Consider the following 144,179-nt stretch of genomic DNA (forward strand, 5'->3'; position numbering starts at 1 on the left):
TCCCAAGGAGACATTTCTCAGCACATATGAGTTTCCAGATGTTTAGGTACCCTGAAGAAGCACACTGACATTAGAAAGGCTCAGAAAGTGCAAACTGCTCTTCCTTTGGAAGACGTCCTCAACTCTCAAGAACCCAAAAAACCCAAATCATCCGCTTCAGGAGACAACTTCTTGTCACAACTGATCTAAAGTGAAACAGATGCGGAAAGTATCATGATGTCCCAGTGGAGTAAGTCAAGCCTGAATTTACAGAATGACCTGAAACCTCAGTTCACCCCTTACATCTGGAGAACGTAACCCTGGTCACCTCTGCTCATCATGGGAGAATTGCTTCAAAAAGTAATAAATCCAAAGTCAAGACGCTCACCCGTGATTTATGACTCAAGTCTAGTTTAATGTATGTGAGACGAAAGCTTTATTTCTGCAAATTTGAACTCCTGTCATGGAGGTGGGACGGAAGTTTGCATTGGTGGGGGATCCTGAGCTGAAGCACTAGAACGAAGAGCTGTGAGTTGTTTGGAAGAGGATTGACAAATCTAGAAGTGTAATATCACTGTGACAGGTGAAGGCTGTTAAAACGTTTATCAAATCTGGGCGTCCATAGTCATAACTACCTGACCACTCCTTGCAAATGTGACTCTGGGCCGCATAACGGAACAAAACCACTAATTTCAGTGTTTTCGTTTCCACTATCGAGATTCTAGCGCATTAATACTACATTCGAGAAAAGATAGGACTTGCCCTATCTTTCTGCTTTTTTTCCAAACTCACACGCTATAGTGCGAAGTTTGAATAGTTCGGGGAAAAAAACCATTTCTAGCGCTATTACGCTCCGTAGCGGCAGGCGTATTAGCGCATAGGCCCATGGGTTTTTGCAATTAAAAAGAAATTTCCCCAAACAGCAGAAACTCTGAAATAACCCATAAGCCCTCAGTTACACCTAAAGATTAGGGGCTTGTTAGTGACTTCTCTGTAATCGGTCACCTTACAATTAAGAGTTCCATCCAATTCTAAACTATTCTGCAATCATCTGGCGAATTTTCAAATAGATGGACGCTGCTCATATTTCCTGATTTGATATTCCAGTTCATCCCATAGATGTTCAGTAGGTTCAGGTCAGGACTCTGTGCAGCCAGTCCAGTCGTGGAACATCCATATCCTCAAACCTACGTAAAACAGTGCGTCGACTTGTTGGAAGTATGGCCGACCATTCCCTGAGTATTACCACATTGTTAGCGGCACATTATTGTCTAGAATGTCAGGGTCACCTCCATGGTCATGGTTCTTGTCACTACAACCAACTTACTGAGACTATGCCACGTAACATATCCTCAAGCCATAACAGAACCTCCGCTGTACATAACTGTTGGCACAACACACTCAAGCAAAAGGCATTCCCGAGAATCCTCCACACCCAGGTACATCCATATGATGTGAAGATGGTGTAGTCTGATTCATCACTCCATAGAACGTTCTTCAATTGTTCAACTGTCCAATAACAATGCTCCTGGCAGACGGGCCAATGCATCTTCTTTGAAGACCTTGCTTGACGTTTGCAGGATGGATGGAGGGAAAAAACAGCTGAATTGTTTCAGACCTTAGTAGAAAATATGCCACGGATCATATCTGATGTCATTGGGGCCAAAGGAGCCCCACTAAATATTAACATATGGACATAAATAAAACTTTTGATTCTTGCTCAGGTGTCCAAGTACTTTTGGTAGGATATTGTAGTTGATGGTTGATACCGTTGATTTTTGCTGATGGACCATCTCGTTGCTCTGGTGAGTTCCTTGTGGCTTTATTCTGTCGGATGTGCTGCTGCCGGATTCTTATTGCAAGGCATGGAGCTCCGACAGTGGGAATTAATTCAATCCTGCAAAATAATAATATTTCAGAACTCCTGAAACTCTGAGCCATCACAGGAATTGGGCAGCTGTGCAAACTGGTGGCGGCTGCAAGGGAACATTGGCATGCACAACTTGTGAGGCTTTATAGCATAATGATAGGTTTGCAGCCATGAGCATTACACACAGGCAGCTGGAAGGTCACAGATCTATTTACACTGTGAGGAAGGGACGCCAGCGCTCATGCCTCATTATTCTGCTACATCAAAATCTCTGCAGTGTAAATATAATTTCTTCTGTCTCGCCTACTGACATTTTCGTTAATGGTTTCTTAGGTATTTATGCTACTAGGATAGCAGAATTACAACCAATATGGCTGCCATTCTTTGCTGGCCTTAGCTACGTGCGACCCGTACCACCAGCTTATAGGGGAGTCACCAGGCGGATGTAGGCTGGTGCTGATCTCCCCCTTAGGTCCTACCAGTCTCTATGTGGCTGCATCTTGTGAAGCTACATGAATCATCCTCCTCCTGGCTCTGGCTCCTCCTCTTTGATGTTCCAAAGCATCGGTGTCAGCCCTTCGCTGTTCCTGTAACACAGTTGCTTAGTTCTGCTACTGTATTTATATTATGAGCTTGGTTCTGGTGTTGTATCTATGTACCCGAGGTTAGTTTGTGCGGCATTTATGGTATGACTTTCATTCTGGTGCTGTATGTATGGGCTGAGCTTGCTTCTGGTGCTGTATGTATGTGCCGAGCTTGCTTCTGGTGCTTTTTTATGTACTGAGCTTGCTTCCGGTGCTGTATGTATGTGCCGAGCTTGCTTCTGGTGCTGTATGTATATGCCGAGCTTGCTTTTGGTGCTGTATTTATATACCAAGCTTGCTTCTGGTGCTGTATGTATGTGCCGAGCTTGCTTCTGGTGCTGTATTTATCTACCAAGCTTGCTTCTGGTGCTGTATTTATGTACCGCGCTTGCTCCTGGTGCTGTATTTATGTACCGCGCCTGCTCCTGGTGCTGTATTTATGTACCAAGCCTGCTCCTGGTGCTGTATTTATGTACCGAGCCTGCTTCTATGCTGTATTTATGTATGTGATGCTGTATTTACGTATTTATTTAGGTATTTATTGTGAATTTGGTTGTAAGGCTCTATTTGTTGCAAGCTTGGTCCTGGGGCTGTACTTATGGTATGAGCTTGGTTTGGGTACAGTATTTATTGACTGAGCTATTCTGGTTTGGTTTTACTGCTAACTGGCGGCTTTCTGTACAAGCAGACTGCCTCTCGGTGCAATATATATGTTTTTTTTTCTTATGACATGGGCAGGGAGGCCAACACAATTCTGAACAGGGTACCATCTAACCCAAGGCTGGCATTGCTGCCAATACAATTGGTTCTGAGGTCTCCATGGTAGATCTCTTCATAATAATTTAGCCACAAGGACGCGGTGACCTTCGGGCCGCTCTCCTAATATCTTGGCTCTGCTCCAGAGCTGACTTGTCCGTCACAGCATGAGGATAAGTAGAGGTTCTAGCGGAGCCCGTCAATCACAGTCTTGTGCCTTTTAATTCAGGATGATGGACAGCTTTGCTCTACAGAAACTTCTAAAGGAACCACCAAGGTTTTCTCCGGCACGTCTTACTGTAGATTTTCTTTCAGCAGAGGATGAACTCAAAGTCCGGGTCAGGAGCTTCTGTCAGCCCATATCCTGGACCCAGTGATTAATATGCGTCAGTCCTCGCGAATCGCGGTACAAAGCCCATGGTGCTTAAAATTCCGGAACATCTCGTCTTCTCTTCTCTGTCCCCTCTATCTGGATATATTTATTTATTCCCATATACGCAGCACAGAAATCACCGCAGTCAGAAATTTTTTTTTTGTCTCTTATCCTGCAAAGGAGAAGCCGAATTCGATGCTCTATATACATGAAACATGAGCTTCAGTACAATGGCTCCGGGCCTTGAATATGCAATGAGAAATGGAGTTTAAAATGGCCCAGCGGCAGCAAAGATCCTCAACACACCGAACCGGGTGGGGAAAAACATCTGCAGCTATTAAATGTGAAGGTGCCGTCTTTATGGAATATGCAGAGCTGCCAGCGCCGGTAGCGGAGAGTTTAGTAATGGGGATAGAAGGAAAGGTGAAGGTCGGCTCAAGGTGATCCCAAGAGGTCCTGAGATGGGGATGGTAAAGTGTCTCTGAGCTTCGTAAAGAACAGATTACCTTTTGATCTCAGTCTATATTAAAATCGCAATCTTGCTTAATGCATAGTTGTGCGCTCTTACGTTTCCCGGGGTTCGCACTAGGGGCATGACCTGGAATAGCCAACATTGCAAAAAAAAGCCAAAGTACCATTATAGTGGCTACAGTCTGGGTTAGCAGGTCATATCTCGCTAGTAACCAGTCCAGGGTACAGTTTGAAGGACACTGTATGTTCTATCTAAAGCGGCTAGGCACGCCGGAGGGAGGTCACATGATCGATACACGGTGTCGCAATGATTGAATGCAGCACCCCAATATCATGTTGCCATCGGAACAGGGGTAATCCAGACTTAAAGGGAACATTTGTATTAATTGTACCGCATATAGACCCCACACATACCCATCTATCTTTTTAGCTGACTTGACAAGCTCTTTAAATAGTGGGTATTCACATTAACCCGTTAAGGACTAAGCACTGTAAATTTACGGCGCTTGGTCCTGGGCTTTAATCCCAGCCGATTATAAAAATACAACAGGGGATTAAAGCTTCTGCAATCAATCAGAAGCACAGGTTGTCAGATGTTAGTCACAGTGGATAACCCAGAGGAGAAGGGAGAAGCAGTTTTTAACCCCTTCTGCCTTCTCCTTTCCCGAGTACACAGCACTCAATGAGCGCTATGTACTAAAAAGTGAAAGTGTTTCTGCCAATACGCAAGCTGGCCATCACGTGACTGCTGGGAGCCCCCTGGCACAGCAGAGCTGGAGGGGCCTAGCAGACCCTGATCAGCTCTACCAGTGACTATTGTGACTACAGGGGGATGTTTTCCCCTGTAACTGGGGATCCTGTAGATGCCCCAACTACAGTGCGAAAGTGTCAAGTAATAAAACAAAAACATGTGAATGTTCCCCAGATGTCTTCTTCTATGACGTCATGGGGGACATAGATAGTAAATAAAATAATTACGTAAATAAGTAAAACAAAATTACAGAATAAAATAAAAATATATACATAAATAAGAAAATAACCCAAAACCGCCGCCGTATGCGCCCTGTAATCAATACATTTTATATCAAAACGTCCAAAACAAACCCATTCCCTTACTTTATTTTAGCGTAGATATACTACTAGGGAAAAAAATTACTATAAATGTTAAAAAAAACATTTTTTTAGCTTTTTACCCCCAATAAAACAAAAAAAAAAACCTGGAAAAAAGCCAGTGATAAAGATATAAAAAATAGCCCTATATGTCATGGAAAAAAAACATCAGCAGGAGAAAAAAATGCAGCAAAAATAATTTTGGTAGCTGAAGGAAAAAAATAGGACAGTTAAACCACCAAATGGGTAAAATCACTAACAGGTGTCTGGTCCTTAAGGTACAAAGCAGCCTGGTCTGGGGCTAAAGGGGTTTTGCCAACGTGCACAACTTCTCCAAAAATGTAGGTCCTGGGGCAAATAGCTGATCGCCCCGGGTTCCGCCCCAGTAAGGTGTTGATTTTGACAAGAGAAGCCATGGCCAGCGAAACGTTGCTGCTCTAGGCCAATGTAGTATTACAGGACGGCTATTAACATGAATCGTCGCTCTACAGTATAAGCACGTGGTCCGCCAGAATGGGGACTGTTTTTCTAGAGTGACTCCCCGTTCTGGCCATAGAGCGGAGTCTGGAGCTCAGGACACCACCCTAGAATGTTCATGTGTCCAAATGTGCGCCATCACTAGGTTGTCACCCAGCCGGTAAACCATGGGCCCGGCTGCTAATTTAAAGGGGTTGTCCCGCGGCAGCAAGTGGGTCTATACACTTCTGTATGGCCATAATAATGCACTTTGTAATGTACATTGTGCATTAATTATGAGCAATACAGAAGTTATAAAAAGTTTTATACTTACCTGCTCCGTTGCTAGCGTCCTCGTTCCCATGGAGCCGACTAATTTTCGCCCTCCGATGGCCAAATTAGCCGCGCTTGCGCAGTCCGGGTCTTCTGCTCTCTTCAATGGAGCCGTGCAGAATGCCGGCTCCGTGTAGCTCCGCCCCGTCACGTGCCGATTCGAGCCAATCAGGAGGCTGGAATCGGCAATGGACCGCACAGAAGAGCTGCGGTCCACGGAGGGAGCAGACCCTGGCGGCCATCTTCAGCAGGTAAGTATGAAGACGCCGGACCGCCGGGATTCAGGTAAGCGCTGAGCGGTTTGTTTTTTTAACCCCTGCATCGGGGTTGTCTCGCGCCGAACGGGGGGGGGGGGGTTAAAAAAAAAAAAAAAACCCGTTTCGGCGCGGGACAACCCCTTTAAGTTTGAGAGGCCAGTGACGGTATTTTTTTCCTTTGCCGGCCATATTAATGGGTGGTAAAATCTAAACAGCTGGGCAGCAAACATGGCTGCAAGTAGTTTTACTCACCGAAGCATCTCTGCTCTAGCTGCCGTGGCTTCTGTAGGCAAAGACCCTGCTTGTTCCCGTAGCATCTACTGTAAGTGCTGTACATACAAGAATGCTGATTGTTGGGCATTATGGGGGTGCACTATTACCACTGGGGACACTGTTATTATTGGGGCCATTAAGGTGGCGCACTATTATTTTTGGGGCCACTATTGGAGGCACTAATACCTTTGGGGTCACTAAGGGGGTGCACTATTACCACTGGGGACACTATTGTTATTGGACTATTAGAGGCACTAATACCTTTGGGGCCACTAAGGCGCTGCACCATTATTATTGGAGCCACACTATTAATTTTTGGGACACGATTGGTGGCACTAATACCTTTGGGGTCACTAAGGGGGTGCACCATTATTATTGGAGCCACAGTATTATTATTTGGGACACGATTGGTGGCACTTTGAACCATTAAGGAAGCGCACTATTGCTACTATGGCCATTACAAAAAAGTGCGCTATTACTATTGGGACCATTACATAGGCACAGTATTGCTATTGGAGCCACTAGAGGGGGTGCAGTATGACCACCGGAGCCACTGAGTGGGGATACTATTACTATTGTGGCCCCCTAGATGGGGTGCTAATACTCCAAGGGCCGCTGAGAGGTAAGATTTTACATTATAATAAGCCATGCCCCCTGACCACACCTCCTTTAATTGGTCGGTATTTTTTGGCGACAAAGGTGGCAACCCTAGCTATTGCACGCTCCGTTAGAGGAGAAGGAAGCCGAATACTGCGGTTGAATGGATCTGTCTTATGGTGGAACCAAAAGGTGCCGAACAAACCACATTGACTATAATGGGATCCACTTGGCTTCCATCAATCATCTTCCCAGGTGACACAATGCAGCATTCTGTGATACTTCGTACGAGACTTTTGCTGTAACCGGCGAGGAAACTTCCAATTGTAATCTCTGCGGCGGATGTGAACGCGGTTCTAGAACATTCAGCGCTCTACTTAGATTGCAGCTGGCAAAGTCGTGTTCAAATATGGAGTGTCCCTTTAAATGCAGTAAGTGCTGAGAGAGGTGTAAAGTCACGCCTTTTACCCGTCTCCGTCCTAATGGTAAATTACACTCTACTTTGCTTATAGAGTAGGCTATGTTTAGTGGATGACAACCCTCCTGCGGCGGCGGCGGCCCGGGAAGATTACCCCCCTTATGTATAATCACTATATTTTTACCAAAAAAGCCCCAATTTCTTGCATTTCTGAAAAGCCTGATTACACAAATAAATGTGATGTCAGAAATCCTCAGCCTCCATAAACCCGCAGATTTGTGTTTTAGCCTTGTCCAAAATAACGACACGGATAATAACCGTAATATAGCGTGTCACTTTCCCAAATGCTCCATTTTGGAAATATCTCCTGGCCAGAGCTGTCATTTCATATCTGGATCTCTGCTCCGCAACAACCCTTCAAATCCTGTCTGCTCTGCCAAGCCGAAGACGACATATTATATTACATGTTCTATTGATTTGTATGAGTTACCGTCTCGCTGTCACACTCCGTGTATTATTATTTAGAGCCGAACGGGTAGGAGCCGCACACGGGGAATATTTTCGGAGGTTCTCTCCAGAGAGTTCAGGTCATTGTCTTGGAATAACTGCGTATTGTATAGGTTATACTGCTTTCTAGGATTAAGGCGGGTAAAGATATATACGGTCATGCCAAAAGTCATGGGATAGCAGTATGTAAAGATATATATACTGCCATGGCAAAAGTCATGGGATAGCAGTATGTAAATTGATGATGAAGTGGTGTTATCTCAGGTGACACTTAGCTGCTTAATGATCGTGACCGTCAGCGGCTGGCTGGAATGGACCGTGCAATAAGACAAGCGACTACGGCAAAAATCGCATCTATATTCAGTATAAGAGTCCCCACATACATATGTCGCAGGTCAGTGCAGCGCTCTTTAGTTTCTATGAGAGCAGATGACCCACCGGAGTGCCTTGTGAGGTTTCTTACTGGAGCCTAGAGAATGGCAACATGTGGAGTGGTTCGATTAGTCATGGTACCAATTCTCATGCATGGGTTGGGTCTACTGGTCAACCTAAACTCACCATTGATTGGTGCCCACTAGTCTCACTGCTGGGTGACCATTTGAAGCCCTTCATGGACTTCATATACCCCCAGAATTATGGGATATTCCAGCAGGATAATGCACTGTGCCATCGGGCACAAGTTGTCCAGAATTGGTTGGAGGAGCCTACTGGAGAGTTCCTACAAAGAGTGTGGCCTGTACTCAATGGAGTGCCCACTGTGTCATATAGTGCCCAAATAAGCTGGCGAGAGTCTATGATGCCCATCTAGTGGTGCGATAGACCTTCTTTATGAGCAGCAGTTCTTCATGGCGTTGATTCCACTAGTTATTTTAATCCTTCTGCAGGAATATCGGCCCCTGCGGACAGGAAGCTTCTTGTAGTTGCTGCAGATTAGATGGAAGTGCTGACATGTTCTGACCAGCTGACAGGAAGGGGTCATCGGTTCATGCTGCTTGTGCCAAATTCTGACCTGCCTAAGTTAGCATTTCCCACATGCAGTCATGAGTTTCAATCTAAACAGAGCAACATCAGCACTGAGATCTGATGTTCGCTATACCTGTATTTGCATTTTCATTCTTCACCACCCTGAGACTATAGTTCAGACATTCACATAGCACATCTGTATTCTGCGCAGGTTACCGCTTCCACTGAGCCCTGTCTGCATGGGGGCTCACAATCTAAATTCACAGTATGTTTTTGGAGTATGAGAGGAAACGGAAGTACTCGGGGAAATCCCACGCCAACCTGGGGAGAACGTACAGATGTCGTCCTTAGCGGGATGCAGCTGTCCCTAGTTTAGACATACATGGAAATGAGCCTGTGAATCTATGTGTCGTAGGCGCTGGTATCACGATGCAGATTCAGGATACGATGCAGCAGAAGAAGTTACAGTTTTTTCCATTGCGGCAGCGCTCCTCTCTATGTGAGAGCTGGCATCAACGAAAAAGCATGCGGCTAAGCCGCTCCGAAACCCGCAGCTAAGTGCCGCGGGTTTTGAAGCTGCGGCAAAACTGCGAGATTTCCAGCAGTATTCCAACCCGTGTGACCCTAGGGTACTACTGATCCAGGATAGTCCAGGGTCAGGAGGTAAACTCTACCATGACTTCCTTAGATCTCTGTTGCAGTTCAGCGGCTTCCACCAGGATAGAGGCTGTAGCATGGCCACTCTCTCTCAGTTGGTTCCAGGTAGCAGGCTGCTTGTAACAGAGCTGGCTCCAGGTTTACATGGCCCTTTGGTGACCGAAGCACAGTAGTCTCCCTTAGTTATTTATAGTTCCCCCTGTGCCCCCCTGAGTCATTTATAGGCCCCTTTGTTATTTATAGGTTCCACTGTGCCCCCTTAATAATTTATAGGTCGACCTGCGCCTACAAAGCAATTAATAAGGGCACACTGTATACTCTGAGCAATTAGGCCTCACTGTCCATGCTTCCACAGCATCCTCCATCCTCTGCCTTGGCGTCTTCTAGCCAGGATCATGCAGAATTACATAGGTGGTGCAATAACATCATCGTACCACCTGCATGACATAGAAGGGGACGGAGCAAGAAGCACTTGACTTCCTGCAGTACCTCTGTTATAGTCAATTGTATGCACATCTTTTAGACATAAGTGGGCCTCCCCAGGCTCACTTGGCCCCAGCATCTGCTTTCCAGTTCTTCATTCCAATGGCCGCTATCCGCCTCACAGCTTAACCACCAGCAGCTCCTCTGCAGGCTATTGCGCTTCCTTTAGCATCTCCACAGCAGCACCGCCAGCTCACTTGCACAGTCCCTGTGCAAATCTATTACATAACTCAGTGTCTCCCAACTTTTTTAGACTTGGGGTACTCATGGGAAAAAAATGTAAGCAGTGCACCTCTACCAAATAGTGTTTAATAAAAAATGGCTGAAAATGCCTCCCTATTGCAGCATAATCACATCTAGAGCTTCACCATCCCTCCTCAATGCAGTGTAATCACATCCAACACTTCATCATCCCTCAAACTTCTCATTCCCCCGTCTCCAGTAATATACATGTCTCTCCTTCCTCCCCAACAGTATGAGTGACCAAGTGTCTCTTCCCAGCAGTATATGTGTGGCCAAGCCTCTTCCACGCCATCACAGTATTTGTGTTAGGTTTTGCTGCTGGAGTTTGTTGTTCTGCAGGGTTCCAGGAGCACACCTGTACAGGTGAGGGTTAACTGAGCTGGCTGGGTGTGGTTGTTCAGGTCAGCCAATGCATAAACTCACTAACCACACAACCTCACACACGAAGACTTCTTTCACATAAGCGCATATCGGCCCGGCCGTTTTCACAGCTGATCGATATACACTACGTTGGGACTGAAAAATCTGGTTAACAGGTGTACAAATCAAACATTTGTGCGCCCGTTCATATGGCCAGGTGAGGCCGGCGCACATGTGCCGAGCTCACCAGGCCCTCACCCATTTCCCCTCCCTCCCCATCACAGGCTCACCTCTTGTTCCTCCCTGCTCATTCTGTGCAATGAGAGGGGTTGGGATGGGGCGGAGCTAAGTTTTGGTCCACCCCGCTTTCTCCCATTGATGTCTATGAACAAGGGTCGGGAGAGGGTGGGCGCTTATCTCTGCCCACCCCTTGTCCATAGCCAACAATGGAAGGAGGTGGGGTGGGCCGGAGCTTAGCTCCGCCCCCTCCTATTGCACAGAACGAGCGGGGAGGAACAAGAGGTGAGCCTGCATGGGGGGGTGTGTGAGGAGAACAGCGGGAGGGAGTTTAGCAGCCACGCTGGTAATCCAATGCATTAGATCACAGCGCATATCAGCTGCCCGTGAAAATGGCCGTCCGATATGCCGTCATGTGAAAGAAGCCTAAAGCAGATGGTGAAGCTGAATATAAAAGCGAGGAATTAGTTCGTACATTGGCCATTGAACTTAAGCTGCAAGGCCCCGACAAGGCTTCTTATGTCTTGCAGTCCGTACTCTAGCAAGACACTGAACAGGCAGCACAGGACACTACACACACAGCAAGCTGAGCAGACACTACTCACAGCAGACAAGACTGAGGAAATAGACATGAGTGGGCCTCCCCAGGCTCACTTGGCCCCAGCATCTGGTTTCCAGTTCTTTATTCCAATGGCCGCTATCCGCCTCACAGTTTAACCACCAGCAGCTCCTCTGCAGGCTATTGCGCTTCCTTTAGCATCTCCACAGCAGCACCGCCAGCTCACTTGCACAGTCCCTGCATGACTGTTGCGCAACATAGAGTCCCTTTTATATCCAGACACAGATTATTCAAGTTGGATACATCATATCCATAGTTGCCACAGTCCTGGTCAAACAGCGGTTGCAAGAGGTCGACCGTACAATCACTAATGATGGGGATGCTGAACATGATGTTCATTGTCGTATTGGGAAGGCATGGGCTACTTTCTGACACCTGCGTCCCATATGGGCTACCACCTCACTCCCATTGCAAAAGAAGATACGACGATATATGCATCACATATCAACTGGCGACTTGATGTTTCGTTGCCTGCTCACGGTCAATTACAATGATTGGGTTACGAATTAAGACATTTATCACCACTCTGGTATGCGGCCGGTCCACCGCTGAGTCATTGAACGCTGACTCTATTTCGCTGGACACATTCTACGGCTCCCTGAGATAAGACTGGCAGGAATCACTTTTTGATGGAATCCAAAAAATTGGGAGAGTCGACGGGGAAGGCAAAAGACCACCTGGCAACGTATTTTTATAGAGACCTTGCAGACTGTTCACCTTTTGTGGGATGATGCCGAAAATGCTTCTTTTTGACCACCAATGATGGCCTTCTTCTGTAGCCCAAAGTCGTGGAAAGACCCAAGTCTAAATAATATCCAGGCATCCTTTCCCTAGAAAGTTGCCATTCCGCATACTCCGCTTCAATACAACAAATTTTGGCACAGAGTTTGGCACATTTTCAGTCCATCTCCATGGAGGCATTTTACCCCTCTTGGGCGGCCCCTTAAATGTACGTGAGCAAATATATACATAATGCATTTGGTACAGTAGATCAAGGAACGGACTCGCTCCATTGTATTTTATGGGCTAGCAAATTTTCCGATTGAGTGACTCTGATAATTGGGCAGATTGACTTGTGCTAATATTTCATCGAGATAGGCCCTGTGCTTTGTGCGGCATCATTTTCCAGGGTAAGGTTTATTTGGCCCAGCGTGACAATAGACTTCCTTTATAGAAGAAATCTATAGACAACAGAACTCTGGCTTTTACGAAATATCCCCGAGGATGGAGATGATATTTTTCCTTTTACTGCGCACAGCCGGTAACATTAGGATAGATTGGTCTTAGTGGCAATGGTCCAAACGTCTCCCTGGCCGCTGCGATTGCGAGCATGTATAATCCTATTTACTTTATAACACAATGTAGCGTTCTGTTTCACACTGGCTCCAGCTGCTATAAAATGTTTTGACTGCTCTGGATTCCTGGAATATACTTCGAGATTTGATCGCTTTTGATTCCTTTCCTCATTTAGCTACTTTTTTTTTCGTAGCTTACAGCTGTGAAGCTTTATTGACGTTCTACACGATGGCCATAAATATTCTTACGAGCGATGAAATGTGGAACATATCATCCAAGGTGGTGTGTATTCTGTATCTTCACACTCGGGCCAGAGCGTTCAAAGTCTAGGGAGCATCTCAGCAGGTTCCTAGCTATCAGAACATCAGTTCGGCCTCCATGAAGCCAAAACTCAACCTCCCGAAGCTCTCGTGAGTAGATATAGACTAGTTGTGGCCAACTGAGCTTCAGAATACAGGTACAGAAGAGCTGGAAAGGTAGCAGAACGGTTTGCCATTCAGAACATTGGCCTCCTACATTGGCCTTTTCCCAGTGCTACAGGTACGCACATTATCACATATTTAAAAGAGTTTTCCAGGCAAAATACTATTAATGATATGATTGAATACAATTGAAATCAATGGCAGCTGCGCCTGCAGTTACAAGCATGGATCAGTACAAAGAGGTCAGAGCAGCGGCTTCCACTCCGACCCCATTGTTTAGCGGGCACACAATCAGCTGTTTGGCTCGGATCCCAAGTGGTGGACCCCAGTCACTCAACTATTGATAACCAATCCTGAGGACGGGTCATTAATAGTATTTTGCCTGGAAGATTCTTTTAAGGTATTAGAGCCAAAATGAAACTGATCGATGACAAATGCAGCTCAGCTTACAGAAATCTATTACATAACTCAGTGTCTCCCAACTTTTTTAGACTTGGGGTACTCATGGGAAAAAAATGTAAGCAGTGCACCTCTACCAAATAGTGTTTAATAAAAAATGGCTGAAAATGCCTCCCTATTGCAGCATAATCACATCTAGAGCTTCACCATCCCTCCTCAATGCAGTGTAATCACATCCAACACTTCATCATCCCTCAAACTTCTCATTCCCCCGTCTCCAGTAATATACATGTCTCTCCTTCCTCCCCAACCGTATGAGTGACCAAGTGTCTCTTCCCAGCAGTATATGTGTGGCCAAGCCTCTTCCATGCCATCACAGTATTTGTGTTAGGTTTTGCTGCTGGAGTTTGTTGTTCTGCAGGGTTCCAGGAGCACACCTGTACAGGTGAGGGTTAACTGAGCTGGCTGGGTGTGGTTGTTCAGGTCAGCCAATGCATAAACTCACTAACCACACAACCTCACACACGAAGACTTCTTTCCCATAAGCGCATATCGGCCCGGCCGTTTTCACAGCTGATCGATATACACTACGTTGGGACTGAAAAATCTGGTTAACAGGTGTACAAATCAAACATTTGTGCGCCCGTTCATATGGCCAGGTGAGGCCGGCGCACATGTGCCGAGCTCACCAGGCCATCACCCATTTCCCCTCCCTCCCCATCACAGGCTCACCTCTTGTTCCTCCCTGCTCATTCTGTGCAATGAGAGGGGTTGGGATGGGGCGGAGCTAAGTTTTGGTCCACCCCGCCTTCTCCCATTGATGTCTATGAACAAGGGTCGGGAGAGGGTGGGTGCTTATCTCTGCCCACCCCTTGTCCATAGCCAACAATGGAAGGAGGTGGGGTGGGCCGGAGCTTAGCTCCGCCCCCTCCTATTGCACAGAACGAGCGGGGAGGAACAAGAGGTGAGCCTGCATGGGGGGGTGTGAGGAGAACAGCGGGAGGAAGTTTAGCAGCCACGCTGGTAATCCAATGCATTAGATCACAGCGCATATCAGCTGGCCGTGAAAATGGCCGTCCGATATGCGGTCATGTGAAAGAAGCCTAAAGCAGATGGTGAAGCCTAATATAAAAGCGAGGGATTAGTTCGTACATTGGCCATTGAACTTAAGCTGCAAGGCCCCGACAAGGCTTCTCATGTCTTGCAGTCCGTACTCTAGCAAGACACTGAACAGGCAGCACAGGACACTACACACACAGCAAGCTGAGCAGGCACTACTCACAGCAGACAAGACTGAGGAAATAATGCTTCCTCATTGCAGAGCGGTTGGGGTATATATCTACACCCAGATCCGGGGGATTGGCTGACCTGAACAACCACACCCAGCCAGCTCAAATAACCTTCACCTGTGCAGGTGTGCTCCTGGAAACCCTGTAGAACAACAAACTCCAGCTGAAACATACTCCGAGCATCCTTGGTAAAGTGTGACCCAATAATGACGAATAGCCCAAGTAAGCACTCCAAAGATGCTCATTGGCAATAATGAACTGGCAGAGCATGGTTGCCTCACTCTTTGCATGCTTGGAGTGAAATGATGAATATGCCTTATATAATAGCCCCATTCACTATACATGATGGGTGTTCTTTTCAGTGTTGACACATTAATTGCCTCTGCACTAATCTGATTAGGTGTGGAACCCCTTCCTATATACTGTAGAAAGGCTATGCCAAAATGACACTGCCAAAAGGGCTACAATATGACACCAGAACTTTCCTGCCTCTCCCCAGCCGTGGCTCTGGCCCGCGGAGAGAAGCTTCCCGCACAGCAGCACTGTTCAGGTGCCATTCTCCTGTTTCCATTTTTCCCCCTCCCAGTTGTCTACTGGACCAGAGGGGACAGGGCCTCATGTGGCCAACGGCCGCTGCCCACAGAGCGACGGAGCAGGGAGGGCACCCCTCCTACATACCCCCCTTCCTTTAATGGCCAGTCCCTGCCAACAAGTTGACCATTGGGGGTTTGCCATCTGACACCACTGGCGCCATCCTGCCGACTATGCCACCAACTTCGCGGCGATACCGAGCAGGAACGGGGCACCTGGTGGGTGTGAAACACAGCTCCCAAAACTCTCCACTCCCCCATCTTTTGAATCCCATAAGGTAGTTTATGAGGCACAAAGGAGATGACACGTTCCCTTTAAAGGGCTTGTCACCACTTAAAAAGTTTGCACAACTTTGCTGCCATAAGGTAATCTAATTTCACCACAAGTGGCATAGAGACAGCAGACCATACGCATTATGTATACCTACTAGAGATGAGCGAGCATACTCGATAAGGCAAACTACTCGAGCGAGTAGTGCCTTATTCGAGTACCTGCCCGCTCGTCTCTAAAGATTCGGGGGCGGGGAGAGCGGGGAAGAACGGAGGGGGGAGATCTCTCTCTCCCTCTCTCCCCCCCGTTCCCCCCTGCTCACCGCCACAACGTACCTGTCACCCACGCCGGCAGCCAAATCTTTAGAGACGGGCGGGCAGGTACTCGAATAAGGCACTACTCGCTCGAGTAGTTTGCCTTATCGAGTATGCTCGCTCATCTCTAATACCTACCCCTCCATCATTAGCCTAACACAAATGTCATGTAGTTTATCCCAGGATGTAAAAACCAGAACATTGATAGTGCAAGAAACTAAAAAACAACAGCAATAATGATTGTTCTCAGATGTAAAACCTCCCCCTTAAATCATCCGTTTATCCAGAAGCTCCATAATGTGAAGCATTAATCCGTCTTAATTCTACAGTCTTTATAATGGAGCGGCCTATTGCTTCTTGTTTTATTGTCAGCCAATTACATCAATTTAAAGGGGTTATAACATGGGAAATGATCCCTTGTGTTACCAGTAGGCCATAAATAACAGTCATATACCCAGATGTACGCAGCACCCGCCGATGGAACGAGTGATTCACAGGGAATAAACAGCAACATAATCCGGAGGAAATATACTTCAGTTGTCTCGTTTCTTAATTATCAATCTATCTGCATGGAAATTATTAGCTGCCGTAAGACGTTGCATGAATCTTATACTCTTCTTGTAATTATTAGTTCATTTCTTTCTATAAAGAAACAATAGATGGCAGCGATCCTCATTCACCTGTGGTGCAGCTCTAGTTTGGCGCCATTTCATTATATTAAGGCTTAAAGGGGCACTAACTTTTAGACTACGTATGCCCATGTAATAGCCTGTGTGTGTATCATCAATCTTGTCATATACTTTCATTAACATTTTTGTTGTTTTACCACTGTAAATCAAGTTTGAAGTGGCTGCCACTAGGGTCCCCCCTTCAGCCCCTCTGCAATCCACTGCCTGTTGTTAGGTAGTGAGATTTTGCAGTTACTAGGATGCTGGGATATTGCTTAGCTGTGGGGATGGGCTATCTTCCCAGGCTGCCCCTGTGCAATCACAGGCTGACAGATCTGCAGGCACAGTGTATGCTATCTCCACAATCTCTGCCTCTTCTGCTCTTACAACACGTCTGTGTGAACATTACTGTGGGATTACTAAGCATTTGGCCAGAATGCCTCTGAATGCCCAAATCATTCTGAAGCAGCAGAGGTGCGGATATTTAGCTACTGTCTCTCTACTGATTGCACCAGAGACAGAGCAATGCACTATGGGAAGTAAAGGCAAGGAAGTCAGGACAGTGAACTACTGGCAGGATTCTAGGCTTGCTACATGTCCCATCCTTGAAAGTGGATTGTAAACAGCAGAAAAATGGGGAAGACCACCTTAAAAAGAGAACCTGGGGTATTTCAGAAAATGTGTTAAAAACTCAGATACGCTTTAAAGGGGTTGTGCCATGATTGAAAATGATCTGCTATCCACAGAATTGGGGATAACTTTCTGACTCGAGAAGGGCTGACCACTGGGGTCCCTATTGATCCCAAGAAGGTCCCCGAATGAATGGAGCGGTTGTCACCCACACTCACTTCAACTCCATTGATTTCAATGTGACTGCTAGAGATAGCTGATCTCTTGAACCCTGATCTCTGGCAGCCCCACTGGAATTGGAAAGCAGTGCACACGCTCGACTGCCACGCCATTCATCCGGGGAACTTTCAACCCCGTCAGGGTAGGTCATCAATAGCAGATTTTCTTAAACACTCATGTGCCCACCTATATACAGCCTAAGGCCGGCTTCACATGACTGGATTCCTATTGCAAAATCCGCGATCGCCGTCTGTGCAGGGGATCCACAGCAAATCGCACACATTGAAAGGCATGTACTTTCGGTTTTCCGCTCACACTCGCAGATACGAATTGTATGAGTGCAGGAAAAATCACAACATGTTCTATTTTGGTGCAGACTCCGTGCGGACGTCCTCCATTAACATGGTGTATGGACCATGGGTACCCGTGTCATCGTTTAGCGACGGCGGGGGAAATGCAAATATTTTTAAAAAAATCTGCACTGCACATGACCGACGGTGAGCGTCTGCTGTCATACGCAATGCAGAAACCACAGGTATGCGGGGTCACCCGAACCTCCCCCCCCCCACCCCCCCCCCGATCCTCGCTGTTCCAGTCCTGAAAGAAGCTGTAGCAGTCATGCGCCATAGATGTAACCATTCTCTGGCATGGGTGGTAATACTGTCATGAATGGCACAGGATCGCTGAGGCCGTAATTGTCTGAGTGGTTGTATGTACAATGGACGGCACGTGAACCGGAGCGGCACGAATGAGACAGCCCTTAGGTTGTATCCACATGAGTCACTGAAACTAGTAAAAATGGTCCAACTTTTTTATTTTTTTGTTTCGTCCCGTTATGCGGCCATGATTTTCACGGTTGCAGAACGGGACAAAATCACGCCCATCTGTTCAAGCCCAAAAATAGGAAATATCTTTTTTTTTTTTTCACTTGGACTGTCCGTGCGAGTAGAAAAGACCCGTCTAAATATCCCCATCCCAATCAATGTTCTATTTTAGTCCGTTTTGTTTCCATCCCCCGTGCGAATACGACGTCCAGCGTAAACATAACGGGGCGTATTTATCGGGTCTCGTACAATGTGCCGCTGTGCTTTCATAAAAACAGGTTTTCGCGTTCCCTATAGAAGAAGAGTGAAGAGTTTCTTCGGGCCGCGGATTTCTGCACTCGGCTGATTTTGACTAATATTGTTCTTTTTGTTGCTCCCGTTATTCATTCTCTGGTTTCAGTCAACAAAAAACAAGCGTTCTCCAACTGTTCTCATTATTGGATCCATGCGGGACGGAAGGAAGAAGGGAGCGCCGGCTTATTTGTTGGTCTTCAGATCCTCAGCTGGAAGGTTCGGTAATGGTGGAAATATCTGTGTGCCGCTGGAAGTACACAGCTTCCTACTTGCCACTTACCAGCATGGAGATGCCAGGGAAGAGAGCGATGATACAATGTATCAAGGAGGAACGCGTCACTTGTGATTCTACCTAATTATCCGGAACAAAAGAACAGCACTCTGGGATTACTACCCCGCAGCAACCACATCCACCGGCAATTACAGGACGGAGCATGTCCTCGGCTTCTGCTTCTAGAAGTTCTTGTTGGAAATTGTATTCTTAAAGGGGATGTACATGGTTAAAAAAAACATGGCTTCTAAAAACAGCGCCACATCTGGCCACAGGTTGTGTGTGGTATTGCAGGTTAGCCTGTGGACAGGTGTGGTATAGAAGCAAGCAGCCATTTTTATCCTGTTCAACCCCTTTAACCCTTTCCAATCCAATTTGTATCCTGGTTTTCCTAAGGGGCTTACTCTTTTTCTGCCGTTTTACAATGGCGCTATCTGCTGGCTAAAGCCGGTACTGCATGAGGTGACACATTAGATAGGCTCCGATAGCATAGAGGCTGGCAATATACAGTAAGAGAACCCCGACGGACGTCTTTCAACATCAGAGCTATACAGCCTTAAATCATAATGTCTTCAGAGGTCAGACAGTGGGTTGGAAAGGGTTAAGCATTACATAATGGAAAGGTTCCGCAAGCACCTAATAGACTCTACGGGAAATGTATGAAGACCGACGTATCAAATGCGAGGCTTAATGTAATCTGTCTTCATAGATTATACTCTCTGTGCGCCTCCATAGAAATGTGTGCCAGATACTAAATTATGCATAGGTGTGTAGGGACAGGGGGCCACACCCCCTGCTGACAAGCCATGCCCCTTTTTTGGAAAATGGCGTGAGCTGGTGTACCTGTCATAAAGTTGCGCAATTTTCATGTAAGCCAATCCTACGCAAAATCTTGCAACTTCTTTCACCAGGATCTGGTGTAAAATGTTTTTTACATTCCCTCCGCTGAGCTTTGATTTCTCACCATTTTCAAGACACCTGCTTGCTGTCAGAGAATGGGAACTTGTTTCCACGCAGATGCTGAGAACCATGTGAATGAATCCATGTTCTATTCACTGCGTATTGCACGTGTATTCTGTGTCCGAGGCTCCGACCTCTCTGTCCTTTCGAGCGTCTTGCTGACACTTTCCCAGGAGGCAGAGGCTGCACCTTTTTTATATATGGAAGCCTAAACCCATTTGCTTGCTGCCACTGCTGAGGCTCAGGAGCTGTGAACTCATCTGTAATATCACCCAGCTTTTCCACTACTCAGCTGGTGAGTATTGGGAAAGCTGGGTTAAAGGCTTACATGCTATAGCCGAAGTCACTGTTGCAAGCCAGCTTTCCCAGGATTCCATTGCTTGGCAGAAGAGGCTGAGCAGTGAGATCCGAGGAAAGCTGGGTTGCAGTGGCGGGGTCAAGCTGAGTAGTGGGAAAGCTGGGCTACAGGATTACAGATGAGCTAGAAAAATATTTTAAAAATTGAAATTCTGCTCAAATGTAATGTTCTACCCATCATGCCCCTGGCTGATGCTCAGTCCACCCTGTGTGAGCGGTTTTGGTACACGTCACCATGTTTTTACCCTCACTTGTGTCATCTGATAGATTTCGACTACGGCAACAATTACAAACTTGTCACATTTAATAAAGATTTTTGGTTACAAAAATAGGAAACGGGACAAGTCATGTGATACGGAATTCCATCTCATCCCTTGAGGAGGCACCACTCATGGTCACCACTGTAAGATTGGCTTCCATAGTATGGCTTGTAAAAAAATGTCAAAAATATTTTTAAAAACTGCAAAGTTTTCTTTGTGTTATTGTTCCTGCGTGTTATTACCCTGTTTCCCTGAAAATAAGACATACCCTGAAAATAAGACATAGCATGATTTTCCAGAAATTTTGAGGATGTAAAATGATTTTTCAGGCTTTTTGAGGATGCTTGAAATATAAGCCCTACTCCAAAATTAAGCCCTGCTAACAGTTAATGAAAAATGTCAATTTAAATAGTGTCCAGGCAGCTATACATTTAAAAAAGTTAAACCTTTTTGAACAAAAATGAATATAAGACACTGTCTTATTTTCGGGGAAACACGGTAGTCACTGGAATGAGCAAACAAGGCATCTGCATATATACAGGCACAGGATCTCTTCTGCTTGGTTCTCAAAGGTCTTCCCAGTCCTGACCCTTTCGTTGATCACATGGCAAATTCCCAACATTTTGGAACCTGAAACGCGTCAGCTTACAGAATTGGTTGATGTTGACCATGGTCGGTCTACGGGCAAGCTTCAGGGTAGGATGTTTCCATTGTGTTCCCAGCAGTGTAGTTACACGTCTTGCATGAAGGTTGTTCGAGGTTTCCGTGTGTTTTTGTAAAACTTTTCCACCATCCCGTCGTAACGGAAGCCCTAGTCTATTTTTGTGTTAGCCTTGGATATCTTCAGGGACCTCGGTAGGATATTCCGGTGGATTTGGAAGGTTTGTTTGGCAAAGTTATCATAAACCCAAAGAGGAAAATAGCGGAACAAACAAGGGATGAGATACGCACAGCGGCCGGGGGTGTAGGAGAAGTAGGGTTCCCGAGACAGTAGAGCGTGGCACACATCCTCCAGGACAGGAGACAGGTCCGGGGAGGTGTATGTAGACATTGTATGGTGAAGGTCCTTCAGACTCGCCAGGTATTCCTCCCCGTAATCTTCTTTCACGTCCGGCATGATGTTCTCCAGAATTTTCTGGTCTTGACTTGACCAGTGTTCTCGAGATCCAAAAATATCTGCGGAGAGAAGACGCGTCTGGTTTGAGGAGCTTGTATTATTTATGAGGTATATTCTCAACAGGAGTGTAAAACAAGAAGTCATAAATTATGGACGACTCCTCGGTGTATACACAGAGCGGTACGGGGTCCTATAGGAGGCGTAAATGGATTCTGATGTTTACATGGTTTGTAATTAGAAGACCTCATGAATATGTAAATTAGGTGGGGATTTCGCATATGGTTTTTTGAATGTATGCATGGCCATTACCTCACTGTATGCCTGGTCCACCACAATATTTACATATAGCACCTCTCTTCTAGTTACTGGGCCCATCATTAGTTTATTCTGACAGGAGGAGGAGGATGGGGAGGTTGGAAGGGGGTTGTAGTTTTTTGTTTTTTTTTTGCGGTAAAGGTATCGTTTTGACTATAACCTATGAGTTGTACTTCAGCCGGCAGTGATATACAGGGTGCTCATAATTAAACAAGTGTTCAGAGGTCTCTAGTGAAACACCTATGGAGCAGAACCCATAGAAGTTGGTTTGTTTACTTTGTGAGGATTGAGGTCTAGATTTCTGGAAAAAAAAAAAAAAAGTACCAAATGTTACCACCAGGGGAATATGTGGCGCTGTTGAAGTATAAGATACAACTATGTCACAATTAAAGAGGTGTTCTGGCAATATTAAAGGGGTTTTACAGTCAAAAACTATTGAAGACGTATCCTGAGGATGGGTCATCCATACTTTTTGCCGGGAAAACCACTTTGTTATTCCCTATCCACACGATAGGCAATAACTAGGTGATCGGTGAGGGTCCAACTGCTGGGACCCCCACTGATCACCAGAATAAGGGTCCTGTGTCCCCCTGAGAAACTGGAAAAATAAATGGAGTGGCAGTGTGCTTGTTCAGCCAACGATCCATTTATTTCAATGGGAGTGTCGAAAATAACCAAGTTCAAGAACTCGGCAATTTCCAATGCTCTCATTGAAATGAATGGAGCGGTGGCCGAGCATGCCGGTTAACACTCCATATATTTTATTGGTCTCCCAGGGGGATAAGGGATCCTTGTTCTGGCTATTGGGGAGGTCGGACCCCCACCAATCAGGTAGTTATACCCTATGGTGTGGATAGGGGATAACTTTATCTTACAGGATTAACCCTTAAATGGCTAAAAACCATCCATTGTGGTTTACTGTACGATGGCTGAGTGATTTGTTATGTTGGTAAAAGTGATGGATATGGTACAATGTGCTCCTAACATATGTCCCTATAGATATAATACAACGCGCTCCTTCTCCATGTTTAATGCATTTGCTACCTCCACTCTGGCCATATGGTTTAACCAGCAAGGCACATGTGAGAGTCATAGTACTGCAGGCGTATGGTCCCGATCTGAGCAGTAGACTGACAGAATCCTTTCATCGGCTGCATTATATACCACATCACTCACCTACAGCGCCACATATTCCCCTGGTGGCAACATTTGGTACTTTTTTTTTTTACAACTCTAAACCCTGTCCTCTTCTGAGTATACACATCAACTTTTACTGCGTTCTGCTCCTTCGGCCATGTCCACACGTGATGGACTTTGCTGCTGGACATGCCCTTAAAGGGGGTCTGTCAGCTCAAACTTGCTGTCCAAACGGCAGGCGTGATATTATAGAGCAGGAGATGCTGAGCAGACTGATATATAGACTCAGTATAGCTTGTATTATATGCATTTATATCTCTGCACGTTCTGAGCTGAACAGTCCAGCAGGCGGAGCTATCAGTGATTGGCAGCTATCTGTGTATGACTGTACACTTATAGCTCCGCCCACCGGACTGTTCAGCTCAGAGATATAAATGAATAGCAATAGTGCAAGTTATACTGAATCTTTCCCAATAAAACTACATATTAATCTGTTCAGCTCCTCCTGCTCTATAACATGCTGCCTGCAGTTTGGACAGCAACCTTGAGCTGATAGATTCCCTTTAAACCCCTTTAATGACCTTAAGCCAATATCCCTTCCCCTTTTTTTCCTTTGTTAACAATACAGTTGCTCTGGAGATCAAAGACCCACACAAGTATTTTCCACCAATTGCAAAGGGAATGGGACCAACCTGGGCTGAAGCGGTTCTCTCTGAGGGACTCCTAGCAACTGCATCATCTGGCATATACCCCCTTGTCAGCTAGCGCCTCGTGAACATCATGCATGGATTACCTCAAGCATCACTCAAGGATTACCTCAAATGGTGGCCAAGCAAGGGATGCTCCAGAAAGGGACATGGTGGTTGACATTCTTACCATCCAGCATCATCAGATGGATCTTGTGTTTGAATGCAACCAGAGGCAACATCTGCATGGAGTTGAATGGTTTACTTAAAGGAAACTTGTAGGTCCTATAAACTAAAGTTATGGCTCATTGAAGTGGGGCCTCTGAGTCTGAGGGGTGATTTTTATAACCAACTGCCTCCCCGTTCATCTGTAGATCTCCATTTGGTGCATTGACGGTCTCTTTTTCATTGCTAATAAGGGAGATGGAACAATACCTCTGCAACGTCACCTATTGGAAGGCAGCATTCCTGCAAGACAATGTTAGACTCTTTATACAAGCCTTGTACAAGAATCTAACACTGACTTGCAGGAATGCTGCCTTCCAATAGGTGGCGCTGCAGAGGTATTGTTCCATCTCCCTTATTTGCATATTACCCAGAGGAGCATGAATGGCCTTATAAGTCTTCCCACTCACCTTCTAGGTGCTCTCCCTAAGGAGAAAAGATAGCGTTCTTTCTTCATTGCTTACTGCCCTCTCATTATAGAGTACTTCTCATTTGGTATTCCTACTGAATACAGGGGTATAGACAACATAAGAGGAGGGACCCCCACCCCCAAAAAGTAAAAAATATTTGTCAAATTTCTGAGGCTGGCTTATTTATTGCCCTCTTAACATCCATGTTTCTGCCAATATTCAAGAAAGGAAGGCAGGTGGCTGTGAAACAAGTTGAACTGAGACAAAAACATCCACATATATACGTACTTGTTTTGAAACCACTTGGATGGATGGCGGATACTTTCACACCCCACTTGAGGAGATCTTGGCGCATTACTGCAGAAAACATGGTCAGAGCTGCCTTAGATGCCGCATAAGCTGCAAACCCAGGAATTGGAGTGTGTCCTGAAGAAGATGGAAAAGCACCATGAAGAAAATGGAACCAACTACTTACAGACCATCACATCCCAATCTAGAAGAGACATCCTAATAATTCTCCAGTAGTCGTAATGCTGGGAGTTGTAGTGTTCTATGTACAGAGTATAATAGATTTGTATTGTGATCACGCCTGGTGGTTATGTCATACCTGAGATGATGTTGGGGGGTGTACTGTTCTTTTAATAGAATTTTATTAGTGGTCATGACATAGCTGCAGAGTCTGGGGACTAGTGGTGTAGCAATAGGGGTGGCAGTTGCGACCAGGATCATAATCTAGGGGGGCCCAGAGGCCTTCCTTACCACTACCATTCCTGTCCCCACCCACATCCCCTGTCTGGCTAAGCAGTATGAACACTGACCATTCCTGTCCCATCACACAGCAGTGTTGCGCTCACACTGCCTGTTATGCAGCCAGAATGTAGAATGGCTCCTCCCCCTTCTCCTGATATCCAGTGCTAGAACAGGAGAGGAGGGAGGAGCCATTCTATACTCTGGCTGCATAACAGGCAGCGTGAGGGCAACACTGCTGTGTGATGGAACAGGAAGGGTCAGTGTTCACACCACTCGGCCCAATGGGGGGCTCTCTTTATTTAGGAGCACAGGTGGGGGGGGGGGGCCCTATAACTTTACAGGTGCACAGGGGGCTCTTACTTTACAGGGGGGCTGCCAGGTTGGTGTCAGAAGACTTGACGGTCATTAGAAGCACCTCTGCGAAGTAAGGTACTCGAATAAGAAATGGTGTAACACTTGTATAGCAACATCTATTGGAAGACCCCTTCCCTATAATCATCGTCTAACCCTTTAATTGGCATTGTAACGTCACCTAAGGGCATAAGCCAAACCAGAGTCTCTCCATAAGGAACAAACGCCCAGAATTTCAGAGTTTTTGCCCCTTGTCAGTGCAGAGCAGGGTCTTGGTTGGCTGAGTGAAAAGCCTTTAATCGCTTAAGGACCAGGGTGTTTTGGTCCCAAAGGACCAGATATAGTGTGCATATGACGATGGACTTGGTTGGTGTCAGCAGTGGGTCATTTCCTTTTTTATATATATATATTTCAATTCTGTAATTTTTTTTATACTTACTTATGTAACTATTCTTTTTAATATCTATGTCCCCCCGTGACGTCATATAAAACCTCTGGGGGTAATTTACATTGTCTTTTTTTTTTTCATTTGACACTTTTCTATTGTACCTGGGGCATCCGTATGAGCCACATCCATAGGAGCCCCAGTTGCAGACGAAAGCATTTCCCCTGTAGTAACAATAGCCACTAACAGAGCTGATTGGGGTCTGCTAGGACCCTGCAGCATTACTGTGCATGGGGAGCACCCAGCAGTCACGTGATCCTTGGGTATAATAGTGGAAGTAACGCTTCAGTTTTCTCTCTTCAGTACTTTAACCTATAAATGAGAAAGCAGTAATGGTTAAAAACCACTTCTTCCTTCTCCTCTGGGTCCTTGGCTGTCATTAACAGCTGAGGACCCATCCTGCTTCTGCTAGATTACAGGAGCTTTAATCCTGCACCCTATTTTTCTAGGATTGAAGCCTAGTAAATTTACGGCACTTGGTCCTTAGTGGGTTAATAATAAGAGGAAATAAAGTTTCTCCTTGTGTTGAGTACCAAGTTGTCACGAAGAAACCTATGTAATGCACCTCTGGGATATAAGGTATGCAAATGGGAGATGGTAATAGATGGTCTAATGTCTCTTTCATCAGACTTATAGCGAAGCCACCATACAACAGGTGGGGCTGCAGCAACATTATACTATTTCCCATTTGCATATGTATAGAACATAATGTTCTCTATCAACCGTAAATTTACCCAGTTCGGCCTAAATACGATCTCTCTACAACAAACCGTTCCTGGAAACCTGCAGAACACATCTACATGCTAGCAGCTCAGAGCAATTGGTCCCGCAGAGCGCAGCAGAAATGGGCCAAATCAATGTAGTCAGCCCCCCCCCCCCCCCCCTCCCTCCCCCCCTCCCTCCCCTCCCATACTCTCTTGGGGCGTCCTGCACATATGCATGAGAATGTGCTATAGAGGACACTATATCCAGTGCCGTATGTATCACAGCCAGCCTCTCCTGCCTGTCGACGCCTCGTTGGAGGATTCCGCTGTGCTAAATACTTCAGGGCTCTATTTTGCACAGAAAAGTTAATCCCAATTGAAATGAATAGCTTATTGGAGGTCACGGTGACCGGAGAGGCCGTTCCTTCACAGCGTTGGGTTGTACTCGCAGTCAGGGGATATAACCACACGTCCCGTTCATTGTGCACAAAACCTTTTCATCTGATAACAAGCTAGAACTTGCATGCACTGTGTTACTCCGACATGACTAAGACGTGCGAGCTAATCCCGCACAGACACATTGTCTTATGACACAAGTTTAAGGAGCTCCATATTTAGATCTGTTCTGGGTTATCGAGACACAAATAAGCCAAACATTCTACAGTACAGTCTGGGAACTCGTAAAGGGGTCTTCTCTAATGCAAGGACTTAAGGGGGCTGCAAGGGGCTTCCTAGAACTAGACCTTTTCTGACCGATGTAGTTAGTGTATGAGATATACAGCGCCACTGACCGCCACTTATCTCACCATCCTCATATCATTTCTGCTTGTCTGACCATGTATGTTTAAGACCTTATCCACACGGGCGATGCGTTTTGATGCCGGATGAAAATCGCATCAATGAAGAATAGCCGTGATTGATATTAATTAGCATTTTTTCGTTCATTCACATGGACGGATTGCAAGAAAAATATGCTGCTGGTCAGCGGAAATCCTCGGAATGACTTCTAATGCTTAAATAGAGCCGGCTGTCTTCTTTTCCCAGCAGCCGATGCAGGTAAACTCCTTCCCCCTCCGTTTTTTCCCCCCAGCTCCCATAGGAGTCTATGGGAGCTCCCAGCATTTTTCGGCTAAAGATAGGTCAAGACTAGAGATGAGCGAGCATTAGAGATGAGCGAACGTACTCGGTTCGGGTGTTATTGCACTCGAGCACCGCTTTTTCCGAGTAACTGACTACTCGGACGAAAAGATTCGGGGGGCGCCGGGGGTGAGCGGGGGGTTGCAGAGGGGAGTGGGGGGGAGAGAGCTCCCCCCTGTTCCCCACTGCTACCCCACGCTCCACCACGCCGCCCCCCGAATCTTTTCGTCCGAGTAGTCAGTTACTCGGAAAAAGCGGTGCTCGAGTGCAAAAACACCCGAACCGAGTACGCTCGCTCATCTCTAGCGAGCATACACGCTAAGGGCAATTACTCGATCGAGCATTGCCCTTAGCGAGTATCTGCCCGCTCGAAAGAAAAGATTCAGCTGCCGGAAGCGGGCAGGGAGCGGCGGGGGAAAGCGGGGAGGAACGGAGGGGAGATCTCTCTCCCCCCCCACTCCCCCCTGCTCACTGCCGCAACTCACCTATCATCCGCGCCGGTAGCCGAACCTTTTCTTCCGAGCGAGGAGATTCTCACTAAGGACAATGCTCGATCGAGTAATTGCCCTTAGTGAGTATGCTCGCTCATCTCTAGTCAAGAATAGAGACGAGCGATCGTACTCGGTTCGGGTGTTTTTGCACTCGAGCACCGCTTTTTCCGAGTAACTGACTACTCGGATGAAAAGATTCGGGGGGCGCCGGCTGGCGGCGTGGTGGAGTGGGGGGTAGCAGTGGGGAACAGGGGGGAGCTCTCTCCCCCCCCCCCCCCACTCCTCTCTGCAACCCCCCGCTCACCCCCGGCGCCCCCCAAATCTTTTCGTCCGAGTAGTCAGTTACTCGGAGAAAGTGGTGCTCGAGTGCAAAAACACTCGAACCGAGTACGCTCGTTCATCTCTAGTCAAGACCTATCTTTGGACGCAGCGTGAAAAATCAGCGATCGAAGACGGTCACCAATTTATTGTTTTGATGGCGTGATTTTTTCCCACGCCTGAAAATGGCTCATGTGAATGAATGCATTGGAGTAGCCGTGTAAAAACGTTTGTGTGAATGAGGCCTCATATTGCGTATCAACTTTAGCGTATGCGTGGCCAGCTTCATTCTTGACTTCCTATCCCCCTTCTACATGTAGTTGCCATCAAGCTTCACTAGATTCCCATTCTAGCAGGGCAGCAGTAGTAGAGCGCTTCATCTGGAAGCATTCAGTAAAGTGCCAGCCATCAATCCTTAAAAAAATAGTCACATCTTGGCTTTTTTATGGCTGAGATTGGAAAATCCGGAAACTCTGTTCCGATCATCTATCGGAAGGAGCCAAGCGCTTACCGCAGTGCTGTTTCCGTAGCTTCTACTGAAGTGAATGCGAGTTACGGAAACAGCGTGGGGCGCTGTGCTACACTATTTTCGCAGCTTCCATTCACTCCAATGAGAGCTAAAGAAGCAGCGCTGCACTGAGCATGCGGCCAAGCGGCAGTAGGTTCCAGCTAGTCCTGGCAATAGTTTCCCCATTTTGGCTATGAAAAATTGAGATGGGAATACCCCTTTAAAGGTACCTTTAAGGTAAGGATTACTAATGGCCAAATAATCGCTTGACAGAGCGAATGCAAATTATAGCCGTTCCGGCCAACAACAGGGTGATGAGCCATAACTGGTTCAATAGTTGATAGTCATTTCATTTCACTGGGTGATTAGACGTTGTTGGGTGTTGACTTACAGTTGTTCGTAGTTGAACGACTTGTGAACTAATTTGGATCCCCTCTAGGAGCGATAAGTCAGCAAACAACTAATGAGCAATCAACAATCAGCGACTTTTCTAAGTGACCATCTGAATGACAGCTGCTCCGTGTGAAGGTACCATTAGTACGGGAAGACTCCTTTTAATCCGGCATATGATAGGTGTCGGATTATCAACTATCCAGGACTATCATACAGCCATAGAAAATAGACAAAACTAACCTGTATGGGTACCAAGAAGTAGTCATGTGACATTCATCACCAGTGAATGCCACACTCCATCTGTCTTTAAAGGGGTTGTCCTGGAACTATCTTTCGGGCTGAAATACGTCGGCCCCAGGATGGGCTCTTATGGGAGCCAATAACAGCAGCTGGAGAAGGGAGGTGGGAGGGAGTTTTGCAGCGTGACTGCTAAACTCCCTCCCCCTTCTCTTCTCTCTCCTCCCCTCTGACTGTTTAAAATGGGAGGAGGCTCCGCCTCACTCCGTCCCTCCCATTGCTGGCTGCAGAGAAGGTGTGGGGAGGGAGCTTAGCTTCGCCCTCATCCCACCCCCTCCCATTGCAAACAGCTGGAGAGGAGGTGGCGAGGGTGAGGGAAGGGGGAGACAGCTTAGCAGAGCTAGCTGTCTCTCCCCGCCCAACGGCATTGTGGCCTAGCGTATATGTGCCGGGCCATCTGAACAGGCGCACAAAGGTTAGATTTGTCCACCTGTTCACGCGTTTTTAAATTAAAGGGGTTGTCTATTTTAGAAATCCAGTTTCAAGTATATTCAGAGTTACTAGAAAAGAGCCTCCTTCATGGACCAGAAGCAGAAAGCAGCTACAAAGAGCATCTCTGGAGGACCTAGCGGCCTATACATTATACAGCTACACCACCAATATCAATAGGCGCCATGTAATGCTTAATTTCTCCTGTGGTGGCGTTGCAAGGAAATCAAGCACTTCCTGACAAGCTTCTCAACCAGAAAGTTGGGGCTCCCAACAACAGGAAAACCTGTGATCAATGTGCTTTTGTGGGATCCTTCAGGGTCAGTTAAAGGGCTTGTCGGACAATGTTTGTTAACTATAGCAACAAATGTGTTAAAATACCAAAAGCAGCAGTAATTACCCGTCCTCTCCCTTGGTGCTCCATGGCTACCATCTGACTACCGCAACCAATCAGAGGACACAGCAGTCTTCTGCAATGACTACCACCTTACCACCGCAACCAATCAGAGGACGCAGCAGTCTTCTCGCCCCCAGCATCTGAGTGGTGATGCCAGCAGAATGGCACCTGACTGCCGCAGCCTTTGATTGGCTGCAGCAATCAGGTGGTAACCCTTCCTGAACAAAAAACGGTTGGACCTCTGGGTTGCATTGCTGGATCACCAGGACAGCGGATGGGTAAGTACCACTGCTTTTGGTATTTTAACACATTTGCAGATATAGTTTAAAAAAAAGTAACATAAACTGGAAACCCCTTTAACCCTTTCCAATCCACTGTCTGACGTCTGAAGACATTATGATTTAAGGCTGTACAGCTCCGATGTTGGAAGACGTCCGTCGGGGTTCTCTTACTGTATATTTCCAGCCTCTCTGCTGTCAGAGCCTATCCAACGTGTCACCTCATGCAGTACTGGCTTTAGCCAGCAGATAGCACCGTTGTATAACAGAAGAAAAAGAGTAAGCCCCCTAGGAAAACCAGGATACAAATTGGATTGGAAAGGGTTAAAAGGGGTTTCCTAATCCCCCACAGGATAGGAACAGTGTATGCTTTGGGAAATCAGCTGTAGTATTATATGGTCTCGGCAAGGAAGTGTTAATTGGATTGTTCATATTATTTGGGTACCATATAGTGGTTTTATGTTGACTGTATATGGCAGTATTTCCTTGACACTAAATGGTGGCACGGGGATAGAGGCTATTATGCTTCTTGTCCCATTTTCTATAAAATCAGTTCTAAGACCAAAAGAAGTTGTCCAAAGCAAATTACCCCTTTAAGGTATTAAGTAATTGTCTTGAAAATATCCTTGGTGAACCAAGACCAACGCATGAAAGTTTTAGCCGCGCAGCAGCAATGTAGGCAATCATGGTGCGGCTCTGTCCAGCGCCTCAATTTTGTGTAAAACGAGAGATTATGTATGTGCAATTACAATCACATAACAAACTAATTAAATAATCAAAGAGCCAATTACTGAGCTGTGACAAGCGAGTACTGACAAACTAATGAGCCCATTAATTATTAGCCAGGATCTCAGACTTGGCTTTAGAGATTTGATTGATCCACCGCTAATATTTTTGTATGTAAGTGACAGTATGATTGTATGTCTGCAGCGTAGGGTAGTAGACGAGGGCTGCAGGTGCACGCGGCGTCTCACCGCGGATGCTGTCGATCACTCACTCGCCTCCCTCCGCTATTCTAATTAATGCAATCAGGAATTACCCCATATGAAGCCTATACTATGAGATAGATAGATAGATAGATAGATAGATAGATAGATAGATAGATAGATAGATAGATAGATAGATAGGAGATAGATAGATAGATAGATAGATAGATAGATAGATAGATAGATAGATAGATAGATAGATAGATAGATAGATAGAAGATAGATAGATAGATAGATAGATAGATAGATAGATAGATAGATAGATAGATAGGAGATAGATATGAGATAGATAGATAGATATGAGATAAATAGATAGATAGATAGATAGATAGATAGATAGATAGATAGATAGATAGATAGATAGATATGAGATAGACAGATAGATATGAGATAGATAGATAGATAGATAGATAGATATGAGATAGATAGATAGATAGAAGATAGATAGATAGATAGATAGATAGGAGATAGATAGATAGATAGATAGATAGATAGATAGATAGATAGATAGATAGATAGATAGATAGATAGGAGATAGATAGATATGAGATAGATAGATAGATATGAGATAAATAGATAGATAGATAGATAGATATGAGATAGATAGATAGGAGATAGATAGATAGATAGATAGGAGATAGATGGATAGATATGAGATAGATAGATAGATATGAGATAGATAGGATAGATAGGATAGATAGGAGATAGATAGATAGATAGATAGATAGATAGATAGATATGAGACAGATAGATATGAGACAGATAGATAGACATGAGATAGATAGATAGATAGATAGATAGATAGGAGATAGATAGATAAATAGATAGATAGAAATACAAAAAGGCAATATTTCTATAACAAAACTAAAAAAAAGGGGAAATGGAAAATTTGACCCTAACCTACTGAGATGAGAACCTACCTAAAAGTGGAGCACCCACCCTGATGAAGAAAAGAAACCCCATGTCGAGAACCTGGAGTGACCCTGACTCTCCCTAGTTGGACCCAGATGAAATACCAATGCAGAAATAGCAATTAGTCAGGAGATAAGATGTTACAGCACCCTGAATATCCTCGACAGACTTATCTTACAGTGGAAAAGGATAGGAGCCACCGACTAGACAGTAACACTTTCAGACTAGAAGTATAACAATGAGGAGGAGCCTAAATAAATGTGTGCTGACAAGCGCTGATTGGCCAGCTGGGACGTATCACCTAACCAAGCAATCCACCTACAGACCAGCAGAGAAGTGCTAATATCGTCATCTAATGCCAAAATGACACTGAGCATGCGCTGCCGTGTGGATCAAATGTGGTTGGCCTGATGTTGTGAAGTCACCCTGGTCCCGATCCGACACGGCCGGCGAGCCGTGACAGAGTCCTTACATCCTGACAAGAGATCCTTCAAACCAGAGGAACGTGAGAGATACAGTGGGAAACGCAATGTTATTCTATCACTGTCACCATATCCTATTGTCTTATTCTCAGCCACTTACCTGCCATGCTGGATATGGTGACGAGTCTTCCTTTGGCTTTTCGCAGTAGAGGCATAAACATCTTGGTGACTTGAACAACTCCAATAAAATTCACATCCATACATTGCTTGTAGACACTTATGGGCAGCAATTCTGCGTCCGCCATGTATCCAAGAACCCCAGCATTGTGCACAATACCCCAGAGACCTAGAGCAATGGACACAGAAAGAAGTATTAATGCTCATGGTAGGGATGCATCCCAGATATAGATCGCTATCATATACACCAATGTGCCATAAAGGATGCACCATCGAATGATATCCTAGATGTCAGAGCTCAGTATTACAAGTTCTCTAGAACATTTGTTGTCCAACGAGGGATGCAATGGCCAAAGAAAAGAAAAACGCCAAATCACTCCATGGGATCGCATTTACCTCTTTAGCAGCTTGGGTTTAGACCTGGAAGATGGCCGGCCAGTGGGACATGACAGCAGTTACCTTCTCATCACATTTTTTGGTACAAACAATATCTGATTTTATTTGGTTGATGGTCAACGATTGGGCTGCTGTAATTGCCCAATCAGAGGATCAACTTGAAGCTTCTGAGCAACAATGCAAAGTCTGAACCAGGGTCCTCATCTGTGATATTTATAGGAATGGTGTCTTCTTATACAGCAAAGGAGCCTTTGGGTCACAGCGGTCACAGGTCAGGCACCAGGGTCCAGGTGCGAGTAGGTAAAGTCCCCTGGTGCAAGCACCAAGTCATGACTGACTCCTTGGCAGACTGTTTTTGCGGGGTGGTTTGCCTTCCCCAGTCATCTTTTACCCCCTCAGAAGGATGGAAGGCTGAGTCAGTGTGGATTGAACTCATAGCCTTCAGGTCATGAGCAAGAGCTTAGGACTGAATTTATGCTGCCTTACCACCCTTTAGCTAAACCCAGTGTCCAGGAATGGTTCGGACATCACAAACTGAGGGTAGCAGTGAAAATTGTCTATCATATACTGAATAGCTACTTTATTAGAGCCCCCCCCCCCCCCTATCTAGTGGCACGTTGGATTTCCTTTGGTCTTCAGAATAGCTGTGACAGATTCCATAGGTGTAGAAATAGTTCTACAGGAACATTGGCCCAAGTAACGGTGAGTTGTGTGTTTCGACATGTTAGCTGGATCACCAGTGTTGTTTTCAGCTGCAATTTGCTTGACTGTAGACCACCTGTTGGTCAGAATAATTCCTGACATCCTCCTCTGACCCCTTTTTTTGGTGATGAGTTGTTTCTGTCTACAGGATTCCCTTTTGTTGGATAGTTTTCCTCGGTCACACCATTCTTGGTATACTCTCCACAGCATTACATGAGAAAACCCCACAAGGTTGCTAGTGAAATCCTGGTCCCAGCTAGTCTAGAGCCGATGACCAGGTCTTGTTGGGAGTCACTCAGATCGCTGGATTTTCCCATTTAATGCGGATTCACACTGAAACTGATTGACAGGAAACTTCTCACATGATTTTATGCTGTACTTTGGGGTCACAGGTCTAATTTCCATATAGGGAAGCTCCAATCGTAGATGGACCGGGGTCTCTAATGAAAGGGCCATTCAGTGTATTACTATATGGTGACAGTGATTTGTGCTTCCTGGGTTTGTTACAGTAAGGTTTCTACCAGCAGCTATTGGTTACCCATACCAGAAAATATGTGCCAGTTTCCGCCTCTTTTGGAAAATGCAAATGATCACATGACAACTAAGTTCCACCCATAGAGGGAACAATTTAGAAATGGCTGCTGCCAGCAATGCATTATGGGCCATAAGTAAAATGAAAGAAATAAGATACTTATAAACTTCTTTCCTGCAGGAATATCAATATAAGATGACACCCGTTTTCTAGAGTTTGCCTCGTGGTGTCAGCATTCCAGCCGAACTTGAAAATCTGCGTCATCCTCAACAATACGATTTTAAAAAATGCGTTGAGAATAGTATTAACCCCTTAATGACAGCCTTTTTTCCCATGTTATGTTTTTCTTCCCCGCTTTCAAAAAATCCTAACTCTTATTTCTCAATCTACGTCGCAGTCTGAGGGCTGGTGTTTTGCGGGACGAGTTGTATGTTTCAATGGTGCTATTTAATGTAACATATAATGTACTGAAAAACTTTTAAGAATTTCTATGTGGAAAAAAACAGCAATTCCGCCATCTTTGCCGCGGTCTTATTTTTACGGTGTGCACACGATCACTTTATTCTGTGCTTCGTACGATTACGACAAAATCAAATAGTCTTTTTTTTTGCTGTACTATTTTTAAAAATTTAAATATCTGTGGGAAATAATGAGATTATTCCCATCGTCTGACCGCCAAGACTTTTTTTTTCTGTCAGCATAGTTGTTTGCGGGCTCATTTTTTGCGAGACGTTCTGTGGTTTGTATTGGAACTAGAGATGAGCGAGCACCAAAATGCTCGGGTGCTCGTTACTCGGGATGAAATTTTCGCAATGCTCGAGGGTTCGTTTCGAGTAATGAACCCCATTGAAGTCAATGGGCGACCCGAGCATTTTTGTATATCGCCGATGCTCGCTAAGGTTTTCATTTGTGAAAATCGGGGCAATTCAACAAAGTGATGGGAACGACACAGCAACGGATAGGGCAGGCGAGGGGCTACATGTTGGGCTGCATCTCAAGTTCACAGGTCCCACTATTAAGCCACAATAGCGGCAAGAGTGGGCCCCCCCCCCCCACTGTCAGCGTAAAGATCGTTCTCCTCTGCCATAGCTGTAACAGCTGTGGCAGAGAAGAACGATGTTTGCCCATTGAATTCAATGGAGCCAGCAATACAGCAGGTTCCACTGAAAGCAATGGGCTGCCGGCGATCGCAGGATGAATTGTTGGGAAGGGGTTAAATATATAAGCCCTTCCCTGCAATTCATCCAGAAATGTGTTACAATAAAAATATATACCGGCGTATAAGGCGACGGGGCGTATAAGACGATCCCCCAACTGTCACCTTATACGCCGGCAATACAGTGGAGCAAAGAATAAAAATCATTACTTACTTCTTCTGATGTTCTGCGGCGCTCCTGCAGGCTGTCACTCCCTCCTGGTCCACGGCAGAACATTGCTTTCTGGACGCAGGGCTTGAAATCCCCGCCTCCAGAAACACAGCCAATCACAGCCATTCAATGACATCATTGTCATTGGCTGTGATTGGCTGAAGGCACGTGTGTTTCTGGAGGCGGGGATTTAAAGCCCTTCGTAGAGAAATCAATGCTCTGCCGGGAACCAGGAGGGAGCGACAGCCTGCAGCAGCGCCGCAGAACGGCAGAAGAAGTGAGTAATGATTTTTATTCTTTGCTCCACTGTATTGCCGGCGTATAAGGTGACAGTTGGGGGGTCGTCTTATACGCCCCGTCGCCTTATACGCCGGTATATATTTTTATTGTAACACATTTCTGGATGAATTGCAGGGAAGGGCTTATATATTTAAGCCCTTCCCGACAATTCATCCCCGCGCTCGCCGGCAGCCCATTGCTTTCAGTGGAACCTGCTGTATTGCTGGTTCCATTGAATTCAATGGGCTAACATCGTTCTTCTCTGCCACAGCTGTTACAGCTGTGGCAGAGAAGAAGGATTCATCTTCTATATGTTCTCAATGGGGTCGGCGCTGCTGCCGCCGGCCCCATTGAGCGCATATAGAGAAGATTTATGGCCTTAAGAAGGACCGTTGGGGTTCTTGAAACCTAAAATAACTCCTAACACTCTCCCTATAGCAGCTCCACCAAGATACCACTTTCCCTGAACTAATGTCAGAATGCATCTGAGGCGAGCCGCGGGAGGGGCCGATTTTTATACTCGGGTGACACCTGATCTCGCCAGCCACTCACTGCAGGGGGGTGGTATAGGGCTTGAACGTTGCAGGGGGAAGTTGTAATGCCTTCCCTGTCTTTCTATTGGCCAGAAAAGCGCGCAAATTTCTCAGGGAAGAAAATGAAAGTAACCCAAACACCGCGTGGTACTCGTTACGAGTAACGAGCATCTCGAACACCCTAATACTCGAACGAGTATGCTCGCTCATCTCTAATTGGAACCATTTTGTAGTTCATATCACTTTTTGATGGCTTTTTATGAAATTTTTTGTTGAAGATGAGGGGACCAAAGAAGAGCAATTCTGGTGCTGAGTAATTTTTTTTATCCAACGACAGTCACCATATGGGATAAATAATCCATTACATTGATAGATCAGACTTTTACAGATGCAGAGATACCAAATATGTATATTTTTATTTTAATGTTTTTTATTAGAATTTTCAGAAAAGGTTTTTAACTTTATTTTCCTTTTATTTTTTTAGTATTAACTAACAAAACTGTTTATTTATTTTCCTAATTTTTTTTTTTGTCTCCACACTGGACTTGAACTTGTGATTGCTTGATCACTAATGCAATACCATACTATAGTATTGCATTATACTGTGTTCTGACAGGTAGTCTATAAAGACATACCAAAAGCTTTTCTTGATAGGCAATCAGCCACGACGGCCCTGGGACCCTTCAGAAGGACCTAGGTTGTCATGGCAACCAAACGACATCTTGCAATATCGGGGGGGAGGGGGCATTTGGAACCCCTGTGCAGCAATAGGGGCGTTTAAATGCCTCTGTCAGAATTGAAGGTTGATCGCAGCTGTTGTCAGTGGGTGTCGGCCATGAACACCCGCCATGTATGGAGTGGAATTGGCTTCTGATCCTGCGTCATACAAACCCATGCCCAGAACGTAAATGAGGCATCAAGGGTTAAAACACTGCAGGCTTAGTAAATATGAAATTTTTTGCTTATTCCAATTGAAATAAATGAGTAGGACGAAGATCCTGGAAATCCTTGTGTCTCATCTAGTATTAGCATTCACTGTGGGACCCGTATTGTCCAACCTGCCATCAAACCGGCCTCTATAGCCTGTAGAAGGCTATGTGATGTTCTAGGTAAGCTTCAGTCTCCCGGGGTCGGAATGTTTAATTCAGCTGAAGATACTCAGCACTGAAATATATTCAGAGTCAGGAGACGGTCCGCCCGTTGTGCGCTTGTGTAAAGAGCGTATTTACATTCACCGACAATGTATTCACGGCTGTTATCTCACCACTTCTAGATTTCACTGCATAATTCCATCATTATGGGGTTTTCGTGGAGGATCTCTGCTTCCATAATGTTCCAGGGAAAATCGTCTCAGAAGCCAAATGTGACCCTCAAGGCGTGCTCAAATGGCTTCTTAAAGGGGTTCTGTCAAGACTGACTTTTATCAGCTATCTACAGCAGAAGTCTGATCGGTGGGGGGTCTTACATCTCTCGAGATCCCATGTCCCTCATCCTCATTGGAGGGTTTCTGTATCCCCCGTAGTGAGGAGACTGAATGGAGCGCTGGTCGCGCATTGCTCTATTCACTTTCAATGGGACTGCAGAGATACCCGAGACACCCACTCGAGTTTTTCTGCCAGCCCCATCGAAATGAATGGAGCACTGATCGTATATGTTCCCTTCGTGGTGACGTCACTATAGAGGGAGAAGCAAGCCCCACAGTGAGAGTCAAAGTGGAACACGGGTCCCTTTCTGAAGATGAACGGGGGTCTCAGTGGTGAAACCCCCAACAATTAGCAGGTTATACAATATCCTTGACAAGTATCCCCTTTGGATAGGGAATAACTTGCAATCTTGATACAATCCCTTTAAACCCTACCAAGATTCCTGCTAAATGGTAATGTTGGCCATCCAAATGAATTGGGCACCAGACCATAGCTGATGCCTGTTGATAGGCAGAAATATAGTATATACTGATTGAGTGCAGTAAAACATTGCAGTGGGACAAACAACATAGTCCACATAAGAGCAGATTACTTTGGTCACAGATCTCTAAAGTTGATTTCATCTTTTGGTCCATGAATAATGACCACCACAAACTATCACGAATGGGCTGGATTCTGAGCATAGTCATATTCTGACCTCACTAAAGAATAGAGTGTGACGATACTACTCACGTCTGAGGGATTTACGTCAAATGTGCCCAGCTGCTCAGGAAACCTACTTGATTATAAAGGCTATGGCTTAGAGTAGTGTTTCCCAACTCCAGTCTTCAAGGCACCCCAACAGGTCATGTTGTCAGGATTTCCTCAGTATTGCACAGGTGATGTAATTATTGTCAGGGCCTCAGACATTGCCACGGGTGTTCTCTCTATATGATATCCTGAAAACATGACCTGTTGGGTGAGGCGTGAGGACTGGAGTTGGGAAACACTGGCTTAGGATCTAAGGCGAATGTCTGGTCTACATGTTAATGTCTTTATTATGGTCCCTACTCTCTTTGGCCGAGACTGTAAGAGTTGCCTTGTTTTTTTATGTTCATTGTTAGATCCCTAAAAGCAGGAACGTGTTCCATTGGTTCGGTGGTAGCTCTCTTGGTGTTATGTTATGTACCTGCATCATGCAGCTGGCTTCTTACTTCATTATAGGCAGTCTTTATCTGTCCCGGGTTTGTGACATCAAGTTGGACCAAACGAAGCCTTGGAGAACAAACCCTCCTAAGTTCTTCGGCACCTTGCCCTTTCTTATCCAAAACACCAGCATAAACAAGAACACCAAGTTCATCCAAGTACTTAGCTAGAGCATGTCCAAGTCCCGAATCACACCCTAAACAAAAGGAAAGAAAAGTGAGAAAATGTAGTCCATCCAAAGCAAACACCTCTCCCCCACATCAGCCAGGAACAATCTGCAATCTTTGTTGACTACAACCTTTGAAGCTCTACAAGAGCTTTGACTGGAGACTTCCACATCAGTAACCCCATAGCCCAAGGCTTGCTAAATTAAAGGAGACATTGTTTTTCCTTCAGAGATAATCCTTTAATTTAACAAAATACCAAACACCTTCTGACAGACTTTGCAGTTAAATTTTACATTCCAAAGGAGAGAATTGTGTCGGCACGTCGAAAGACTGCGAAGGAAGAAAAAGTGCTCCAGACAGGGAGAAACTAAACCTGTCTTATTGATCTGTACATTGTAATGAGAAAATTCTGATATAAACTGGTTTATGCTTAAGGTGCCCTAGACATTGGAAATACATAGAGACAACTATACGAGTCGAATGAAGTCAAAGACGCTACTAAGTTCTGCCAACTATTCTTGAACAAGGGGTCTTAAAAGTGTGGGAACACCCATATAGAATGAAAACGGTTTGGTAGACGGTCATGCAATTTTGCGTACAAGCTGTGGGGATAGGTGGAAACCTGTTCAGCCATATCATTAACATGACGGCCATTTTGAACTCTCAGCTCTTTAACCAGAAAAAAATAATGATGTTCTTCTTTTTAACTTTATTAACTTTATTCGTTCTTATGTTAACATAGTGATTTTTCTTAATTACAGGCTATGGGAATGATGGCATTCTCTCAAGCGCAACGTGCTGTGATTGTCCTTATGTCAGGTGAATGAAGTGCACATGCCATCGCTGCATATTTCAATCAACGCCACCCAACCAGACCTCCCATTGCCCACAATGCAGTTGCCATACATCTTTCTAAATTTAGAGAAACAGGTTCTGTGGATGATAAACCAAAATTGGGATAACCATAAACCGTGACTAATGAAGCATCAGAGATGAGCGAGTATACTCGCTAAGGGCAATTGCTCGAGCGAGCATTGCCCTTAGCGAGTACCTGCCCGCTCGAGACAAAAGGTTCGGGTGCCGGCGCGGGGGAGCGGTGAGTAGCGGCAGTCAGCAGGGGAGAGCGGGAGGTGAGAGGGAGAGAGAGATCTCCCCTCTGTTCCTCCCCGCTCTCCCCCGCAGCTCCCTGCCCGACGCCGGCACCTGAACTTTTTGTCTCGAGCGGGCAGGTACTCGCTAAGGGCAATGCTCGCTCGAGCAATTGCCCTTAGCGAGTATACTCGCTCATCACTTATCAGTAACAGCTGTTCTGACCTCATTCATCAGTAATGGTTTTTGGTCATCCAGATTTGCATTGTGGGTAATGGGAGGTTTGGTTGGGTGGTGTTGATTGAAAAATGCAGTGATGCCATGAGTACTTCATTTACCTGACATATGGACAGGTTTATCAGCGACTGAACCTGTTTTTCAGAAATTGGACAAAATTCTCCACCAGTTTGATATATCACACACCCAACTTTCCATTGTAAAAAATTAGAGTTCAATCCAAGATAGAGGGATTCAAAATGGCCGTTAGGTTGGCAACGAGGTCTAACAGGTTTCCCCCTTCCCCTGCAGCTTGTATGCAAAGTTTCATCACCATCAGCCAAACCATCTTTATTCTATATTGGTGTTTCCACACTTTTGAGACACCCTGTACTATTAAATGTATAAATATCCTAATTTTCATAGAGCTGAACATGTAGTGCAAGAAAAGGACAGTGTCCCGAATCCCGATCCTTTGGCAAGTGGTCAATTACATACAGTGGAGCCTTGTAAATGATGACACACAGAGTCCCTACAGTTCTACGTTATGGAGCACCATAAGCCATTAACTAATTACAGTGATAATCTTAAGCCGCCCATACACAATAAAGTTGATGAAAATTAATGATTTTAATCAAAATGATTGCTTATTGGGTGAAATTCAACAATAAACGGTTGTTTTAGCCAACTGATTGATGACCGACTGAAAGAAATTGGCCGAAAATCATTCCCAAACAGATCTTTTGGTCTTCACTTAGTGTCATTAAACTTGTATAACCAGTTTGAATGACTTTGATAGTGAGGTTATGTTTACATCTGCACCAGAGGTTCTGTTCTGAGTCTGTGAGACAGGTCTGGTATAAAGTCCAGGACAAAATAGCACATCATGCTGCTCTATGTCATCTGAAAAAATTCCGGGCAGCATGCAGGGAGCTGGATAGACCTCACTGAAGTCAACTGGGTCCACCTGGTGCCATTCAAGATCAACATATGCCAGATTCAGGGCTTGCATGTTTTCTGTGTTAGGTCTGCTACCCGTGCTTGCCACCCTCTTGCGGTCCTGGGCAGATGCAAGCATCGCTCTGCTCCTCCTGTGTATACGGACTCTATATGTGTGTTTTCTACCTGCACTGAAAGAGTTAACAAGTTCTCTGGCTCTCAGCCCAGCTGCAGGGTTAATAGGCATTACTCTCCTATTTAAGCTGGGCTGGGGCACTTACTCTTGGCCAGAGAGTTGTTGTGTGTTAGTCTCAGACACCCAGCTTTCTTGGGTCGCCTGTTTCTGTCTTCATTGTCTGTTTGATCCTGTATCTGTATTCCGTTTATTGGTTGCCTCCCTGCCTCTGCACTTTATCCCATTTATGTGTTTGGCTCTGTCTTCCTGCCTAGCCTCCCTACTCCGGTCTTCTCAGTCTGCTCTTTGTCTTGTATGTTTGCTGCTTCCTGACATTTGTATCTTAGCTTGGTGTGAGCCTGCTCCAGTCTCCCAACATAGGCATCCTGTACCTATTTCTATGTGTACGTTTGTTTTAGTCAGATCCTGTCCCTGACATATTGTCTAGTGCCATCCTGTACTTGTACGTTTGTCTGTTGTCAGACGCTGTTCATGACCTATGGTCTGTTCCTGTCCTTGCTTGTGTCTTTGTGTATGTCTGTCTGCTGCCAGATCCTGTCTTGGTACCGTTCCAGTTTCTGGGGTTTGTACAGCCCTGTCCTGTGTTATTGGTGCGTCCTGAGCCCTGTACCTCTCTCCTGTGTCCCATCAGGGATAGCCAACCCCAAGGTGAAGACTGTAGGGTTGTCCTTGTCAGGACACCTACCTCGCTATTAAGCAGGGGCTCTCCCATCTTCCTGTTTAGCAAAGGGCAAGATTTTCTCATACATTGTTCTGTTTTGTAACGCCTCGTGCTGCTACCTCTGACTTCAGGGGGTCGGCTGCCAACCATACCGGGACTAGCCCAAAGCCTAACCAGTTGGTGGGTCCAGTGGGTCCACATTCTATGTCCATAACATTCTGTTATTCAGTTCCTAGGATGCAGCTGAACAATAGTCAAAAGGTTAGCACTGGTGAGATCCCAGCCAAAATGTGTATGGCCACGCCAGGCAATTGTTTGTTCAACAATTGTTCATCCATTGACCTGCTTCTATCTAAATCTGCCCATACACAAGATAACGGTCACCTGAAATAGCCAATTTTCGCCATTTCAGGTGACTATCAATTGAAAAAGTAATGCAAATGATCATTAGTGGTTGATGATGGCAGACCATAGTCTGATAAGGTCTGATCTATCCTGTTATGCCATGATCTGCTGTAACTCGACAATCATTTGCCATACCGGCCCCATTGTTCCCATTCCTCCAGTGGCTGGTCCCTGACTGGTCCTCACTCCTGGGTGCACATCTTGACACAACATCATGGGCCCACTGCAGCAGTCACATGACCATCAAGACATGCCCTTCAAAGTGAAGACCACCTGGAAAGAAGCCACTAGAGGATAGGAGCTGTGGGATAGCAGGGGCAGGTGAGTATTATTTCTTTATGTTACACCATTCACACCAGTTTTTGCCTGCCCCTCAATGGATAATCCTCTTACTGTTGCTGCCGGGATGGTTCGTAGAAAGGATCCCATGGACAACCAATCGGCTGATCCTCATGGTAAATTGATGGCCACCTTTAGCTACAAGTAGGCTTATAAGGGAGAATATATATGCAAGTTGGCAGCCAGTTGCAAATAGGTCCAAAATCTGCTTACCTTCAGATATCAGCTATTACATCCTATGTACTCTACTGACTGGCAATTCGAGAGATTGGATGTGAATCTATGACCAGATGGATCAAATCTCTGGTTGTAGGGGAGATGGCTTTGTTTTTTTAAAGGGTTTTTTCAAAAACAGCATCACTCTAATCCATAGGCAATGTATAGTATTACAGCTTATCACCATTCAGTTGAATGGGAATGAGTTGCAATACCAGATCCAGCCTATGGACAACAATGGCACTGTTTCTGGGAAAGGAAAAGAAGAGAGTTTTTATATACTGTATATTCTCACTAGATCTGAGATTGGTAAGTCAATCAACAGAGTCTTCAAAGGATCTCGAGCCGGCTGTGTGGGTGAGTACACTTCCTGCTATTCTCGAACATCAGTCTTGTTTATTTGTGTCGAGTTGGAAAATTCCCATTTATTTACACCGAGATGTCATTATTTAATATGTGACTATCAGACTAGACCTCGGGAAAGATGAAAGATGTTCGGTCGTATTAAACAGCCGAGTCTTAACTGCGCTGCTTTGATTCTGTGCAGTTGATCAAGAACAAAACTAAGTTGCTACTTTGAAGCACATGAAGGCGCTGACACATTCTCAATGGGAAATATCAATAATTTAGTATCTTGTAAGCAGGCAGGAAACATACTGCTTTTCATAAAAACAAGTTCTCACCCGCTGTAGGTTAATAATATTAAGGATAATAATCCTCAAAAAGGGTTGTTCAGGATTAGAGAAAAATGGCCGCTTTCTTCCAGAAACGGCATCAACCAATTTGTCCACAGGATGTGTCTGGTATTGCATGTCGGATTGATCTAATATAAAAAAGCCTACAGCTATTTCTTGCACCATACTTTGACGCCTTTGCGTGACCTTTGGTGGATGATTTTGGTTTCATTAGATTAGTGACATCCTCAACATGCTGTAAAATCATAAAATTTGAGTTTGATACATCAAGTGACTTGTGAGGGCAGCTCAAAGCTGCAATGCTAAGTCTATGGGTGCTCACCGCTAGGTAAGCAGTGCGAAATGCAAGGAGGAGAGAGTGAGGCTGGTTTCACACAGGTGAGGGTGATAACGGGCCGTGATTCACAGCCCCATATCACACTTACCACCATATGAAAGGCCTGTGGTTGTGAAGCGTTTTCATGTGAAAACAGCCTTGCATCACTACAGGAAACCCCTTCATCCCCATGCGGATGAAGGATTTTCCCAGCTGCAACAGAGGATCATGGAGCTCACCCATTGCTTTCGATGGAAGGGGGTGAGAGGGAAGCAGAGAAAGAGAAGCGGTGAGAGAGAAGTGGCAAAAGACAGAGAAGTACCGAGAGAGAAAGAGAAGCAGCAAGAGAGAGACAGAGAAGCGTTGAGATAAAGAAGTGGCAAGAGAGAGACAGAGGAGCATTGAGAGAGAGAAGCAGCAAGAGAGAGAAGTGGCGAGAGAAAGAGAAGGATTGACACAGAAGCAGAGAGAAAGAGAGAAGCGGTGAGAGAGGGACAAAAGTGGCGAGACAGAAGTGGCGAGAGAGAAGTACCAAAAGAGAGAGAAGTACCAAAAGAGAGAGAAGTACCAAGAGAGAAAGAGAAGCAGCAAGAGAGAGACAGAGAAGCGTTGAGAGAGAGAAGTGGCGAGAGAGACACAGGAGCATTGAGAGAGAGAAGCAGCAAGAGAGAGAAGTGGCGAGAGAGAGAGAGAAGCATCGACACAGAAGCAGCGAGAAAGAGAGAAGCGGTGAGAGAGGGACAAAAGTGGCGTGACATACGTGGAGAGAGAGATATCTACTCCGAATACAAAGTGACACTCTGAATGATCACCTAACCAAGCAGATTTAGAAGTTCACAACAACCATTTTCCCAAACATTTTATGTTCATGTAGCAAACATCGGGTCAATCTAGTTAAATGAATGTGGCTGCACTGCAATACCGCACATAACCTGTGGAAGGCATGGGCCTGTTTTTGGAAAAAAACAGCCATGTTTTTCTAATTCCGTACAGCAACTTTATATCAAGTGCCTCAGGAATACTTTTGCTGGGATTGTTTTTTCTTGATCATGAACTAATTGACAAAGACAAAGCCATCAACATCAGCTATTCAACAATAAAATGTTTGGAAGATGTGTAATTTGTCAATTATCCTTAACACTGCTATCCCGTGAATAGCACATACTAGTAATTGGCCTGCTCTGCAGGATCTTTCATTAGCATTGCCCTAGTGGTGTTAATTATGGTACTATGTACAACTCTACATATTAGCCTGTTCCAACTACCCCAAGGAAGTTTAATAAACACTATTCCAATCTGCATAGAAATAAGATCAGAATGGCTTCTCACAAAACTTTCTTAACTTCTCTTGTTAGGGACCTCTTGTATAGAGTGTTTGACTTCCCGCCAACAGATCCTAAGACTATAACCATAAACAGCTATGGGAAGGTACAATGAGATGGTAAATTAGAAAAAAAGGCAAGTTGAGGTCTTTAACTTGTAGTCAGTAAGTTACTGACTAGAATCAGGACATTAAACTGTTACAGAGGTCACCTGCAATGTCAAAATAAAATAAATCAATCTTGTTAGTTGTATAGCGCCAACTTATTCTGCAGCGCTTTCAGGTAATTTACTTATTACCCCCCACCTAGCTGGGTTCTGATTTTACCGACCTCGAAAGGATGGAAGGCTGAGTCAACCTTGATCCGGCTACCTGAACCATTCTGGGATTGAACTCACAACCTTCAGGTCGTGAGCCAGAGCTTAGGACTGCATTTCTGCCACCTTAAGACTTGTCAATATCAAGAAGGGATCAGAAGTAAGGAAAACAAGCAGAGTATGAAGAATTAAAACAACCTCCAGTTTGGGGCCAAATTTCCATCCTAGGAAGGTGGGGTATATTACCAGCTGTCGTTCTGCTCTACCGATGTCCCTTCAATCCTTTTTTTAACGTTCAAGATGTCAGCTGCAATTTTCTAGCTACCTAATGCACTTCGTGCCATGTACATGAGAAGCGCTGGTCAATCAGAGAGCAGGTGTAGTGTATCTGTAGTCCAGTACTACCAATGCACTGTGGGGATTAGGTAGTCTGAAGATTGCATCGGCCATCTTGGATGGCTGAAAACAGAATCTAGAACTGGCTAATCAGAGGGGCATCAACACAGAAGACCAACAGGAAGTAGTATAACTGCCTCCTTCGGTCCGAAGACAAGCAACAAGGTAGGGTCGCTTTAAGCACAATCAAAGTCATCACAGTGTGACCTTAAACGGCATGAGCAAAGATTGTAAGAACTTTCACCCAACTTTTCTAAAATTCCAATGGGCATTGATACATCCCTTACTATGAAATGATGTCTGACTATTCAGATGTGTCACTGAGTACTTAAAGAGGTTGTACCACAATTACAAGTTATCCCCTATCCACAGGATATCTACAGGATAGGTGATAACTGGTTAAGAGCAATGCCGGTCTCAAGAACAGGGGTCTCATGTTCTCCGTCCTCCTCACTGCGATGCTACTGCACCCTCCACAGTGAGGAGGAGACTGAATAGGGCATTGCTGACACAAGCGTACTGGCGCTACATTCACTTTCAATGGGGCTGCTGAGATACCCGATGGGCACCCGCTCAGGTATTTCCGACAGCCATATTGAAATGAACGGAGAGCTGACCACGCATGCTCAGCCAGCGCTCCATACATACTGACGTCACTGCGGGGGGAGAAGGGACTCCCCAAGAGAAAGGCAGAGAGGAACATGGCGCCTGTTCTTGAGATCAGCGGTGAGACCCCACCAATCAGGAAGATATCCCCTATCCTATGGTTACGCGGTAACATGTCATCTTGGTACGATGGGTATTTCCACCATAGCAAGTTATCCTGTGGATAGGGAATAACTTGCTAATCGGTGGTGGTCTGATCAGTGGGGACTGCTCAGCTATCTCCGGCAGTCTCATCAAAGTGAAAGGGTCAGAGGTGCCCATGTGTCCTCGCTACACACACTTCAGAACATCTCGGAGCTCCATTGTCAGGATTGGTGGCGCTCCCAGTGATTGGACCCCCACCAATCCCGATGGCAAGTTATTTCCTACCCTGTGGTCAGGGGATAACTTGCTGTGGTGAGAATAGCCCCTCTAAAGGAATTAACTTATGTATTACTGTTTTCAGAAGCTGATCCCCACTCAAGTGAATAGGGCTGAACTGTAATACCCAACACAGCCTATAAGCATAAGGGTGGCACTATTTCTGGGGGGGAGGGATTTGACACTACTTTTTTTTAATACTAATTTGAACAAGTCCTTTCTGTAAATCTGCCTGACAGCCCCTTAGGCCGGCTTCACACTGGCGTATTTGCACTTGTATTTGTGCACAAAATTTGCGCGCAGCATATGCAGAGAATAGAACCAGTTGATTTTAATGGGTTTGTTCACATTTCCGTATTATGCGCGTGTATTTGGTTCATGCAATAAAAATAAAAATTAGAACATGCTCAATTTTTTGGTGTATTTTCACACCAAAAGTCTCTATAAAAGTCAATGGAGGATGCGCAAATGTGCACATAAATACTCTAGGACATGCGTGATGCTCTGTGCAATTCCCCCGGAAAAAGAAACATCTGGAACCTAATAACCCTTTGCAATCCAATTTTGGATTCAGGGTTTCCTAGGGGGCTTTCGCTTTCTGCCATTATACAATGGCGCCATCTGCTGGCTAGAGCCAGTACTATGGTATGGGACATGCTGGAGAGGTCCCGGACAACAGAGCGGCCAGTAATATATAGTAAGAATACCCTGCTGGACATCTTCTGACATCAGAGCTGTACAGCCATCAATCAGAATGTCTTCAGACATCAGACAGTGGATTGGAAAGGGTTAAGACTAATTAGCCATTTCACTGGGTTCGTCTTTTGAACATACCTTGTGGGCGCAAAAAGTGCAGTAAAATACACCTAAGCGCTCGCAAAAAAGCATCGATCGTTCCGCAAAAACACAGTATTCAGGTGCACGCAGCTACGCTTCCGCTCGTGTGAAGCCGGCCTCATAGCGTTACAATACAGTTTAGTTTTTGGGGGGGTTGTAGCGAAGGTGACGAACATTTACGGGAAAAAAATGACCTTTTCCAGGAAATTTTTGGAACGTAACGCTTATTGGCCGTGTAACCCCGAATGACTTGTTCAATCTTCAAAGAGCAAACGGTTTGTAAATCTCTTCGCCGCCGCCATCTCTGGTGGTAAATAAAATAAGAATGATTTATGTAAAGATTAATGGACCCGGTGACCAGACGGCTTTAAAAAACGGTTCTCCATCAAATTAAACTATCATGCAGGTCGCAAATGTCTGAGTTGTCCAGATGGGACGGCGGATTATTTATAGCTCTACTATGTGTCTAACATAAAGGATGAGACGCCTTCATGCACATAATCTAATACACCCATGGGGCAGAGACCTCTCTCATACAGGACACATCTCTTATTTAAAGAGCAATGCCCCCCCCCCTCCAGAGAAATGGCTTCCATCGTACAGCATTACAAAAATATAGCTGCTTTCTGTCAGAACAGCACTGCTCCTGTTTTTGGGTTGGTCTGCTAATGCAACTTCAGCTCCATTGATGTAATTAGGTCTGAGATGCAATTCTACACACAACCTGTGGACAGGTGTGGCGCTGTTTTTGAAAGAAACATGCATTTTTTTGTTTTTTTATTTTTTTAAATCCTGGATACCCCTTTAACTGAGTTGTCGTCCTCTAACTGGTTCTTAAAGGGGTCTTTAGCAACATTTATTTTTGCAAAAAATATGATTTAAATGGCAGTAAGAGAATGAGAAAGGGGATGTTTAGTATCGCCAAGACTTCTTATCAATTCTCTGCGCTCGATTCAGTGACAAGTCTGTTAAAGAGGACCTGTGACATCCTCATGTCAGTGGGGGCCGCTATATCGCTGTGCAGCCGCGATCCCGCTATTACTGCCTTTATTTTGTTTATACTCACCCTTGTTCCCAGGGGCGTAACTAAAGGTTCAGGGGCCCTGATGCAAAACATGAGCTGGGGCCCCCCCTCTATCTGTATCTGTACCCGTACCCATACCTAAACCATGCTGCACAGAGAGATAACTTGAAGCTTCCGGGCCCCAGTGCAAAACCTGTAACAGGGCCCCCAACTATAATGCTTTATTCATAGTACTGGGCTCCCTTTATGGCGAAGAGAGGCCTTATGGGCCCCCTAAGGCTCCTGGGCCCGGGTGCAACTGCATCCCCTGCACCCTCTATAGTTACGCCCCTGCTTGTTCCCTTGAACCAGCTCTACTTAGATTCAGCTCCTGAAGCTGTCAATGTGTCAAGTGGGCGGTTCCCTCTGGTCATTGTCAATAGGTGTCATTAGACTTCATTGACATTGACTGGTTGGGACCACCCACTTGACGCATTCACAGCATTGGTAGCTGAATCTAAGTAGAACTGGTATGGGGGAGAACATAATTAAAAGAAAGGCTGTGATAGCAGGGCCATGGCCACAAATCTATGCAGCCTTTAAAAAATATGTAGAATTTCCTCTATATGTGAACGTACTGTAGAAGACCTGCATGACCACACTGCTGAAAAAACCTCTTAAGCAGCATATATGTAGCAACCAAATTGTCAGACGGCTGATATATATAAGCAGCAGTAAGGCCATCTTTCATTTGGACTGAGGTATTTATCTCATTCCCCCAAAAATAAATGTATAGAAAGAAACTTTTTACATTTTTAATTCAAGTATTTTTTAGTCAAGTCTACTTTTGGGTCAGCTGGGAGAAAAGCAACGTGACTTCCAAAGCTTTTCTGGACCCCTAAATTATTGATCTGCCTACATACTAACTAGTATATAGAAAAACCTTAAAATGCAAAGATGAGAGTCAAGGCCAGCTCCAGGTTTACATAGGTGCTTGGGTGACAGACTCACAGTGGACCTCTTAGTAATTTATAGGCCCCACTCTGTCCTCTTAGTAATTTACAGGCTCTGCTTCTCCCCTTTGGTAATTTATAGGCATATACCTGATGTGCCCCTTTAGTAGATTATAGATCTTGTTCTCCCTTAGTAATTTATAGGCCCCGCTGTGCACCCTTAGTAACCTATAAGCCCCTCTCTACTCCCTTAGTAATTTATAGGCCCTGCTCTGTCCCTTTAGTAGTTTATAGATCTTGTTGTTCTCCCTTAGTAATTTATAGGCTCTGCTCTGCCCCCTAGTAATCTATAGGCCCCGATGTGCACCCTTAGTAACTTATAGGCCCCTCTCTACCTCGTTAGTAATTTTTGGCCCTGCTGTACCCCTTTAGTAGTTTATAGATCGTGTTGTTCTCCCTTAGTAATTTATAGGCCCTGCTCTGCCCCTAGTAATTTATAGGCCCTCCTCTGGCCCCTAGTAATCTATAGGCCCCGCTGTGCACCCTTAGTAACTTATAGGCCCCTCTCTAACCTCTTAGTAATTTATATGCCCTGCTGTGCCCCTTTAGTAGTTTATAGATCTTGTTGTTCTCTCTTAGTAGTTTATAGGCCCTGCTCTGCCCCCCCCCCCCCCCCCGTTATTTATAGGCCCCACTGTGCACTCTTAATAACTTATAGGCCCCTCTCTACCCCATTAGTAATTTTTAGGCTCCATTGTGCATTCACTGTGTCCCCTGAGCAGTTAATAAGGCCGCACTGTGCCCCAACAATAAAGTAATAGACACACTCACCTTCATCACGCACCCATGGCATCCTTCATACTATGCCTTGGCCACTTCTGCTCAGGACCATGCAGAACAACGCAGGTGGCGCAATTACATCATTGTCCTGCCTGCATGACTGAGAAAGCAGTGGGTGGCGGAACAGCAAGCACTTAGCTTCTTGCAGTGCTGCCTTCAAAGTCAGTTGTATCCACATCTTTTTAAAGAAGGTGAACCAGATGATCCCACTTGAGTTGGCCTTCACAGACTTATTGGGCCCTGACCTCTGTCCAGGTTTGCCAGGTGTTGATGCTGCTCCAATCCAGAGTGGTGTATGGGGACTTCTGCATAGTCACGAGTATCACCTGCATTCATGCTCATTTTTGAAAATATTCCCTATTGTGTAAGGACTAAGGAGGATACAATATTCCAGGTATTCAAGAAAGTTTAGCAAAACATTAAAGAATTGGCAAATTTTTAATACCTTTGGAATTTTTGTGATAGTGGCTTTCACCCCCACTGTCAATAGGCTCCTGACCTAGAAACTTTTCCTTCTCTTCACAATTTTGGCTTTTTTGTTTTTTTTAAATATTTTTCTTAATATATAAAAATCATAAACGTCTTTTTTTAAATAATAGGTCAATAAATGAGAGCGGCCGGACGGCAGAGGAGCGGTTATAGCAAAGGACTAACATATTCAAATAGCAAAGGACAATTTGATGTAATGGTTTAGCTGGTGGAACTTTCAAAAGTACATTAAAGAGAAATACAATTTCCTTTAGTTATGGCGTATGGGAACATTGGTTTTTATAGACTTTGCCTGGGATTTATGGACAATCTCTTTATTCGGGAGTCATTGACGGCCTGTGGCAAGGAGAATGAGGTACGGCAGGACTGCTGAGGCATCTAAACATGGTCTATAAAAATATATTTTGCGCTGCACTCCCAACAGGACACCATCTCTCCCCTTGCTGACAATTGCAGTTTTTTCTTTCACCTTTAAAGGGCACTACACCCCAAAACAGTCACAGTTTGAGTGTTTGAGTCACAGTCTTTTGCTAAAACATTTGAGTCTCAGTCATATCTGTTTATGGGGAATCTTGGTGACAACCAATGTGGGCACTGGTGGGTACTGTTACAGGTTGCATAGTTGTCAGCCAGCTTTATCAAAGCGACTTCTGAATATGGGACAGTGATGCCGCACTAAGTCAAGTTGACAAAATTTGCCATTTTGTGGATAATTTCTACCCTTTAAAGTGTCTCCCTCAGGGCAAAGCAAAGAAAAAAGTTAGTCTGCACCTCCTCTAGGACAGGGAGAACCCATCTATCCCGCTGGACTTCTTCCTACTGCTGTGTCATAGACATGACAATTTGTGAGTCGCAACATGACCATAGAATCATAGACTGGTAGAGTTGGAAGGGACCTCCAGGGTCATCGGGTCCAACCCCATGATCATCCCAGACAGATATTTGTCCAGCCTTTGTTTGAACACTTCTATTGAAGGAGAACTCACCAAGGAAGAGTAGAGGGGGATAATTACCTCACGGGATCTAGACTCTATGCTTCTCTTAATACATCCCAGAATTGTGTTTGCCTTTTTGGCTGCTGCATCACATTGTTGACTCATGTTCAGTCTATGATCTATTAGTATACCCAAGTCTTTTTCACATGTGCTGCTGCTAAGCCCAATTCCTCCGATTCTGCATGTGCTTTTTTCATTTTTCTTGCCCAGATGTTGGACTTTGCATTTCTCCTTGTTAAATACCATTCTGTTAGTTGCCACCCACTGTGCAAGCTTTTCTAGATCTTTTTAAATACTCTCTCTTCCCTAGTGTTAGCTATCCCTCCTAGCTTTGTGTCATCAGCAAATTTGATCAGTTTCCCATCAATTCTCTCCTCCAGATCATTTTTAAAAATGTTGAACAACACTGGCCTAGGACAGAGCCTTGTGGTACCCCACTTGATACATTCTTCCACTTGGATGTGCAACCATTTATGACCACTCTTTGAGTACAATCACTAAGCCAGTTGTAAATCCACTTAACAGTTGCCTTGTCAATCCCATATTTGGTCATTTTTTCAATAAGTATGGTATGAGATACTTTGTCAAATGCTTTACTAAAGTCAAGATATACTATATCCACGAGATTTCCCTGATCAACCCAGTCAATGATTCTGTCATAGAAGGAAATTAGATTCATCTGGCATTACTTGTTTGTTACAAACCCATGCTGGCTCTGGTTAATTACTCCATTTTTATTCAAGTACTTGCGTATATGCTGCTTAATAATTTGTTCAAAGATCTTTCCCGGTTTACAAGTTAGACTAACAGGCCTGTAGTTTCCTGAAGATAGGGAAATTTGCCCTTTTCCAATCTTCTGGGACTTCTCCTGTTCTCCAGGAATTTTCGAAGATTATGGCGAGTGGTTCAGCAATTACCTCTGCTGCTTCCTTTAGTATCCTAGGATGTAATTCATCTGGACCTTGAGACTTGAATTCATTTAAGTTAGCTAAGTGTTCCCTCACCATCTCTCTGCTTACAGATAGCCTGCATTTTTTATTCCCCCAATACCACTTGGAAGATCAGTTGACATTCCATCTCCTTTCTGAGAGAAAACAGGTACAAGATAGGAATTTAAAAGTTCGGCCTTCTCAAAATCATTTTTAACAAATTCACCATTTTCATCCTGTAAGCATCCAATAGCATCTTCACTTACACAGAACAGACACTTCTAGCAATGCATTGGACCTACTTTGGCCTTCAAAATTGCAGCAAATCATCATAGTGTTCATCCACAGGTATCAGAGGACCGAGGGTGGGCCAAGAAGACATTCCCCACAGCATTACTCCACCAGCCTGACACGAAGGGGTCATCGATTCATCCTGCTTGCACCAAATTCTGACCTCTCATCAGCACGGAGCAACAGAAATGTGGATTCATCTGACCAGATGATGTTTTTCCACTACTCAACAGAATTGCACCATTCTCGAGAAAACCCCACTTGGTTGGCAGTGAAATCCTGGCATGGCTAGTCTAGCACTGATGACCAAGTCTTGTTGGAAGTCACTCAGATTGATGGATTTCCCCATTCAATGTGGATTCTCACTGAAACTGATCCATGGAAAACTTGTCACGTAATTTTATGCTGTACTCTGGGGTCATGGACATAGTTTCCATACAGGAAAGGGCAGCGTCGCTGATAAAGTGTGCATTCAATATATATTACATGTGATGAAGCCGGTGCGATACTCCGATCCGTGCAGCCATGTAGCCTTGGCCTAAAGGTAGCTACTAAGAAACTTTTTCTTGTTCCTCTTCGTATTCCTATTCAGATAAAAGCCTCAAGGTTTAGAGCTCACGGCAGAGAGACCTTTGTCTTTGGTTATTTCCATCTGTACACATTGTACAAGTGTTTTAACAGTGACATTAATAACCATGGACGACCATGAGTGATGATACGGCACATCCTCCTCTTTACGACTCACTGTTCAGGGACAATAATTTATCAAGTCAGAACTTGATGATAGCAAGCTAATAACTATGGAAAAGAACGACGGGTGTTCTACTTCTAAAAACTCTTAAAAACATTGCACCAAAATCTAATGTTTGCCTAACTTCCTGTGAGCACTTCAGTATACGTAGCCGGTAGTCCCCCAGACAGGAAGCAAGTGGTTACTAATCATTCCTGAACCATCATGGAAGACAGGCGGAACCATCATGGAAGGCAGGCGGAAGCATCTTTTGCAATATATTATTAAGAATGGAGCCATCCGTGTAGCAGCTAAAGGGTTAAATTCCGCACCACAAGTCATCTGGCTCCCGCGATATGAGCCATGTTCAGTTAAGCGGTGTAATTTAACGCTGACACTCCAGTAATCCCTTCCACTGTTAATCAAATAACCGGAGATCAGCACACGTGGAAGTTATAACGCGCAGACGGCTCCCCTGGCAACAGTTATTTATGAGGTGAAATGCAAATCGTGGCTCTGGGTACTGATTAATACAAATACCGCCATTACCCTCAAACGCAGGAAAACTGCCGGGCTGTAAATCATGTGTATGAAACGTATTGACGGATTTTGACTTATGAGTTTTAATAAAATAGAACTATTTAAGGCGTTCAGGGTAAAATATTATTCTATGGAGTCATTGGTTTTGTTTTTCGAGAAGCTCCGTTGGAAGTTCCATCAGAGTTTACGGGAAGCAGAACTCAACCCCGACGCAACCCTTTATAAACCAATGGGATCCACTGTGCGATGGGTCTAGCATGACATTGTGGCTTGTGTTATAAACATAAGTTAGCAAGTCTATGCAAGCAATGCCTTATATTTATTTTACGGTTCAACCCGGAGACATGCATGGGGCTATAGAAGTGTAGGCCTCCAACCTGGTTGTCATGCTGCGTCCACCAAGACCAAGTCTTCTAAGTTAAAGGGGGTTTCCAGGACTTTGAGATCAATGATCTATTCTAGGATAGGTCATCAATATCAGCTAGGTGGGGAACTGATGCTTGGAAACCCTATGATCTGCTGTTCAAATGAGCCTCAACCATAGACTGTATTGCCTAATACACTGGCCATACGAGAGTAACCTCACTTGCCATGATGGGTCCACTAAGACTGAGTCTTCTAAGTTAAATGGGTTTTCCAGGGCTATGAGATCAATGATTTATCCTAGACTAGGTCATCAATATCAGCTAAGTGGGGAATTGATGCTTGGGAACCCCATGATCAACTGTTTGAAGGGGCCTCAACCTCAACTATACACTGTATCAACTAACGCACTGGCCAGACTTCAGTGTTCACTTAGACAAAGTCTTCTAAGTTAAAAGGGTTTTCTAGACTTTGGTATTCATAACCTATTCTAGGATAGGTTCATCAATATTAGATCAGTGGAGAACTGATGGTGGCACCTGCACGATGAGCACAAAAAAGGTCTGTAGCAATCTCTTGAGGGCTGCAGCTTCTTCAGCCTGTGACGTCATATTTATTGGTTTGAAGGGGTGTTGGCTCTCTTTAAGGCATCATGTCCACGGGGAAAATCAGGCCCGCCACGGATTCTCCATGCAGAATACCGCATTGGGTCCCTCCTTTCCCGGGGACATGAGGCTAAAAATAAGATTAAACTCACCTGTCCGGACGCTGCGGATCTTCCCTTTGTCGTGGCCGGATATGCTTTCTTCGGCCCGGCGGATGTGCTCGGCACTCTGGCAGCGTGCCGCGCATGCATCGGGCACTCCATTTTGTTTTTGAACTCCTGCTCTCCCTCGTAACCACGCCGGAGAGCAGAAATTCAGGTACGGGTGTTCCGCAGATCCGGACGGCTTCCATAGGCATCAATAGAAGCCTGCGGGAGACCCGCACTAAAATGGAGCATGCCGCGGGTGTTTTCCTGCAGACGCAATCCGCGCTTGAAGGGAAAATGACATGCGCAGGTATTTAACTACCTGCGGGTGTCCAATGCATCCCTATGGGGCGCGGATCACGCTGCGGGAAAAACGCTACGGATTTTACATTACATTTTACCAGTGGACATGAGGCCTAAGGAGAGCACCCAGAAGGTGTCTAGAGACACCTGGTAGGTGAGTGGGTCGGGGTGCATCGTCTCTCCCCAAGGAGAGCACACAGAAGGGCTGTGGAGACACCTAGCAGGTGAGTGAGTCAGGGGAGTGCATCGTCGCTCCCCAAGGAGAGCACCCAGAAAGGGATGTGGAGACCCCAGAAACCTACTGCACACTAATGAGGGGCAAACACCCCGAAATACCTGTCTGTATGGTTTTCTGGCTTAGTTTACTATTCCCAATCATTGTTTTAAAGACTTGTTTAAAGAGTTGTACATTGATTTGAAGGAATGCTGCCATCCAATAGGTGGCGCTGCAGAGGTATTGTTCCATCTCCCTTATTTGCACATATATTGGTGACATGGCCTTTGTGCAGCTCTGTCCCATTCAAATGAATGAAAAGAAGAAAAAATATAGTGCTGCATGTTCGTGACCAAAGATGCGCTTGTTAGGATCCTTTTACATGGAGCAATGAATTCTTGGAACAAGAGAGTGACAACTGTGTCACTGGCTTTCAAACGACATCTGTTTACACGTTGGTAATTAAATTTTAATGATAGCTCATTCAGTCCATTGTTGGGCTGTCAGGGGTGTCTGGAAATGCCTGGGAATGGTCCGCGGATGAATGAACAATTGCCTTTTACATGCAATGACTGGCAAACAACTTGCAATTATTTTTATGCCTGCATAAAAGGAATGATGAACGATAAGCGAAAGAATTATGATTCAATCATTGGCTATGTTTACATGGAGCGCTAATCATTCATATTAACATGATTCAATGATGTAGAAGTGCCCTTAGAAAGCCTCAGATAGCTTCACACTCACCTTTGTTTGTTGTGCTTCTGGAGGCACAATGCTTGTAAGAACGGGAAGAGTCTTGCTGCTGTCCAAGAATCTGTCTTCTACTTATCATATCTGATATATCTACATTAGTCAACCCCTGGCAGTATTTACTTCTATTCTACTAATGCAACAAGCAGAAGGGGAAGGGGTAGCCTGAGTGGATGTACTAAATGGACGCGTGGTCACGGTGGAGGCGACTCCGACTAAAAGGGCTACTTGTGCAGTAGGGGGATTGCAATGGACTGCTACGCAGTTTGGGTAATGTCAGATCGTGACGCCAGTACCTTTAGGGGTGGTCTTGCGTTTTCAGTGGGTAAATAACTGAAGCCAGTCCACATAGTTTAGGGTAAACTGAAGGTACACAGTTTACTCAGCACTTGAAGAGTTAACAAAGCAGTTCACACTTTGGAGATTCTCAAGCAACAATAACTTTAACAAATTATTTGGTAACAGGTATAACAAGCATTGTTTCTTTAACTCTCACTTGGTTAGGAAAGACGCGCCCGCCAGTCTAAGTTATCTGGGGGTTGCTCCAGATAAATATTGGTAGAGGGATGGAGGAAATACAGTGAACTCCCTCTGTCTGCTAGTTATGCAGGGACAAGTTTCACTCACGATTAAGAAGTAAACTTTCTGTCCAGCTTCTGCAGGTTCTGCCCTGACTCCGATTCCTTCCAACAGGTTTGAAAAATACTCTGGTCCCACTACGGGCGGTGTCAGCTTACTACTCCTCACTGCTCCTTGTTCCCAACGCTCTCCTCCAACTCACAATCTCCGGTAACTTTGTAACATGCGGCAGCTCCTCCATCTGCTGCCTCTCTCTACCTCCGTCAACGACTAACTCCACCTCTTCCTCTTGTTTCCCCCACTTTCTCCCGGTCTGCTGACTCACTTCCTACTCCATCCAGCTCACTTTCCCAGGCTTGATGTAACTAATGAGGTTACGTTTTTGATTCTATTCTCCTTTATTTTTGTCCTTCCTTTATCTGTTTTTCTTCACTGCACCCTCGTGTTATAGTCATACATGTTTTGCCATTGCCCATGTACTGTTAGTCATCCCAGCAATACTGATGAAGGGGTTCACCCCCAAACGCGTTTATTAGTTGGATTTTAAATATTAATATTCTAAATAAAGCAAGAAGTTGGATATTCATCTAATCATTTTGGTACCTTCATTGGAACTTCCGGAGAGTTGCGCCTACACAGCAGATTTTACTTTTAGCATATCCTACCCTCCGACCATCAGTGGTTTAATCTGGGTGGTAGCACCTCCTGTTATCTACCATATCCAATCTAAGCACCTTAAGACCAGGGTATCTCCACAGGCCTTTTAGTCCCAGTCTTCACTATGGGTTTGCTCCACTTCTGTCTCCACCTATTTCACTTGTTAACTCTATTGACTACCCTGTAGGACCCTCCGGGTTACTACACTGGCACCATTCAAGTAAATGATATTGAGCCGCAATACAAGGCACTGCATCAGAATAAAGGCAATATGCCTGGTATACAATGGATATGCCAGAGTGCTCCGGCCTCCTCAAACAGATAATTGTCAAGAGTCGCCCCATCTCCCCCTCCCCCCCCCCCCCCCGGTATGATATTGATGACCTATTCTAAGGATAGGGCATTAAAATCGAAGTCCTGGAAAACTCCTTTAAAACCATAGTAAGATTTCTTGTGTCCTCCGGATGATTGTGAGGTCTGCCTTCCATCCATACAGAAAATGTGCACCCATGATTTGATCGCAGCCTTTATCGTCATCATTGTATAAACCAGACGTATCATCAGTGAAGTCTGTTAGGTCATTGGTGAACCACTTTCCAACATTTGCCCAATAAATGGCAGTCACACATCTAATACACATTAAAGGGGTTGTCCCGAGGCAGCAAGTGGGTCTATACACTTCTGTATGGCCATATTAATGCACTTTGTAATGTACATTGTGCATTAATTATGAGCCATACAGAAGTTATAAAAAGTTTTATACTTACCTGCTCCGTTGCTGGCGTCCTCGTCTCCATGGTGCCGACTAATTTTCGCCCTCCGATGGCCAAATTAGCCGCGCTTGCGCAGTCCGGGTCTTCTGCAGTCTTCTATGGGGCCGCTCGTGTAGAATGCCGGCTCCGTGTAGCTCCGCCCCGTCACGTGCCGATTCCAGCCAATCAGGAGGCTGGAATCGGCAATGGACCGCACAGAAGCCCTGCGGTCCACGGAGACAGAGGATCCCGGCGGCCATCTTCAGCAGGTAAGTATGAAGACGCCGGACCGCCGGGATTCAGGTAAGCGCTGTGCGGGTTGTTTTTTTAACCCCTGCATCGGGGTTGTCTCGCGCCGAACGGGGGGGGGGGTTAAAAAAAAAAAAACCTGTTTCGGCGCGGGACAACCCCTTTAACACCCTATTAGGGCAGGCCGTCTATCGGCATTAATGTGTGCCGAATATAGTGATCCAGACTATTTCCCCACAGACTCTTATTAGGGGATTGCTCATACAACTGTTTGTCCCTTTAATTGATGGTGACAGCACATCCCCCATTCACATGGGGAGATGTGCTGCCTAAAACGATTATTTTTTAGGCCGCACAAAAGATGCAATAAGCTGATAAATGAGAGTCTCGTTCACAGTTATTGGCCCACATAAAAGGGCTTTTAGATGGCCGTTCAGTCCTGTCAAAATCCCCAGGTTCAGGCGACATGATGACCAGTGTGTAAGGCAGGCTGACTCGAGGGTTCTAGACCAAGAGAATTGGATCAAGTTGTAAAATGTAAAGCTGTTTACAAGAACCTCTCCTGGTTTATTATATGCTGAGTGATTGTACAGAAAATACCTACAATCATAGAAGCTGAAAAATATGAAGAGGGAAGTAAATATCATGTTACTCTGACCTGATTTACATAATCATCTGTAGGCAGAAGTGCAGTTGAACCGTACTTGGAAAGTACATGATGTATCCGCAGCAAATCATGGATCTGTGAGCAGAGGACTCCAGGGATTCCACGGAATATGCACTACATACTGAGTTAGGTAGATAGATAGGATATACGGACAAAGGGATAGACAGATAGATAGATATGTGATAGATAGATATTAAATGGAGAGATAGATATGAGATAGATAGATAGGAGATATATAGATAGATAGATAGATAGATAGATATGAGATAGATAGATAGATAGATAGAGAGAGATAGATAGGAGATATATAGATAGATAGATATGAGATAGATATGAGATAGATAGATATGAGAGATAGATAGATAGATAGATAGATAGATAGATAGATAGATAGATAGATAGATAGATAGATAGATATGAGATAGATAGATAGATAGATATGAGATAGATAGATAGATAGATATGGGATAGATAGATATGAGATAGATAGATAGATAGATATGAGATAGACAGATAGATAGATATGAAATAGACAGATATGAGATAGATAGATAGATAGATAGATATGAGATAGATAGATAGAGAGATATGAGATAGATAGATATGAGATAGATAGATATGAGATAGATAGATAGATAGATAGATAGATAGATAGATAGATAGATAGATAGATAGATATGAGATAGATAGATAGGAGATAGATAGATAGATAGATAGATAGATAGATAGATAGATAGATATGAGATAGATAGATAGATAGATAGATAGATAGATATGAGATAGACAGATAGATAGATATGAAATAGACAGATATGAGATAGATAGATAGATATGAGATAGATAGATAGAGAGATATGAGATAGATAGATATGAGATAGATAGATAGATAGATAGATAGATAGATATGAGATAGATAGATAGGAGATAGATAGATAGATATGAGATAGATAGATAGATAGATAGATAGATAGATAGATAGATAGATAGATAGATAGATAGATAGATAGATAGATAGATAGATAGATAGATAGGAGATAGATAGATGTTAGATAGATAGATAGATAAATGGAGAGAGATATGATCTAGATAGATAGATAGATAGATAGATAGATAGAAATCTGGACGGCACCCTGTGATTTGGGACATTTAAGTGTTGCTATCAGAATAGACATAGACATTTAAAGGGTTAAAAGCAGCTATCGGAGTTATCTACAATTGCAGTTGTTATAGGTGGGTGTTGGCTGTCAAAACCCGCTGACATTCGCAGTGCATGGAGCCTGCTGCATACATAGCATATAGTGAGGATGTCTATATACATCCTAAAATCGTTAGAACATATATAGACGAATGGTGACCAGAAATATGTTCAAAAGTGTAAAAGTCCTCTAATCCAGCGCTATCAGTATGAATGCCAGATAATCGGGTTCTCTGAATCATTAGACAGTAGTAGAAAAGAAAATAGCATTTGCTTGTAAGAATAGTGATAATAGAAGAAAACAACCCAAAATAAAATGCAAATATAAATCTGTCCCCATCACGTTGTACCAGGCCCCCTTGCCCGGTTTCACACCTCTGGTCTTGTGTTGAACTTTCAGAATTTCTAGATTATTGGATGCCGGATTAAGGGAATTTCGATGTGTTGTCAAACAGACTGTCTTCTGCCGCTTGTAAAGCAAACCCAGGTCAGACTTTATGGGGACAGATTTCTTGCAATTGTTTTTGATACTTAGGTTCATTAAAGGTAATTGTTATTTATGCAATGCCTGAGCCCAGCCGTGAAGAATCGCTCAGAGGTGACGCTTTGTACACACCACCTTGTTGTAGCTTTGTACATTTGCTAAAAGCATTGTAATTTATCTACTTCTAGAACATATTTATGTAGCTTCACCAAAATCAATAGCTACCGTGTTTCCCTGAAAATAAGACAGTGTCTTATATTAATTTTTGTTCAAAAAGGTTTAACTTTTTTACATGTATGGCTGCCTGGACACTATTTAAATTAACTTTTTAAATTAACTTTTAGCAGGGCTTAATTTTGGAGTAGGGCTTATATTTCAAGAATCCTAAAAAAAAGCCTGAAAAATCATTTTGCATCCTCAAAAATTCTGGAAAATCATGATATGTCTTATTTTCAGGGTATGTCTTATTTTCAGGGAAACAGGGTATTGATGCAATTCCCTAATATGTCAATGTTGGGACACCAAAGTAAAGTACATTTTATGCAACTGACTGAGACCTAGAAGTACTGAAATCCATACAATAATGTGTGTTATATGATAGTAGGTCCATTAGGCAATTGTTATTTATGCAATTCTCTTACCTACCAGCGTCATTTCACTTCAGGCAATCGATATAGATGCAATTCCCCAGTATATGAATTGCTGTTTTTGCTTAAACTATAGGTCATAGAAAGGGAATTGATATTAATGCAATTTCCTAATCTATCAATGAAGTCTCTTCAAACGCAATTACTGCATCTGTCGTTCACTACAATATGAGGAGATCTGATATGTTAGTAATTAGGCAACTCCTTAATATATTAGTAAGGGTTAAACAAATGGAGTTGGCATTTATTTTACACATTTACATAGCCCATGCTTATTCCACAGCGCTGTACAAAACTCCGGGTCTCACAGTATAAAGTAAACTATTAGTATGTTTTGGAGTTTGGGGGGAAACCCATATAGACACTGGGGGCACGTAAAAACTTCATACAGATGTTATCATTGTTGGGAGTTGAACCCATAGCCCTCAATGCAGCAATGACATGTTTGATTGCTTCTACAATATACTGCAATACATCAGTATTGCAGTCTATTGTACTTTTCATGTTTATATATTTACTGTCATAGGCAGGACTTATTATGGTTAAGCCTTCACTAAGCCCAGGGCTGCCATCATAATCCCGCAAATGGGGTTCATGGTGAGTCAGAGGGTTCCCCTCCGGCACATGTTTTCATGCCAGTGTTCCTAGGTAATGGTGCTAACCACTAAGCCATTGTGCTGCCCCATGTTCTGCAGTTCCGTAATAACTTCCCCCTCTGTAACGTACATCTGCGTTACAAAGCTGCTGGGTGTATATGAAACGGACTGTGAAGCCGCTGCATACTCTGCTGGTGCTGGCTGTTTCTGATAGCTGACACCCACCGCCAACAGCCTCAGTTGAGGTAGCTTCGATTGTGGCGGTTTGACAGCTTACGTGCACGGTCACTTCTGACCATGCCATAGCAACTAGAGGGAAGCCCTCTGACTCACCATGAGCCCACCAGTGATTAGATCGTGGGATGCTGATGGTGGCTATGGCAGCTCTGGGCTTTGTGAAGGCTTTCAGCGCTGCCATGTATTTAACTATATTAGGTCCTGTCTATGACAGTAAATATGTAAAAAGTACACTATACTACAATACTGAAGTATTGCAGTATATTGTAGAAGCAATCAAACAATCACAAGTTCAAGTCACCTAAGGGAAGCAAAAAATAATATATAATTTAAGGGAATTAAAATCTTAAAAATATGTAAAAAAAAATGAAAATATGAAAAAAAAATCTTTTCCCATTTTACATATATCTCACATGGTAAATGCTACCAAAAGACAAAAATACATGATGCAAAAAATGCCTTTTTTTCATCACCCCCTCTCCCAATAAAAGTGGAATACTAAGTGATTAAAAAGTCATGTGTATGCGACAATGGTGGCAATAAAAACTACAGCTCATCCCATAAATAACAAGCACCCCCCCCCCCCCAAAAACACACACACACCTCCATTGGTGCCGACTCATCGACTGCACCTAACATATCATTTTCACTGCACCTTGAACACTGCAAAAGCAACCCCCCCCCCCCCCCGAAAAACGGTGCATTTGTGTTTTTTTTTCCATTACACCCCACTTAAACATTTGTAAAAGTTTTCCAATACATTAAACAGTACCATTAAAAATACACCTCGTCCCGCAGAAAACAAGCATCCGTATGTTAACGTAAAAATGAAAGAGTTCTAGCTCTTGGAAAGCAGGGACGAAAAAAAAATTCCAAAAACCCGAAAAATGTCTGGTAGTTAAAGTGTTAATATATTAGTATAGGTCCCATAAAGGGACTGAGTGTTTATGGAAATTCCGTAACATATCTTAAAAAGCAATTGATACATCATCGAGGATTTCATACTTGTGCAATAGGTTGAAAAGCAATAGCTATTCATGCAATGACTGAAGGCATCAGTGAAGAACACAGGGTAGAGTACGTTTTAGGAGCGGGGACCTCTTACCTGTGATGAGCACCCTCTTGTCTTCCGCCGTCAGCATCCTTTGCACAGGTATGGAGACGTAATAGAGGGCACACGCCACGATAAAGAGGGTGAGACCCAGGCGGCTGCAGAGGACGCAGCAGCAGATGATCTCCAGCAAGAGCAAGGACAGCAGACAAGACACAGCAGCATTTTCTATCTTCACCTTGTTCCTGATTAATTTGTGAAGGACTAATCCGGTGAAGAGAGCGCTGAGTACGACGTACGAGAGCGCAGAGTCACACTGGACCATTTCCACACTCTTAGAGTCACGCTGCCAGTTATGACAATGCTCAGGAACACTTCATTCAATGGGATAAATTGTAGGAGTCGTTAAAAACTTGCTGCTATAAATATTAATTGTCTTCCCACCTCTTTTTAGGTCTCTATGCTTTTTCTTACCCCCCCTTTGTGGGGTAACGGACTCCTCCTTCCAGACTTCACTCACTTGTACAAAGAAGTTTAGATAACTCATTCATTACTACAAGACCTGACGGGGAGGAAGAATCAGCAGGAGGATCTGAGATACAGGACGAGGGAGTGGTCACTGAGAACTGGAGAAAAGCAACAGGCAAAGTTATCGAAGGGAGTAGTAGATGCTTAGAACCGAGTCCCGGTGGATGAGGAGCTCCCATAGTTTGCACTGACAGATATGGCGTTGCTTACCGATGATACTTCTGTAGAAATACCCTTTACAAATGAAGATATTTAGCGGGCATTCACACCAAGAAAGTGAATGAATAGTACGACTATGGGCCGTTATGCGCGGTTGATCGTCGCTCAGATTGCCGTTGGATCGCCAGGATCTGAACGACTGTTGTCCAGTGTAAATGCCTGCAGCGAATGAATGATCATTCGCTCTCTTATCGTTCAACTTATACAGGGATTAAAACCGAACGACGATCAGCCCATGTGAACAGGCAGTCATTCATCTATGTACGACAGCCTGTTTACTGTGAATGGAGGCGGGTGGGCTGGAACGATTCCCAGCCGGCTCCGTTTTTATTCACTGAGTGATGGTGGCTCTGGTGTAAAAGTACGGGAGCGATTATCACTGGGACGACTGGATCAATATTGGGAGATAATAGGCTAAACTGGAAAGACATTGGTCTTTTTTCAGCCTTAGGCTGGGTTCTCACACGGCGTATTCCCGGCGGAAATCTCGCGGTTTGGCCGCAGCGAAAAACTGCGAGATTTCCGCCGGGAAAGCGCTGTTTCAAAACCCGTGACACTTAGTCATGGGCTTTGGAGCGGCTTGGCCGCACGCTTTTTTCCGTTGCAGCTGGTGCTCCCATAAAGAAGAGCGTGGCCGCAACAGGAAAAAAAAGGAATGGGCATGCAGCGGCTGGCGAATCCGTGCTGCAGCGCTGGCTTTGCCGCGGTGGATTCGCCGTCCCCTGTGGACGAGATTTCTTAAAAATCTCGTCCATATGGCTGGCTCACCTCGGGATTAGCGGCCGCAGGTGGATTTGCCGCGGTGAAATTCCGGATGGAATTTCCGCGGCAAATCCACCCTCTGTGAACCCAGCCTTAGGCTTCATTTACACGAGCATATGTGTTTTTACAGTCGCCCGTGCGTGTCCTAAAATCGCGTGAATGAAGAAAAGTCCCAAGCTCAATTAGCGTTTCCTCGTCCATTTACATAGCCTGGTGAGTCTCTGGCATTAATCTCTGTTTATAGTGGCGAACTTTACTATTACAGTCTACATCACTGACTTTAATAGGGTTGGCCTTAGGCTAATTGTAGCAGGGGCAGACTGTCGCCCTGCTACACTGTCATCAATAAATTCATTTAATGGGACTGTCCACTTTGGACAGACCCTTTAAGTCAGAAGACCAGGTGTCCTGATGCTGGGTGATCAGCTGTAATCAATGGTGGATCCTGGTAGCATGTCTCTTTTTAACCGATCACCACGCTGCCTGATAGATGAGGTTACCTCAACATTTCCATGCTAGGTGTATTAAATGGGTTCTCTAAACTAGACCTACAGGAGCTACACTTAAACACCTTTAGCATATCGTTTGCAGGTTGGCTATAGGGTATTTCTGGGGTCTGTTACCTCTGGAACTCCAGCTTTGGTGAAACCTCAACCCCCAAGCATGGCCGAGACGCCTCCGGCTATCAAGACATATTTGGAGTGGTAGCTTTACCACAGCCACCTACTCACAGGTACCGAACCACTTCAGTTCATGGAGGTATGCTGCTCTGCAATCTGCTAGGTGAATTACTGTTATTTTTGCTATGAAAAATGAGTATTTTTCATGCCTCTTCAGAACATTGCTGGTATTATGAAGTCCATTTGGCAAACTTATGACATATTTTGTGCTGTGCTAATATGACCCAGCTATGCTAGGACACCGTGATCTGTTCCGATTTTCCTCACTTATTTTTCAATTGCAATAGACTAGTTAGGGCCGAGTCATTCATGGAAAAAAAAATCGCTTTTTGACTCTGCTGACTTCAGCTTATTTAAATAGTGAGAAGCACGAAGAGTTTCATGTTTTCGCATATAGGAAATATACTGACTGTGTGACATGTTAGGCCACTGTATTTTGATCATACTACACTACATGTATGTGAAGTGACCGCATTGCATGTGCTTTTGTAATCAAAGTCCAATATGGCATTGAATCTGTTGTAGAAACGTATAATCCCCTCCCTTTCAGGTATTTTATTACATTATTGTCAAAATTGGTTGCAGCTCTGGATTGGAATACAACTATTATAATACTACCTCCTATGTACAAGAATATAACTACTATAATACTGTCCTCTATGTACAAGAATATAACTACTATAATACTGCTCCCTATGTACAAGTATATAACTACTATAATACTGCCCCCTATATATAAGAATATAACAACTATAATACTGCTCCTTATGTACAAGAATATAATTACTATAATACTACCTCCTATGTACAAGAATATAACTACTATAATACTGTCCTCTATGTACAAGAATATAACTACTATAATACTGCCCCCTATGTACAAGTATATAACTACTATAATACTGTCCCCTATGTACAAGAATATAACTACTATAATACTGCCCCCTATGTACAAGTATATAACTACTATAATACTGCCCCCTATGTACAAGAATATAACTACTATAATACTGCTCCCTGTGTACAAGAATATAACTACTATAATACTGCCCCCTATATATAAGAATATAACAACTATAATACTGCTCCTTATGTACAAGAATATAATTACTATAATACTACCTCCTATGTACAAGAATATAACTACTATAATACTGTCCCCTATGTACAAGAATATAACTACTATAATACTGCCCCTTATGTACAAGAATATAAATACTATAATACTACCTCCTATGTACAAGAATATAACTACTATAATACTGTCCCCTATGTACAAGAATATAACTACTATAATACTGCCCCTTATGTACAAGAATATAACTACTATAATACTGCCTCCTATGTACAAGAATATAACTACTATAATACTGCTCCTTATGTACAAGAATATAACTACTATAATACTGTCCCCTATGTACAAGAATATAACTACTATAATACTGCCCCTTATGTACAAGAATATAACTACTATAATACTGCCCCTTATGTACAAGAACATAACTACTATAATACTGCCCCTTATGTACAAGAATATAAATACTATAATACTACCTCCTATGTACAAGAATATAACTACTATAATACTGTCCCCTATGTACAAGAATATAACTACTATAATACTGCCCCTTATGTACAAGAATATAACTACTATAATACTGCCTCCTATGTACAAGAATATAACTACTATAATACTGCTCCTTATGTACAAGAATATAACTACTATAATACTGTCCCCTATGTACAAGAATATAACTACTATAATACTGCCCCTTATGTACAAGAATATAACTACTATAATAATACTGCCCCCTATGTACAAGAATATAACTACTATAATACTGCCCCCTATGTACAAGAATATAACTACTATAATACTGCCTCCTATGTACAAGAATATAACTACTATAATACTGCTCCTTATGTACAAGAATATAACTACTATAATACTGCCCCTTATGTACAAGAATATAACTACTATAATAATGCTCCTATGTACAAGAATATAATTACTATAATACTGTCTCCTATGTACAAGAATATAATTACTATAATACTGCCCCCTATGTACAAGAATATAACTACTATAATACTGCCCCCTATGTACAAGAATATAACTACTATAATACTGCTCACTATGTACAAGAATATAAATACTATAATACTGCCCCCTATGTACAAGAATATAAGTACTATAATACTGCCTCCTATGTACAAGAATATAAGTACTATAATACTGCCTCCTATGTACAAGAATATAAGTACTATAATACTGCCTCCTATGTACAAGAATATAAGTACTATAATACTGCCTCCTATGTACAAGAATATAAGTACTATAATACTGCCTCCTATGTACAAGAATATAAGTACTATAATACTGCCCCTTATGTACAAGAATATAAGTACTATAATACTGCCTCCTATGTACAAGAATATAAGTACTATAATACTGACTCCTATGTACAAGAATATAAGTACTATAATACTGTCTCCTATGTACAGGAATATAACTACTATAATACTGCCCCTATGTACAAGAATATAACTACTATAATACTGCCTCCTATGTACAAGAATATAACTACTATAATACTGCCCCCTATGTACAAGAATATAACTACTATAATACTGCCCCTATGTACAAGAATATAACTACTATAAGGCCTTAGTCAGACGGGCGTTTTTAGCCGCGATTTGCGCATGCGCATGCGTCCGGCGATTTTATAAAACCATTGCTTTGCAATGGTATCGGACACATGAGCGCTTTTTATGCGCTCGTCCGATAAATTATAGAACAAAAAATCGCAGATCGCACCTATCTGCGATCTGCGATTCCTGTTCTCTTCTGTATATGCGCTCAATGGGGCCGGTGGCAGCAGCGCCGACCCCATTGAGAACATATAGAAGACAAATAATTCTTCTCTGCCACAGCTGTAACAGCTGTGGCAGAGAAGAACGATGTTTGCCCATTGAATTCAATGGAGCGGCAATAGAGCCGCTCCATTGAAAGCAATGGGCTGCCGGCGTGCGCGGGGTGAATTGTCGGGAAGGGGTTAAATATATAAGCCCTTCCCTGCAATTCATCCTAAAATGTGTTAAAATAAAAAAAAATTGTATACTCACCTTTCCGCTGCAGCCGGAGTCCAGCCGCGGCCGCTGTCAGTTCTCCTGAACTGCTTCTTGGCACTATTCAGCCGGCGGGGCTTTAAAATCCCCGCCTGCTGAATGATCTGCCTCTGATTGCTCACAGCCCTGACCAATCAGAGGCCGGTTTCACTCACACACCCATTCATGAATTCATGAATGGGTGAGTGACTGCTGCCTCTCAGCGCTGAGCCAATCAGGGGCAGGTCTGGCTCACATCCATTCATGAATTCATGAATGGGTGTGAGTGAGGCATGCCTCTGATTGGCTCAGCGCTGAGCCAATCAGGGGGCAGGTCTGATTCACACCCCCTTCACACCCACTGCAGGACGGCCGCGCGGAGCTCCGGCTGCCGGGAGAAGGTGAGTATACAATTTTTTTTTATTTTAACACATTTTAGGATGAATTGCAGGGAAGGGCTTATATATTTAAGCCCTTACCGACAATTCATCCCGGGCTCGCCCGCAGCGCATTGCTTTAAATGGAGACGGCTCTATTGCCGTCTCCATTGAATGCAATGCGCTGGACAGCTCCGGCCCGTTTCTAATGAAACGCAGCCAGGAGCAGATTTTCGGGCGATTTGCGGGCGACTTGCGAGCACCGGTCACGCGATTTGCGGATGCGCATCTGTCATGCGATCCGCAAATCGCGCGAAAAAACGCCCGTCTGACTAAGGCCTAATACTGCCTCCTATGTACAAGAATATAACTACTATAATACTGCCTCCAATGTACAACAATATATAACTACTATAATACTGCTCCTATGTACAAGAATATAACTACTATAATACTTCCCCCTATGTACAAGAATATAACTACTATAATACTGCTCTCTATGTACAAGAATATAACTACTATAATACTTCCCCCTATGTACAAGAATATAACTACTATAATACTGCCCCCTATGTACAAGAATATAACTACTATAATACTGCCCCCTATGTACAAGAATATAACTACTATAATACTGCCCCTATGTACAAGAATATAACTACTATAATACTGCTCCCTATGTACAAGAATATAACTACTATAATACTGCCCCCTATGTACAAGAATATAACTACTATAATACTGCCCCCTATGTACAGGAATATAACTACTATAATACTGCTCCCTATGTACAAGAATATAACTACTATAATATTGCTCCTATGTACAAGAATATAACTACTATAATACTGCCCCTATGTACAAGAATATAATTACTATAATACTGCTCCCTATGTACAAGAATATAACTACTATAATACTGCCTCCTATGTACAAGTATACAACTACTATAATACTGCCCCCTATGTACAAGAATATAACTACTATAATACGGTACTGCCCCCTATGTACAAGAATATAACTACTATAATACGGTACTGCCCCCTATGTACAAGAATATAACTACTATAATACTGGCCCTTATGTAAAAGAATATAACTACTATAATACTGCCCCCTATGTACAAGAATATAACTACTATAATACTGCCCCTTATGTACAAGAATAGAACTACTATAATACTACCTCCTATGTACAAGAATAGAACTACTATAATACTGCCCCTTATATACAAGAATATAACTACTATAATACTGCCTCCTATGTACAAGAATATAACTACTATAATACTGCTCCTATGTACAAGAATATAACTACTATAATACTGCCCCCTATGTACAAGAATATAACTACTATAATACTTCCCCCTATGTACAAGAATATAACTACTATAATACTGCTCCTATGTAGAAGACTATAACTACTATAATACTGCTCTTATGTACAAGAATATAACTACTATAATACTGCCCCCTATGTACAGGAATATAACTACTATAATACTGCTGCCTATGTACAAGAATATAACTACTATAATACTGCCCCCTATGTACAAGAATATAACTACTATAATACTTCCCCCTATGTACAAGAATATAACTACTATAATACTGCCTCTTATGTACAAGAATATGATTACTATAATACTGCCCCCTATGTACAAGAATATAACTACTATAATACTGCCCCTTATGTACAAGAATATAACTACTATAATACTGCCTCCTATGTTCAAGAATATAACTACTATAATACTGCTCCTATGTAGAAGAATATAACTACTATAATACTGCTCTTATGTACAAGAATATAACTACTATAATACTGCACCCTATGTACAAGAGTATAACTACTATAATACTGCCCCTTATGTACAAAAATATCACTACTATAATACTGCCCCTTATGTACAAGAATATAACTACTATAATACTGTCCCCTATGTACAAGAATATAACTACTATAATACTGCCCCTTATGTACAAGAATATAACTACTATAATACTGCCACCTATATACAAGAATATAACTACTATAATACTTCCCCACATGTACAAGAATATAACTACTATAATACTGCCCTCTATGTACAAGAATAAAACTACTATAATACTGCCTCCTATGTACAAGAATATAACTACTATAATACTGCTCCTTATGTACAAGAATATAACTACTATAATACTGCCCCTTATGTACAAGAATATAACTACTATAATAATGCTCCTATGTACAAGAATATAATTACTATAATACTGTCTCCTATGTACAAGAATATAATTACTATAATACTGCCCCCTATGTACAAGAATATAACTACTATAATACTGCCCCCTATGTACAAGAATATAACTACTATAATACTGCTCCCTATGTACAAGAATGTAACTACTATAATACTGCCCCCTATGTACAAGAATATAACTACTGTAATACTGCTCCTATGTAGAAGAATACAACTACTATAATACTGCACCCTATGTACAAGAGTATAACTACTATAATACTGCCTCCTATGTACAAGAATATAACTACTATAATACTGTCCCCTATGTACAAGAATATAACTACTATAATACTGTCCCCTATGTACAAGAATATAACTACTATAACACTGCCCCAATGTACAAGAATATAACTACTATAATACTGACCCCTATGTACAAGAATATAACTACTATAATAGTGCTCCTATGCACAATATAACTACTATAATACTGCCCCTATGGATAGAATATAACTACTATAATACTGTCCCCCTAGGCACAATAATATAACTACTGTAATACTGCTACTATGTACAAGAATATAACTACTATAATACTGCCCCTATGGATAGAATATAACTACTATAATACTGTCCCCCTAGGCACAATAATATAACTACTGTAATACTGCTCCTATGTACAAGAATATAACTACTATAATACTGCCCCCTATGTACAAGAATATAACTACTATAATACTGCTCCTATGTTGTACAAGAATATAACTACTATAATACTGCCCCCTATGTACAAGAATATAACTACTATAATACTGCCTCCTATGTATAAGAATATAACTAATATAATATTGCCCCCTATGTATAAGAATATAACTAATATAATATTGCCCCCTATGTACAAGAATATACCTACTATAATACTGCCCCCTATGTACAAGAATATAACTACTATAATACCCCTATGTACAAGAATATAACTACTGTAATACTGCCTCCTATGTACAAGAATATAACTACTATAATACTGCCCCCTATGTACAAGAATTTAACTACTATAATACCCCTATGTACAAGAATATAACTACTATAATACTGCCCCCTATGTACAAGAATATAACTACTATAATACTGCTCCCTATGTACAAGAATATAACTACTATAATACTGCCTCCTATGTACAAGTATACAACTACTATAATACTGCCCCCTATGTACAAGAATATATCTACTATAATACAGTACTACCCCCTATGTACAAGAATATAACTACTATAATACGGTACTGCCCCCTATGTACAAAAATATAACTACTATAATACTGCCCCTTATGTGCAAGAATATAACTACTATAATACTGCCCCCTATGTACAAGAATAGAACTACTATAATACTACCTCCTATGTACAAGAATATAACTACTATAATACGGCCTCCTATGTACAAGAATATAACTACTATAATACTGCTCCTATGTACAAGAATATAACTACTATAATACTGCCCCCTATGTACAAGAGTATAACTACTATAATACTGCCCCCTATGTACAAGAATATACCTACTATAATACTGTCCCCTATGTACAAGAATATAACTACTATAATACTGTCCCCTATGTACAAGAATATAACTACTATAATACTGCCCCTTATGTACAAGAATATAACTACTATAATACTGCCACCTATGTACAAGAATATAACTACTATAATACTTCCCCCTATGTACAAGAATATAACTACTATAATACTGCCCTCTATGTACAAGAATAAAACTACTATAATACTGCTCCCATGTACAAGAATATACCTACTATAATACTGCCCCCTATGTACAAGAATATAACTACTATAATACCCCTATGTACAAGAATATAACTACTATAATACTGCCTCCTATGTACAAGAATATAACTACTATAATACTGCCCCCTATGTACAAGAATATAACTACTATAATACCCCTATGTACAAGAATATAACTACTATAATACTGCCTCATATGTACAAGAATATAACTACTATAATACTGCCTCCTATGTACAAGAATATAACTACTATAATACTGCTCCCTATGTACAAGAATATAACTACTATAATACTGCCCCCTATGTACAAGAATATAACTACTATAATACTGCCCCCTATGTACAAGAATATAACTACTATAATACTGCCCCCTATGTACAAGAATATAACTACTATAATACTGCTCCTATGTACAAGAATATAACTACTATAATACTGCCCTCTATGTACAAGAATAAAACTACTATAATACTGCCCCTATATACAAGAATATAACTACTATAATACTGCTCCCATGTACAAGAATATACCTACTATAATACTGCCCCCTATGTACAAGAATATAACTACTATAATACCGCTCCCTATGTACAAGGATATAACTACTATAATACCCCTATGTACAAGAATATAACTACTATAATACTGCCCTCTATGTACAAGAATATAACTACTATAATACTGCTCCCATGTTCAAGAATATACCTACTATAATACTGCCCCCTATGTACAAGAATATAACTACTATAATACCCCTATGTACAAGAATATAACTACTATAATACTTCCCCCTATGTACAAGAATATAACTACTATAATACTGCACCTATGTACAAGAATATAACTACTATAATGCTGCTCCCTATGTACAAGAATATAACTATTATAATACTGCCCCCTATGTACAAGAATATAACTACTATAATACTGCCCCCCATGTACAAGAATATAACTACTATAATACTGCCCTCCTATGTACAAGAATATAACTACTGTAATACTACCCCCTGTGTACAAGAATATAACTACTATAATACTGCCCCCTATGTACAAGTATATAACTACTATAATACTGCCCCCTATGTACAAGAATATAACTACTATAATACTGCCCCCTATGTACAAGAATATAACTACTATAATACTGTCCCCCTAGGCACAATAATATAACTACTGTAATACTGCTCCTATGTACAAGAATATAACTACTATAATACTGCCCCCTATGTACAAGAATATAACTACTATAATACTGACCCCTATGTACAAGAATATAACTACTATAATAGTGCTCCTATGTACAAGAATATAACTACTATAATACTGTCCCCTATGTACAAGAATATAACTACTATAATACTGCCCTCCTATGTACAAGAATATAACTACTGTAATACTACCCCCTGTGTACAAGAATATAACTACTATAATACTGCCCCCTATGTACAAGTATATAACTACTATAATACTGCCCCCTATGTACAAGAATATAACTACTATAATACTGCCCCCTATGTACAAGAATATAACTACTATAATACTGTCCCCCTAGGCACAATAATATAACTACTGTAATACTGCTCCTATGTACAAGAATATAACTACTATAATACTGCCCCCTATGTACAAGAATATAACTACTATAATACTGACCCCTATGTACAAGAATATAACTACTATAATAGTGCTCCTATGCACAATATAACTACTATAATACTGTCCCCTATGTACAAGAATATAACTACTATAATACTGTCCCCCTATGTACAAGAGTATAACTACTATAATACTGCCCTTATGTACAAGAATATATCTACTATAATACTGCTCCCTATGTACAAGAATATAACTACTATAATGCTGCCCCCTATGTACAAGAATATAACTATTATAATACTGCCCCTATGTACAAGAATATAACTACTATAATACTGTCCCCCTATGTACAAGAATATAACTACTATAATACTGCCCTTATGTACAAGAATATATCTACTATAATACTGCCCCCTATGTACAAGAATATAACTACTATAATACTGTCCCCCTATGTACAAGAATATAACTACTATAATACTGCCTCCTATGTACAAGAATATAACTACTATAATACTGTCCCCCTATGTACAAAAATATAACTACTATAATACTGCCCTTATGTACAAGAATATAACTACTATAATACTGCTCCCTATGTACAAGAATATAACTACTATAATGCTGCCCCCTATGTACAAGAATATAACTACTATAATACTGCCCCCTATGTACAAGAATATAACTACTATAATACTGCTGCTATGTACAAGAATATAGCTACTATAATGCTGCCCCCTATGTACAAGAATATAACTACTATAATACTGCCCCCTATGTACAAGAATATAACTACTATAATACTGCCTCCTATGTACAAGAATATAACTACTATAATACTGTCCCCCTATGTACAAGAGTATAACTACTATAATACTGCCCTTATGTACAAGAATATATCTACTATAATACTGCTCCCTATGTACAAGAATATAACTACTATAATGCTGCCCCCTATGTACAAGAATATAACTATTATAATACTGCCCCTATGTACAAGAATATAACTACTATAATACTGTCCCCCTATGTACAAGAATATAACTACTATAATACTGCCCTTATGTACAAGAATATATCTACTATAATACTGCCCCCTATGTACAAGAATATAACTACTATAATACTGTCCCCCTATGTACAAGAATATAACTACTATAATACTGCCTCCTATGTACAAGAATATAACTACTATAATACTGTCCCCCTATGTACAAAAATATAACTACTATAATACTGCCCTTATGTACAAGAATATAACTACTATAATACTGCTCCCTATGTACAAGAATATAACTACTATAATGCTGCCCCCTATGTACAAGAATATAACTATTATAATACTGCCCCTATGTACAAGAATATAACTACTATAATACTGTCCCCCTATGTACAAGAATATAACTACTATAATACTGCCCTTATGTACAAGAATATATCTACTATAATACTGCCCCCTATGTACAAGAATATAACTACTATAATACTGTCCCCCTATGTACAAGAATATAACTACTATAATACTGCCTCCTATGTACAAGAATATAACTACTATAATACTGTCCCCCTATGTACAAAAATATAACTACTATAATACTGCCCTTATGTACAAGAATATAACTACTATAATACTGCTCCCTATGTACAAGAATATAACTACTATAATGCTGCCCCCTATGTACAAGAATATAACTACTATAATACTGCCCCCTATGTACAAGAATATAACTACTATAATACTGCTGCTATGTACAAGAATATAGCTACTATAATGCTGCCCCCTATGTACAAGAATATAACTACTATAATACTGCCCCCTATGTACAAGAATATAACTACTATAATACTGCCTCCTATGTACAAGAATATAACTACTATAATACTGTCCCCCTATGTACAAGAGTATAACTACTATAATACTGCCCTTATGTACAAGAATATATCTACTATAATACTGCTCCCTATGTACAAGAATATAACTACTATAATGCTGCCCCCTATGTACAAGAATATAACTATTATAATACTGCCCCTATGTACAAGAATATAACTACTATAATACTGCCCCCCTATGTACAAGAATATAACTACTATAATACTGCCCTTATGTACAAGAATATATCTACTATAATACTGCCCCCTATGTACAAGAATATAACTACTATAATACTGTCCCCCTATGTACAAGAATATAACTACTATAATACTGCCTCCTATGTACAAGAATATAACTACTATAATACTGTCCCCCTATGTACAAAAATATAACTACTATAATACTGCCCTTATGTACAAGAATATAACTACTATAATACTGCCCCCTATGTACAAGAATATAACTACTATAGTACTGCTCCCTATGTACAAGAATATAACTACTATAATACTGTCCCCTATGTACAAGAATATAACTACTATAATACTGCCCCCTATGTACAAGAATATAACTACTATAATACTGCTGCTATGTACAAGAATATAGCTACTATAATGCTGCCCCCTATGTACAAGAATATAACTACTATAATACTGCCCCCTATGTACAAGAATATAGCTACTATAATACTGCCCCCTATGTACAAGAATATAGCTACTATAATGCTGCCCCCTATGTACAAGAATATAACTACTATAATACTGCCCCCTATGTACAAGAATATAGCTACTATAATACTGCCCCCTCCTTTGAATGTAAATCTTTCATGCTTAGGTTCCTGCAGAGTCATCCTTTCTGTATAGACACATTCTTGCTGCATGTATTTTCTGTTACTGTACATCTCCTTTCTTCCTTTATCGTAACAAGCAGTAATTTAATGGTACCATCTGTCTCCTCCATATAAGTTACAGTAGAAGCTTCTAACTTTTTATGGCCCCCAACATACCAGTAATTTTACAACAGTGATTCTGTCAATAAAAACTGCAGTTTCGGTTGGACAATCTAAATAAAGTTTATGGAGGAGGGTGTGAGATGTTGTAAAACTTTGCAACATGGTATACGTCCCGCTTCGGTCTCTGAGATGTAGTGTCAGGGCTCACGACTACTGGCGTATATAAAGAGCGTCCATAGGGAGCTGTGTTAACTTACTTGTCTAAGGACTTGCTGTTTTAGCTGCAGTACAATTTGAATGCAACTCTGGTTGTGAATGCAGTAAAACAACTTGCAACCCATGATCTGTTCAAGGCAGGGGCGTAACTATAGAGGATGCAAGGGATGCGGTTACACCCGGGCCCAGGAGCCTTAGGGGGCCCATAAGGCCTCTCTTCTCTATATAGGAAGCCCAGTACTATGAGTAAAGCATTATAGTTGGGGGCCCCGTTACAGGTTTTGCATTGGGGCCCAGGAGCTTCAAGTTACGCCTCTGGTTCAAGGTAAATCATGTTATTTAGCCCACATCTTTATTGTGTGCCCTTCCTTGTCTATGGGTGTGATACTTTAGACCCACTTCCTTCAATCTAATAGGGCTAAGTTCAAACTTAAAGGGGTATTCACATCTCAGGAATACCATTTTCATGTGTTTGAAATCACAAAACAATGCAGTCACCCATAAGATGCTTATTACCGAAATGCTCCGTTCTCCGGATACTGCAGATCTTGATTCCTCAATCCTCTGGTTTACTGCTTTTTGCCTGGGAAGCAGAACACTTCTTCTATGGAAAGAAATAACAAAGAAGGCCGTCACTTTTGCACTTCTTCCATCTAAATCTGTTGGCCGGGATCTCAGAAGTGCATGCACACTAGCTTTTGTCCCGGCCACCTGCTACCGCTGTGCGCTGCTATTTCCATAGAAGAGCTGGTCCCATTTTCCTGGCAACGAGCAGTAAACAACCAGAAGGCAGAGGAATCAATATCTGGAGAACGGAGCACTTTGGGAATAAACATCTTTTAGGTGAGTGCATTGTTTTTTGATTTTGAACACATTGAAATAGTATTCTTGAGATGTAAATACCCCTTTCAAATGCAGCTTTAGATGTGAATGGAGTATAATACCAATGCTTCATCTGTTCAATATAAATAAAGCTATTCACTTCATGTTTCATTCAAGACATCTTGACCACCATGACACCACAACCTGATAAAAACCTGATCATCAGACTGCTATAGAAACTTGTATAAAATTAGTTTCTACTGGTTTTTATATAAAATCTGCTAATACAACAGTTTTTAAGCCCCCCCCCCCCCCTCTTCCCCTTCACACCCTCCCTATCAGCAGTTTAGGACAAACAGTTTTGGATCAACAGAGGTTGTTCTATTTGAGGAGGCTCTACCTCAGGTTCTATCAGGGCTACTGACATGACTTTGTTGTCATTCTAAAGATAAGATACTTGGCTTTTAAATGACACCAAAAGCATGTTAACAGTCCCTACATAACCAGAACTACAACCATTTTAATTGGAGTAGGGGACACTGAATTTACAGCTGTCCTTTCAGTAAGGGTGTGTAGAGCAGAGAAGGAGGGGAGAGCAGCAAAAAGGGAGAAGACCTGTGGTTCTTCAGCATATCTCTCTGTCCCAAGAGGAGAATGACATTAATTTTTTTTTCATGTTGTCATCCTGCCATCACTCAGGGAACATATTTGCTCTCTGATTGTCACATATGGGGTTTTTCCCCAGAAAAGGAGTAAAATGATGAGAACTTACTCATCTAATCAGTCCCCTACATCGTTTAACCCCACAGATGCTGCAGTCATTGCTGTTCGTGGCTTTTAAACATCGTTACAGAATTTTTTTTTAAACCTTCCCCTTACACAAGGCTTTAAAAATTGAGAAAAAACCTACACATAATTGGTATTCTAATGCCCATAAGAACCTGTACTATAAAATACCATTTATCCAGTAAAAGAAATGCCAAAATAACCGTTTTTAACCTTAACAATAATTATTTCAAACTGTGAGTGCCAGAAAAAGTTATTCAATACATTACTTGCAACCGAAATTGGTGCCTATAAGGCTGGGTTCACACAGGGTGGATTTGCCGCAGAGAAATTCCGCGGCAGATCCGCCCTGCGGCCGCTAATCTCTGGATTAGCCAGCCATGTGGACGAGATTTCTCAGAATCTTGTCCACACGGGACGGCCAATCCGCTGCGGTAAGTCAGGCTGGAACCTGAAAACCAGGTTTCAGAATATGCAGCATGTCTATTTTTTTTTTTTCCGCCGCGGCCACGGTCTCCTCTATAGATCCTCAATATCCAGTAGATTTCAAGAGTCAGGGTTCAAGATTCTCTCTCGTCAGTACAGGGTGCCCTCCCGCCTCTATGCCATGATGCCTTCTGTATCTCCTCCTGTGTTGGCCGGCTTCTGGTCAGAGGTCTGGCGCATTACATCCAAATTTCCTATTGCCTCCATCTCCTTCGTTGTTTTTGCTGCATTATTCCATATCCACCTATAAGTGCTCTGTGGCACGTCATTTGTGGCTCGGGCATGTATACCCAAGCTCTGGCGTGAGTAGGGCCATCTCGGCTCTCTTTATGATGGACGACCTTATGGCGTCTCGTAAAGGAACACAAGACAAATTCCTGAAAACATGGTTTTATTGGAACGAATTCCAAAACTCCCCCGAATATAGATCTTTACATTGTGCCTAATACCTATATATAACAGCTGGTCCTCTTGGCTACCTACTTTATTTCTCTGCCCCTGTACACCCCTAACCTTCTACCTTTCCTAACCCACTTTACCTTAATTCTCCTTTTTCCCTCCCCTATTTCCCCCCTTTTCCCCTCACAGATCCATGCGGACTCCGCATGCGAGATTCCTGCAGCAGAGTTCGACCCAGTGACCCCAGCTTACCGCCCTGCCAGTCTTCTCCTCTGCGGCGAATGGGCAGGCCGGTGCGCTGGCTGGCACATGCGCAGTACAGAGGACGCCACGCCGTCACTATAGCGATGATGTGCCTCCTGTGGTGATTCTGCAATGATGATTGCAGAATGGCCGCAGGACGGACGGCTTCCATTGACTTCAATGGAAGCTGGCTGTGCGTAGCCGCACAAAATCGCAGCATGCTGCGATTTCTCCCATGCGAGTGGAAAATCACAATCGAATTCCGCTCATGAGTAAGAAATCGCTTTTTCTCATACCATGCACTGGGCTGGATTTGCTGCAGAATCCGGAGGCGGAATCCCACTGTGGATTTCGCAATGCAAATCCGCCCGTATGTAGGAGGCCATAGGTTACTGTTAAGAAGAAAACATTGGCACGCCTGCGAATAGCGTTTTCATGTTGATTCACAGATTTACCGCATACTTTACTTGAATGTCATGACATGATTAGTTCAGATTTCATAGTGCTAATTGTCTAGACATGCGTGCCTCTACGGATACCGAATTACAAATGTTTCTGTTAAAGGAAAATCACAAAAAAAGGATTTATTAAAAAAAATATTTGCAAAAAAAGTGAAATTTTCGGGATGTTTTTTCCAATTTTAACGTGACTGTTGGGTGTGTGTGTGTGTGGGGGGGGGGTAATAATTTCCTAGTTGGTTCTCTCAGCTCATTTTTATGCTTCTGGTAATTCCATACTATGTTGCAACCTTGTCTTGGAAGAAGTGACCGATGATCAGACATTCTGGATGATGGAAGGGCAAATCATAAGAATCTGGGGGAAAAGTTTTAAAGTTTTTCCATAGTTTTCTATATGTACTATTTGCAAATCCCAACAGAAAAAAACGGTAAGAGGCAAAGTGAGAATCTGGCCCAGGAAGGTGAATGTATGAGTTGTAGGATGTCTCACAGGCGCTTTTGTGCTGCTTAAATGTCTCAGGATGGAGCTGTGAACACCAGGCATCGTTCCAAGGATCCTCATCTGTATGATACAAGTGTCTCCCATTAGATAAATATTACTTTTGTCCTTCCAAGCTGCGCACTGTGCAACAAATACACTTTCTAATTGGCTGTGTAAGACTTGGAGCACTCAGCGCTGCCAGGAAGCTTCTGTCTGTCTCTCAGTGAATATTATGTACAAGGGCAGCGTGCCCAGAGCAGAACTTGTCTTCTTCACAGTTTCTCTGGGAGCTGCGCTTCTCAGATAAGTTTCTGTGTATACCGCTAGCGAACAGCAGATGAAAACACAGTGAACAACAGCAGACTGTGCCCAGGACACAGGGACAGGAACGATCGCCTGATAGTGCAGGAGCAGTAATGGGCCACTATTACTAAAGTGCCGCACCTCAGTATGGGCGCAAGATTGTGTCTATTTAAAACTGCAAATACATATATATTAAAAGCAAGGACCAATTGCACCTCTCCAGGCAAAGATGGAAGGACCCCTGTCCCTTACTAATCAGGGAAAGTGGGGAACCCCTGCCTAAAAGCAGGGTAATCGCCCCGATAAGGTCGGCCCTGCTGTCTTTATCTAGGACCTGGCTATTCCTGATTAGGAACCTGGAGAGATGCACTAAAATACTCAGGGCACAACACTATTTACACACACACTGAACACAGAGCAGGACTGCACATAAACCACGTCTGGCCACCAGCACAGACATACAACACACGTCACTGTTCACACCAATACACATGGTTCTGCATACAAAATATAAAAAGAACCCCACCCAGAGCTCACATGCATACAGATGGTAAACCATAGCCAGTCCAAGTGTCCTCACACCAAGGGTAAAGAGCGTCAGCCACCGTGCTGACATAGGTAACAGTGCCAGGCATCACTCATCTGACACACACACACACACAAGACAAAAGACGTCTGGAGGCCGCACCTGTCAAAGGGAAGGGAAGAGGGGGTCTGCATATGATACAGACAAGGACTACAGGTGTCCAGACCATCTTCAGGGAAGGAGAGAGACACGTCAGACAAGCATGCACCACACCAGCTCTGAGTGGGATTAACAGTGATACATAAAGAACTAAAATGACCAGCATCAACTACTAAGAGATGCTGGTTTTTATAACCAGGGAGGAACGCCACACCCAGCCAGCTCAATTAACCCTCACCTGTGAAGTTGTGCTCATGGAAACCTGTAGACCCACAGGTCCCAGAAGCACACACCTAACAGCCACACTTCAGAGCGCTGCTCTGAAGACTTCGCAACCTGTTACTTCTTCCTAACATCTTTCCTTCACAGTATAGACCCTAAAATCAACTTTATGAGATATTCACTAAAACATACGGGGCCAAGACAGACACACAAACATACAACAATTAGTTTCCCTCAATATTGGAATGTTTCTTGCAGGATCGGAAAGGCCTGCTTAATCAAGAATGGACAAGAAGTATGAAGGGTACAATTCAAGAGATTTGATCCCTATGATAAGACACCAATCACAGTAGTACTTACTGGGGAGGGGGAGATCCCCCTGTAACTGAAGATAGGCTCGGCCCCCTACTTTAGGACCAAAGATGTTTTTTTAAGAACTTCCAGCAGCTTGTAGAAGTTTCACTTTTTCTTTATTAGCATCCAGGTAATAAGGGGTTAATAACTCACATACAGGTAATGAAGGGTAATAGTAACGTGTTTTGATCTAAAAAAAGGCATACTGTCTACGCCGAAACGTGTTGCTATTAACCCTTCATTAACTGTACGTGAGCCATTAACCCCTTATTACCTGGATGCTAAATGCTAGATAGATATAGTAGAGAGAGTGTAACCAGCAACCCTGATGGTAGGTTCCTGGAGAATCCTCCTGCAACCCACCATCGGGGTTGCTGGTTACGCTCTCTCTACTATGACTATTTAGCTTCAGTTAGGCAGGGCTATCGTGCCTGTAACAACTTTAGACTTTGTGTCTTTAATAGATAGGCTGACCGCGGAGAATCGGGGCAATTCGCAGCATGCTGCGAATCACCCGCCGTGAGCGAGGAATCGCAATGATTCTCCGCTAGTGGACACGGGGCAGGCGCTTTCCATAACAATGCTAGGGAAAGCTTCAGCCTGCTCCAGCCGGTGAATTCACGGTCGTGGACAGGGGGCCTAAGTCTTCTTCACGGTTTGCTGCGCTGGCAGTTAGGATTGACGGACAGTTCTTATTCTCTTAGTTCCTATTTAGGTAGGACCTCCGTGTCTGCTACGAGCTTATATCTATTGGAGCTCTCTAACCGCTAGCTTAGCAGGGTCATTGTGCCCGCTTAGATATCATTCCTTTTAGCTTTCAGCTTAACAGGGCTTTTGCGCCTATAACCATTGTAGACATTGTGTCTTTAACCTAAGTCATTTTTACGACTTACTGCCGCTGGCAGTTAGGATCGATGGTGAGTTTTCAATCGCTTAGCCCCTAGGTAGGAAGGACTATCTGGCCTGCCATGGGCTAATGTATATCCAAACTATATAGCTGCTAGCTGAGTAGGGTCATTGTGCCCGCCACTACTTTAGGAAGTGTATCTTTTCAGTTTTTCTATCGTCGTTGACAGTTAAGATTGACAGACATTCCACAATTCTTCAACTCCCAGTGGGGCAACATTTGTTGTCTTCCACGAGATGGAATTTATTTAGGCATTGATATTTGGCTCCTGAAGAACAATACAGATAGGGAAACGCGTTGAACCATTGACCAGAGTTATGTACTAGCGGGAGACATCTAGTCCGTATTCCGTCCTCTTTGTCTATACTAGCTATAGTGGAGCTATTGTAAAGAGACACTATCGCACTAATTTAAGAGGGTTTATATCTCTCTAGCCTTCGTGATCCTGTCATCTGTAGCATTTAGCAAGTCACATCTTGGGTACATCTAAGTATACTTCACTCTTGAAATGACACCAAAAGTATGCATGATGTATGAGGACAGATCTACTCGATGATACAAAATTATACAATATAATTAATGCAACGGAGGACAATGTGCGGCTACAAACGGACCTAGATAAGCTGGGGGCTTGGGAAGAAAAATGGCAAATGAAGTTCAATGTTGATAAATGTAAGGTTCTGCACATGGGTAGGAGAAATGGATGTCACCAATATACACTAAATGGGGTACTGCTAGGGAAAAGGGATATGGAAAAAGACCTGGGGGTACTAGTGGATTGTAGACTAAACTGGAGTTACCAATGCCAGTCAGCTGCTGCAAAGGCAAATAAAGTCTTGGGGTGCATTAAAAGAGGTATAGGGCCGAGGGACAAGAACATTATCCTCCCACTATATAAGGCACTTGTCAGGCCTCACATGGAATACTGTATACAGTTCTGGACACCGGTGCTCAGGAAAGACATTGTAGTCCTTAAATGGGTTCAAAAATGGGCAACTAAACTAATAAGCGGAATGAAGGGAATGGAATACCCAGAGAGGCTATCAGAATTGGGATTTTTCACCCTGGAAAAAAGACGGAGCAACCAGAAACTCTGTATAAATACATGAGGGGACAATACAAGGATCTCTCCCATGATCTGTTTATACACAGGACTGCGTCAGTAACAAGAGGACTTCCGCTACGTCTAGAAGAATGCAGGTTTCATAAACAACAACATAGAAGGGGGTTCTTTACTGTAAGAGCAGTGAGACTGTGGAACTCTCTGCCTGAGGACGTGGTGATGGCAAAATCCATCATAGAGTTTAAGAGGGGACTAGACATCTTTTTTTTAGAGTGCTACAATATTACAAGATATAGACATCAGGTAACCAGCTGGGTTGTTGATCCGGGTCTTGGAGTCAGGTAGGAACTCAAAAGTTGATCCAGGGATTATTCTGACTGCCATTATGGAGTCGGGAAGGAATTTTTTTCCTCCAAATCAGCTCAAGTGGCTCATGTTTTTTTTTTTGCCTTCTTCTGGACCAACGGGGGGATGAAAGAGGCTGAACTAGTCTAACATACTGGCGACTAGTCGTTTAATAACTATATCTGTCCTTATTGTGATTGGTGTTATCATAGGGATCAAATCTCTGAATTGAACCCTCCTTACTTCCTGCCCATTCTTGATTAAGCAGGCCTTTCCCATCCTTCCATAACTATTCTAATATTGAGGTAGACTAATTGTTGTATGTTTGTGTGTCAGTATTAGTCCCTTATGTTTTAATATCTCATACAGTTGATTTTAGTGTCTGTACTGTGAAGGGCCTTACAATCTGACATGGACCTCTCTGCTCCAGTGAATGTCCTAAGATCTTCAGTTATATCTGTTTCTGGGAACACTGGGTAATACACAACATTACCTGCCGTTACATGCCCACATCAGGTACTTTGTCAGGTTAAGCTACTCAGCCAGGTGTTGCAAAACTACAACTCCCAGCATGCCTGACAGCGGTGTGATGCTGGTAAACGCGCTGAACATTTGTAAAGAAAGTCAAGTTGATTTTCCCATCATAATAGCAAAACTTTCCCCTTTCACTTACCTATAAAGGATACTCCCTGGCTTTCACATGTAAAAGTACATGCAGTTTCTTCATCCCTCCAAGACTAATGATTCTCTCAGCAGCAGGAGGCCAAAGAAAAACAGTAATAGCTCAGATGACTAGAAAAAAAAAGTACTTATTGATGTACTACAGCACTACTTACCATTCTCAACACATGGCTATACTACAAAGGAGGAACCTTACCATAGAAGCAATTCTGTACACATATGAACACTACTACACAGCATATGTCCATAGGAGGCAGTATTATAGTAGTAATATTCTTGTACATAGGGGGCAGTATTATAGTAGTTGTAATCTTGTACATAGGAGCAGTATTATAGTAGTTATATTCTTGTACATAGGGGGCAGTATTATAGTAGTTATATTCTTGTACATAGGGGGCAGTATTATAGTAGTTGTAATCTTGTACATAGGAGCAGTATTATATTAGTTATATTCTTGTACATAGGGGCAGTATTATAGTAGTTATATTCTTGTATATAAGGGGCAGTATTATAGTAGTTATATTCTTGTACATAGGGAGCAGTATTATAGTAGTTATATTCTTGTACATAGGGAGCAGTATTATAGTAGTTGTAATCTTGTACATAGGAGCAGTATTATATTAGTTATATTCTTGTACATAGGGGCAGTATTATAGTAGTTATATTCTTGTATATAAGGGGCAGTATTATAGTAGTTGTATTCTTGTACATAGGAGCAGTATTATATTAGTTATATTCTTGTACATAGGGGGGCAGTATTATAGTAGTTATATTCTTGTACATAGGGGGCCGTATTATAGAAGTTATATTTTTGTACATAGAAGCAGTATTATAGTAGTTGTATTCTTGTACATAGGGGGCAGTATTATAGAAGTTATATTTTTGTACATAGGAGCAGTATTATAGTAGTTATATTCTTGTACATTGGGGGCGGTATTATAGTAGTTATATTCTTATACATAGGGGCCGTATTATAGTAGTTATATTCTTGTACATAGCGGGCCGTATTATAGAAGTTATATTTTTGTACATAGAAGCAGTATTATAGTAGTTGTATTCTTGTACATAGGGGGCAGTATTATAGAAGTTATATTTTTGTACATAGGAGCAGTATTATAGTAGTTATATTCTTGTACATAGGGGGCGGTATTATAGTAGCTATATTCTTATACATAGGGGCAGTATTATAGTAGTTATATTCTTGTACATAGGGGGCAGTATTATAGTAGTTATATTCTTGTACATACGGAGCAGTATTATAGTAGTTATATTCTTGTACATATGGAGCAGTATTATAGTAGTTATATTCTTGTACATAGGAGGCAGTTGTATAGTAGTTATATTCTTGTACATAGGGGCAGTATTATAGTAGTTATATTCTTGTACATAGGGGGCAGTATTATAGTAGTTATATTCTTGTACAAAGAGAGCAGTATTATAATAGTTATATTCTTGTACAGAGGGAGCAGTATTATAGTAGTTATATTCTTGTACATAGGGAGCAGTATTACAGTGGTTATATTCTTGTACATAGGGGGCAGTATTATAGTAGTTATATTCTTGTACATAGGGGCAGTATTATAGTAGTTATATTCTTGTACCTAGGGGGCAGTATTATAGTAGTTATATTCTTGTACATAGGGGCAGTATTATAGTAGTTATATTCTTGTACCTAGGGGACAGTATTATAGTAGTTATATTCTTGTACATACGGAGCAGTATTATAGTAGTTATATTCTTGTACATAGGGGGCAATATTATAGTAGTTTTATTCTTGTACATAGGGGGCAGTATTATAGTAGTTATATTCTTGTACATATGGGGCAGTATTATAGTAGTTATATTCTTGTACATAGGGGACAGTATTATAGTAGTTATATTCTTGTACATAGGGGCAGTATTATAGTAGTTATATTCTTATATATAGGGGCAGTATTATAGTAGTTATATTCTTGTACATAGGGGAGCAGTATTATAGTAGTTATATTCTTGTACATAGGGGGCAGTATTATAGTAGTTATATTCTTGTACATAGGGGTCAGTATTATACTAGTTATATTCTTGTACATAGAGGCCAGTATTATAGTGGTTATATTCTTGTACATAGAGAGCAGTATTATAGTAGTTATATTCTTGTACATAGGGGCAGTATTATAGCAGTTATATTCTTGTACATAGGAGGCAGTATTATAGCAGTTATATTCTTGTACATAGGGGGCAGTATTACAGTAGTTATATTCTTATATATAGGGAGCAGTATTATAGTATTTATATTCTTGTACATAGGGGGCAGTATTATAGTAGTTATATTCTTGTACATAGGGGGCAGTATTATAGTAGTTATATTCTTGTACATAGGAGTAGTATTATAGTAGTTATATTCTTGTACATAGGAGCAGTATTATAGTAGTTATGTTCTTGTACATAGGGGGGCAGTATTATAGTAGTTATATTTTTGTACATAGGGGCAGTATTATAGTAGTTATATTCTTGTACATAAGAGCAGTATTATAGTAGTTATATTCTTGTACATAGGAGCAGTATTATAGTAGTTATATTCTTGTACATAGGGGGCAGTATTATAATAGCTATATTCCTCTACATAGGAGCAGTATTGTAGTAGTTATATTCTTGTACATAGGGGGCAGTATTATAGTAGTTATATTCTTGTACACAGGGGGCAGTATTATAGTAGTTATATTCTTGTACATAGGGGGCAGTATTATAGTAGTTATATTCTTGTACATAGGCGGCAGTATTATTGTAGTTATATTCTTGTACATAAGAGCAGCATTATAGTAGTTATATTCTTGTACATAGGGGGCAGTATTATAGTAGTTATATTCTTGTATACAGGAGAAGTATTATAGTAGCTATATTATTGTACATAGGGGGCAGTATTATAGTAGTTATATTCTTGTACATAGGGGACAGTATTATAGTAGTTATATTCTTGTACATAGGGGGCGGTATTATAGTAGTTATATTCTTATACATTGAGGCAGTATTATAGTAGTTATATTCTTGTACATAGGGGGCAGTATTATAGTAGTTATATTCTTGTACATACGGAGCAGTATTATAGTAGTTATATTCCTTTACATATGGAGCAGTATTATAGTAGTTATATTCTTGTACAAAGAGAGCAGTATTATAATAGTTATATTCTTGTACATAGGGAGCAGTATTATAGTAGTTATATTCTTGTACATAGGGGGCAGTATTATAGTAGTTATATTCTTGTACAGAGGGAGCAGTATTATAGTAGTTATATTCTTGTACATGGGGAGCAGTATTATAGTGGGTATATTCTTGTACATAGGGGGCAGTATTATAGTGCTTATATTCTTGTACATAGGGGGTAGTATTATAGTAGTTATATTCTTGTACATAGGGGGCAGTATTATAGTAGTTATATTCTTGTACATACGGAGCAGTATTATAGTAGTTATATTCTTGTTCATAGGGGGCAGTATTATAGTAGTTATATTCTTGTACATATGGGGCAGTATTATAGTAGTTATATTCTTGTACATAGGGGCAGTATTATAGTAGTTATATTCTTGTATATAGGGGGCAGTATTATAGTAGTTATATTCTTGTACATAGGGGAGCAGTATTATAGTAGTTATATTCTTGTACATAGGGGGCAGTATTATACTAGGTATATTCTTGTACATAGGGGGCGGTATTATAGTAGTTATATTCTTATACATTGAGGCAGTATTATAGTAGTTATATTTTGTACATAGGGGGCAGTATTATAGTAGTTATATTCTTGAACATACGGAGCAGTATTATAGTAGTTATATTCTTCTACATATGGAGCAGTATTATAGTAGTTATATTCTTGTACAAAGAGAGCAGTATTATAATAGTTATATTCTTGTACATAGGAGTAGTATTATAGTAGTTATATTCTTGTACATAGGAGCAGTATTATAGTAGTTATGTTCTTGTACATAGGGGGGCAGTATTATAGTAGTTATATTCTTGTACATAGGGGCAGTATTATAGTAGTTATATTCTTGTACATAAGAGCAGTATTATAGTAGTTATATTCTTGTACATAGGAGCAGTATTATAGTAGTTATATTCTTGTACTTAGGGGGCACTATTATAATAGTTATATTCCTCTACATAGGAGCAGTATTGTAGTAGTTATATTCTTGTACATAGGGGGCAGTATTATAGTAGTTATATTCTTGTACACAGGGGGCAGTATTATAGTAGTTATATTCTTGTACATAGGGTGCAGTATTATAGTAGTTATATTCTTGTACATAGGCGGCAGTATTATAGTAGTTATATTCTTGTACATAAGAGCAGCATTATAGTAGTTATATTATTGTACATAGGGGGCAGTATTATAGTAGTTATATTCTTGTATACAGGAGAAGTATTATAGTAGCTATATTATTGTACATAGGGGGCTGTATTATAGTAGTTATATTCTTGTACATAGGGGACAGTATTATAGTAGTTATATTCTTGTACATAGGGGGCGGTATTATAGTAGTTATATTCTTATACATTGAGGCAGTATTATAGTAGTTATATTCTTGTACATAGGGGGCAGTATTATAGTAGTTATATTCTTGTACATACGGAGCAGTATTATAGTAGTTATATTCTTGTACATATGGAGCAGTATTATAGTAGTTATATTCTTGTACAAAGAGAGCAGTATTATAATAGTTATATTCTTGTACATAGGGAGCAGTATTATAGTAGTTATATTCTTGTACATAGGGGGCAGTATTATAGTAGTTGTATTCTTGTACAGAGGGAGCAGTATTATAGTAGTTATATTCTTGTACGTAGGGAGCAGTATTATAGTGGTTATATTCTTGTACATAGGGGGTAGTATTATAGTAGTTATATTCTTGTACATAGGGGGCAGTATTATAGTAGTTATATTCTTGTACATACGGAGCAGTATTATAGTAGTTATATTCTTGTTCATAGGGGGCAGTATTATAGTAGTTATATTCTTGTACATATGGGGCAGTATTATAGTAGTTATATTCTTGTACATAGGGGCAGTATTATAGTAGTTATATTCTTGTATATAGGGGGCAGTATTATAGTAGTTATATTCTTGTACATAGGGGGCAGTATTATAGTGGTTATATTCTTGTACATAGAAAGCAGTATTATAGTAGTTATATTCTTGTACATAGGAGGCAGTATTATAGTAGTTATATTCTTGTACATAGGGGGCAGTATTATAGTAGTTATATACTTGTATATAGGAGAAGTATTATAGTAGCTATATTATTGTACATAGGGGGCAGCATTATAGTAGGTATATTCTTGTACATAGGGGACAGTATTATAGTAGTTATATTCTTGTACATAGGGGGCAGTATTATAGTAGTTATATTCTTGTATATAGGGGGCAGTATTATAGTAGTTATATTCTTGTACATAGGGGCAGTATTATAGTAGTTATATTCTTGTACATAGGAGTAGTATTATAGTAGTTATATTCTTGCACATAGGGGCAGTATAATAGTAGTTATATAATTGCACATAGGGAAAGTATTATAGTAGTTATATTCTTGTACATAGGGGGCAGTATGATAGTAGTTATATCTTTTACATAGGGAGCAGTATTATAGTAGTTATATTCTTGTACATAGGGGCAGTATTATAGTACTTCTATTCTTGTACATAAGAGCAGTATTATAGTAGTTATATTCTTGTACATAGGAGCAGTATTATAGTAGTTATATTCTTGTACATAGGGGGCAGTTTTATAATAGTTATATTCCTGTACATCGGAGCAGTATTATAGTAGTTATATTCTTGTACATAGGGGGCAGTATTATAGTAGTTATATTCTTATACATAGGGGGCAGTATTATAGTAGTTATATTCTTGTACATAGGGGCAGTATTATAGTAGTTATATTCTTCTTTATAGGAGTATTATTATAGTAGCTATATTATTGTACATAGGGGGCAGTATTATAGTAATTATATTCTTGTACATAGGGGACAGTATTATAGTAGTTATATTCTTGTACATAGGGGGCAGTATTATAGTAGTTATATTCTTGTACATAGGGGGCAGTATTATAGTAGTTATATTCTTGTACATAGGGGACAGTATTATAGTAGTTATATTCTTGTACATAGGAGTAGTATTATAATAGTTATATTCTTGCACATAGGGGCAGTATAATAGTAGTTATATAATTGCACATAGGGAAAGTATTATAGTTGTTATATTCTTGTACATAGGGGGCAGTAATATAGTAGTTATATTCTTGTACATAGGGAGCAGTATTATAGTAGTTATATTCTTGTACATAGGCGGCAGTATTATAGTAGGTTTATTCTTGTACATAGGTGGCAGTATTACAGTAGTTATATTCTTGTACATAGGGGGCAGTATTATAGTAGGTTTATTCTTGTACATAGGTGGCAGTATTAGGGCTTAGTCACACGGGCGTTTATTGCCGCGATTTGCGCATGCGCATGCGTCCGGCGACTTTTTAAAACCATTGCTTTGCAATGGTATCGGACACATGAGCGCTTTTTATGCGCTCGTCCGATAAATTAGAGAACAGAAATCGCAGATCGCACCTATCTGCGATCTGCGATTCCTGTTCTCTTCTCTATATGCGCTCAATGGGGCCGGCGGCAGCAGCGCCGACCCCATTGAGAACATACAGAAGACAAATCATTCTTCTCTGCCACAGCTGTAACAGCTGTGGCAGAGAAGAACAATGTTTGCCCATTAAATTCAATGGAGCGGCAATACAGCCGCTCCATTGAAAGCAATGGGCTGCCGGCGTGCGCGGGATGAATTGTCGGGAAGGGGTTAAATATATAACCCCTTACCTGCAATGCATCCTTAAATGTGAAAAAATAAAAAAAAAGGATGTACTCACCTGCTCCCCGCAGCTGGAGATCCCGGCGCCGGCCTGCAGTGGGTGTGAAGGGGTGTGACTCAGACTGGCCCCTGATTGGCTCAGCCTGAGCCAATCAGAGGCTGATCTCAGTCACACCCATTCATGAATTCATGAATGGGTGAATGGGTGTGACTGAGACTTGCTTCTGATTGGCTCAGCGCTGAGCCAATCAGGGGCAAGCCTGAGTCACACCTCCTTCACACCCACTGCAGGCCGGCCGCCGGGATCTCCAGCTGCGGGGAGCAGGTGAGTACATCCTTTTTTTTTATTTTTTCACATTTAAGGATGCATTGCAGGTAAGGGGTTATATATTTAACCCCTTCCCGACAATTCATCCCGGGCTCGCCCGCAGCGCTTGCATTCAATGGAGCCGCTGTATTGCGGCTCCATTGAATGCAATGCGCTGGACAGCTCCGGCCCGTTTCTAATGAAACGCGGCTAGGAGCAGATTTTCGGGCGATTTTTGGGCCGATTTTTTGGCGCCGGTCACGCGATTTGCGCATGCGCATCCGTCATGCGATGCGCAAATCGCGTGAAAAAACGCCCGTGTGACTAAGGCCTTACAGTAGTTATATTCTCATACATAGGAGCATTATTATAGTAGTTATCTTATTGTACATCGGAGGCAGTATTATAGTAGTTATATTCTTGCACATAGGGGCAGTATTATAGTAGTTACATTCTTGTACATAGGGGGCAGTATTATAGTAGTTATATTCTTGCACATAGGGGCAGTATTATAGTAGTTATATTCTTGTACATAGGGGGCAGTATTATAGTAGTTATATAATTGTACATAGGGAAAGTATTATAGTAGTTATATTCTTGTACATAGGAGCAGTATTATAGTAGTTATATTCTTGTACATAGGGGGCAGTATTATAGTAGTTATATACTTGTATATAGGAGAAGTATTATAGTAGCTATATTATTGTACATAGGGGGCAGCATTATAGTAGGTATATTCTTGTACATAGGGGACAGTATTACAGTAGTTATATTCTTGTACATAGGGGGCAGTATTATAGTAGTTATATTCTTGTACATAGGGGGCAGTATTATAGTAGTTATATTCTTGTATATAAGGGGCAGTATTATAGTAGTTCTATTCTTGTACATACGGGGCAGTATTATAGTAGTTATATTATTGTACATAGGAGTAGTATTATAGTAGTTATATTCTTGCACATAGGGGCAGTATAATAGTAGTTATATAATTGCACATAGGGAAAGTATTATAGTAGTTATATTCTTGTACATAGGGGGCAGTATGATAGTAGTTATATCTTGTACATAAGAGCAGTATTATAGTAGTTATATTCTTGTACATAGGAGCAGTATTATAGTAGTTATATTCTTGTACATAGGGGGCAGTTTTATAATAGTTATATTCCTGTACATCGGAGCAGTATTATAGTAGTTATATTCTTGTACATAGGGGGCAGTATTATAGTAGTTATATTCTTATACATAGGGGGCAGTATTATAGTAGTTATATTCTTGTACATAGGGGCAGTATTATAGTAGTTATATTCTTCTTTATAGGAGTAGTATTATAGTAGCTATATTATTGTACATAGGGGGCAGTATTATAGTAATTATATTCTTGTACATAGGGGACAGTATTATAGTAGTTATATTCTTGTACATAGGGGGCAGTATTATAGTAGTTATATTCTTGTACATAGGGAGCAGTATTATAGTAGTTATATTCTTGTACATAGGCGGCAGTATTATAGTAGGTTTATTCTTGTACATAGGTGGCAGTATTACAGTAGTTATATTCTTGTACATAGGGGGCAGTATTATAGTAGGTTTATTCTTGTACATAGGTGGCAGTATTACAGTAGTTATATTCTCATACATAGGAGCATTATTATAGTAGTTATCTTATTGTACATCGGAGGCAGTATTATAGTAGTTATATTCTTGCACATAGGGGCAGTATTATAGTAGTTATATTCTTGTACATAGGGGGCAGTATTATAGTAGTTATATTCTTGCACATAGGGGCAGTATTATAGTAGTTATATTCTTGTACATAGGGGGCAGTATTATAGTAGTTATATAATTGTACATAGGGAAAGTATTATAGTAGTTATATTCTTGTACATAGGAGCAGTATTATAGTAGTTATATTCTTGTACATAGGGGGCAGTATTATAGTAGTTATATACTTGTATATAGGAGAAGTATTATAGTAGATATATTATTGTACATAGGGGGTAGCATTATAGTATGTATATTCTTGTACATAGGGGACAGTATTATAGTAGTTATATTCTTGTACATAGGGGGCAGTATTATAGTAGTTATATTCTTGTATATAGGGGGCAGTATTATAGTAGTTATATTCTTGTACATAGGGGGCAGTATTATAGTAGTTATATTCTTGTACATAGGAGTAGTATTATAGTAGTTATATTCTTGCACATAGGGGCAGAATAATAGTAGTTATATAATTGCACATAGGGAAAGTATTATAGTAGTTATATTCTTGTACATAGGGGGCAGTATGATAGTAGTTATATCTTGTACATAGGGAGCAGTATTATAGTAGTTATATTCTTGTACATAGGGGCAGTATTATAGTACTTCTATTCTTGTACATAAGAGCAGTATTATAGTAGTTATATTCTTGTACATAGGAGCAGTATTATAGTAGTTATATTCTTGTACATAGGGGGCAGTTTTATAATAGTTATATTCCTGTACATCGGAGCAGTATTATAGTAGTTATATTCTTGTACATAGGGAGCAGTATTATAGTAGTTATATTCTTATACATAGGGGGCAGTATTATAGTAGTTATATTTTTGTACATAGGGGCAGTATTATAGTAGTTATATTCTTCTTTATAGGAGTAGTATTATAGTAGCTATATTATTGTACATAGGGGGCAGTATTATAGTAATTATATTCTTGTACATAGGGGACAGTATTATAGTAGTTATATTCTTGTACATAGGGGGCAGTATTATAGTAGTTATATTCTTGTACATAGGGGGCAGTATTATAGTAGTTATATTCTTGTACATAGGGGACAGTATTATAGTAGTTATATTCTTGTACATAGGAGTAGTATTATAATAGTTATATTCTTGCACATAGGGGCAGTATAATAGTAGTTATATAATTGCACATAGGGAAAGTATTATAGTTGTTATATTCTTGTACATAGGGGGCAGTAATATAGTAGTTATATTCTTGTACATAGGGAGCAGTATTATAGTAGTTATATTCTTGTACATAGGCGGCAGTATTATAGTAGGTTTATTCTTGTACATAGGTGGCAGTATTACAGTAGTTATATTCTTGTACATAGGGGGCAGTATTATAGTAGGTTTATTCTTGTACATAGGTGGCAGTATTACAGTAGTTATATTCTCATACATAGGAGCATTATTATAGTAGTTATCTTATTGTACATCGGAGGCAGTATTATAGTAGTTATATTCTTGCACATAGGGGCAGTATTATAGTAGTTATATTCTTGTACATAGGGGGCAGTATTATAGTAGTTATATTCTTGCACATAGGGGCAGTATTATAGTAGTTATATTCTTGTACATAGGGGGCAGTATTATAGTAGTTATATAATTGTACATAGGGAAAGTATTATAGTAGTTATATTCTTGTACATAGGAGCAGTATTATAGTAGTTATATTCTTGTACGTAGAGGGCAGTATTATAGTAGCTATATTCTTGTACATAGGGGAGCAGTATTGTAATAGTTATATTCTTGTACATAGGGGGCAGTATTATAGTAGTTATATTCTTGTACATAGGGGCAGTATTATAGTAGTTATATTCTTTTACATAGTGGGCAGTATTATAGTGGTTATATTCTTGTACATAGGAGCAGTATTATAGTAGTTATATTCTTTTACATAAGGGGCAGTATTATAGTAGTTATATTCTTGTACATAGGGGGCAGTAATATAGCAGTTATATTCTTGTACATAAAGGGCAGTATTATAGTAGTTATATTATTGTACATATTGGGCAGTATTATAGTAGTTATATTCTTGTACATAGAGGGCAGTATTATACTAGTTATATTCTTGTATATAGGAGGCAGTATTATAATAGATATATTTTTGTGCATAGGGCGCAGTAATATAGCAGTTATATTCTTTTACATAGAGAGCAGTATTATAGTAGTTATAGTCTTGTACATAGGGGGCAGTATTATAGTAGTTATATTCTTGTGCATAGTGGCAGTATTATAGTAGTTATATTCTTGTACATAGGGGGCAGTATTATAGTAGCTCTATTCTTGTACATAGAGGGCAGCATTATAGTAGTTATAGTCTTGTACATAGGGGGCAGTATTATAGTAGATATATTCTTGTGCATAGGGGCAGTATTATAGTAGTTATATTCTTGTACATAGGGGGCAGTATTATAATAGATATATTCTTGTACATAGGGGGCAGTATTATAGTAGTTATATTCTTGTACATAGGGGGGCAGTATTATAGTAGTTATAGTCTTGTACATAGGGGGCAGTATTATAGTAGTTATATTCTTGTGCATAGGGGCAGTATTATAGTAGTTATATTCTTGTACATAGGGGGCAGTATTATAGTTGTTCTATTCTTGTACATAGAGGGCAGTATTATAGTAGTTATAGTCTTGTACATAGGGGGCAGTATTATAGTAGATATATTCTTGTGCATAGGGGCAGTATTATAGTAGTTATATTCTTGTACATAGGGGGCAGTATTATAATAGATATATTCTTGTACATAGGGGGCAGTATTATAGTAGTTATATTCTTGTACATAGGGGGGCAGTATTATAGTAGTTATAGTCTTGCACATAGGGGGCAGTATTATAGTAGTTTTGGTACATAGATGGCAGTATTATTATGTGTATATAATCCTCTTAAAAAGGTGACCACCAGTGTTTTGACGCATATCCCCTTCCCTGTTGTTTCTTCCAGACTCTTTTCCTCATGCTATAATATACAAAGTCTATTACTCACCAGCATGTAACAAGCCCATCACCGGGTAACTAGAATGACATTGGGGGATTCCGTTTAGTGCAACTCTAACCAGGGGGTGTCAATAGTCTGTAAACTTATCAAAGTAGATGACAATAAACAAACCTTCAAAACAAATTGTGTTTATACTGGAAGGAAATATCTTATGCAGAAAGCATCAGTATTTGCACGCCTTGCTTTTAGTACCATGGACAGTGTCCGCAGTGTTGGGGGATGATAAGACCCACCTGCAGCAGATAGATAATGTTATTATCGCACACTGGGCCCTCAGTATTATGTTTATGGTATGCTCTACAATCCAGGTGTAATATATCTTTAAGACTGACCCAGGTATGAGAAATGACCCAGTAATGTCTAGATGGAAAACCCCTTTAAAGACTCCTTGGCTCCTGTCGTCCTCTTCTGCCTAATGTATAATATTTGTTCATGGAATGGCTGGGTAACGGCCAAAATACCCAACTCTACCGCGGTTGCAAGGGCTGTCACTCTGCGTTCCTTCAACGGCAAATCTCTCTCGATATGCAGCTATACGGTAGTACGATACTTAATACCTCCACATCGGCAAAGTAGAGACTTTGTACTGGGACCGAGGATGTTACACAATGAAACAACATTACTAGCAGATGCTCAAGGAGACATGTCTGCACTTAAGAGCTGGGAAAGCTGCATGACTTCCCCATAGGCGGCCATAGTGGTTTGCACCCTGCTTTTCCAGGATCCGGATACTGTATCAGTTCTGTGCATTTACGTGATGCACAAAACTTGTGCATAATATTAACCCATTGTTTCCAACACAGCAATGCTGCGAAACACAAAAATGGCAGCACAATATATTGGACTGCGATATCACAGAAAACTTGCCTATTGTTTGCAGCTGTGGAAGCTGCTCTGCAATGGAGGCCATACTGGTTGTCACCCAGCTTTCCCAGGAACTGATACAACTTAGCAGCAGCTGAAAAGAATTTGTATTAACTTGACAAACAGTCCAAGTTCAGGACTTATATATACCGGGGAGGCTGCTGCTATACATAGCTGGTATATACTGTATATAAAGAGCCCAGTGGGCGACTCCACAAAGTTCTCCTGCCCTGCAGACAATCAGGAGTCGATTCTCTCACTACTTTCCATCCTTAAACCTTCAACTGGATTTCTTGCCAATGTCAGATGCTTTATTAACTGCTAAGCAAACAAGTGATTACACAACTTCACCCTTAAGTGATCACTGAGAGCGGCAGATAAGGAATGGGAGCCTTTGTTGCAGAATATAGTTACTTTATCCAGCCAGTACAGATGTAGCAGAGCTCAGTTTGTACAGCTCTGTTGGAGCAACGTTATATTGTACCTCTGAATCAAATTGTACTGTAGATTTCCTCGCTGTCTTGTGGAAAACTAGTGAGAAGAGATCATGATATTACCGAATGACAAACACAACTCTGCTACATCTACAGTTGCAATCAAAATGATTCAACTCCAATTGCAAATTAGGTTTATTTTCCAAATTTCCAATACGCAAAGAAATATTGTGTTTTCCCGAAAATAAGACACTGTCTTATATTAAATTTTGCCCCAAAAGAGGCACAGGGTCTTGTTTTCAGGGGGTGTCTTATACTCACCTAGCAGGCGCTGTTCGGGTCCCTCCCGCTGGACTGCGGCAGGCTTCCCTGCAGTCCTCAATGCCGATAGAGCATTTTTGCTGATGACGGGGCTTGAATACCCAACCTCCAGCAAGCGATTGCTGAGTTAGGTTAGTACTGTTTTTTTCATGTAGTGTAGCTGGGGCTTACTTTCAGGGTATGGCTTATATTTCAATCTCCCTCCCGAAAATCAAGGTAGGGCTTATTATCAGAGTAGGTCTTATGTTTGGGGAAACATGGTAGTTGAAAACGTACCACACAAGTTCAAAGACTTGCAAGAAGACTTGGTGGCAGCAGGCACTGAGGTTTCCAAATCTTGCTGCAGGTCTTTTGCAGTCACTCGAAGGTTGTTCACCACCTGCCTCCTCGGGAATCTGGTGGTAGCCGGTGAAAGCTTCCTCATTCTGCCACTTCCAGTTAGCGTTCTCAGTGTTCCTTACATGCTGATCTTGTGAACTGCTTCCAACCGTGTCTCTGGGAACATTATGTGCATTTGCTATCGTTTCCTTGTTTCTGTAAATGATCTCTCTTATTTTTCGGGACACTTTCCTGACTCGAATTCTAACATGCAATTAAACATCATAGTCAACAAAGGCCGAGCCAGTCCAGGTATCTGATATGTTTTAGCTCAAGCACACCCAATGTAACTAAAAAAGACCTTGATTAGTTATATCAGGTATGTTTGAGACAACACTTGATTTGCAAATATGTGCTGTTAGGAGGGATTCAATTCAGGGGGCTAAATAATTAGACTGCAGTAGTCATTAGCGCTTTCCAATCCACTGTCTGACGTCTGAAGACATTATGATTTGAGGCTGTACAGCTCCGATGTTGGAAGACGTCCGTCGGGGTTCTCTTACTGTATATTGCCAGCCTCTCTGCTGTCAAAGCCTTTCCAATGTGTCAACTCATGCAGTACTGGCTTTAGACAGCAGATAGCGCCGTTGTATAAAGGCAGAAAAAGAGTCAGCCCCCCTAGGAAAACCAGGATATAAATTGGACTGGAAAGGGTTAAGGGTGCTTTCCCACATACAGGTACTAGCTTGCTGCTGAAACTCCACTCATCTGCGGCTGTCAATGAAAACACGATCTTGCCAATAAGGTCAGCAGAATCATGCAGGTGCTGGCCAGAGTAGCTTTTTAAATTTTGCTGGTCAGCCAAAGAAGCTGGCATGCATTTATCTCCATGTGTTGTAAAGGGGTTGTCCAATTGTAAACTACTGATGGCCTATGAGCAGGATAAGCCATAAATCAGCAGGCGTCTGCCATTGGGGAACCCTGACAATCAGCTGTTTTCTGGGTTTGGTGTGCTCATGCAATGTGCTGATTTCTGCAAGAAACAGACAGCTCCGTTCCCACTATAGTGGCCGTGCTTGGTATTGCAGGCTAAGTTCCCATTCATTTCAGTGGCAACTTTGTCTGCAATAGCACGTCTGGCCACTGCAGTGAGAATGGAGCCATCTATTTCCTGTAGAAATCAGCTTAGTGCACATGTATACGGGTGCATGCAGACAGCTGATTGGCTGGCGTCCGTGACAATGGACCCCCATTGATCTACTATGGAGGACCAATCCGTAAAGCTTTGGATGTGACTGGATAAGAAAACATCACTTATGTAGTTTATGTAACAACAAATTACTTTCAAGTACATAGAATCTTGTAGAACAACACTTTCATGTGCCATGCCGGCAGGTTTCTGAGAAGAACATTAATTTAAACCGATACAGAACACACAAAAAATGATATTTTTATAAATAATAAAACCAGTAAGACTAATCCGCTTGTCCATATGAGTAAGGATGCTGGCAGGCTCCAGCCATAAACCATACCTCTCATTATATATTAGAGATATTCAGTCACTTGCCTCGTTAATGACATAATCTTTGTCATTCTGCCTCGGCTTGTGAATACATGAATTATTAAGCACCTTTCTGTCAACACAGGAACTTATTACAAATATTGCTTTATTATACGGACTCCAATGGAGAAAGAACCCCAACGCGTTTCACTCGCCAAGAACTTCTATAGACAAATCTCAAAATTCAAACATGTTCTGACACAATTTCCTTTATTTTAATATTTTACCATAATTTGCAAAAGATAATAGGATTCGTGACATTCAGACTTTGTAGGACTTTTTATTAAAAGAACTTGATCATATTTTAGAGAAATAATGAAATACCAAAACTTTAATAAAACTTATGTCTTGTCTTTCTAAAATTTGTCTCAGACCAAATGCCAATAATATGGCGCCTTTTAGTCATCAGTCTGATTTCTATAATACTGCCCCCTATGTACAAGAATATAACTACTATAATACTGCTCCCTATGTACAAGAATATAATTACTATAATACTGCCCCCTATGTACAAGAATATAACTACTATAATACTGCCCCTATGTACAAGAATATAACTACTATAATACTGCCCTCTATGTACAAGAATATAACTACTATAATACTGCCCCCTATGTACAAGAATATAACTACTATAATACTGCCCCTATGTACAAGAATATAACTACTATAATACTGCCCCCCTATGTACAAGAATATAACTACTATAATACTGCCCCTATGTACAAGAATATAACTACTATAATACTGCCCCTATGTACAAGAATATAACTACTATAATACTGCCCCCCTATGTACAAGAATATAACTACTATAATACTGCCCCTATGTACAAGAATATAACTACTATAATACTGCCCCCTATGTACAAGAATATAACTACTATATTACTGCCCCCTATGTACAAGAATATAACTACTATAATACTGCTCCCTATGTACAAGAATATAACTACCATAATACTGCCCCCATATACGAGAATATAACTACTATAATACTGCCCCCTATGTACAAGAAAATAACTACTATAATACTGCCCCCTATGTACAAGAATATAACTACTATAATACTGCCTCCTATGTACAAAAGTTTAACTACTATAATACTGCTCCTATGTACAAGAATATAACTACTATAATACTGCCTCCTATGTACAAGAATATAACTACTATAATACTGCCCCCTATGTACAAGAATATAACTACTATATTACTGCCCCCTATGTACAAGAATATAACTACTATAATACTGCTCCCTATGTACAAGAATATAACTACCATAATACTGCCCCCATATACGAGAATATAACTACTATAATACTGCCCCCTATGTACAAGAAAATAACTACTATAATACTGCCCCCTATGTACAAGAATATAACTACTATAATACTGCCTCCTATGTACAAAAGTTTAACTACTATAATACTGCTCCTATGTACAAGAATATAACTACTATAATACTGCCTCCTATGTACAAGAATATAACTACTATAATACTGCCTCCTATGTACAAGAATATAACTACTATAATACTGCCTCCTATGTACAAAAGTATAACTACTATAATACTGCCTCCTATGTACAAAAGTATAACTACTCCTATAATACTGCTCCTATGTACAAGAATATAACTACTATAATACTGCCCCCTATGTACAAGAATATAACTACTATAATACTGCTTCCTATGTACAAAAGTATAACTACTATAATACTGCCTCCTATGTACAAGAATATAACTACTATAATACTGCCTCCTATGTACAAGAATATAACTACTGTAATACTGCCCCCTATGTACAAGAATATAACTGCTATAATACTGCCTCCTATGTACAAGAATATAACTACTATAATACTGCCTCCTATGTACAAGAATATAACTGCTATAATACTGCCTCCTATGTACAAGAATATAACTACTATAATACTGCTCCTATGTACAAGAATATAACTACTATAATACTGCCCCCTATGTACAAGAATATAACTGCTATAATATTGCCCCCTATGTACAAAAGTATAACTACTATAATACTGCCTCCTATGTACAAGAATATAACTGCTATAATACTGCCTCCTATGTACAAGAATATAACTACTATAATACTGCCTCCTATGTACAAGAATATAACTACTATAATACTGCCTCCTATGTACAAAAGTATAACTACTATAATACTGCCTCCTATGTATAAGAATATAACTACTGTAATACTGCCCCCTATGTACAAGAATATAACTACTATAATACTGCCCCCTATGTACAAGAATATAACTACTATAATACTGCTCCTATGTACAAGAATATAACTACTATAATACTGCCTCCTATGTACAAGAATATAACTACTATAATACTGCCTCATATGTACAAGAATATAACTACTATAATACTGCCTCTATGTACAAGAATATAACTACTATAATACTGCCCCCTATGTACAAGAATATAACTACTATAATACTGCCTCCTATGTACAAAAGTATAACTACTATACAATACTGCCCCTTATGAGGATAGAAAGAAAATCTTCATATGTACAGATGCAGCATACATGAACTTATTAATTAACACGTTACGATACGTTTATGGGGGGGTTGGGTGACCAGCTGATGAGAAGAAATTGAACTCTCCACATGCAGTACGGTTGTGAAGTGTTTACAGATAGTCATGTAATCGAGGAAAAAAAATCTAGTGATGGAATCCGGTGGACTGAAACAATATGTCTAAGAAAGGGGTCAAAGGAGGATATCAGGAATTATTCTGATGAAGAGACACTGAACAATCAAGCAAATTGCAGCCAAATACAATGCTGGTGCTCCAACTAATGTGTCCAAATGCACAACTCATCGTTCCTCAGCCAGATGGGCTATAACAGCAGACAACCAGCTCCAGGCCTATTGCTAAGAGAAACAGAGAGTAAGGTTCCAGTAGGCAAAAGAGTGCAAAAATTGTATCACTGAGCAGCGGAAAAACATTTCCTGGTCAGATGAATCCAGATTTCTGTTGCCCCGTGCTGATGGGAGGTCAGAATTTGGCGCAAGCAGCATGAATCGCTGACCCCTTCCTGTCGGATTGTTGTGGATGTGAGGGCCAAAGGATGTCTAATGTACTACACATTTCTGTCTTTAATAAAGTGTCATTGTTTATAATGTACATTTCAGTATATAAAGAATCTGACGCTAACCTGTAATCATAGTTAATGTCTCGATAAAATTGCACAGCAGTTGTTCATACTAACTGCATAAAAATGCAAGTTTCTTAGCACACATCTTGATCAAAGCATGTGGGCCCATCTGCCACATCCAGGCAAACCTCATTGGGTGGCTACCTACCGTAGCTCTAAACGACCATTCCCATTGGGTCAAAGACCTCAAATAAGGCTCCGGAAAAGCTGGATCTCTGGCTATATACTTTCATTAAAGATGGGTGTATGCAGTGCAATACAAACTGAGGGCAGCGACTCCCTAATCAATGCAATGCATAGGAAAATCACAAGTCAGCACTTCCAACAAATAAATGTGAAGAGGCCCGTAAGCCATGGTTGCAACAGATACAGTAACAGAATCACATGCCTCAGCACTCATGCATATTAAATATCCGAACAAAATGATCTAACCTGTAATAATGTATTATTGGTAAAGTAGAACATTTATTTCGCCTGCTCTCACCGATGCTGCAGTATAGATAACAGAAAGAACGTACAGAAGTTTTGACCCTGTAGAAGCAAACTGAGTTAATCTCTCAGCGAGGTATCCTGCAGGCATGAAGACATTAGTGCATTAGTAGAGCCATGTATCACTACTTCATACAGGGCTATTCAGAGTCCTCCCATACAAACCATCAATAGGCATTAAAAGGTTGAGCGGGGCGCTAGCTGCACTGCTCCACGGACACTAATGCGTTTCACAGTATCCATTGCTGCTCTAACAATGTCAGCAGCACGGAAGATGGATCGTCCAGGGCAGGAGGTGATGCTGTTATTCACTCAGGTTTCATTGTCATCTGGCTGTTTTAACAGTCGCTAACAGCAATATATACAGGAGGGATCATGGGCGCAATAAGGAACATACACATACTTGGTATCCTACAAGGGGAAATCATAAGAAAGGCTCGTTTATTTCCAAGACGGTGCTTCTTGTGGCTGAATATTGCTCTGGTCTCGTATCATTTGATATTTTGCCGCTAGATGGCTTAACCCCTTCCTACATTCTGATTGAAGCTTGTACAGCTCCAATGTCAGAAGACGGCCGACAGGGTATTCTTACCATCTATTGCCAGCCACTCTGCTGTCGGAGCCTCTCTGGGACACACACACTGGCTTTAGCCAGCAGATGGAGCCGTTGTCTAATAGCAAAAAGAGAAAGCCGTTTAGGAAACCCTGAATCCAAAATTGGATTGGAAAGGGTTAAACATTTTAATACTCCGGCCATGTGTTGTTGATACGGCCAGTTTAGCACTGGTTACAATACTTTTCAAATGGAAAAAACAAAGATCTCCAATTCGTTTTCTGTAGGCAAAACATCGTAACAACAGATGGTCCTAATATTACGCAACTTCGGAGTTTCATTTTTGTTCTCGAGGAAGCACATTTGAGACTTACACTGACTTGTCAAAAGTCACGGGATAGCAGTAAGTAAATGGATTATGAAGGGGTGTTATCTCAGGTGATGTTTTGGGAACACCCTCACCTGTATAAGGTTAGGCTCACACGGGCGGCGACCCTGCGTAGCTTATTTTCTCTGCATTGCGGATGACCACGGTGGCTCACCGTCAGTCATGAGCGGTACAGGATCTTTTTGTGAAGGTTTTCGTTTCCTGCACCGTCACTTGGTGATGGCGCGGGTACCCGCAGCTCATATGCAATGTTAATTGCATATGGGCTGCGGGTCAGACAGCCACCATTGACTTGATAGTGGTGCCAGACAGATGGGACATTCTATTTCTGAAGTTGTGTCACGTCCACATTCAATAAAGGAGCCACACACATATCCTGCAGGTCAGTTCTTTAGCTTCCATCGGATATGGGAACAGAAGACCCACCAGATCACCTCTGTTATCACCACGACACAGGACACAGCGCCTCACTTGGGCTTATGAGGTTACTATCTGGACCCTAGAGGACTGGCAACATGTGGTGGGGTCCAATGAGACAGTGTCAATTGTTTTGGGCTGATGGTAGGGTTCATGTGTGGTGCAGACCCCGTGAAGCCATGGACCCCAGTTGTCAACAAAGCAATGTACAGGCTGGTGGTGGTTCCATACTTGGCTGGGGTTTGTTCTCATGGCATGGGTTGGGTCCAGTGGTCCGCCTAAACATGTCATTGGCCGTTGGCTGCTACATTTCACTGCTTGGTGACATTCGCAGCCCATCATTGACTTCAGGTACCCCACAATAATGGGATATTCCAGCAGGATAATGCACCATGCCAATGGGCACAAGTTGTCCCAAATTGTTTTGAGTAGCATTCTACAGAGTTCCTATGAATGGTGTAGACTGCATGTTCACCTGACATGAGCTTAGTGGAGCATTAATAATAGGATGTGATGGAGAGGACCACTCACTCCCAGGACCCTGCACTTACAGATACCACAGAGGTGTGGGTAACTATATAGACTGCATGTCTCAAAATACCTTCAGACATCCTCCATCCACTTGTGGAATTAATGTCACATTGAGTTGCTGCACTTTGCCTGGCTAGAGGGGGTCCTACGATGGACACATAATTACAGCAACCAATGACAGGCCAGCACATGTCAGCAGTGGGGCAATGGCCAAAAAGGAAATTATATAGGGAAGCTGATTATTTTAGAATTTTTTGCCTATTGCTAGTTATATCTTTCCCCCAAAAACGAATTTTGGGATTTTTTTCGCCTACACTTTTCAGAAGCCATAACTATATTTTTCCTTTCTCATAGATGTATGAGGGCTTGATCATTGTGGAGCGAGCTGTAGCTGTTATTACAATTTTGGATACATATAATGTATAACTTTTAACATTTTTAGGTGAGCCGGTGAAAAAAAAACATCAATTTTGCCATTGCTTTGTTTGTTTCCATTGCAACATTCACCGTCCAGTATGAATGACATAGTGACTTTATTAGGGATCTTTCACACGGGAAGAATCAGTCCGTAAGATTCAAGGCAAAACGCTGTAAATTCCACAATAGAATTCCCAGTGGTCAAACTAAACCTGGATTTGTCGATGAAGACAACTCAGTATATGTAATGGGGGCTGTGAGACCAAATACCCTTCAACCAAGTGCCTGGAAATGGTTCCGATAGATACAGGGGTGTAACCTGTCTCTGGATGGCGGACAAAGAAACAGTTGTAGCTGCTCATGCTTGTCTGCGATCAGATGCTCCTCTCTACTGGTGGTCTGTAGGGGGCATCCTGAGCACAGTCACCTTGTGTGCCCTCACACATCCACTGGTCCCAACACCCTCTAACAGTCTGGTCAGACGCTCCTCTCTACTGGTGGTCTGTAGGGGGCATCCTGAGCACAGTCACCTTGTATGCCCTCACACATCCACTGGTCCCAACACCTCTTAACGCTCTGGTCAGATGCTCCTCTCTACTGGTGGTCTGTAGGGGGCGTCCTGAGCCCAGTCACCTTGTGTGCCCCCATCCACTGGTCCCAACACCTCCTAACAGTCTGGTCAGACACTCCTCTCTACTGGTGGTCTGTAGGGGACGTCCTGAGCCCAGTCACCTTGTGTGCCCCCATCCACTGGTCCCAACACCTCCTAACAGTCTGGTCAGACACTCCTCTCCACTGGTGGTCTGTTGGGGGGTCCTGAGCCTGGTCACCTTGTGTGCCCTCACACATCCACTAGTCCCAACACCCCCTAACAGTCTGGTCAGATGCGCCTCTCTACTAGTGGTCTGTAGGGGGCGTCCTGAGCCCGGTCACCTTGTGTGCCCTCACACATCCACTAGTCCCAACACCCCCTAACAGTCTGGTCAGATGCGCCTCTCTACTAGTGGTCTGTAGGGGGCGTCCTGAGCCCGGTCGGCTTGTGTGCCCTCACACATCCACTGGTCCTAACACCTCCTAACAGTCTGGTCAAACACTCCTCTCTACTGGTGGTCTGTCGGGGGTCCTGAGCCCAGTCAGCTTGTGTGCCCTCACACATCCAGTGGTCCCAACACCCCCTAACAGTCTGGTCAGACGCTCCTCTCTACTGGTGGTCTGTAGGGGGCACCCTGAGCCCGGACACCTTGTGTGCCCCCATCCACTGGTCCCAACACCTCCTAACAGTCTGGTCAGACGCTCCTCCCTACTGGTGGTCTGTAGGGGGCGTCCTGAGCCCGGTCACCTTGTGTGCCCCCATCCACTGGTCCCAACACCTCCTAACAGTCTGGTCAGACGCTCCTCTCTACATGAAATAATAAGAAGTTGTCTCACCTTCTTAGCTGTTTGCGGTGCTTGTAGTCTGTGCATGCTCACATCCGTTCTGCCATTCGGTCCTATGGCTTGTTCAAATGATAGTGGATACATGGGAGTACGGACACATCAGATGATTTTTCTTTGCTTTATTCTTTCATTATGCTCGTACAATCAGGTGGGGGACAATTCATGGATACGACCATCCAGCTTCTCACATCCCAATAATGCGCCCCTCTCAGACTCTGGTAACGGGGTGAAATCTCTTCTCTGCATCGTAGAGGCATCTAGTGGTCAACAAGCTCTACACAAGCGGAAGAAGAAGTCACTACACACAAGGAGCCTCCGAGAGCCTCTTATAGGCCAAGGGGGGAACCACTTTTAGGGCCTCCGGTGACAAGACCGTCCATCTAATTACCAGACAACTCATAATTTACATATCTGCCTGAGATGGAACTACAGGACGGGTTTAGCAGCAAAACAACTCCTTCTAGGGGCATGATTTTTGACCACAAGTATATATACTGTAATATATAAAAAATATGTTAGAATATATACAATTAACAAAAAAAAAGAAAAAAAAAACTCCAATGTGTCACTACAAATTCGAACCCGTAGCAAATGAGCCGTAGCTTAAGCATCAGTGAGTGCTAAATGATATTTGGGAGAAGCAGCTGATAAACAGGACACATTTTCTGTCTCAGATAAGCAGGCATTCCTTGTAAAGAACACGGATATTTCCAGCAATAGCTGTTTGTCTTCATCCTTTGGAAGCCGCTCATGGCCAGCAAGTCACTGCGCCTTCCTGCAACTTTCCTCTCCGGCGTGATCAAAACTGTCCCTCTCAGCAGGAAGCTTCCCTTTAATTTTAGTGAGATATAAAAAGGTAAATACACCATGAAACTCCAACCGTCTGGCATGAAGATCGCATGGTTCAGCGCGGTGGGAGACTTCCACTGTGTAAAGATCACATTCCAAGCATGGAGGCATACAATGCTATGGAGGCCGCGTAACGCCAAAAACAAGTTATTTAAGGTCAAGTTCCTCACCTCTAATTGAAAGGAAAGACCGTACAAACATTCTCCTTATAAATAAAGTTTCCTCCGCTTGTTGTTATCAACGTTTTTTCTGGCTTCTAATAGGAAAATCGCAAAAATCGTTATTTAAAGGGATATACACAAATTACCCAAAAGTGTCCAAAAATGCACGATAGCAAAAACAGCCTCCACTAATGTCCAAAAACTTACTGTTGACTTTGGAGATCAAATGATATCTCTTCCATTGGGATGACGTCACAAAATACAGCAGCCAATCACAGGCTGTTGTGGTGATGTCGCTGTGGACGGTGTATGACTGGAGTGGTCTGTGATGAGATGCTTTCACGATGCTTTCCTATAGACAAAGTGCCATTATGAAGTTGAAAACGCTCTTTAAGGTACGTTCACACGTAGCAGAAAATAATGCAGATCTTATGCCCATTGGTGCGGATTTTGGTGTGGATCTGCAGCAGATGCCACCCCTCCTATTAGGGTATGATCACATGGTGGAATTCACTGCAGAATTTTCCCCTATGAATTCCCCTCTAAAGTTTTGACACAGATCCGCGCACAGATTGCCACTGATTTTGCCATTTATAGGGCGGATCTGTAATTAAAAAGCATAGCAGAAAGCCATAGAATTTGCCGTGTTCTTTAGAGGTGGAATTTATGCAGAAAATTCCATGGTGAATTCTGCTGTGTGATCACATCCTTAAGAGGATTAAATATAGGGGCGTGGCCCGAATGCAGACCGAGACGGACGCACCTCTGTGAGCTCCGCTCAGTGAGTGCCTTCTAAGCTACTTCAAAGCACTCTAGTTATGAGATTTGCAATCTGGAAGACCCTCTTTAACCCAGGCACTAGAGATGAGCGAGCGTACTCGGTTCGGGTGTTTTTGCACTCGAGCACCGCTTTTTCCGAGTAACTGACTACTCGGACGAAAAGATTCGGGGGCACCGGGAGTGAGCGGGGGGTTGCAGAGGGGAGTGGGGGGAGGGAGAGCTCCCCCCTGTTCCCACTGCTACCCCCCACTCCACCACGCCGCCCCCCGAATCTTTTCATCCGAGTAGTCAGTTACTCAGAAAAAGCAGTGCTCGAGTGCAAAAACACCCGAGCCGAGTATGCTTGCTCATTTCTACCAGGCACCTACTATGAGCAACGCCCGTAGTGACTGCCAAATTTTTTGGCAGCGCTGGCCGGGATCAAGCTGCAGCCTCCAGCAGTCCTTCCTTCCTCCCGGCCTCATCAGCAGAAGAGGAGTCAGCGGCTGCCTCCACTTGCAGCACCACTAACGCTGCTACCAACGGATCACATGGAAAATAACATGGAGGAATTAACCACATCCCGCAATAGTCTCATAGATGCTCATTGCGCTCCTGGAAGTGTCCTGCATTAGAAGTAAACTAGTTGACCTTGAGGACAGAAATCGGCGAAATAATAAACATTTCGTGAAGTCCCTGAAAGTGTAAGCCAAGCTGATATAAAATGTGATTGTTCCCAGCAAGAGAAACCAAGTAACCTTGTCGATATGATAGCTTTTAATGGCTAATAAAAATACTTGTTATTAAGAGCTTTCAAACCTCTCAGGGTTCTTCCTGAAATTTGCTGTCCCCCTTTAGCCAAGGAAGTACATGACATAATCGGACACCATTGCTCCTATAAGAAAATACACCCCCCTAACCAATGAGACCCTACTCAGCTGCTACCAAATATGAAATCTTTGGTTGCGCTACACCCCAAATAATCCCGGCCACAGACCTAACGATTTTAATTATTAATTGTTTAATCGTTATGTAACATTATTCCTATTGCGTAAAGTGCCCTCAGGAGCTGCAGCCTGCAGGTTGGTTTTGCAACGCTGTGGACAGGAAGGGTGGGTACAAATGTTGCTAAGTAACATCCTCCCAGTATATATGCGCCTCAGAAGTCCTGGCGCGGGGCGCATATATCTATATTACACTCAAGTTCGGCACTAACAACCAATCAGGTTGAATCAGACACGCCAAACAACCAATCAGGTTGCTGGAACTGTGAATCAGAACCAATGAGGTTGCTGGAATTGCTCCATAGTGCCGAACTTCAGTGTAATATACCCGTTTCCCCAAAAATAAGACAGTGTCTTATATTAATTTTTGTTCAAAAAGGTTTAACTTTTTTACATGTATAGCTGCCTGGACACTATTTAAATTGACTTCTTTAATTAACCAGTCACAGGGCTTAATTTTGGAGTAGGGCTTATATTTCAAGCATCCTCAAAAATTCTGGAATATCATGCTATGTCTTATTTTCAGGGTATGTCTTATTTTCAGGGAAACAGGGTAGATATATGCGTGCAAGGCAGTTGCTACTGCAGACAAGACAATAAGAAGCCCAGCGTGCTGAAAGACAATAAGAAGCCCAGCATGTTCTGCCCATTTCACTGACTCCATTGTTGAGGTTACGCCTTCCGTAGAGATGAGTACTGCCTTGTTACATACCCAGTGACCCATACATTCCACCAGAGTGTATTGCAGACAAAGGTGCCAGGACCTGTTTGCGGCACCAAGGTGCTGCCGGTTCCACTCCTGCAAGAAGAATCACGGCTAATAAAGTTCACGTTAGTTGCACAGCATTATGGAGTGGTCTCCTCTTCTAGATGCTAAACAACAAGGGCGCGGTCTAATAAGGCTCCATGGCCACGTATTTGCCCAGAGATTCCCGGTCACGGTGAACCCAATGCCTAGAACAATGGCCAGCTCTGCTCCGGAACTAGTGAGTCCCACTGTTGCTCCCAATGTCCCTCTGGCCCCAGAGCACCAAGCTTCGAGCCTGTCCAAATAACTGCCTGCCGGTCTCGATTTAACACATTATCATTAGAGATGAGCGAGTATACTCGCCTAGGCTAACTACTCGAGCGAGTAGTGCCTTAGCCGAGTATCCTCCCGCTCATCTCTAAAGATTCGGGGGCCGGCGGGGAGCGGCGGGGGAACGCGGGAAGGAACGGAGGGGAGATCTCTCTCCCTCTCTTCTCCCCTGCTCCGCGCCGCAACTCACCTGTCACCCGTACTGGCAGCCGAATCTTTACAGACGAGCGGGAGTATACTCGGCTAAGGCACTACTCGCTCGAGTAGTTAGCCTTAGCGAGTATGCTCGCTCATCTCTAATTATCATCCTAAGAGTCTTCCAAAATGCTCATCTTAGAAAACAGCTTGCCATAAATGCGCCTCTTCTCTCACCCCTTTAGGTAAATCCAAGAAGAATCACATACTACCGCCCTTCTTCCGAACAAATAGGAAGTGCCCTGTAGTGGAAGATCCCTTCATCTAATCCCCTAGTTGGCAATTTCGATGGTTGTTTAGTAGTCGCATCAAACGGATGCCCTAATTTAAAGGGTCCGCATCCTTTTTTTAGGTTCCCTTTAAATCTCATTCGAGGTTGCTAAAAACAAAAACAAATCTCCATCCGTCAGGCATTTAATCACGATTCTTCTCCTCCTCTTCATTTATGCATTGACAAGTTTCAGTAAGGATGGCGGCTTCGCATATGGAGGTTAAACGTAAATTGACAATTTTTATTTTTCTTGAAAACACTGGCGGTATGATTTACGACAACAAATTTCCTTTTCAAGCTTTGAAATGTCAATCTGCTCCGTCGTGTCTCTACCAACCGATTCCCAATAAAGACAAAAAAAAAAAAAAATGAAAAAACAAAATAATAATTTTTTAAAAAGTAACGAGCCGCCATCTGGTTGTGTGGGGTGCGGAGAAGTAGTTAATTACACCTAGACGACAGTTTTACTTTCTTCGGATATTAACAGCTTTCAGCACAGATGCATATTTTCCATAATTAAAGTCAGAAACACTTCCTCCATGCAGATTCATTGGGAGTTTTCGTTGGGTGCATCTGCTGAAGCGTGCGGTTCTTTACATTGTTTCTATATATGTTGTTGTATTGCTGTCATTTTTTAAGTGGCTTTGACACAATTTACTGTTGACTGATCATTGGTGAATTGAGACGAAGATTCCGATTCGCGCAGGTAAGAAGAATGGATAACATATTCATTTGTTTACAGATGATGGGGCATTGACGTTTTTTTGAGAAGTTGATAATCGTGCAAAAATGGGCGTTACATATGTACAGTTCCTGACCCCCAGCTGTCCATTTGGGGGCAGCTGAGAATTGCTAGATCAGATCAAGTAGGGTGAGGGACATGCAAATGAAAAAAAAATGCTCACCTATCTCCTGACATGCTCCCCCGTTGCGGCACCGGTCCTCTGGTCTCGTTTGCTTTCATTGTGGTGGCTATGTGGTTGCTTACACAGAAGACCACTACAGTCAATATGAGCCCCCAACAGTGGACGTCATCAGTGACATCCTCTAAACATCAAGGGGCTTCTACATTAGAAGCCCACATTACCTGTTTATGGGACATCACCAAGCCCAGTGACGTCAAGAACCAGATGTCGCGGCACCACAAAAGTGCTCCAGCACCACAGTTAGCAAATTGCAGTTTTGAGCAGATGCTGGCTCAAAACTGAAAAAAAAAGTCAGTCTTTATCGGCAGGACGTTGGGGCAGTTCTTGGCAGCATCTGAAGGGGTTGTCCAATCTCTACAAGGGATATGTAAATTATGATGGCTGAATGACTGGGTCGAAGCATCTCCGAAGTGGCAGGTCTTGTGAGTGTTCCTGATACGCAATGGTTAGAGTCTACCAAAAGTGGTTCAATGAATGTCAACCGATGAACCACAAACAGGGTTATGAGCACCCAAGGCTTACGGGACAAATGAAAGAAGGTGGTCTGGTTTGATGAATTACCTTTTCTTGTGGATGGCCAGGTACATAGTGTCACATACCTGGGAAAGAGATGGCACCAGAATACACCAGGGCAAGACAAGCCGGCGGAAGCAGTTTGATGCTCTGGGCAATGTTCTTCTAGAAATCCTTGGGTCCTGGCACTCATGCTGCTTGGTTTAGACAGCACCATGTACCATTGTACCAGTCAAGTACGCCCCCATCAAGGCAGCAGTATTCTCCTAGGTCAGTGGCCTTTTTCAACAAGATAATGCACCTTCCCACACTGCAAAAACCATTCAGGAATGGTTTGAGGAACATGACAAAGATCAAGTTGGCTCCGAATACCCCAGATCTCCATCTGATCTATCATCTGTGGGATGTCCATAGAGGCTGCGCCTCACAATTTCTACCAGTTAAAGGATCTGCTACGAATATCTTCATGCCAGATAGGACAACTTCAGTTTGTCTTCTGACGTCCATGTCTTGATGAGTCATAGCTATTTTGGTAGAAGACCTTTACAATATTAGGCTATTATGGATGATCGGTGTACCTTTTTTTTTTTCCAAATCATTTTTATTAGGATTTTTCAAGTTTTTTCACTGTTACAGAACATAGATTTATCGAAACATACTTCAGTACATTACATTGCAAATCTTTTGTTTCACAATCTATTTCAACATCATCAGGAGTTATCTTCAAAGTCGTGAAATCAAATAGCAGATATGGTGGTAGAATGTAGTCTCCAAGTTACCAAATACAAATCTGAATGTAAACATCAGATAACCTTCAAGGATATTGGAACATTAAGGAACATAAAGTTCAGAACAAAAATACAGCCAAAGGTTCCACAAATATTTCTCTAAGGTAGGTGAAGTAATAGGTTACTCTTGGGAGCACTGAACCGCTCTCATAGATTTAATTGTTTCGGAGCCAGGAGGGGGGACCCTCCTCCCTTTCTTTTTTCCAGCAGGCCCAAAACCTATATTAATAGTAATTATCTTTAATTCTTTTTACATTTATATTAAAGCATGTCTCTCACTTTTACATGAAGCAAGGATCGCCACCCACATGTAGATCAAAGAACAATTGAACAAGGGAAATTCCTATTTCGAGATGAACCATAAGCAGCGATTCCAAATTGAGCAGAACCTAGGTAAGTCCTCATTGGAACGAGCAAAAATGTTTCATACGTGCAGTGATCTGTTATTGAATCAAATATATCTTTTGGGCAAGGGGGGGGGGGTGAAGTCAACAGATTTTCACTTCCTGGTCAGGACTAATTTAGTAGTTAGCAGGAAGTGACACACCATCTTCGAAACTGAGGAGCTATAATATTGCACTATCACCAATAGAACTTGTCTAGGGTTTTTTGGAATCTTGGAACCTGTTACCTTTTGCATAATTTGAAGCACTTCTTCCTGGAAGGTATGCATTTGCGGACACTCCCAAAATAAGTGATATAGATTACCTACTTGACCACACTCTCTCCAACCTTTATTGCTGGTATTAGGGAAGCTCCCCGTAATTTGGCAGGTGTGTAGTACCACCTAGTTAGTAGTTTATAGTGGGTTTGATGGAGGTTTGCGCATAAGGTGGATTTATTGGCCCAATCAAAAGAGGAGATCCATTATACTGGCGAACAATTCTCTCCCAAATCAACAAGTGAGCTCTTTTGGTTACTCCTCTATCTCCCAAGAAAATATTTTAACATCTTCTAGTAAATGATCCATGTATCAGGCCTTCCTTGCTCAGGAAGTGTGCATTCTGCCAACTGGGAGCTTGTCAGGAAGGAGCGTATCCGACGGTATGTGTGGAACTCATTGGGTGGTAGACCAAAAGCCTCCCTAAATGTATGAAAATGAACTATTTTCTTCCCCATCAGAAGATCCATAACTAGTTTAATGCCCAGCCTAGCCCACCTTACAATATATAGATTGGGAATAAAGTAGGTAAGGTCTCCAGAGGCAGCTCAAAAGGTACCCTGTCTGGGTCTCGCCCTAATTTATGAATAGAGATGAGCGAGGGTACTTGCTAAGGCCAACTACTCGAGCGAGTAGTGCCTTATGCGAGTACCTGCCCGCTCGTCTCTAAAGATTCAGGTGCTGGCGGGAGAGAGAGATCTCCCCCTGTTCCTCCCCGCCGGCACCCGAATCTTTTGAGACGTGCGGGCAGGTACTCGCATAAGGCACTACTCGCTCGAGTAGTTTGCTTTAGCGAGTACGCTCGCTCATCTCTATTTATGAGCATATAGATTCCAGGCCTGTAAGGATGCCAACATGGGTGGCGACACACCCTGTATGTCTGAGGATGGTGAAATCTTCAGGTCTAGTATACTCAATACTGAGTACTTTGAAATGGAGCTCAGATCCCTAGTATTATTAATGTTCTTTTCCAAGTGGTTCCATGCAAATGCAAATCCCCAGTGCAGTCTATTGAGCGACTTCTCCGCATCCAGGGAAAAGGAGAGAAGGTATCCGACCCGACTCCATACTTGCATTCAGGTTGAGAACTCCTCTAGTGCCATCCGGAGACTGTCTACCCTTAATGAAACCCACTTGATCATTGTAAATTGTATTCAGCAAGATCTAAAGTAATCTCAGGGCTAGAATTTTGGTGTCAGCATTGAGAAGCGAAAACGGTATGAAGTTAGCCGGGGGATCGGTCGGCTTACCTGGCCTTGGAATGGCACTTATGATGGCCTGTAGCATTTTGTCTGGTAAAATGCCCCGCTTTTTAGGTCTTGCAGAGGGTAATGCAGTGGTGCCTTTCTGAGACTCGTGCTCAGACGCCATTGTGTTAGCTGTTGCGGGGCTCTGGAGGTTCTCCGTTTAGCCGTGTTAATAGCCCGGAGTGATGGTATCTTCTATGTCCCAAAGATTACTGATGGATCTCTACAAAATCACTGTAGGTAGGTTAGAAGGCAATTTACCAAGCGCCACTCAGTGCGTTACAGCCATTCCAGTATGCGTTCAGGCCATGCCCCTGATGACAGATGTTTATTGTCCGATAGGGCATATGGTCAGGGATTCTCCTAATGAGAAACGCAGCATGCTTCAAAGCAGCAGTTCCCACAGAGGTAAAAAAATTATATGTTGTGAGAAGCCTGACCCCTCCTTTGCCCACACCTTGGGGCTCCACCAGAAACTTTTGCTTCAAAAAGGGCTCCATGGCTGAACAAGTTTGGGAACCCCTGCTCTAAAGAAAGCACTTACTTTAGCCATATTAGGTTACTGAGATTTTTCAAAATCCCATTTGCTACTACGGCACATTTAGTCCCTACTGCTAATTACCACAATCGGCAAAAAAGTAACACATATGACCTTATCTAAGCTATTGGTTGTACATCTTGTCCCTGATGATTCGGATATGGTTTAGATCACAATGTACAATGACAGGAGAGGACTAGAGGCCTAAGGAAAAAAACTAAAGGTTTTGTCAACATTTGTCAATTTAAATTGCTGAAAAGGCTTCATGTAGTGAAGAAATATGGGATACAAGGAGACATTCGGGAAGAATGCCGCAGATAAATGGTAAGGGGACCTCGATGTTGGAGCCACATTCTTGCTGTAACTTTTTTTGTTGTTGTAGAGTTGCAGCTTAAAAAGGGGGTTGCCCAGGGAATTGTAGGGCGAACCAAAGCAGTCGAACCCCGATTCTGGTCGATCTTTCCTTAAGGTTTGGTTTCCAGTGAAGCTGAACCTCGGGTGGTTCGACACGGCCAACGCACTAGTGGTGGCTCTCCTGTGGCTCAGTGGTTAGCACTGTTGCCTTGTAGCGATGGGGAGCTAGCTTCAAATCTGCATGGAGTTTCTATGTTCTACTTATGTGTTGACCTTTATTCATGTAGCACATACATGTTACATAGCACTTTACATCGCTTGATATTTTCTGTCCCGATTGGGGCTCACAACCTGTATTCACCTTTTAGTAAGTTTTTGGATTGTGGGAACAAACCACGGAAGACACAGGAACAACATACAAACTTTTTACAGATGTTGCCCTTCGTCAGATTCGAACCTTAGACCCCAAGCTCAGGCTGGTAACTGTGCTAGCCGCTGAAATCACCATGCTGGTGCTTCTTTCTTCTTTCCTCTGAGCAAGCAACAGCATGGTGGCTCAGTGGTTAGAACCGTTGCCTTGCAGTGCAGGGTCCTAGGTTCAAATTTGACCACGGGCAACATCTGCACGGAGTTTGCATATTCTCCTTATGTAGGTTTCCTCCCACACTTGAAAAAAAAAAAAACAAACACTATAATGAGCCTCAATGGGGACAGAAAATATCAAATGATGTAAAGTGTTGTGTAATATGTATGTGCTATATAAAAGGTGATTATTATGAAACACAAGGTGAACGTACAAAGTCCATGCAGATGTCAGATTTGAACCTACGACCCCAGTGCAGCAAGGCAACAGTAAGCCACAGGACCACCACCATCTTTAGGGGTATTGGTTAAGGCAAAGTTCAAATTAGTTTGGACCGAACAGAACTTTGTGCCAAAGTTCAGCAAAACTTTTCAAAAGTTCGCTCAACACTACCAGGGAGGTCTAATGAAAACAAAGGTTTGGTACCATGTCAGCCAATAGAGCAAAATGTGATTGTTCCCAGCAAGAGAAACCAAGTAATCTTGTGGATACGATACCTTTTAATGGCTAACAAAAATACACGTTACAGCGAGCTTCCGAACCAAAGCAGGGTTCTTCTTCAGGCTTAAATGAAATAGATCTGAAGAGGCATGGATATTTATACACACTTATAACATACATACTTATGACAAGGCACAGACATGGATGGGATAGGTTTGCACTTAAAGGAATACTGCAACAGAAACACATTTTTACCATGGAGGTGACATCCTTAACATCTGGCCCGTCTCCAGTACTGGGTCTTATGACTTTGATCCTCTTCGTGCTACTCCCGTGATCGCAGGGACTGTCTGTTCTGTTCCATTTTAATAACCAAGTCGTTGACCTTCTCCATTATAGCTGATACAGAGATGGAGGAAGCGACTGGCTTAGTTATTAAAAGGGGCTGAAAAGCTAGTTCATGCGATGCCCTGACTGGCAGAGAGCCCATACCCATACCCATACCCTCCCACATGTACCAGATATAGCTGGCTCGTAAGTTTGTTGGCACAGTTTGGAAACAACCAAAATTCTACCAAGAATTGAGAACTTTTTACGTTCTAGGCCAAAATAAACCAACTTTTCAGGCTATTCTACTCAGCATCATGTTGCTGTTGGATCGGAGATTTGGTCGGATGAATGGGCGGCTTATTGCCAATATTCTGATTTTCCCCGATTTTCAGCACACGCATGACACCAGAAACGATTGACACAATTTCATCAATACCTAAACTGCCGTCATCAGCCAAAGAACTGAAGAAAGCTGGAGCCACATCAAGAACGCAAGTTTATGAAAGCAAAATTTGCTACCAAGACATTGAGCTGAATATCAAGAAACGCCGTTAAATGCGGAAATTACTTGTCAGTTTCTTTAGCGTAAACTTTGTTTTGTTTCTGAGAAGTAGCGGCATATTAATACAGTAGCGCCACAACTTTCGGATGTGTCAACCTGCTACATGAGAGCAAGAGGCCTTTTCTGAATTTGGAGATGTGCTACACTAAGGGCTTCTTCACACGGCCGCCTATGTGCGGCCGCTTGGATAAAGACAGTCACTGTGACTACTAACCTAGTAATGCCAATTATGGCTTGATTGAAGTCCCTTCGGCAGGGATCTCAATCAAGCCGCTCTAGATCCCTAACACGTGCCGCTTCCTTCAAGCTCCAGTGCATGCACAGTGAAGTTGGATCTACCTACCCCGGTATCGTCGGCACACTCCGCATGCACTAGAAGAAAGCAGCACAGATTAGATATTAGAAAAAACTTTTACAGTGAGGGTGATCAATGAGTGGAACAGGTTACCACGGAAGGTGGTGAGTTCTCCTTCAATGGAAGTCTTCAAACAGAAGGCTGGACGGATATCTGTCTGGGATGATTTAGTGAATTCTGCATTGAGCAGGGGGTTGGACCCGATGACCCTGGAGGTCCCATCCAACTCTATTACTCCCCGATTTATCGGCACACTGTGCATGTGACGGTAACCGCCGGCTTGTCAATCCACGGTGTCTAAACAACGCCTCACCCCATTACGTCTCTGGTTAGATTCACCCGATGACAAACCACAATAGCAACAAACGATACATAGACATCACTTTAATAAAAACACACCTATGATAATGTACATATCCCACATGCGTGGACTATGGAGGCCTCCATCTCCAGAGACATATGCTCGGCGGTTACATCACGTAGCCAGGCACATTTTTTACAAAATGTGATTTTCTTCTCTCTCTTCTAAACTTCCTCGCCCGCCTCTGGATCGCGCTGTACATTTTCTTCCGTCGGCGTGAACCCGGTCAGGATAGGCTTTAAACTCTGCAGTAGGGAACAAAAAGAAAAAAAAAAAGTTACTCAACTTCTCGTGAAGTCAGACCTGAAATACAGAGGTAGCAATTAAAGTTGTGTCCGGCTGTAAACTATTGATTGTCTATCCGCAGGAGTTCCCTGGACTTCCTCTTGAACTGCCCCCGCTGCGTTCCGTATTTCTGCATGCGACGCTCCAATACGCTGCATCTCGATGTTTAGATTCGTCTTTCCAATCTTGTTACCGTTTATCTTCACTTGAAATTCTAGCAAGACGACTTAACCCGCGGTATGGAAAGCGATGTCCCTGTAATATAGCCTTAGCTCCCTGCGTGTGATCAAAGTAGATAGGAGCGCAGTTGCTGTGACAGGCCAGTTTGATGCAGATCTCTCTATGGATTTTGCCTGGGCTGGGGGTTGAGGTTTGGGTTATCATAAAGCAGAAGGAGTGATGGGGATTATGGATTGCCTTCTAGAGTCGTTATAAATTAACAGCACACGGGCAGCTTCCTTTGACAGCTCTTTGATGTCTCGGTTCAGCAGGATATACATCAAACCACAAAGGGAATTTTTAGCTATTTATCATTAACTGCAGAAGAGCGGTTCTCATCATTGAAATCACCTTCTTCTTTAACCCGTCTACGGGGCGGAAATAAAACTTGCTGCAAAAGTTTTAAGACGAGGAAGGGAAAAAAAAACAAAAACTAAATTTAGGGCAGAGGACTATATTGTTGTGCAGGGGGGCAGGATCGTTGTCAGTCAGCGGTTGTCAGCAAAATTATCTGTACGTGGAAAAGGACCATTAAGCCGATTTCACGCATTTTGGGCGCATTTATGCCGAACCAGCAGTCTGCCGATCCAAATTCCGAGCATCATAGATTGCTAGAGTGCTGACCGTTTGGAGCAAGTAGAGCAATGGTCAGCCCACTCATCGGTAATACGGGCGCTAAAATGCGCTCACAATATGGTCTTGTAATAACAAGGAGAAAGGCAAAGTCCTACATCTGGGCAAGAAAAATTAAGAAAGCACAGACAGAATGGGAGGAATTGGGCTAAGCAGCAGATTATAGATTACAGACTGAACATGAGTCAACAATGTGATGCAGCAGCCAAAAAGCCAAACACAATTCTGGGATGTATTAAGAGAAGCATAGAGTCTAGATCACGTGAGGTCATTATCCCCCTCTACTCTTCCTTAGTCAGACCTGATCTGGAATACTGTGTCCACTTCTGGGCACCCCACTTTAAAAAAAAAAAAAAAAAAAAAAAAAGAGACATACTGGAGCAAGTTCAGAGAAGAGTTAACAGGATGGGGAATGGTCTGCAAATCATGTCCTATGAGGAACAGGTAAAGGATCTGGGAATGTATAGCTTGCAGAAGAGAAGGCTGAGAGGAGACTTAATAGCGGTCTACAAATATCTGAAGGGCTGTCACACTGCAGAGGGATCAGCCCTATTCTCATCTGCACAAGGAAAGACTAGAAGCAATGGGAGGAAACTGAAAGGGAGGAGACGCAGATTAGATATTAGGCAGGGGGATCAATGAGTGGAACACGTTACCATGGGAGGTGGTGAGTTCTCCTACAATGGAAGTGTTCAAACAAAGGCTGGGCAAACATCTGTCTGGGATGATTTAGTGACTCCTGCACTGAGCAGGGGGTCGGACCCGATGACCCTGGAAGTCCCTTCCAACTCTACCATTCTAGGATTGTGAATGTAAAGCTTCCGTCACACAGTTTTTTAATGGCGCTTTGAGAGTCGATCAGCTGATCCGCAGAGTCCTGAACAGCAGACCACAGCCAATCAGCTATTGAGGACCTAGCCTGAGAATAGGGCATTAGTGGTTCAGTCTTGCAAAATTTCTTTAAACCCGCCCCTTAGTGACGGAGCTTTTTTTATATTTTATATTTTTGTTTTTTAATCGTTTAGTTATCCACCGACATAGCTGTATGAGGGCTTGTTTTTTTGCAAGATGACTTGTATTTTTTAATGTTACTATTTAACCCCTTCATGACATGGCCTATTTTGGGCTTAAAGGGGTTGTCCCGCGGCAGCAAGTGGGTCTATACACTTCTGTATGGCCATAATAATGCACTTTGTAATGTACATTGTGCATTAATTATGAGCCATACAGAAGTTATCAAAAGTTTTATACTTACCTGCTCCGTTGCTGGCGTCCTCGTCTCCATGGTGCTGAATAATTTTCGGCCTCTAATGGCCAAATTAGCCGCGCTTGCGCAGTCCGGGTCTTCTGCTGTCTTCAATGGGGCCGCTCGTGCAGAATGCCGGCTCCGTGTAGCTCCGCCCCGTGCCGATTCCAGCCATTCCAGTCCTGCGGTCCACAGAGAGACAGGATCCCGGCGGCCATCTTCAGCAGGTGAGTATGAAGACGCCGGACCGCCGGGATTCGGGTAAGTACTACCCGGTGTGTTTTTTTAACCCCTGCATCGGGGTTGTCTCGCGCCGAACAGGAAGGGGGGGGGGGGGTTAAAAAACAAACAAAAAAAAAAAAAACCCATTTCGGCGCGGGACAACCCCTTTAAGGACGCAACAATTTTTGGCGGATTTTCTTCTCCGTTTATCAAAAGCCATAACTTTTTTATTTTTCCGTCGACGCGGCCGTATTATCGGTGCCACTTTTGGGTACATAGACTATATTGTAAACCTTTTTTTTTTTTTTTTTTTTTTTTAATGATAGCAGGGAGAGAAAACGCATCAATTCTGCCATAGATTTTTTTTTTTTTCACAGCGTTAATCATGCAGCATAAATGAGAAATTCCATTTTTTCTGCGGACCGGTACGGTTACAACGATACCGAAATTCTTACTTTTTTTTTAGGTTTTCCCACCTTTCTGCAATAAAAACCCTTTTTTTTGGAAATCTTTTTTCTATTCTAAATTGCTGCATTCAAAGTCCTGTAACTTTTTTATTTTTCGATGTATGGCGCTCTATGAGGGCTTATATTTTGCGAGACGAGCTGCAGTTTTTACTGGTACCATTTTGGGGTACATACGGCTTTTTTGATCACTTTTATTGCGTTTTTAGTGAGGCAAAATACAAAAAATTAGCATTTTGCCTCAGTTTTTTTTTCCGTGCACAGTCAAAAGCATGTGCAACTTATTGTACGCGTCGTTACGGACGCGACAATACCAAATATGTGGGGTTTTATTTTTTTATGCTAATCTGAGAAAAAGCATAAAAAATTGTTTTTTTAACTTTTTTTTAAAAAAAAATTTTAATCTTTGTTTTTTTTTTTTACACTGTTTGTGTCCCTCTGAGGGACTTTCACCACTGCCCTGATGATCGCTGTCATAAGGCATGGCAGAGCCACTGCTCTGCCATGCCTTATCGCTTATACAGCGATCATAGGCATAGGCAATACATGACGCCAGTGTCTGGCATCCTGTTGCCATGGTGACAGGCCGGGGTCTCGCGATGTTATCGCGAGAGCCGGCCGGAGACACAGAGGGAGTCCGCTCCCTCTGTGAACTCTTTCCTTCCGCGATCTACTTAGATCGCGGCAGGGAAGGGGTTAACAGCGGGGGGCGCATCTCCGATGCCCCCCCTGCTGTTGCAGCAGGACTCCGGTTGTGACTGACAGCCGGCTCCCGCTGCGGGATAGCGCGGGATCATATGTGATCCCGCGTTATCTCCAGGACGTAAGTTTACGTCCTGTTTCGGGAAGTACCCCGCTCCCAGGACGTAAACTTACGCCCTGCAGCGGGAACGGAATTTTTAAAAATTTTTTCAGTACATTATATGTTACATTAACCCAAGTGGAAAGAAATGGGAAAAGAAAAAAAAAGAAATTCTGCCATCTTCCGGTGCGTCTTTTCTACGGCGCACAAACTGCAACAAAAGAGAGAAGAAAAAAAAAAAAAAAAGACAACTTTATTCTATGGGTCAGTAATCGTACTTCGATACCAAACTTATATTGTTTTTTTTCTGTACTACTTTTATATATTTTTTAAAGATATTTAATTTTTTTAAATTAAAATTTCTGCCATCTTCTGCACGCAATAACTTTTTTTTCAGTTGACATAGTTGTGCGAGGGCTCAATTTTATTGCATTTTTTTCTTGAAGACAGCTTAAGCAAAAAAAAAAACAAAAAACATTTCTATCATTTATTTCCTGATGTTCACCGTGTGGGGTACTTTGATAGATCAGACTTTTACGGACGCAGCAATATCAAATGTGTATTTTTGATTATTTAGATTTTATTTTAAATAAATATGGCAAAAGGTTTTTTATTTTTTTTTTTTTTTTAATAATTAGCAAAATATGATTTTTTTTTTTTTTTTTAGTTGCCAGAGGGGACAACAACTTGCGATACTTTGAGGACTCCTGCAGTGTGACGTAATGCCATAGCATTACATCATACTGCGATCCAGCAGGCAGTCTATCAAGCCACCCCATGGGGATGGCTGGATAGGCATTCTGCCATGACAGCCCTGGGGCCTTTCAGAAGGCCCCCAGCTGCCATGACTCCTGCACAGCTCCCTGTAATCTCATTGTGGGGGGCCGAATAAAACCCCCAAACATCGTTCAGGGCATTTAAAGGGTTAACAGCCCAGATGAGCCACGCTGTTGTCGCTAGGTGTCAGCTGTCAGAAAGAGCCGACACCTGTGATGTATGGAGGGATATCGCAGCACGATCTTCCTTCATACATGTCCTGCAGCTGCAGGACGTAAAAACGCGATAGGGCTGTCACTAAGGGGTTAAAGGGTCACTCCAGCGAAAACACATTTCCCATCCCTACCCCCCTCAACCAATTGCCTGTCACACTCTGAAGGCCCTTTAAGGCTTTCTAATCTACTTTGTCTATTACAGGTTTGGGAAGTTTGCCCCAGCGTGGAGTGCATTTCATAACTTCCTACTGACCTAAAAGTGATCATACGGCCGCTGCGTTTTTGGCTGCAAACATGGCAAAATACGCTGTAGGTGCGGCGTGTTTCCTTTAAACGTGTGTGAAACGAGGCGAAGCAGATTATTTGTGCTGCTATAAAGCTGAACGGTTATTCAGAAGAATCCAAGCTCTGCCAGTGCTGCTGATGCAAGCGGCCGGCCGCCCCTCCCGGCATTATCCATTTGCTGCAGGGAGCCCCACGAATGCCCAGTGACATAATGGACATCTAGACCCCCTGCACACGGGCGGAAATTCCACGGTGGGATTTCCAGCAGAATTTCCGCCCGTGCCCGCCTGCATAGGATTGCATTATTTATCCACCGACGTCAGTGCCCGTGCAGTCGTTTAGGCGACTGTCTTCCCATGTAAAAGGAACATTAGTGCCATCTCATGGACAAAGTTTTAGATAAGTTTGCCTAAAGATATCCCCAGTGGGAACCCTAGGGACAGTGGTGTCTGGTGTTAAGGTCAGTATCTGCGATAGATTAGGGGAAGACCTAGGCTACATTCACATGGGAGAGTGCGATATTGATCCAAGATAACGTACTTGCAAATCAGTAAAACGCCAGTGCAATGTGTTTTGAGTGAAAAACGTATCGCTGCACGTGCGATTTTCAAGCGCGTTTTTCATGCGTGTAAAAGTCGTATGCTTCAATAATAAAGAAATTACTTTTTACATTTACATGCGAGTGTGATGCGATTGTTTGCTCTCATAGGGAATAATGGGTGGTTCTTGCACAGAATCACATAAAAATAGGACTTGCTGTGATTTTTCTATAAGCGCAGTGTTGTTGTGAGAAAGACGCGCCAGTGTAAAAACATCCAATTAAAATGGGTTCTTTCCATGCCTAATGTCTGCGCATTTTCCAACGCACAGAAATCAATTGTGAAAATTGCCCGTGTAAATACACCCTTAGGCCTTAGTCAGACGGGCGATTTTTCGCGCGATTTGCGGATCGCATGACGGATGCGCATCCGCAAATCGCGTGACCGGTGCGCGCAAGTCGCCCAAAAATCTGCTCCTAGCCGCGTTTCATTAGAAATGGGCCGGAGCTGTCCAGCGCATTGCATTCAATGGAGACGGCAATACAGCCGTCTCCATTGAAAGCAATGCGCTGCGGGCGAGCCCGGGATGAATTGTCGGTAAGGGCTTAAATATATAAGCCCTTCCCTGCAATCCATCCTAAAATGTGTTAAAATAAAAAAAAAATTGTATACTCACCTTCTGCCGGCAGCCGGAGCTCCGCGTGGCCGTCCTGCAGTGGGTGTGAAGGGGGTGTGAGTCAGACCTGCCCCCTGATTGGCTCAGCGCTGAGCCAATCAGAGGCATGCCTCACTCACACCCATTCATGAATTCATGAATGGATGTGAGTCAGACCTGCCCCTGATTGGCTCAGCGCTGAGAGGCAGCAGTCACTCACCCATTCATGAATTCATGAATGGGTGTGTGAGTGTTTTCAGCCTCTGATTGGTCAGGGCTGTGACCAATCAGAGGCAGATCATTCAGCAGGCGGGGATTTTAAAGCCCCGCCGGCTGAATAGTGCCGAGAAGCAGTTCAGGAGAACTGACAGCGGCCGCGGCTGGACTCCGCCTGCAGCGGAAAGGTGAGTATACAATTTTTTTTTATTTTAACACATTTTAGAATGAATTGCAGGGAAGGGTTTATATATTTAACCCCTTCCCGACAATTCACCCCGCGCACGCCGGCAGCCCATTGCTTTCAATGGAGCGGCTATATTGCCGCTCCATTGAATTCAATGGGCAAACATTGTTCTTCTCTGCCACAGCTGTTACAGCTGTGGCAGAGAAGAAGGATTTGCCTTCTATATGTTCTCAATGGGGTCGGCGCTGCTGCCGCCGGCCCCATTGAGCGCATATAGAGAAGAGAACAGGAATCGCAGATCGCAGATAGGTGCGATCTGCGATTTTTTGTTCTATAATTTATCGGACGAGCGCATAAAAAGCGCTCATGTGTCCGATACCATTGCAAAGCAATGGTTTTATAAAATCGCCGGACGCATGCGCAAATCACGCGAAAAATCGCCCGTCTGACTAAGGCCTTAGGCCTTATTCACACGACAGTATATATGCGGCTAATGTAGCTGCGCCCAAGAATCGTACCATCGGAAGTAATGGATTACAGATGAACTATTTTTAGCCGTGTAAAAAAAAATCGTGCCGGCAAAAATAGGACATCGGTGACCGATTTTATACGGCATGTGAAAGATAGGTCTTACCCCATCTTTTCAGAGATATGCTGGAAGCTCCCATAGACTTCTATGGGAGCTGGGGGGAAAAAAAAAAGGGAGTTTATCTGCATCCAACGCTGGGAAATGAAGACCGCCGGCTCTATTTAAGAATTAGTAGTCATTCCGAGGATTTTTGCCGACTGGAGGGATTTCCACCCAGCAGCGTATTTGCTCACTGATGTGCCGACCATGCGAATGGATGAGAAAACACTAATTAAGATCAGGACTGCAGTGCATGTGATTTTTTTTTTTAGCCGCGATCGACCGATCGTGAAAACGCATATGGTCGTGTGAAGGACGGGTTAGGGAAAAGTGAAGTTAGGGTCAGTTATCTGTTCACCATCACCCATCTGCTCCATTATCGGACACCCATCACCATTCTGTTCCTGCGATCTATTGGTGAGTAGCATCTTTGTTACTAGTCTCTATACGCGCTTCACAGTACTGCTCATTCGCCGATCCGATTATTACATAACTTGACCCCACTATAAGTCCTTGGGGGTATCTGAGCAGTGGGAGACACCATTAGTACCTGGGACAGGTGACAGATATGTATAGATTTTTTTAATAAAAACATACCGCTAACGGCCTCGTTAGCCGTTTCGCGTCCTTATCCCATAACATTCCCCCATTGTACCTACCGTTAGGTCTATACCTGCAGGAATGTAGTGAATGACAAGGATGCTTTAATGTCAAAAGCACATTTATTAATTTCTCCTTCTGCTTTAATGAGACAAGCGAACTCACCAGAGTAACGAGCAATCAGTCTAAGAATGTAGTTATTCCTAGCACCGCGAATTAGTCTATCACATGGCTTTTGGAGTTTCTGCAAATGAAGCGAACTGACAGGTGGGATTCCAAAAAGTCCCCAATCCCCTCCGATGGCTAAAGCCGTCTCGATTAAAATTCTCTGCAGCCGGCTAGAGGAACCGTAACGATATGTGAAGGGCAACAGCGCCCTCTGTGGGTTGTGTCCTCCAGCCAGGTTCTAGCAGAATGCGTCCAACCTCTCCTATTCATTAACCTTGCTTCTGCCTGGATAGCGTACAGGCACGATCGGCGGCGGACGCACATCCCCTGTAATTTCATCGCCAGATGGTCCCGTTTGGACACCCTTGACTATAAATAAGCTGAATGCTTTATTGCCGGAGCGGCCGCGTTTCCAATGCGATGATGCGCAATTAAATTCCCATTTGTTTCATCCAGACAACGGCGCGACATGATGTTCTTTATGGATAAATATTATTAAAAGCCAGATATACTGCAGCATTCTGTGACTAGTAAATAAAACATATGTCCTTGACTTCTTCTGAATGAGTAGCCTAGGATTAATGAAGAGGGCTGATGGGTGCTGCCAACCCCGAAAAAAAGAGAAAGTCATTTATAGGCGCCGATGTAATGAGATGGAGCAGAACGTGTCGTAACCAATAGGAAACAGCCTGCGGGCAATGCTGACATTTAAAGGGGATGTCCATTTTTGGGCAGCCTCCTCTACAAGCAGTTATTGGATAGTAACAGACATCTGTAAGCGCCGTTTTATGGGGGCAACAGCTACGCCCACCATAACCTGTCTGGTTGCAGCTGGCAAAAGTCAGCAATTACACTCTATGCCGCTTTATTAGACCCCCTCCCTTTTATGATTGGAGCTTCCCTGTAAGGAAATTATCCCTGTGATCCCGAAGTGCAACATAAAATCACATGACAAGTTTCCCGTGGATCAGTTTCAGTGTGATTTCACATCAGATGGGAAAATCCAGCGATCTGAGCGACTTCCAGCGAGGCCGGGTCATCTGTGCTAGACTAGCCGGGATGTCACTGCCAACCGCGTGGAGTTTTTTCATGTAATGGTGTGTGGAATATACCGAGGCCCCATTGAAATCAATGGGCCCAGGAAGAAATGCAGAGCGGTCTTAGAAAGATTAAAATAGGCAAATTACCAGATCTCACTGGCGTACCCCCTCCCCCCCCCCCCCCCCCCGGGGTTTTAAAGGAAATTAAGTAATCTGATAGACCAGGATTGGTGCATAGTCAATGTGGTGCCAATATTCAAAAAGGGGTGAAAGAGTGAGCCTGGAAACTACAGGCCGGTAAGTCTTAGAACCCTTTTACACAGGCAGACAGTCTTTCAAACAACTGCACGAAAGCGGACGTCACCGCTAAGGTTGTTCGCGCAGAGCGTTTACGCAGAAAGAGGCATGGTGGAGAGCGGGGCAATAATGAGCGTCTGCAGGCAGCAGTGAAGCATGGTGGAGAGCGGTACAATAATGAGCGTCTGCAGGCAGCAGTGAAGCATGGTGGAGTGCGGAGCAATAATGAGTGTCTGCAGGCAGCAGTGAAGCATGGTGGAGAGCGGGGCAATAATGAGTGTCTGCAGGCAGCAGTGAAGCATGGTGGAGAGCGGGGCAATAATGAGTGTCTGCAGGCAGCAGTGAAGCATGGTGGAGAGCGGGGCAATGAGTGTCTGCAGGCAGCAGTGAAGCATGGTGGAGAGCGGGGCAATAATGAGTGTCTGCAGGCAGCAGTGAAGCATGGTGGAGAGCGGTACAATAATGAGTGTCTGCAGGCAGCAGTGAAGCATGGTGGAGAGCGGTACAATAATGAGTGTCTGCAGGCAGCAGTGAAGCATGGTGGAGAGCGGTACAATATGAGTGTCTGCAGGCAGCAGTGAAGCATGGTGGAGGCTAATGGCAAGTTTGGGGCTGCAGTTTAGCAAATGCAATTGAATTTGGTCAGGATTAACGGTGTCGTCAATGCTGAGAAATACAGGCAGATACGTATCCATCACGTAACACTATCAGGGTGTCTGGGGGTCGTTGTGCTGTTGCAGAATATATTTGGAGCCAATAAAACATCCAGCCGATGTCATAAAGAACTATCTTCAGTGTAAGGAAGAACAGGGAGTCCTAGAAGTGATGTTTTGGCCCACAGAGCCCTGATCTCACATCATCCAGTCTGTCTGGGATTCCATGAAGAGACAGAAGGATTGGAGCGAGCCGACATCCATAGAAGATCGGTTGTTCGTTCTCCAAGATGTTTGGAACAACCTGCTTTCAAAAACGGTGTGCAAGTGAACCGAGAAGAACTGGAGCGAAGGGCGTCCCACCAAATACGAACGGGATTAGATTCCTCTTTTCTCCGGCCACTTTACATTTTGTTAATTGACAAAAATAAACGATCATCACTTTTATTCTGGAAAGTACTTTCGCTTTGCAGAACCGTCCCCCGCCGGCCTGACCGTTGCCCGGTAATGTATGTGTTTGCCTTTCTTAGATTACAGGGATAAATGACTGTACTTGTTCCTCCGGCCTTTCTCTCACCGCCATAAATCTCGGCGGAGGCTCCTCCAGCGTCATCAAGATTGTTCTGCGTTGTTATGAATTAAGAGAACCAGGAAGGCTGTACTAGCGGCCGGTGGATGATGTACAGCGGCGGCGCAGCCTCCGGGGGGCCTCCCTCCGCACCCTTGTTAAGCCGCAGTTATTACAACCCAAATAGATGTGACCGCTGCCATAAGACGGCGGCACGGGGACGCTCAGACGTCTAGTCAGCATGATTAACTACTGGAAGGACGGGCGGAAGAAGGAGTTGGGCCCAATTCACAAGAGTCTACTGCATGGTGACACCATGGAGCTACTGAGGGACATTAAATACCCATTATTGTGTCTGTATTTAAAGGGAACGTCCTCCTCCGAACGGCATTGTACAACTTGTATAGACTCTAGAAGACGGCTGAGTAAGGATGTCCGTACACACTGCGGAATATGGGCGACATGAACCAAAACAAGTGAATTTTATCAAAGCATGTTGGTTGTAGCCGACACATAACAGACGGTCAGCGGCTGGAAACAAATTAGCCACATTTGAATTTTTCATTCGATCGTTTGACGAAGGACCTTTCATCCATTGGCCGGCGTCATTGAACAAGTATTGGCAGCTTGTATGACTGCGACGGCCGATGAAGATCAAAAGGTTTATTGCCGCTGTTCAACCATCAGCGTACTTCTAATGTGTATGACCACCTTAAAGATTGCATCACTGATTCGGAGTTACATCCTGTATTATACTCCAGAGCTGCACTCACTATTCTGCTAGCAGAGTCACTGTGTACATACATTACTTATCTTGTACTGATGCAGAGTTACATCCTATATTATCCTCCAGAGCTACACTCACTATTCTGCTGGTGCAGTCACTGTGTCCATACATTACCTATCCTGCACTGATCCTGAGTTACATCCTGTATTATACTCCAGAGCTGCACTCACTATTCTGCTGGTGGAGTCACTGTGTCCATACATTACCTATCCTGTACTGATCCTGAGTTACATTCTGTATTATACTCCAGAGCTGCACTCACTATTCTGCTGGTGCAGTCACTGTGTACATACAATACTTATACTGTAATAATGCTGAGTTACATCCTGTATTACACTCCAGAGCTGCACTCACTATTCTGCTGGTGGAGTCACTGTGTACATACATTACTTATCTTGTACTGATGCAGAGTTACATCCTATATTATCCTCCAGAGCTACACTCACTATTCTGCTGGTGCAGTCACTGTGTACATACATTACCTATCCCGTACTGATCCTGAGTTACATCCTATATTATACTCCAGAGCTGCACTCACTATTCTGCTGGTGCAGTCACTGTGTACATACATTACTTATCCTGTACTGATCCTGAGTTAAATCCTGTATTATACTCCAGAGCTGCACACACTATTCTGCTGGTGGAGTCACTGTGTACATACATTACTTATACTGTACTGATGCAGAGTTACATCCTATATTATCCTCCAGAGCTGCACTCACTATTCTGCTGGTGGAGTCACTGTGTACATACATTACTTATCCTGCACTGATCCTGAGTTACATCCTGTATTATACTCCAGAGCTGCACTCACTATTCTGCTGGTGGAGTCACTGTGTACATACATTACTTATCCTGTACTGACCCTCAGTTACATCCTGTATTATACTCCAGAGCTGCACTCACTATTCTGCTGGTGGAGTCACTGTGTACATACATTACTTATCCTGCACTGATCCTGAGTTACATCCTGTATTATACTCCAGAGCTGCACTCACTATTCTGCTGGTGGAGTCACTGTGTACATACATTACTTATCCTGTACTGATCCTGAGTTATATCCTGCATTATACCCCAGAGCTGCGCTCACTATTCTGCTGGTGGAGTCACTGTGTACATACATTACTTATCCTGCACTGATCCTGAGTTACATCCTGTATTATACTCCAGCGCTGCACTCACTATTCTGCTGGTGGAGTCACTGTGTACATACATTACTTATCCTGTACTGATCCTGAGTTACATCCTGTATTATCCTCCAGAGCTGCACTCACTATTCTGCTGGTGAAGTCACTGTGTACATACATTACTTATCCTGTACTGATCCTGAGTTACATCCTGTATTATACTCCAGAGCTGCACTCACTATTCTGCTGGTGGACTCACTATGTACATACATTACTTATCCTGTACTGATCCTGAGTTACATCCTGTATTATTATACTCCAGAGCTGCACTCACTATTCTGCTGGTGGAGTCACTGTGTACATACATTACTTATCCTGTACTGATCCTGAGTTACATCCTGTATTATCCTCCAGAGCTGCACTCACTATTCTGCTGGTGAAGTCACTGTGTACATACATTACTTATCCTGTACTGATCCTGAGTTACATCCTGTATTATACTCCAGAGCTGCACTCACTATTCTGCTGGTGGACTCACTATGTACATACATTACTTATCCTGTACTGATCCTGAGTTACATCCTGTATTATCCTCCAGAGCTGCACTCACTATTCTGCTGGTGAAGTCACTGTGTACATACATTACTTATCCTGTACTGATCCTGAGTTACATCCTGTATTATACTCCAGAGCTGCACTCACTATTCTGCTGGTGGACTCACTATGTACATACATTACTTATCCTGTACTGATCCTGAGTTCCATCCTGTATTATACTGCAGAGCTGCACTCACTATTCTGCTGGTGGGGTCACTGTGTACATACATTACTTATCCTGTACTGATGCAGAGTTACATCCTATATTATCCTCCAGAGCTGCACTCACTATTCTGCAGGTGAAGTCACTGTGCACATAACAAAAAAAGGCCTCCAATTCGCGGGGATATCACAGGTTCACGAGCGCGATATCAGTTAATATCCCGCTTGCCCGCGTGCAGGTAGTCCAATCTTTAATAGTGTTTGACACGTTTTATTTCAGAGTCAAAATGGACTTGTGAAACTAGTGAAAACCAAGCGTCAGCAGTGGGAGAGGCGCAGAGAGGAGAGGTGCGGCGCTCACAGGGGAGGCGGCTGTGCGGGCCGGAGATAAGATGATTGGCCATTTCAGCATTTAGCAATGGTGTGTTTGCAGCGAGCCGCAGATAACTGAAGTGATAACTAACATTCAGCTATTTCATGTAACGGACGTCAAGGGTAACTTCTAGAATAGTTTAGGATTACTGCTGAAAAATCACTGGAAAAAGGATTTCCACAGCGGATGTCATCATTTACAATAGGGTCAATTCTGCAGCCAGTCCGCGACAAATCCACATGTAGCGTATACAGATATTACCGTGTCTGCACCCTCAGTGAATGGGGCTTGTTACAGCGACCCTGCGGGCCCGGACTAGCAAAGATGGCCGAACTGCTTCTCTGAGGCACCCCAGTACACTACTGGCCAGCAGCGCTCATGCGGCACCGCGTCCGAGGCCGGATTTAGGCTGGGTTCACACAGGGCAGATTCCCGCCGGAAATCCCGCGGTTTGGCCGCAGCAAAAACCGCGAGATTTCCGCCGGGAGAACCACCACAGAAAAACCCGCGGCGGCTTTGAAGCGGCCCGGCCGCTCGCTCTTCCGCTGCGGCCGGCGCTCCCATAGAGGAGAGCGCGGCCACAGCGGAAAGAAAAAATAAACAGACATGCTGCATATTGTAAAGCCCCGGCTGCGGTCGCCGCAGCCACAGTTCCTGCCTGACTTACTGCAGCGGATTGGCCGTCCCGTGTGGACGAGATTTCTGAGAAATCTTGTCCACATGGCTGGCTAATGCCGAGATTAGCGGCCGCAGGCGGATTTGCCGCAGCGAAATTCCACGCGGAATTTCTACGGCAAATCCACCCTGTGTGAACCCAGGCTTACACACAAGCCATTTCATTGTGTTAATGTTGCGCAATGCGAGACGCACGCAAGTAGGACCCATTAATTACAACAGGCTCCTTCGCACGCACGTATTTGGTGAGCGCATTTCAGTCGAGCAAAAAATAAATAAGTACGCAGCGGGTTCTGTTTGCGCAGAGAAAGAGCATTTGGAAGTCCTGAAGCTAATGGGCATGTCAATGGCGGAGAGCATCAGTGCAGTTTTTTTTTTAGCGCACAAGAAGTACTGTTAAAAAAGTAGTTGCGCAGGAAAATGCGAACAGCCGTTCTGCAAAAACCTGACGCAAATATGCTCATGTGAATCCGGGCTCTGACACAAGTGGGTTTTTATGCCTGTGTCAGACGTGGAGGAAAAAAAAAAAAAAAAAAAGGACAATACACGGATATTATAACAGATCCGTATTACTCACTGAGGCCGGACACACTGACGGTGAGAAGAAAAAAAAACAAAACTTGTCACATGCATTCAAAACAATGCAAAGAGCAAAATAAAGAACAACGCACGGGTGCCATTCGAGTGGAGTCAGTTTTTGTTTTTCTTGTTTTGTTTTAAAGATGCAGGGGAAAAAAAATTACGTTTTTTTTGTGGACTTTTTCACCCAAGCGTGCCCTTCGCCTTGGACTTATTGATGCACACTAATGCACAGTGGGCATCAAAGAGTTGAAGAAGCAGTTCTGCCATCTTTGCTTCTCTAGGACCGGAGGGGAGCTTTAGGCCTCGTGCCCACGGCCGTGCGTCACCGGAATATTGCAGCAGAGACCGACACAGAGTCCCCCAAAGACCCCATACTCACCTTTCCGGATCCTCCGTGAGAGTCTCGTCCGGCGAGCATGCGCACTGCAGTGCATGACGCGCCGGAGGTGACGCATATTCTAGCGATGCTTCCGCTGTGCTCACAGGGACAGGCGGCTTCCATTGATTACAATGTAGCCGGCCGCGTGCATTTCCGCAGAAGATAGAAATCGCGGCATGTTCTTTCACGCTTCAGAAATCCATGAATTCCGTAGCGTGAGTATTGGAGGGCAGAAAGCTATAAGGTTCGATAGAACCTAATAGCTGCGAAAAAACGCCACGGATTTTCGGCGCAGGAAGCGCAGCAGAAATCCGCCCGTGGGCATTAGCTCTTAATAGAAGATAAAAAAAAACAAAACAAAAAAAAAAACAGTTCGCTTTGATTTCCATAACAGTCAGCACTTTTGTTAATCCAGATTTGCATTTCATTCCAATAAATGTGGCTGAACTGCAATACCAGATGAAGCCTATGAACAAGGGTGGCGCTGTTTCTTGAACACAAGCAGATCTATAGGTATTCTTCTAGTCCTGGACTCGCAGCCAGTCGTATGACTGAAGGTAAGACTCTCCGCAGAGCCGCGGTTTTTAATGCTGCAAGTTTCTGTATTGAAGTCAACAGAGAGAAGAGATCGGAATCTGCAACACATTTCCGTTCGCTACATTATTACATCGGCCGCCGCCGTCCGGGGGTTTGTTTTATTAGTCATATACAGAGATAATAAAGTGTTGGAATCGACATAGACCGTCTCCTCCTAACTCCCGCGTCTTAGATTAACCGGCTGCGTGAGATCTGCTTCCGCCTCCAGCTATATACTCTACCCAGGTGGCGCCGCTGATCTCTATGCATTCTGACCTCATCCAGCTTTAGGGGTAATGAGGGGGTAACGGCATCTGTAACCCGAGTCATCGACACACCAGTCACTCCGGCGGGAAGTCATCAGAGGTGAGAGGACGCTTTACTTTATACCGAATCAGCAGTTATGACTTACACCGCATGGCCAGTTTATTAGAGACCCCATCTAGCAGCACGTTGGACCTCCTTCCTTAAGAACTGCAGCGATTCGTTGGGTCATCTGTCCCCGGTTGGCAGCGTGGCCCCCGGCCAGTCTAGCACTGATCACCCGGCCACGTTGGAAGTCACTATGAAACTGATCCACTTGTCCCGTGACTGTATGCTTCACTCCGGCGTCACGGCGGTAATGTCCATACAGGACAACGCCAATTCTAAAAGGGGCGGGTCTCTAATAAAGCGGCCGTTCAGTGTAACTGATTTTACACTAAATCATTCAAATTGGAACGATCCAGCGATTTTGTGAATGATAATTGTTCCGTGTGAAAGCCACCGTTACATGCGGAGGTCTGTATGTACGAACAATGCCAGGCGGAGCTGTATACGGTACGCTCATCCCAGGTCTGTACGGCCCTGCATCATCAGGGCCCTTTTACACGCACCGATAACTGATCAGATTCTCACAGGTTCGCTGAAATCTGCGCCATAACTGTTTAAGTTGCAGCTGAAAAACCGCATAAATTGAAGATCTCGTCCACAAGCTGCGGAAATAACCCGCAAAATACCCCTGCGGAAATTAAAGGGGTTGTCCCGCGAAACAAAGTTGGGTTCAGCACTTCTGTATGGCCATATTAATGCACTTTGTAATGTACATTGTGCATTAATTATGAGCCATACAGAAGTTATTCACTTACCTGTTCCGTTGCTGGCGTCCCCGTCTCCATGGTGCCGTCTAATTTTCAGCGTCTAATCGCCCGATTAGATGCGCTTGCGCAGTCCGCTCTTCTCCCTTCTGAATGGGGCCGCTCGTGCTGGAGAGCTGCTCCTCGTAGCTCCGCCCCGTCACGTGTGCCGATTCCAGCCAATCAGGAGGCTGGAATCGGCAATGGACCGCACAGAAGACCTGCGGTCCACCGAGGGTGAAGATCCCGGCGGCCATCTTCGCAAGGTAAGTAAGAAGTCACCGGAGCGCGGGGATTCGGGTAAGTACTATCCGTTTGTTTTTTTTAAACCCCTGCATCGGGTTTGTCTCGCGCCGAACGGGGGGGCTATTGAAAAAAAAAAAAACCCGTTTCGGCGCGGGACAACCCCTTTAACTTGTGGTGCGGAATTCAATTCCGCAGTATGTCAGTTTTATCACTGTCTCCGTGGCTGAATCCACCTCTTCTCAATGAGGAGTGAATCCCGCGCAGGAGGGCAGGTTTTTTGCCGCCGATCTGCAGCGAACCGCCGGTTGTGGACCGTCCGCTGTCAATCAGCCCCTTCGGCCACCCGTGGTCATACGGCGCGCCCAGAGGTTTCCTGGACACCAGGCTTCACACCTCAGAGGCCCCTTCGGCCACCCGTGGTCATACGGCGCGCCCAGAGGTTTCCTGGACACCAGGCTTCACACAGAGGCCCCTTCGGCCACCCATGGTCATACGGCGCGCCCAGAGGTTTCCTGGACACCAGGCTTCACACAGAGGCCCCTTCGGCCACCCGTGGTCATACGGCGCGCCCAGAGGTTTCCTGGACACCAGGCTTCAGACTTACGCGGCTCAGGTTAATCTGGCACTTGATGGATTTTTCAAGCTCTCCTCGCTTATCTTCAAGCATGGACACGCAGGAGGCTGCAATGAAGAACACACAATCCATCAGTTAGGCATCACCTGGGCATGCTGACATCTGTAGTCCCCCAGCCCTGGACGACACTATGTGCCACAAGCTACCATGCAGGTCATTCGCAGGTCCCCGTACCGCTCAGGTTAAATAGCTCTTAACGGTTTCACACGGACAAGATTGTCGCACGAGATTCGTGTGACGCATTAAAATAGGAAGCGCTCCATGACCCGGTCGGCCGCGGTGGAGGATCGCTATTTCCCCGAAGTGATCCAACACGGTTTTGATACAAAAACTCCTCACATTCACAATGAGATTGCATGTTGGCGACTGTGATAGGAGAGTTTCACGGTCCGATATCGCCCGTGTGATATCAGCAGAATGGCCCGTTTACACGCAATGATTGTTGCTCAAAATTCAATCAAGGGAGTGAAACCCTGACGGGAACAGAGAGGACGGCAAGACATTAGATTTTAGGCATTTATTAATTCGTTGAGTCGTTCACCCATTCAAGCAATAATCGTTGCGTGTAAAAGGGCCATAACACGAGGGGAGGGGCGATTGTATGCCCAGCTAAAGAAAATGACTTGCTCAAGAGCCACCCACCCATCATGCCCGCAGCAGGCTGCCCCCACCCATCATGCCCGCAGCAGGCTGCCCCCACTGGGCTCCCAGTAGACAATGGAGGTGGCGACAGGGCGTCCATGTTCTGTGCGCTCTCATAAACACGGCCGCAGGCTCTTTCACACGAGCGATCTATAAAACTCCGGAACCTTCCGAAGCGTTGGGCGCCGTTCGCACGGGCGATCCTCCGATGCATAAAATCATCCATCCAGAGAGGATACGCCGCGCATCCCGACGGACCGCTTTTACGCGCGGCCAGAGGAGATCGGACTTGTCCTCTTTTGCCGGAATCCGCAGCCGGCTCCCATAGACTCGTCCGCAGCCTATGAGAGCCGCAGAATAGGGGAGGGGGAGGCATTGCTCAAGGTCCTTCACCTCCCTTTGCCGGCAGCTCCCATAGACTTCTATTGCCGGCAGGGGGTGGGTGTTCAGCACCCTCTCCTCCCGGCCAATAAGATTCTGAGCTGCGGCGTACGTACAGCCCGGGCGTCTATAGTTTTCTGCGCACCAAAAGGTCCCCATAGAAGTCAATGGGGTGAAAACACACGAGGAGCCGGTAACACGCTGCGGAAATCCGCTGAAAAAAAGGATACAACCGGAACTAATGCGCCATTTCAAGCGGTATAAATAAACATGGCGGAAATAGTCCAGTAAGATACGCAAAAATACTGACTGACCCCTATACAACAGGCCGGTGCAGAGCCCACAGCAGCCAATCAGATCGCGTCTTTCATCTTCCAACCTGCGCTAGAAAAATAAGAGCTCGAATCTGATTGGTTGCTATGGGCAACACCTTACGTCATCTACCTACCGAGCCTCGCGCTGTTCTCCCTCAGCACCTTCAGCGCGGTCTCCGCATCCATCGCTTTCAGTTTTCCCGCCATTACTCAGCTGTGCGGTCACGTGTTCGTGCGTCACTACGTAGTACGTCCGCTTTTCTCAGCTTCCGCATGTTGCTCGGGGCAACGGTGGGCAGCGCCGAGGGATGGGCCAGAGTTAACCATTGGCGGGACGGACGTGGGCCAGCAGAAGGTACGTGCTGCCCGGGGAAGAGGGCAAAGGTTACCATCGTGACGTCACAGGGGCAGAGGGGCGCAGTGCCTTGTGGGGATGTGGTCGCAGGAAGGGCGCTGGCATTAACCCCTTAGTGGCCAGCCTGGTTTGTGAGATATTTTTTATAGCTTTAACACACTGAAAATTAGTTTTTTAAGCTTTTTTTAATTTTTCTGTCAACAGAACCTAAGACCTCGTGTCGTAACGGTAAAACACGGCGAGTCTCCCCGCAGCGGTTTACTGGCACTCTGTCAGCGGAGACCACGCCTGCGCCACGAGTGATCACATGACACCGCAATGTAACGGACATGACTTTTTCTATTCCACGTTGCGCTTCATACCGCGGTTGTGTATTGCGTACGGACGGCGCTGCCTATATTAATGTACAGGGCTCACGCCGAGAATAGAGCATGCTGGGATCAACGAAAGTCCACTGACTCCATTCGCCACGGATCACACGGCCGTGCAGCGAACCCGTAATACGCGATGAAAAAACGCCTGTGGACACGAGCCGTACGGTGGTCTTCACATCTGCGGCGGAGCCTCCAGTCCGCGGTTCCGGCGATGATCCGGCAGCTGAGCGGGAAGCGAACTGACCCCAATATAGTCAATGAGGTCCGTTCGGCGCGGTCTGCTTCCGTCAGACCCGTTCGGACGCGGGATTCCCCTTTCCTGCCCCCCGGATGAGGTGTAGCTTCCACTGGTTCCATCTTGGGGGACAAGTGACTTTTTGATCCCTTTTCCTTTTTTTTGCGAGGCAGATGAATGAAAAATAGCAAATCTGTCCTTTTTTTTGCAGCGCGGTTTAAATAATATTATCTTCTTCGTTAGTCCATACAATTTAGATTTTTTTTTTTACTACTTTTTGAAAAAAAAATATTTTTTTTTGCACGCCATGACCCATAACATTTAGTTTTTTTTGCCAAACGAGCGGAGTGTTTCCATTGACACTATTTTGGGGTTCTTGCGACTTTTTGATCGCCTCTTATCGTGTTCTTTTGGGAGGCGAATGAATGAAGAATAGCGATTCTGGCTTTTTTTTTTTTAAACTTTCATTTTCTGTTGGTTGTCCGGGTAACGGGTGTAATATTAGATAGATCATTACAAACATGGTGATAGGTAGTGATTAGAGATGAGCGAGTAGTGCCTTAGCCGAGTATCTCCCCGCTCGTCTCTAAAGATTCGGGGGCCGGCACGGATGACAGGTGAGTTGCGGGGTGGAGAGAGAGATCTCCCCTCCGTTCCTCCCCGCTCTCCCTCGCCGCTCCCCGCTCCCTGCCGGCCCCCGAATCTTTAGAGACGAGCGGGGAGATACTCGGCTAAGGCACTACTCGCTCGGGTAATGAGCCTTAGTGAGTATACTCGCTCATCTCTAATTGTGATATGTAATCAAGAGGACTTGAAGATGAGATTGTTCAGTTGTTGATGTGCTACACTGCATTACTTATGTATTGCAGTATTCTTTGGGCAGCTGTCCTATTATACCTTTCCTGAGGCGGGGTCTGATCAGCTTGCATGGCAGATCCGAAGGCCTTGATAAAGGCACCTCACAATTGCATTGGGGAGTTCCGATGGGGGGCAGGAGGAGCCCCCACCCGTTGTCCATCACTTACATGACGCGATAGCCATCGATTGTGGCATGGAAGTGGTTAAACGGCCAGGATGGCAGATCTCTACCCACCCAGCTGTTAGAGCAGGAGCCTGGATGTCAGACTCCAGTTCCAGCCTCCTTAAAGGGGCTTTCCAAGATGTTGATGACCTATCCAAAAACATTTATCGCCTCTCCACT

General features: G+C 43.1%; 2 protein-coding genes across 3 annotated transcripts in view; one reads left to right on the plus strand and one right to left on the minus strand.

Annotated features, from left to right (window-relative positions):
• Nucleotides 1-20,636: 20,636 nt before the first annotated feature.
• On the minus strand, nucleotides 20,637-65,881 carry HSD17B2 (hydroxysteroid 17-beta dehydrogenase 2). The gene is made up of 5 exons (XM_066582822.1): nucleotides 65,372-65,881; nucleotides 39,897-40,109; nucleotides 33,479-33,664; nucleotides 24,789-24,926; nucleotides 20,637-21,786 (listed from the first exon to the last, which is right to left on the minus strand). Exons 1-5 carry the CDS (start codon nucleotides 65,640-65,642, stop codon nucleotides 21,422-21,424), a joined length of 1,173 nt encoding a protein of 390 aa, XP_066438919.1. The 5' UTR covers nucleotides 65,643-65,881; the 3' UTR covers nucleotides 20,637-21,421.
• A 76,394-nt stretch (nucleotides 65,882-142,275) lies between these two features.
• Nucleotides 142,276-144,179, plus strand: part of SDR42E1 (short chain dehydrogenase/reductase family 42E, member 1) — a 7,356-nt gene continuing 5,452 nt past the window's right edge. Inside the window, exon 1 of one of the 2 annotated variants that reach the window (XM_066583777.1) lies at nucleotides 142,276-142,369. The gene's annotated coding sequence lies outside the window, so the exon portion shown is untranslated. The other variant, XM_066583778.1, reaches the window with a different exon arrangement.

The sequence above is a fragment of the Eleutherodactylus coqui genome, chromosome 11 (genome assembly GCF_035609145.1).
Source record: "Eleutherodactylus coqui strain aEleCoq1 chromosome 11, aEleCoq1.hap1, whole genome shotgun sequence".
NCBI classification, from domain to species: domain Eukaryota; kingdom Metazoa; phylum Chordata; class Amphibia; order Anura; family Eleutherodactylidae; genus Eleutherodactylus; species Eleutherodactylus coqui.

Excerpts from the sequence above, each read along its gene's own strand:
- HSD17B2 (XM_066582822.1), bottom strand. The coding sequence starts at position 65,642 with ATGGTCCAGTGTGACTCTGCGCTCTCGTACGTCGTACTCAGCGCTCTC. Across the intron at positions 40,110-65,371 it reads CAAGAGGGTGCTCATCACAG|GGTGTGATTCGGGACTTGGA; the intron begins GTAAGAGGTCCC and ends CCTTTTGTTTAG. Across the intron at positions 24,927-33,478 it reads CACCATATCCAGCATGGCAG|GACACACTCCAATTCCTGGG; the intron begins GTAAGTGGCTGA and ends CATCTTCTTCAG.